The 121,896-nt window shown below is 35.6% G+C and overlaps 3 protein-coding genes across 8 annotated transcripts; all 3 read left to right on the top strand.

Moving 5' to 3' along the window:
* Nucleotides 1-2,789: 2,789 nt before the first annotated feature.
* Nucleotides 2,790-23,450, top strand: Drep4 (DNA fragmentation factor-related protein 4). Of its 2 annotated transcripts, XM_071585372.1 has the most exons (8): nt 2,790-2,884; nt 3,058-3,100; nt 3,176-3,277; nt 3,357-3,492; nt 10,844-11,038; nt 13,612-13,762; nt 13,847-14,065; nt 19,213-23,450. In XM_071585372.1, the coding sequence occupies exons 2-8, from the start codon at nt 3,083-3,085 to the stop codon at nt 19,430-19,432; spliced, it is 1,041 nt and encodes a 346-aa protein (XP_071441473.1). In that variant the 5' UTR covers nt 2,790-2,884; nt 3,058-3,082; the 3' UTR covers nt 19,433-23,450. The 2 variants fall into 2 exon arrangements, with proteins under 2 accessions (XP_071441473.1, XP_071441472.1); XM_071585371.1 differs by having other exon boundaries at nt 2,790-3,100.
* A 2,380-nt stretch (nt 23,451-25,830) lies between these two features.
* Nucleotides 25,831-53,947, top strand: LOC139687982 (solute carrier family 12 member 8). 2 transcript variants are annotated; one of them, XM_071585368.1, is made up of 13 exons: nt 25,831-25,918; nt 27,184-27,440; nt 29,170-29,350; nt 30,194-30,339; nt 34,183-34,417; nt 34,862-35,063; nt 35,184-35,284; nt 38,041-38,174; nt 40,361-40,560; nt 41,404-41,581; nt 45,773-46,048; nt 48,867-49,045; nt 52,376-53,947. In XM_071585368.1, exons 2-13 carry the CDS (start codon nt 27,225-27,227, stop codon nt 52,560-52,562), a joined length of 2,235 nt encoding a protein of 744 aa, XP_071441469.1. In that variant the 5' UTR covers nt 25,831-25,918; nt 27,184-27,224; the 3' UTR covers nt 52,563-53,947. The 2 variants fall into 2 exon arrangements, with proteins under 2 accessions (XP_071441469.1, XP_071441471.1); XM_071585370.1 differs by lacking the exon at nt 25,831-25,918 and adding an exon at nt 26,044-26,065.
* A 3,917-nt stretch (nt 53,948-57,864) lies between these two features.
* On the top strand, nt 57,865-72,999 carry IntS6 (integrator complex subunit 6). Of its 4 annotated transcripts, XM_071585364.1 has the most exons (15): nt 57,865-58,349; nt 58,451-58,528; nt 58,883-59,122; nt 60,291-60,471; nt 63,746-63,877; nt 64,003-64,334; nt 64,409-64,561; nt 64,915-65,142; nt 65,258-65,552; nt 65,761-65,970; nt 66,247-66,383; nt 67,268-67,628; nt 69,382-69,813; nt 71,048-71,295; nt 72,154-72,999. In XM_071585364.1, exons 1-15 carry the CDS (start codon nt 58,233-58,235, stop codon nt 72,253-72,255), a joined length of 3,246 nt encoding a protein of 1,081 aa, XP_071441465.1. In that variant the 5' UTR covers nt 57,865-58,232; the 3' UTR covers nt 72,256-72,999. The 4 variants fall into 4 exon arrangements, with proteins under 4 accessions (XP_071441465.1, XP_071441466.1, XP_071441467.1 ...); XM_071585365.1 differs by lacking the exons at nt 57,865-58,349; nt 58,451-58,528 and having other exon boundaries at nt 58,750-59,012; nt 72,154-72,998; XM_071585366.1 differs by lacking the exons at nt 57,865-58,349; nt 58,451-58,528; nt 58,883-59,122; nt 60,291-60,471 and adding an exon at nt 60,684-60,877 and having other exon boundaries at nt 72,154-72,997.
* The last annotated feature ends 48,897 nt before the right edge of the window (nt 73,000-121,896 follow it).

Below are 121,896 nucleotides of genomic sequence, written 5' to 3'. Positions count from 1 at the left end.
TAGTATTCAAATTTATAATCATTCACCGGCAGGCACAATGGATACCAACTGATATCAGATGATTATAAGGATATTAAAATCTTTTTTAATGAAGTTGTTTTTACTACCTAAATGAGTACTTTTCATCAAGTTATGGCAAGCTCTAACCATATTCTTTTTATTATAACCATTTCTCAAAATGTATGTATACATTTTATGTTTTTACGTGACATATATATTATATTTTACCATTTTAAAATAAGGAGATGAAATAATAATAAACAAATAAAAACTGTTGGAAAGAAGGAAAACAAATGAAAGAGAGACAACAATTACTTCCTTCCCACTTGGCAGAATGCAGCAGCTCCAATAATAACTACAATATGCATTATTTCATACAGCTGCTTTATGAATCAGACATTTTTATTGAATTGATTTCTGAAAATGGAATAATTATATACTATTTATTGTGCTATAAATTCTTTGAAAAACTTCAGTGACATAAGAAGGCAACTGTGAGCATATGATCATCCACAAATTCAGTGTACAAGACCTGGCAGTTCAAATCAGGCCGATCAGTGGTCTGCCTATTTTTTGGCCATATTCTGGGCCATCTGTGAGAGGGTTTTCCAGCTAAAGAGGCCGAATGATCTGCCCCTTCCCAAAAGAGATGGGGGTGAGGTAGCATCTTCTTGGGTAAGGATCCAATTTTGCTTCAGACTGAGTCATGCTTCAATAGAAGTTGAATTTTTGGTGATTTTTTCCTGTTGAATATTCTATGTATCAGCAATGGCTCCTTGAATAAAGATATTTCATGTTCAGCTTTGACTCAAAGGAGGAAAACAGTTCAACTTTCTAAGGGTGATTGAAAAGTAAATAAGTTGCATAATAAGATTCATATCTAACGAACACACTATGTATATAACCTGACTCAAAATAATCCTACCAAATCCAAACCAATCAATACCAAACCAATTGTTCCTACAGGTTTTTGGGCATGGATGAGCTGTCTACAGCACAATTCCTGATGTAGGAGAATTGTACTTTTGTCAGCTTAAATGGGGCAATGAATAACCAATACAAGAAACCCTTGAAGTTGGTCATCAGTTATGGGTGTCATATGGATCATTGCCAAAATCAGGTCATTGGAGTTCCTGGAATAGATAAAGGTAATCCACCCTCCTTTGTAGGATGAATTGTTAACAAAAATGAGATCAGTAACATTTGTGTGGGCTGAACTGAAAACTAAGCAGCTCTGGCTCCTCAACACAAGATACCTTAATCAAGACCCTATAGAAAATGTTTGTTTTCAATATTATTAAGCAAAACTGTGGATAATCCCAATGCACACCAGTTCTGGACGGCATTGAAAACTACATTAATTAATAATTTATTTTCTAACCAGACCCAAGGTAATACCATGGGTGATGGCTGTGATCTTGGGACTGACTAATCCTCTCTTTTTAATGGAGATGTTCGATAGAGTACAGGAGAACCAGCAGACAAAAAAAAGTTGATGTTAAGTATCAAAATAATAGGTTCAGTTGCAAATGTGGGTGTTTGTGTGGTGCAGACATTTCTCAAGGTTCATCCTTGTGGCCAATGTGGAGCAACCCTAAGAACAGAACCTAATTTATAACAGAATACCTTTTTATATTTTCTTTTGGATGATGACCAACAAAACACATTAATTTCCTTTCATTAATTTCCCTCATATTAATAACACCTTTCCATCTGAAGAAACTCTTTCTGCTATTGGCCAAGGTATTATAGCAGCTCGGCGTGATTTAACACAAATAGGTCTCCGAAAAAAAATTTGCCCAATTCATTAATCCTAATTTTGTCTAAAGCAGTTGATTTTTAATTTTTCAGGTGTCACTCAAACTTGATTTTGAGAATTTATTCCTTTCAGTTATCACTGAAGTGTCCATGAAGCAGTTATGTGTAGAAATGAATAAAATGGCCTAATTGATCATTTTTAAATTCCCTATATTCAGTAACCCTGGAAATTAATTCACTATTATCATGGGTGTTCAGCCATAATGATTGTTTTTACAACTTTTTTGTGGTGCCATCATCTTAAATTACTTTCGTGGTGAGTGCAGCAATCATGGTCATTCGTTTCATAAATTAGTGAAAAGCAATATTATCCTTCAGCTGTTAATTGAACAGATTTGATATCTTTCTCATAAATCCACATTTCTAATGTAGGTAATTCTATTTCTTTAGTGCAGGGCCAGGTAATAGAAAATAAGGAAGCATCTTTAGTAGTTTTTAATACTAAAAACAAAAAATTGTTATTAATATTGTAAGGATTTGTGGTAAAAATATGCATTAAAATTTGAGGTCCGTTTTTTATTTGATAATTTGTGGTTTTTTAATTCAACTTGCATAAGGTTCTCTGTTCCATAACTTTATAAAGGCCAATGTAGATAAATGAAAAAGGACCACTTTGTTCCAATCCACCACTTTATTACAGGTACGACTAGTTTCGACGCTACGGCGTCATCCTCAGTTACCTGAGGATGACGCCGTAGCGTCGAAACTAGTCGTACCTGTAATAAAGTGGTGGATTGGAACAAAGTGTTTCTTTTTCATTTATTAAAATGAACTTCCACAAAGTTGAGGCTGAAACTATTGAGCCAATGTAGATCTTTTTCTCCCTGCGAGCATCACCCAAATTATTTCCAAATGTCGGGGCTACGTTTTGGTAATGAAATATGATAAATAATTGGAAATATTAAAAATATATGGAAGGAGGAATAGAAAATACGTTGAATATATATGAGACGGAATATTAACGCAGCCATATGTCGGCAGCGTTATCTATCAACCAAGAATGTAATTACGTCGTAGTTTCATTGTAAAGCAACTTACTCCTCGAGCGGGGAAAGCTGAGTTAAAGGTCTTTACATGGCTCCTTTGATCAAAAGCATGAATAACGATAAACGCACATTTATATTTTGACTTGCGAGGGAACCGTTGGAAATATTATTTCGAGTTTTCAGGTAATATTTTCACTGGCGCTGTTTTAATGTGGTGATTTGTACCCCCAACTTCGGGGAACCTTCATTGTAGGTTGCTTTCGTTATGTCAATGACTAATGTCTTCAGTGAAGAAGGTAAGTGGGATGAACCTAATTTGTTTTTAGGTGCTGATTCATTGTGGAAACCTAATGGCTTTCGTAATTTTTTAGCCGAAAGGATTTAAAGTCGCTGACTCGCAGAGATCACGTATTTGTGGAGTTGCATGTACTACGTTAGCAGACCTTCGTCTCAAGGGGTGCCGTAAACTTAATGTTAGAGAAATAACTTATTTTCTGTAAATAATTTGTCTTATGCTCTCGGTGGATTTAAAAAGGAAATACTTTATTTCAGTTTGACAAGGCCGAAGCTGCAAACGTTAAAGTTTTATTACAGGATGGAACATTTGTTGAGGATGACGACTACTTCCAAACGCTTCCTCCGCAGACCATGTTTATTTTCCAAAAAGAAGGCGAGACGGCTTTAACAGGTAATTTTAATTATATACAGTAAATAAAAGATATTTTGAGCCACTGATATGTTTACCTGGTTTCTTACTTTTATCATCTCAGATTATTAAATAACCCCAGCCTGTGCAAATCACCCAATAATTTTTAAGCTGCACAGAAATGAAATTTTTTTTGGCTCCTAATGAAAAAATCCCGGAAAGCTGTCTTCGCAGCTACCTTTTCTATTCCAGTATTTTCGCTAAGGTACTATATTTCATAAATCCTTTCCGATCACGAGTGGAACAATTTTCGCATTCCGATAAAATTTATGTTTTCGTCGCCCCCATATGCCTGAAGTAGTAAAATGAAAATGTGCACACCAGCGGATGATTTTGCTGTTAATATTTTAGTTTTCCCATTGTTTGAATGTCTCAAACTGCGCAATTATATCGATTCCTTCCGTTTCTAATGCTTGTGACACAATAATAATCTTTCATCAAAGAGCAGGACATGCCACTAATAATAGTCGTCATAAAACTATAAATACATACAGTCATTACCATAGTGGAGAGATACACATGTATTGAAATTTATTTCTTGAGAAGTTCAGTTCAAAATATTCACTCAATACTAGGGGTTTGAAATAAACCAATCATCAGTTACATTTTTGAACCTATTACAGCTAGTCAGTCCTGCAGTCAGGGGAAATTTGCTATACAATTTTTAAACAAGGTTATCCTACTGGTTGAAGCTTTTGGAAAATATGCATTGGGTAATGACTAACATATTTTGACCTTGTATAATGGCTGTGTATATTGCCACTTAATACAAAGTTATTGACATCTTTTACAAAAATTAAGCTCTGGTAAATTTATACATTAAAGACCGTCATTACTCTTGGCTTGGCAAATAGTGGATGCCAGTGATCATGATGGCCAGATCTGTCACTTGCATGCCCCCGAGGCCTTAGGCTATAACTTAGGTGACTTTGGAAAAAGGCAAAATATGCAAGTCTTAAATGTTCCTCATGAGCACAGCTTTTAAGTTTCCTGATTAGGAAGAGATTCTTGGAAATTTTTTTACAGATTGCAGTTACATGACTTTTCCAGGAAAGATTAGAGTTATTAAAAAACCCTAATAGCTCGACTGAGCTTTGAGCTTTACCAGCACTTCTAAGGTCATATATATGTTATTGTGTTTTTTCACAATTTAAAAATAGTTAATTAGCTGAGAACCAGTCGCTAGCTTGTTTTCAGTTCTTCATGTGCCTCTTCAGGATTTTTACGTCTATTAATGAAGGTAGTGTCATCTGCATACAGGATATGATCAGTAGGTATGTTACTTGGCAAGTCATTTATCATCAGCAGAAATAAAAGAGGACCAAAATCGACCCCTGGAGCACACCATTTTTTATTCACAAAAATTTAGACTTGCAGCCATTTACATCTACCATTTGTTTATGGATTTTCAAATATGAGGTCATGAATTAAAATTTTCATAGTCCTGGTTGCCATAATACAGCAGTTTTGAATGCGGATTTGGTGGCCAACACAATCAAAGGCTGAGGAGAGGTCAAACAATGAGAGAGATAAGCACAGCCTATCTTCAAAAGCACACAGTATTTAAATGCAACAATATCAGAATGTAAAAATCATTTGCCTTGACCAGAGTCTTGGTGAAGGAGAATGATTTTTACACTCTGAAATTGTAGCATTAAAATGCATATTAGCTGATGACTCAGTTAAAAGTTACTGCTGCAGTATCTCCTGCAGTTTCTTGGGATATAACACAGTATTTAGTTTAACGCATTCAACAGCTTGCTCTGTAGACTTTCCAGGTCTAAAGCCAAATTGTGACGAAGAGTAAATTCCTTCTTTTTAGAAATGTAAGTATTTGGGCACTACCAATAGCCTCAATAACTTTGCTAATCACAGGAATGATGGAGACAGGGTAATTGCATCGTTTTTTTCACCCTGCTAATAAATTGGTATTACTTAGGAGTATTTTATGACATCAGGAAAGTGTCCAGACCAGAAACAGGAATTGATGACCACAGATAGCGGGATGGAAATTTGATGAACAATGGCCATAATAATATCATTAGAGAGACTATAGACATCTCTACTATTTGATCCCTTCAATTTAGCTACTAATTTCACTATTTCAGATGGAGTGACCCAGTTCCAGTGAAAAGTCTCAATAGGAGCAGGAGATCTACTGAGGCATTCTTTAATATCCTGATTGGAGTTAGATATTTTACAAAGACTATTGTCTAAGGAACTTGTGAAGAGGTTATTAATTTCAGTGGGATGTATAGAGGATGTACACACATATGTTAGATACACCGGGTGCGGCAGCCTAACTACCTTTTTTGAAAGCACTTTGCGTTTGAAAAAAGGAAGTTATGTTGCCACACCCTGTACATATACATACGCACACACACACACATATATATATTATACATACACATGTATATATCAAGAGGTTAGAGCATCAGCTCGGCAAGTCAAAAGATCCGTGGTTCCAGTCCCGGTCAAGGAAATATTTTTGCACTTGTCATCTGCTCAAGTCTGCCTTTCCACCTCTCCTGTATTTGTATTTCATATGTGTTCCTATCCCTTTCCCTTATATCTCTAGCCACATGAATGAATATTTGTTCAACATATGGTAGGTTTTCGTGTTTGAATGTGTATTTGGCCAATGTGGCTCCTCTCCTTCTTCTGTCTATGCGTGCCACAAAATGCACAGTTTCTATCCTCTATAAAATTGTATGATTGCTTTCCCTGCTAGCCCCTTTCCTCTTGTCTTCTCATCCACTTCTCCTTTGGTGGTGGAAGCAGCTCCTTAACGACATCTCCTGGCCAATGAATCAGGGCACATGGTTGCATAAACCTCCTACACAGATTTCAGTGTAATTTATATTTCCTCCATAGCTCGGAGCAGGAGATCTACTAAGGCATTTTTTAATATCCAGCTTGGAGTTAGATATTTTACAAAGAATATTATCTAAGGAACTTGTGAAGAAGATATTGAATTCAGAGAGCTGTATTGCGGTGTCTTTTGTCACATTAGTTGAGGCAACTATTTTCCTTATGATTGACCAGGCAGCTTTGCATTTATTTTGGGAGCCCTCAATAAATGCTCCATTGGTATTGACACCATAGTTATTTCCCCGCCAAAATACAATATATCTTCACCAATCAATTTAACTTTGAAACCTTGCGTAGCGAGATCAGTTAGAATGAGGATTAATAAAAAAGTATGCCCTTGCCATTGTTCTTAAAATATGCAATGCAATTTGTCATGACTGTAACAACTACATTGTCATTCCAGCTAGTAAATCTCTGTTTGTTACTTCCTTCAATAGATCCTCTAGCATTTTTCTTAAATGCCTTCTTCAATACGGTAGGCATCATACTTCACTCGATTTTTCCTTAGCGTGACTGACCCTCAATCCCTTTTTTCTTTTAGCCTATTGAGCAGCATTTTGGAAATGAACATCAAAATAAAACCTATATCCCATTTGAACCGGCATTTTTCTTCTAAGCCAACTACTTTTCACTGCCTTGCCTAAGATCTATCTTTGGAAATTTAGTATTTGAGCCTTCAGAGAGTGTTACATGAATCAAATATCCATTTGATTTGGCAAGGCTCATCAGTTTGAAACAAAACCGAATGGCCTTACCCTTTATGAATTGCTTTGATCTGTGTTGGCAGTAATATGGAATTATGGATTATATAGCACCCCAGTTTATATTGGAAGGCAAGAGTTTAAACTTCCCATTAAGCATATGAAATTCAGGGTGTATTTTGTTAAGACTAGCTGTAACATCTACCTTTGAGCTATCCACCACGTGAAAGTAACGGAGGATATCATTGAACATATTCCTCCTCATTGTATCACCAATAAAAGTGACAATGCAGTCATCATTTTTATTACTGTACAGTTGTTTTCTAGGTAAAAAATGATACTCGGAGAGTAATAGTATGCCAAGGAGAGCATATATCTTTTCAGAAACTACATAGTGTACATGATTTCCTTACTTCAGGTTTGGTTTCTTCTCCACATTAGCAGCAATACCATGAGAGAAAAAAATTCTTAATAAATCGAAGGGTGACTGTTAGTTGAGAGCTTACTTTGAAGCAATGAAGAAATAACTCAAGTCATCTTAACCTCTTATTTAGATAGTATCAGAATTTCCATCCCTTATTACACAAGGCTTTATTTTTGGACATTAGTCCTAGTCATTGTCTCTTTCCAATAAAAAATAAATTATATCATTTACTGATGATAATTTTCATGGTCAAAAAATATTTTCAAGAATGTTGCCTTTACAGCTTTATACATATAATTACTACTAAATCATTTGTGGAAAAAGACAAATATTGTATGAGAAGTGAGCCTCAAAGTAAGCTCTTACAGATTTAATTTAGTGGTCATGATTGAAACAAGGTCACGTAAGTGATATGTTGGTGTTGTCTTCATATTTACAAGTATATTAGTGTATAAGATGTTAGATTTGAATGTTTCCATGTTTACCTGCACTTAAAATTGTTGCTCTTTTGGGTGTTAATAACTTAATAGCTGTCTTCATCATTGTTCACCTAGGAGTGAGTTTAGTATATTAATTAATCAGCTACCTGTAGAAGAGGTCTTGCCTTTATTCAAAAGTATAGAGCTAATATTGTTATAAAAATCAATAAAATATTGATATGATCTGTGAATCAAAATATGGTACTCTATATTTTACTCAGGTTCTGTAATCTGTATTGTGCCAACTCATAACCAACCAGAAAATCTGTATGCTCAGATAATGTTATCACTAATTAAAATGTCCAGGAATATTCTGTGAATGTTTTTAATCCTCTGATCACAGTACTATTGCCTTTGGTATATTAAATGTTCCTCTATTTGTGAACTGTATAAAAACTGCTATTAAAATGCCAATTCCTCCAAGCTGTCCAGTGAATTTCTATCATTTCCTAGCCAAAATACATTGGATGTCCTAACTGGATTCAGATAATGGCTTACAGAACTTTGCTCTATTCTTTAAATCATTAACTTCAATATTTAATCCAGTATTGCCATTAAGATTGAAACAATTAAGGAACAAAATATCTAATTTACACCTGAACTTGTATGAGACCTGTACGAAAACAATCCAGCTATGCAATATTTTGATTAAAATAGTCTACCTAGAACAATGTGGCCTTAGTTCCCTTTGTAGTACTCCCCTTGGGACATTGCACACTTATCCCGGAGTCTCTTCCATATTTAAAAAAATTGGCAAAGTCCTTTTTCAGAATCAACTACCTTGCTGCGCTCTTCTCTATCTCATCAACCGACTCTTTGGATGATTGGGATTTTTTTCAAGGTCATATCCGTAGACCAATGACTTACCTCCAGTTATGACCATTTTTTAGAAAACACGGGTCATTGTTTGCGGCTTGGAGCAAGTCCCATGTAGCTGCAGCACAAAATTCTTGACGTGGATTAGATAAAGGAGAATGTGATGAGGCAGCTGCGGACCATTCTGAAAACGTACCTTGCCGATTGTGTTGAAAAGTGGAGAAATGCTGGGATAAGTGTGTGAGTCCCCTTTGGGGGAGTACTTCGAAAGGGACTAAGCCTCATTATTCTAAGTAGGCTATTTTTCTCAAAATATTGCATGGCTGGATCCTTTACAGACAGACCTTTACATTAACTGGAAAATCTGCTACTATTCTATCATTTTCCGAAAATAAAGTCAACTGATACTGGCCTTAAATTGTGGAATGAGCTGAAAAGGGAATATCATGAGAAGCTGCCATGGGAAAAAAGCAGTGCCAATAGAGACTGTATTGACAAATGGAGAATGCTGAATAATTTAGGTAGAGAGAAAAAAATAACTGGCATATTTAATGGAATGAAGTGAGTTAGAAAATATTTGGATTTAAAAAAGGTTTAGTGTAATGTGAATTTTTGAGGTGTTAAGGTAAATGTTAAATGGGGCTTAGGAGTGCAGGCAAAGCATGAGCACAAGGTACATTAAAAACCTAGCTTGCCTGGTAGGCTACTGTTAATAATGCTGATGTAAATAGCTTAACAACTGAATACTTATGTTAATTTTGAATAATCATTTTAAAAAGAAATTTTAATTCAGAACCACTCTGCTAGTAACCCAAAAACAAACTTGGGAAACTGACTTTTGGCCTTCAAAAATTTTGAATAACAGTAATAAATGATACAGTAATAATAAATAATACTGTAATAATAAATTTAAAAAAATAAAGCTTACATACACAATTAGTATTCTTTATTCAATGTTTACTTCTTATGATATTTGAAAAGTGTTTCTGAATTAACTGGCAAGTCCCTTCTAACTCTAGTCAGGATATTCTTTTTCATGGGACTGGATTGGAGTCGACTTATCTGATAAAAAAATAAAAAATATTATTTGGTTAGCATCCATCTTCTTTAGATTGAATTTGTCTAGATATTCTCACTGCAATTTTTGTCAGTGCAGATATTTATAAAATGGTTTTAATGTGTAGATTTTTACCATCTGTGCTAAAGCCATCATCTTTTTCTAGCTGCTATACTTAATACAAGCAAGTGTGCACAATAATGAATGCTGGGTTCAAAATTTTAATTTGTTTTAGGTATAGGACATTTTTTATTTTATGTTTTACTCTCGTGTGTCATGCTTTAAAAAATCCTAATATCACTCTCTTGAATTAGTTTTCAAAATGAGCATACGCTAGAATTTATGAATCATAAATGAGATTGGTAGTCATATCCTATCAGCATATTTTTCTGAAATTTAAAGATAATTTGAGAAATTATTTCACAGGACTAATATTAAGCTAATCTTAAACTTATACCATTGTTGTTTAAAAGCAAAATTTCATTAGTTGCTTTGAATGTTATATTCTCTAAAAACCAAAATGGCTTTTGGTCCTGTTATTTCAACCGAAATCCTATTTTTCTCATTTGTCAGTTCTGGAATATGAAAAATAGATCCTCGGCAATAATCTTTTAGTAATGATATCAGATTATGGAAAATGGTTTGTAATGATTGCTTAGGTAATTTTATCTAGATGCTGGTATGGAAATTCAATTTGATCACTCTTCTGACACTGCGAAGTCCACATTGATGAGCTACTCTATATATTAATTTACCTGCAATAAGCACTGCATCAGTGATATATTATACGCATTCTTTTTTTGGCTTAGTCAGTAATTTGCATGGCTTGTAACCTAATCTATAGGCACCAAAATGCTGAACATTTCATAAGCATGAAATAAGTAGATACATTTTTTTATGGTGGTAATGGCTACACTTAATTATGATTAAATGAATTGCTCCAAATTTATTTTGTGTGTGAATTACATCAGATTTTTTATTTCAGGATATCAGATATTGTATAATGCTCTTCAGGCTGTACACAGTGATTACTTACATTGTGGTCAAGAGGCTATGAAATTTTTCGATCACACTACAAAGGAAAAGTTATTACAACTGCTGAGAAATACACCTAAAATTGAAAAGAAAAAAAGTTTATGCAGCCTTAGTCATCGAAGTGAACATCCCGAGTGGTTTGAACGTAATTACATATTATATTCTATCATGCATTTTAATAATATCTCCAGTGGGCATTAAAAATATTGAGGGTAGGATATAAGTAATTATTACTGGTTATTTATTGCGTAAAATGTCAGTTCCAAAAAATAGGAATGATCCACCTTAAGCCAGAAGTTTTTGGAGAGATTTTTTGGAAAATGTTGAGCGAGCAATGCTGTGGCAGCATGCTGCTACACAGGTGTGTAAGGAGTGGGTAGGGAATAGAGATAAGCAAATTGTGTTTAAATCCCTGCTCCAAAGATTGTGATCAGATTCAAGATATTTGTTAGTGGAGTTTTTGAGCAATTGTGGTCAAGTGCCTCAACGTAAGCTGGGGTAGTCCACTTTGTGCCGATTGAAACCCAATTTGCTCAAGTGATGACTGTTTGATCATCTTATATTGAAAATGAGAATAAATCTGCTTTCCCAATCTTATTATCGCTACGATAAAATTTCAAGTGATAAATAAGAAGGGCAATAAAGCAAATACATTTATTTGATGGTGATGCTGAAATTTGGATACATATTTCGCTTTTAATCAATGTGCATGGTTAAAAATTAAGCAGAATATATCTGGGGGAAAATTAATTTGCAGATCAAAGTACAAATTACTAAAATTCTTCAAAATAGCACCCTTCTGCATTGACATTATGATGCCAGTGTCTCTGCCACTTGCAGTATGCTTCCTTGAAGGCATTAATGGAAGCCTTGCTCGGGCATCTATCTTATCCCGTCATGATGACATTATCTAGTTTTTCAAATGGTTACCTTTCAGTCTCCTTTTTGTTCTTGGGAACAAAAAGTAGAGGTGCCACATTGATAGGGGATATGTGGCACATTGGTAGGGTGGCTGGGTAGGCACTACCATCTTTTGCTTCTGTACCGTGGACACCTTTACCCTTAGAAGTTTTTGATTTGTAACCTTCGCAAAGTGCATGCACATGTAACCTAATCTAACCACATTGGTCACATTTAATATACTGTGGGCAATAGCCATTAAATTTTCAAATATCTATCACAAAAATATGCCTCTGCACACCAGTTCAAATTTTCAAAAGTTTATTTTTAATCTTGATTAAACTTGAAAATGAATTGTATTTATAATAAGATTGGGATAGCAAAGTTTTACTTCCTTCAGGAACCAATATGTTTCATAAGGCAGGAGTGAAGAGAAAAGACATTTTGGATGACAATTCATGGCTGACCAGCTGCATCTGTTGGATGGAAAAAGATACTTACAATTACTTTTGTTAATATAAAATACATAATTTATAAAAAGTGCTCCCATTTGAAAGAATAAACAAAAAAACATCATCAGTTTAACAGATTAATGATTAATTTGCGTTAAATAACAATTATTAAACTAGTTCAAAACTGGAGCCAATATATCAACCCCTTGAGCTTTTTAAGGCAAATATGGGAAGCCGATATATTGACACCTTGCGTGTCTAAGAGTTAACAAGACAACCTAACATCCCACATTGCAATAAACCCCTATTCAATTCAATGTACTTCATTCTGTCCAACATGTCTATCCTGTTCCTCTGCCTATCATTCTCCCCACTTTTCAACATTCCATCACCAATCAAAATGCTGTGCATCTACTTTTCTTGCTTCTCCTAGATTTCTCTCTGCAGCCATCTCTTCTTTCACCATGCTAACATTCCTTTTTTTGTTTTCCTTTCCATCCATTTTACCTTTTTCAGCTTCCACACCCACATCTTAAAAGGTTCCATCCATGCTTACCATTTTGTCTCAATGGCCAAGTTCACTGCATTTAACTGAAATCAAAATCAGAGCTTTGGCTAATATTTCCTTAATGATCTTGCTATAAGTCCCTATCATTGACACCCTTCTCCATGTAAAAACTAGTAGATTATTCAGGTATAAAAAAAATGTGAATTATGAAAAATGCCCATGCCTTTTCATGGCTACAAGGATGTTAAATTGTGGCCTAAAATACCTAAAAATGACTTGGTATATAGAACACTTTGACCTACCACTATGTACTGGTATAGGACCTAAAGCTAGCACACTATGTCTATCCAAGTCCTTGGCTTAGTCTGAGCACTCACCAATTTTGGCTTAGTTCTATAATATAATTTTATTACATATTAATCATAAAATGCCATAGAATAGCTCACATTGAAGGGAACATATCATCAGTTGTCCTGTTCTAGAGCTAAAAGATGCACTAATCAAATAGATAAAATTTTAAGATTCATGGCAACGAAAAATATTCTTAGTCATACAATGCGATGGCATATAGTCAGTTTCGGTTTTATAATCATTAATATGTTGGCTCTGTCTTGTTAATCAATTTTTAATTCATGCCCAAAACCTGAATGTGAACCCATTCATTACCACCTTTATCTCCCTTTTTGCATTCATGAATATATTTACACAGAACTCAGCATCATTGCTTGCTCTAAATAGGACCTATTAGGATTGTTCAACTCTGCTCCACAAACTTCTACTTTACTGTGTGAGATTTGTTCAGGGCCAGGAATTTGTTGAAGATTTGTATATGTTGTAATGTTTCATTTCATGGTCAAGCTCTGGAAACAAGAGTTCAGACAAAAGAAGAATATATGAGTGCAAGAGCTCGAGACAGGGTGCGTGGTTATCTTTATAAAACTCAAGATGAACTAAGGAAAAGAACCAATTGCAGGAAACATCAGAAAATAATTGAAAATGTTTTGGCTAAGTAAATAATATTACTGGTTTTAATTTGTATTTATGGTAATAGTAACTGTAGGTGTATTATATATGTTTGGCTTTTCAATTCTAGGTGGAAGAGCCAGCTAAATAAAGATGGGCACTTTGGGAGCTATTTCAATCGGAAAGCGGAGTCCATGTCAAATCGTTTCTGTGATCCTAAAGGCTATTTTCATTGTGAAGGTCGATGGGATGTGGGTAGCTGCCTTTATCGTGAAAATCTTCATGGAATAAACCCATATGAAAGCCATGAAATGATGGTGATTTTTTCAACATGGAACCTTGACCATGGGTATTAATTATATAAATAATTATAGTAATTATAACTTGTTATCGTAATAGCTGTAGTACGTAGTTAGTGTTATAATTTATTGTACTGGTGATTGCAAAATATACTAGGTACAATATTGGCCATTTGATTGATCCTGTTTAGAATCCCAGTTGTGAAAGAGTTTTGGTAACAGTCTCATCCTTCTCTGTTTGCCATATGGTTAAAAGTTTAAAGTATAGTAATCCATTTCATTGGATGGAATTTTATGTCAACTTTGGTATGACTTAAGGCCTTTTGTTGCTTGTAGGCTGAGTCCTACTCCATGCTTCGCTTCACGTAGCCTTTACTCCCTGAAATCCCACCTGTACCTAATCATCCACTTAACCTATCTAACCAGTAATTTGTTCTCACTAATGACAGTGAGGACAGATTTTCCTTACTTACCTACTTGCAGTTTTTTACCATCCTGTATAGTGTATCCATTTTGTTCTGCCTATATAAACTCTTAATGTCCATGCACTTAATAAAATTTGTTGTCTCAGGCATAACTTCATGGAATTTGCATAACATATTGAAATGTAATGAAATAATTGACTTTGTAATTCCACGCACTTAAAAGTGTGTGGAATTACAAAGTCAATTATTTCATTACATTTCAATATGTCCATGCACTGTTCTTTCTCCCAATTTGTTTGCCATCTTATTTATTATACAGCTCTTTGTAACATCTCCCTATTGAAGTGTTTATATATTTTCATTTTCTTATGTGTATCATCTTCTTTCATACCTTTAACGTCTTTTATGTAATCCTAAACTTCCTCATCTTTCTCTGTTTACCATAGCTGTTGTTTCATTAATAGCTTTTGTTGCTCCTTTGATAAGAAATTCTTATTTTATTTATGCTGCAGTCATCTCTCTATACTCCCTAAGAATTGTATCACCTGCATTCCTGTATTTTTTCCTTATCCCCTCATTAATGTTTCTGCACTTCATTTCTAGATACATACATTCTTCTTGGCTTATTTTTCTTTTTAATTATGATCTGAATTCACAATCCTGTTCTGGAAAACTTACTAATTGATGGAACTGGATTTAAAACTGTCTAAAAAAATTATAATTTCACTAATATCTCCTTGTATCCCTTGGCATTCCCCCTCGAACGCACATGTAATATAGTGCTTAATGAGGGTATTGGTTTAAGAGCATTGTACATGCAGGAATAAAACATAAGATAAATTAGTAATTTAGGAGTTCACTTCTTCTGGAGTCAATGTATTCTTGTTGACTCCTTTTAAATCATTACTAAATCTATCTTTAAGTGGAGTTATTTATAAAATTTTAATTTTTGGCTCATTAATTTATTTAGTTATAAATTTATATTGGTATGAGAAGTTTACTACAGTGATGCATGTAGACAATAAAATATTAGATGGCCATCATCCATTATGTATGTTGATTTTTGTTTAGGAAATCGTGACATTACATTTCTTATTTCAGCAATCATCTGTCACTAGTCTTGTGAATTTACACCTAAATGGATTATATACCTGTTTGCTGAAACAAAGGCGTTATAAATAAGCACCACCTAAGCATGGATTTTGTGTGAACTCTAGTAGTTTAACTATACAAGGAAATGTTTAGATGCCTAATCTATGTTCCAAGGGCAGATGAACCACCAGTAGCATCCATAAAAACCATAAATATAGTAAGCTTGTTGGTGTGTGAAATTCACACATCAGGGTAGGGAGACCAGTTCCTTTCCCTGTGCAGGCTATTGTTTCTCAGGGAGATCTAGTACCCAAAAACATCGCACAGCTTGAGTGGAGCTGAGGGTACCCCCGAATCTAACTTAGGCCCTCCAGTCAGTAGTCCTAAGCTCTACATCAAGCTGTATGTCTAGACTACTACATCTTCCAGAAGCATTCATGTGATAGTTATTCATCATTTGGCTACATTAAATAAATGATGAGAGAAGTCAAAAAATACAAGGTGTGGTCAAAAAAAGACAGGACTGATTTTATAAATTGTTTATTTCGACGGAGACAGCTAAATCAAACTTGTCGCCCTGAAAGTACATACCTTGGCTGATGATACACCTTTGCCAATGTTTCTTCGAACTCTTGAACCCCTGTCCCAGTAAGCCACCTTAGGGATCCTTTTCAGGTCCGCCGTATAATTAGTTTTAATATCTGCAATAGAGTCGAATCAGCACCCTTTCAAGGTTGATTTTAAAATTAGAAACAAAATAAGGTGTAAAGAAACTCTGGGTCGGCATTGGCTCGATTCAGGAGTTTCTGACAAATGTCCACACGTTTTTGTCTCTGTTCATCAGTCAGCACCCGTGGGAGGAATTTTGATATGACGCACGTCATGCCCAAAATATCTCTCAAAATTGTCTGACAGGGTCCAAAAATGTTCACTTCCTCGGCTTTCTCCCTAAAAGTTACACAGTGATTTGCCAGCACCAAATTGACATGGTTGGGGTCTGTTGATGTGGAAGGCTGCTCCGTTCGTGAATCTTCATCTGTCGAGGTTCTGCCCAATATAAGATGACTGTACACTCAAAAAACTGGCTTCGACTCATAGCTTCATTTACAAAGGCTTGCTGAATTATTTCAAATGTCTCCATAGCTTTTTTGCCAAGTTTGAAACAAAATTGAAAATTCAAATTCAGGGAACCTTTTTCCTCTTTTTTACATGTGAATTGTACATTAGAATTGATAGAATTTAGATGTGCTAGAAACTGATCTAGTTGCCTATCAGAACCACCTACAACTCATCTAAGTCAAAAATGTAATTCTCTTTTCTTCTTAGCTACATTGTAACCTTGTTACCCCTCCAACCTCCCTCTCTGATCAACCCCCCTCCTATGAACAGAAGGTATATATAGCCAGCGTGCTTCTATGAGGACCACCTGATGATGACGTTCAACGTCAAAACCTGGGTCGTGTTTTTAAAATAAAGTGTGTGGAATTACAAAGTCAATTATTTCATTTCAATATGTTATGCAAATTCCATAAAGTTACGCCTGAGACAGCGAATCTGTGATCAGCGGAAAGAATTGAATCTTTAAATGTGTTCAGGTCCACTTTGGCTTGGACTGATCCATTTAGCTCAATGCTCACTTTTTATTAGGTTGATAGAGTTCCAGGAGTGCTTGGTTTTGATGCCTCAGTCAGATGACTAAATGAACTGGGTGAGGAAGGGATGGGCAAGGAGTGGCACTGAGGAGTCAGCCTCATTAGCAAGGAATGGCTTGCTGCACGCATGCAGAAATGAGGCGGTTAATTCTATAAGTGGAGTCATAGAGCATGAACAGCTATTTTTAATCCAAATATAGGCAAATTTAGGAATTTCTCCATATACTGTGGTTCTTTCTAGAATTATCATGGAAAATGTGACCAACCTAGTCTGTTAAGTTGATAAATACCTACCCCAAATAAGTATATTCCTATAATATTAGTCTGTAACATGGTGGATATCTAATAATAAACATTGAAATTTGAACTTAAATGTGTATGACAATTTTTCATTTACTGTCATGAGTAATATTACTAAGCAAAAACAGTGGTTCATTAATTCTTGGCCATACCTCAAGTTAGAGGCAAGGCCCATTAGGGTCTGAAATTAACTTCAGTAAAAATAATCAAGTTCACTTATTTCAATTAAATATTTCATCAGCACTTCTTTACTGGAATGTCAGTAGTGGTCAGAACCAAGTGACTCAAATCACCAACCCCGAAACCTAGTTGTTCCTCCCAACAATGCAGTTTTTCAGTACGAGGGTTATCCCAGAAGTACCCGACCCAACAAAGAAAACCCAAAACCTTTGGGGATAAATGTATTTTTTTTTCAACATAATCTCCTTTCAGCTCTATATACTTTTCCAAACAATGTTCAATAAGTTCGATACCCTTTTTATAATAAGAACTGTCTTGCTCCTCAAAATAGCCATTAACTCCCGACATCACTGCTTCACGGGTGAAAAATCTTTGACCACCGAGCCAATTTTTCAAGTTTGCGAGCAGAAAATAATTAGAGGGGCTATATCTGGTGAATAGGTTGCATGAGGTAGCAATTCAAACAATAATTCATGAATTTTGGCTATTGCAATAACGGTTTTGTGAGCTGGTGTATTGTCTTGATGAAACAACACTTTCTTTTTAGCCAAATGCGGATGCTTTTGCTGGATTTCTTTGCTCAGACGTTGCAATAAGTTCACATAGTACTCGCCATTGATAGTTTTTCCTTTTTCAAGATAGTCAATGAAAATTATCCCACGCGCATCCCAAAAAACTGATGCCATGACCTTGCCTGCAGATGAAATGGTCTCGGGTGTGAAGTAATGGACCCATGTTTCATCCATGGTTATGAAATGGCACAAAAATTCTGCTTTGTTGCTGTGAAACTTTGGTAAACACTCAATTGCCACTGGTTTTGCTCATGTGTGAGCAAACATGGTATCCATCCACCGCACATCTTTCTCATGTCCAAATTTTCAGTAAATATGCAATGTACCACACTTTTTGAAATGCCTACTGTGTCTGCTAGCTCGCGCACTTTCAGTCAATGATCATCCTGTATCACTTTGTGGATTTTCTTCACCGTTTCTGGAGTCATTACCTCATTAGGTCGACCAATGCGATGCATGTCTTGACAGCTTGTACGGCCTCGTTTAAACTCTGCTACCCAATATTATACTGTTGTAAACAAAAGAGGCCTTTCAAATAAAAGTATTGTATCACATAACGTTGACCAATTTTCTTCATTTTCACAAATTCATTGAAAACGTTCACTATTGATGGCTGCCAAAGAAATACTGAACAATGTGGCATCTTCAAACTTGAAGCATATACTTTATAGATTGCGTAACTTCTTATGCAGTGATATTTTTCAAATGACTACCACCATCTCTAGGTCAGGCCGGGTACTTCTGGGACCACCCTAGTAGGCAGGTACCTCCAGACTAATCAGATGGATGTGCTTCCCGTGTTAAGTTTTATAGTGCTTTATGCTAAAACAAACAACATTTGGAATGGAATCAGTGGTGCATGAGATCTCACAACCAGTTTGGTTGTCTTGATCCTGTGGCACCTTACATAGAAGTTAATGATTTCAACAATTGAAGAGGAATTGATTTTCATATGGAATTTATTTTTGCATTTCAGTATCGAACGGTCACGAACCATCATACCATCCCTGTTGGAGGCCACAAAACTTGCCCTTGATAATGATTTGGAAAATGTTTTAAATTGGGCATATTTTTATTCCTTGCTGTTTACAAGATCAAATCTTCGATTAGTGCACATAGTTTGCCACGATAAGGGCTCACACGGCACCATGACCTGCAACCCTACTGATTACTTTGTGAAAAGTGACAAAAGGTGATTTCATATATTAATATTTTTGTTTGGGGTGAAACAACAAGGAAAGTGTTGGCATTCCAGTGATGAGTCTATTCTGCTGTGATTTATAGTGCTGATGTTGTACAGAATCGTTGTTATGGAGCACCCAGAATTGGAAATTACTGGGTTGATAGTTTTTGTGGACTTGAGGATTGTACATCTCAGAAGTATATGCTACCAAATTGATTGGAAAGATGATGTTGCGGTTAAGAGAAAGAGGTATGCTTGTTCCTTGATTATCTGAGGATGCTTGATGTATGGTTGCTATCCTGTGAAAATACTGTTATGTTATTTAAAGGTATATTTTTTCATGGGGTGTGTTTCCGATGTTTGATTGGCTGTTATGTTATCGTTGCCGACTTCTATTTCTCAAACTCTCGGCTCTGAACTTATTGTGTGTGATATTTTGAAATATGAAGACTGGAACTTCGTTACATATTATGAACAGAGTCCTAAAATTATGTTGGGTTGTTTTCCAAAGACCACTTGGACCCCTTTCACAAGAAATAGGTTTCATTGTAACACCGGAGGCTAGATCATTCATCAGTTTGCTTTCATTGTTAGGAGTTAAAAAGATGAAATATTTGATGAATTTGGTGTAGACATTTGATTGGAAAGAGGACGCACGAGGGCGATCTGAAATGTTCACGGCCTGATGATGGAAAAAAAATTTGCAGGCTTCAAGAAAATACCCTTGGTAAATGGGAAAATGAGAATGATCAAAAATTTGTTGTGACTATTCCATAAGTTGGACTGGGAAATATTTTGCAATTGGGCTTATGCTTCTAGGATTTCACAACATCACTCAGAAGCTAAGCTTTTCTCTTGAAAAAGGAATGTGATGTGAATGCTGGAGTAACGTGTTCTTGTGTTGTTAAGTATTTCGGAATGTGGTATGTTTTCAAGGTAATTCTCTCATCGTTCATTATTCTTAGTAGATGTACTTCTCTTCCGTGGTGATGAAAATTAGTATGGTGCGTAATCACCTCCTGCCACACACCCTAGCAGTGGCTTGCAGGGTATGGAAATACCTAAAAAAATATCCAAATATATCTATTGCTCTTCCAGAAGTGCTGCAAAGCACTCATCTACAGCCACAATTGCTATTTGATAGGACGAAAAACCATTAACCAGCAAAGAAACTTTTCAGTTTTCTGAAGAGGTGGAAGTACGAGGGAGCCAAATCCGAGGAATTGGGTGGATGTTCCAGCACTTAATAGTGCAAATGGCTGAATATTCCCATAACCAAGACATTTTTGTGGGCGGTGTATTGTGCTGATGGGAAATGGTTTTTTTCTTCTGCAAGCTGGGTCTGCTTTCATGAATTTTTGTGTCCAGTTTCGTTGGAAGTTTAAAATAGTACTCCACAGTTATTTTTTTACCTTTTTCAAGATAGTCAATCCATAGAATTCCTTCTGCATTCCAGAATACCAATACCATGACCTTTTCTGCCAATGGCACCCTCTTAGGAGCTCAAGAGCCAGCTTCTATTCATTGCATGGATTATTGTTTAGATTTGGTGTGTAATGGTGAATCCATTATTACATGTGCAGAAAATCACTCTTTATTTTTCGTAAAGCGCGTTAAATACAGTTTGGAAAGTTTCATACGAATAGCTTGAAATGCAGTCACCACATTGTAGCTTGTATACCCTGCTTTGTTTTTCTTCACTGATTTTTCCTTTAGTGTTTCCTAGTAAATCACCTGGGGTAATTTATTTATAGTTATTGTAAAAAGCTGTGTTAATTTTATCTTTCAGCCAGAGTTAGACTGTATTTGAAGATATTTGACCAAGGTATGGGATTCTGCTGATCCTAAAAAAAAAAATAGAGTTAGACTGTGATTTTGCTCTCAACAACAACCAGTCAGGTTCAACCCATTACATTTCCCTTAAACTTTGGCAGTGTTTGTGTACAATTATCCAGAATAATCCAAGTAACAATTGCATTCGTGAACAGAGGATAGTTTCAGCCAACAAGAATTCTATTTCAGCCTGCTACCTTGTTCTTATAAAAGCCAACTAGGGCACTGCTGTCGACTTGGTAAACCTAACCTCATATGTTCAAAAATGTAAGGGATTCATCAGTTCTAACAAAATAGTGAAGCTATCCAGAGACCCTACCTTGAAACATCACAGAGAATGAAAGGAAGCCACAGCAAGATGCACAACTATGCTCAACACTAGGAAAAAGCAGCACCTAGTCGAGTTGAATTCCATTGCACCCAGATACCTCGATGTTACAAAGATGTGTAAGCCTGAAATACCTGTGAGACCTATAGTTTCTAGTATGTGTAGCCCCAATCATCTGTTAGTGCGTAAATTGAACTCTCTTTTGTGAATACCCTTTAAGTTTGTCCCAAAATATGGAGTGAAATATTCATTAGAGCTCACAAGGGCTCTTTCCAGTGAAACTATACCTCAAGACTATATCTTGGTGTCCTTTGATGTAGTTACCTTATTCACTAGTCCCCGAAGCCACGACCATACTTCAAGCCAACATACCTCCCCCTGTGACCATAGAACTGTGCCCCTTTCTAAAAGTGTGGGTTAACCAAAACTATTGACCGTTAAATAATATATATTATGGACAATGTGAAGGGCTCGTCATGGGATCCCCACTGGTCCCACCTCCTTGCAGATATATGCATGGACCACTTTGAAGAATGTTTATGTTTTCTTCTAGTCCTCTAGTGAAAAAAATCTTCTGTTGGTACCAATATATTTATATAAATACATATGTGTGTGTATATATAAAACGTATATAAAATGTATGTGTGTGTATATATAAAATTTATATATGTATGTGTATATAGTATATATACGAGGTCTGTCCAAAAAGTATTGCAAATTTTGAATTTCTGTGGGTTATGTATTTTTGATTTTTTTGTGGCTTTATGTATGGTACTGATGTCTCTCCCCTATGCCGAAAAGTTTGGGCATTTTGAATGTTCCGTTAGTGTTTGACTGCTGTTTTGCTGGGAAGTGTTTTGGCTTGTCTTCGATTTTTGCCTGTTCCAAAAATGGATCAAAGAATCTGTATCAAATTTTGTGTGAAAAACAAAATTAATTGCGTGGATGCATTCCGAATGTTGATTGTGGTGTATGTAGAAGCTACCTTGAACCAAAGCAATGTTTATCGGTGGTACAAAATATTATCAGAGGGCGGAGAAGATGTGAACAATGAAGAGCGTGCCGGATGCCCGAGCAAGGCCACGACAGACGAAAACATTGATGGAGTGAAGAAAATAGTATTGGCCAATTGTCGAATCACCGTTAGAGAAGCCGCCGAGGACCTAAACATATTGATTTGCTCCAGAGGGTCATAACTGGTGACGAACCATGGGTTTATCGTTATGATGTGGAAACTAAAGCTCAATCATCCCAATGGAAGCTGCAGAACGAGCCAAGAATGAAAAAGGCACTCCAAGTTCGGTCGAATGTGGTCAAATGTTTTGCTTACAGTTTTCCTCGATTGCAGGGGTGTGGTGCATCATGCGTTCTGGCCGCAGGATAGAACGATAAATAAGGAATGTTACCTGCAAGTTCTGTGCAATTTGCGCGAAGCAATCCGCCACAAACGCCCGGATTTGTGGAAGAACAAATATTGGCTTTTGCACCATGACAACGTCCTTGCTCACACATTTTTACTTGGTACAAATTTTTGGCCAAAAATAACACTAATGATGCCGCAGCCACCCAGCCACCGTATTCCCCAGATCTGGCCCCCAGTGCCTTTTTCTTGTTCCCAAAACTGAAGAGGCCCATGAAAGGACGACTCCACGCGATGATAGACAAGATAAAAACTGCATCGAAGGAGGAGCTGAGCAAGATCACAAAACATGATTTTTTTAAAGTGCTTTGAGGATTGGAAAAAATGTTGGCACAGTTGCATAATATCTAATGGGGATTACTTTGAAGGGGCAAAATAGGTATTCATGAATTAATAAATAATTTTTGAAAAAACACTTAAAGTCATGATACTTTTTGAGCAGACTTGTATGCATATATATATATATACATATATATATATATATACTTACATATATATATACATACATATATATATATCCACGTTGGCCGATGTGTCTAAGATGAACCCCGAGGATGATGCTTGAGTCTAGCTTCGAAATGTTGGCTAACATGGAACCCCTGACCCAGTGGAAGACCCAAGAAAATTTAATTGAAATGAATAATGACTAGTAACATAGGAGGGTAGGCTGAAAAGTAATACACACATTCTTGTAGAGGTTGAACAAACACAAATAGCAAGATCAGGCAAAAAGAAAATTAAAGTACAATTCTTAAGTTTAAAAATAATATATTTGTTTTTCAACTTGGTCACCATTAAGGCTGACACATTTCTCCCAACGTGTAGCAAGTCATTTTGTCATGGAAAAACTTCCCACTTTTCTCGAATATGAAAAATGAGATGCAAATGAAACCCTTTTCAGCCCAGTTGCTATCTTGCTTGTAATCCAAATACATATTGCTTGGAATTCCTTTAGACTTAAGTGGTGAAAATACGATGGAAAAATAGATAATATTTAACTGAATATTGTTATTAAAGCGAATTGTATTGACTAGAAAGTTCCTTTAATGATTAAGAACCATTAGACCGTAACAAAATGCTCTGTCTGAATCCAAACCAAAGATCTTATATAGATGCATCAAATGAGCAGCCATACTATTTGTCACTGACACTCTTGGAAAATCAAATGGAATATTTCAATTTAAAGATGCTGACATTGGAACAAACACACTTATACCAAAACATCATAAAAATGTCAAAAATTCATCGTGGTTAACTAATGTTATTTTCCAGCCAGTCAAAATTGTCTAGCTATTTTTATGGATTGGAATCGCTGAGGAAAAGTGAATGTCTGTGATGAGTGGCAAATCTTTCTCAGTTGGAGACAGATTTTGTATGGTACATTTTTCTCCAATTAGGAAACAATATTTATTATGGAGAAATTTTGTAGTTTTTGAAACGAATAATTATATTTTTGCAAATCAGAAATTAGATAGCATTTACTTTATATCGAAAATTTTGCCAGCTCATTCCAGGATACTTAAAAGCTGTGAAGGAAATTCTCTTTCCGCCTACTAACTATATGGTAAGAAACAGTGCAAATTTATATACAAATGTGACAAATCTATGAACAAGGGAGGAAAAATGATACAAAGGAAGAGAATTATCTGCTTGAAATTGATGGAGTGTGTTAATTTGCCTTAAAGGGTTCTGGTTAATGGTATTACAGTATCGTTACAACCTGAATTTAAATTATAAAGAAGGGTCACATTTTTAAATCCGATTTTGCATAAGTTTAAGTGCATCTGCTCCCCTGACCAATAACTGTAAATTGTGGCTCCAGAATAGTAACTAATTTACTCTTTAATAAGAGGATTTTTATTTTTTCAAGACAATGAATTGATAAAATTAAGTCATTGAAGCTAACGTGTAGTCATTCGTTGGCCTTCTGGTCATTGGGATGAGACGTGATTACATGCAAATAAATGGCGGCATTATTACAGGATGCAGAATATTCCATGTGTGGATGGTGGAGGTATGAGTAGGGGCCTTGCCAAGTAGGTGGAAGAAGACCTAAGAGGAAGAATATGGGCTCTGAAAATATCTTGCATCATGAAGAGTTAATTAGGACTTCTAGCTATAAATGAAAATTGTTGGTTTGGGAAGAAGCAAAAAGTCTCGTGGAAGATAGGATGAGAAGCTAACGCCAGAATGAAGTTCCCGTTCCAAAATTCTGTTCCCCGGAAAAACCATAAAAATAAACGAGATCGCAAGAGGTTGCCCCTACAATTTGTGAGAATGGGCAAACCGCACGATTCTATCTAAACGTTTGAGAAAGACGTTTAGCGCTAAACCACTGTCATGGCACATTAAACATAAGATTCATAGAAATCTCAGGACACTTCTCATGGTAGCATTGTTGTGTTTATCTAGGAACGAGTTGTAATGATCACTACCTGTACACTGTCAGTGCATTTTTTCCTGGTCCATAATGTTGAAGCTATATTATGCAAGGCCCTGGCTCATTTGAAATTTTTCCGTTCATGATCCAGCAAAGGATTAATCAAACTCTTTATTTCAGTTGCATCTAATTCCTAATAGAAAATCTAAAGCTGTGGTACAGCTGAACCAAAATTACCTTTTCATCTACACTCCATCAGCAAATTTTAATTATTCTGAGACAATTATTGCATTGATGAGTCTCATGGTGATATTTCCAACTGCACCAGAGAGAGTTGATCATATGCTGACTATACAATTAGGCCAGATATCCTGAAGTGCTTTGCGCGCATGGGTACATAATCGATGTCCGCAGCTATCTTCACGCCGTGTAGACCAACCCAAACAAGTGTCAGAATATTCGTGACGTCGTATGCCAGCAATACGTTAAGGTGGATTATCTCATGTCGCGATTTCTCAGATTCCAATGTTTTTGATAGGTAATGTATTTTATCTTCAATCACTTGGTTATCTGTCCTGATAAGATTACTTAGGGCTATTAATTAATATTTTGTGAATTTTGATAGCTTCATTCTTGTCATTCGTGAAGCCTTATAAATAATGGAGCAGTTTGAAATGTTTTCACGGTAAACTTATAGGTTTTGCTTTGGTTTTGTGCTTATTATTTACATTGAAGTGACGGCCATATGTTGCTGACGTCCTCTGATGTTGAGGAGGCGTAACCAACATTGAAGACTAGCCTTTTAAAGATATTTTTCATGTAGGATTTTGAGTCATCCTCGCGAATATATATTAATTTTGGCCTGCAAAAATAATTAGAATTGTCAATACCGTTTATGCTGCACATCTCTAACGTGTTGTAGTGGCGAATATCCTGTTCGAAAAAATATATCTGGCAGAAGATCACAATAATTTTAGTTCAATTCAGTGTATTTCAATATATTTGCGATAAAATTTGAATAATACCGTATGAACAATCGAATTAGATTATTTGGCGTGTGGGTATTCCGTATTTTATCGATGAATGTGAAGGAACGAAATGATCTATGTGGTAATTATCTTGTGGATGTGATCACTTCGTGCTAAAACGTTTGAGTTGATGAATGAGTCACTCCGGCGTCGAAAGAAGGCATTAGCGCTCGTTTATCCTACTTAGGATACTCCTATTTTGCAGACTTCTTCGTTGACTGTGCTTTGATTCGATTTCTTTTAGCCGTGAGAAAATTTGCGTCAAACTGTCGAGGACTGTCATGGTTTCTTGATTTATAAAACTTACATTTTTATGAGGTGAATTGATACTTAATTATTAATTCATTTTTTCCGTTGTCTATCAGAGATTGGTCATGGAACTGGTAAATATTCTTCCGTTGGAATATGTAATGGAATGCAAAACATCAAGGTCTTTACTTTGAATTAAATGGCATTACAACTTAATGATCTTAGGCTAGCCGAATGAACCCTTTCTTTCATACATTGCCTTGTAAATTTTGTATGCAGTGACTGTCGAGAGGATATATTATGTGGCCTCTGCTGAGATTCTTAAAATACTTCACTTGCTGGGTTATCTCGTTCACTGCTCTGGTCTAACTAACCTTTGTGGATGAAATGCAACCAGGGGCGTCCATAGCAAAATAATAATGAAGGTTAATTGGGAAGTGGAATTGTTTTATCTCTGAATGCACCTGTTAATTTATCAAAAGTTTTTTGGCCCAAGTATAGCAAACTGTTTTACTTGACCTTTCAGGAAACTTAACACATAGTGAGTGTTGTACTCACTAACTTAAGATGCCAACAATGGAATCACCAAAGTCCCCTTCTGGTAAACCACATCAGGTCAGCCAAAGCAGAAATGGTAGTGCTGGTGGCTCAGCCGCTGTTGACTGGGGCCGTTATGGACTTGGCTCTGATGCAGGCAGACAGCGCATTAACAGTGCTGGTGGCAGTAGTGAGGGATATTCAGTGTATGCCACTGGAGACAATGAACTTTTTGCTCAGGAGAGAGTGAGTTTTCAATTTATTACTTAACTGGTACCTCATAAAGTGAAGCTTGTCTCATTTGGAACCTGAGGGGACTATGGCATTTTATGGAATAAGCCAGTTTTCTGATTAATGCATGATTGGCTATTAGTGGGAGGGGATATGAAACCATAACTATATGGTTGTATAAAATGGGTATTAAAATGGAATCTTATGAACAAAAACATTTAATGCCTACAAAATTGGATACCTTTGAATTAATATCAGTATTTGTTTAAAAATGTTGGCTTTTTTCTGCTTATCCTTTTTTTATTTAAAAAACTATCAAATTACTATATTGAAAAAGGTCAAATAACTGTGAAATACCTTGCTGCATAATAAATTTGATAAATTCATTGAATTAATTAGAATTATATCCTTCACTTTTAAATGCTAAATATACAGATATTTCATAATCGAATTCATTGTCTTGAATTTACAACCACTACAGTATTCATTGTAAACAGAAAGGTCTTTGTTGAACTTTGTGAAATGTCAAACCTGATATCACATCAGGTTCTGTAGCTTTTAAAGATTGTGTGAAAAGAGAATTGGATATTATTTAAGTATGCATTAATGAGGATGTGGTAGTCCAGTGGATAGAGTGCCGGGCTACTAACCAGAGGTTCTGGGTTCAATTTGGTTGGGCACCCTCAGGTTCACTCAACCTGTATGATTTTTTGGCTATCAGATTTTTCTGGGAAACCACAGGCAGCACAGGGAAAAGGGCTGCCCACCTCCTGATGTATGTATGTCTCAAGACATTGGGCTTAGTACTAGGTGAGCTCTACCCTCAACTTTATATCAACCTTCAGGTTGATGACAGTGGTTGGGTGCATTCATGAGGATAAACATTACAACTAGAAGGCAAATTGGCCTATGTTACTTTACCACTCTCTGACCCTACATAATCTGGCCTATGTGAGGCATGATTTTACTTCTTTTGAAGCTACATAATTCCAGTTAACAACATCTAGCTTTGATATTTTCTTAGAAATATCTTTCGAATCTGTAGAAGCCACAGCACAAAGTAAAGCTCTCATAATTCTTGCTATTTGGTGTCTTTGACAACCTAATTACTTGTTGATCAATTGACTGAGTGTAACACTTATCATGCTTGCCAGTAACTCCTTCCACATTCTCCACAAAAATTTTAGGATGGCAAGATGTGCTATTAAAATGAAAGGATAACACTTTCAATGCCTGCCCATATGGTTTTCCTCATTGGTATAAGATGTGCCCCTTTATCTTTATTCTCCAATTTTTTTGACGAGAACTCCTCAAGTACCCCCTGCAACCTCATAATACTCCGAAATTCACTGATATAAATATCTATTCTTAAAAGGAATCGAAATCCAAGCTTTCATCAAGATCACTTGCCCAAAATTTTTTATGCCAAAAGGTACAGCATAGCAGCTTCAAGAAAAAGTTAATTGATGGTGACTTTTCCATTTTACAAAATTTGGATTTGGAATTTGATTCTTTATAAGGAATTACAGAATAAATATATTAGTGTTTTGCAATTCATAAAGTACATGATGTGAAAAAGTGCAATTGTTTAATTCTTTCTGTTAATTGAACAATTAGTGAGTTGAAATTGCTCAATCTTCATTGCTTATAATTAGTATTTTGTGAGCTTTTAACTTTTTTTGGGTTTATTCGATTTGATTTCTGCATAAATTTCTTGGAATTTGAAAATATATCTATATTTCAGGGAGATAAGCCATGGTGGAAGTCCCAGTTCTTCATTTCTGAGCCAGTTCTTTTTGGCACATGGGATGGTGTGTTTACATCCTGCCTCATAAATATATTTGGAGTTATAGTATTTTTACGATCTGGGTGGATAGTGGGACAAGCAGGAGTTTTGAGTGCTATCATAATAATTTTTGCTACAGGTAATGTCCGTTCTATGTTGCTTGTTTGTTATAATTTATTCATGTGCTTCATAATGAGAATAACACCTTTTGCTCTATCTATAATAAGAAATATCTTTCCTCTGTCACTTGTGTATTTGCTACACTATTTATAATTTTCAAATTTCGAGCACAAGTAGTTACTGTTGCTGGTGCTCACTCTATGACTTATCCTCAGTCTTGCATAGTGTTGAGCCATATTATGGGTGTGTACTCTATTTTTGTCATGCCTAAGTATTATCAGTAGTTGTCAATATTATCCAGTGTAAAATTTACTGATGAATTCAAACTGATTCTGGCCCGATAATCTTCATTTTTTTAGTAGCATAGTCATTATATGTAGTCATTGTTGCTAAATGGCATTTTTTTCAGAGTTATGCAATTGAAAAATAAAACTGAAATCCTGTTATGCAATCATGTGGACTAATAAAGTATATTTATAAATGTAACAGTTTAGCCTGTTCTTGAGCAATGCTCAAAAACACTGAATGAGATTTAAGTTATTTTTTGACCCTTCTTTCATAGTCTTTCTGCTTATCATCTCTCTTAATGTCATATTTAATTAAATATGCAACAGATTGTCTCTCGCACAATTGATTCCCAGATCAACCAACATCTGGTTTTTTATTACTATTACCTTTTTAGTGATTTATAATATTTTATGCTGATGCTTCACTCTGTTACTACTGCTGCTTATGCTTGAAATGCTCAGAGAGAAAAGTTAATATTAATGAAGTTCATGTTCCCACCTGTTCCGATGCCCGTTGCATTTCATTATGCATACCTGTTGCTATAATTATTGCTATAATATTATCATTATTGCAGTTGGTGTCGTCTTGGTGTCTGTTTTGTCTGCAGTGGGGATTTGTGAGCGATGCAGAGTGGAGAGTGGAGGCGTTTATTTTCTTCTTGCTCATGTTCTTGGAGCTCGTTTTGGTGGAGCCATTGGAATCTTATATGTATTTGGGCAGGTGAGGCATCATTATTTACTGACTTGATATTAAACATAAGAAATACTAATTCATAATTGAAAAGCATGTTGAAAACAGGTCAATTAGTAAACGAGTGAATTAAGTTACTGACCTGAGGTTCAACTTTGAAATCCAGTTGATGCCTGTGACTACTTCCTTGTCAGAATGAGATACAAGGACCACTTAAGCAATGTAAGAGCTACCCTGGCACAGGTATAAATAGTGATCACAACCTGGTGGTCATGGCCAACTGTGATAAGATGATAATGGAAGTGATACAGGAACCCAATTGGAGCACAAAGATACTGGAGGAAAAGGAAGCAAGAGAAAGTTTACCACAACCATTACCAGAAAAATAGAAGTAATATATGAGACTATTGGAATGAAATTTAGAGTATTTTAACCGAAGTAGTGGATTAGGAGCTCTTAGGCAAGTGGGTGAAATTTAAGTGACCATGAATAACAGCATAAGTAGACACCTCATAGGGCAAAAAGAAAATACAAGCATCCAAAAAAGGAACTGAGGGAATCTTCAATAAATAGTTGTAGAATGAAGAGTGGATAGAAAGCTAATGCAAGGAAATCAAGGACAACATTAACGAAATAGTAAAATATGAGGCTAGGCTGGAAAGGAATTCATACATGCTTGTTGAGCGCGAACAAAAACAAATAGTAAGATTGAGCAAAAAGAACATTAAAGTGCAATTGTTAAGTTTCAAAATTATATACTGCATTTTCCCATAGATAATGCGCACCTAATGTATAAAGTGCATCTAGAACTTCGTAGTTTTCATAAATTTGTATAGATACCATGCACCCTTTTTCTCATGGATATTGAGATGAAATAACTGTAACAGTAGCAGATCTGTATAAAATAGGATGCAATTGGAAAGGCATGCTTCCAGACTAATTTATTTTTGTGAGACTTCTTTAAATCATTGTGTGCATAGGTAAGTAAATGTTTGTATTTTTTCAATTTTCATTTTACATAATGCGCATCGTCATTTTTTTTCGATCATATGAACATTTTTGTTTTGAAAATGCACGGTATCGATGGGAAAATACGGTATTTATTTTTCAACATAGTCACCATTAATTCTAACACATTTCTCCAAATGTGTAATAAGTTTTTTCATTCCATCCCTGAAAAACTCTTTCAACTTTTCTTGAATCCATGACTTGACTGCTGCCTGCACCTCATTGTCTGAGGTTTAATGATTACCCTTGAGGTGTCTCTTGAGTTGAGGAAAAAAAAATCGCAAGATTGGGAGAATGAGGGTGTGGAATCGATTCAAATTTCAGGTTTTGCAGAGCCTCTCCAGTTGCGCGCAAGGTGTGTGGATGAGTGTTGTCATGTTGCAAGATTTGGTGCCAGGCTGCCTTTAACACAACAAACTCAATGTCGGAGGTATTTTAGAGTCTGTCTATGCTGAGAGGAATTTAAATGTACATCAATACCCTGCGAGCCACCAAAAAGGTGTGTGGCAGGGGATGCAGCACCAGGAGGAAAGGGTAAGGGATGAGGGGGTTAGGATTTTTCAAATGGATGGGGAAAGGTGGGGGAACCTGCAAAAAAAATATATAAATATACTCGTATAACCATGCGTAGTCCCTACCTTGTAGATAAATACTAATTGTGTCGAGCTGACTCCTGGGGGATTTCGATTACAAGCATTCTGGTATCTTATTGTTCTTGGAAAAAATGACCATTTAAACCTGTCAGTCTTGCAGTCTATCTCTCTAATCTTATATTCATGATCCCTCTGCCCGTAATATGTTGGGGTTCGTATTATGTTCATGATGTCATTGGAAAAGGACCCATCTTTAAATGTTTTCAATAAGTTTAATCTATTTTGTAAACGCCGCTGTGTAAGGTAATCCCAACCTAAATTTTCTAGCAAAGTAGTTACGCTACTGCGTTGGTCATAACAATGTTTGACAAATCTAGCCCCCCTCTGCTGAACTCGATCTAATTCTGAAATCAAATTTATCTCTTGAGGATCCCATATACTGGCAGCATACTCTAGGTTGGGCCTGACTAGGGCAAGAAAACATCGTTCCTTCACTTTTTCGTGGCTTTTTCTTTCGATTTTACCTAGCACTCTTTTACAAATCCCAATTTTTTATTAGCATGACCGCATATTTCTCGTTTGTGCTTTCCCCAGGACAGATCGTGAGTAATTGTTGCACCCAAGTATTTAAAGGACTCTACCCTCGTGAAGATTGGAATACCCCCGTTCCAGAAAATCGGTCTCACAAACTCAGTGAGCATCCCAAAACACAGTCAAAAGAAGTTTCATCAACAAATATGGCTTTTCCAGGCTCACAACCACGAAATTTTCAACCCATCAATTTACAGGAGATCTATCAACAGCATCGTCACCATAAACAGTTTTAAACTACGATGAATCTCAATAGGAGTCACATTTTTATTAGTTAAAAATTTGATAACTGCATGCTGTTTAACTTGCGTTAACATAGCACTAAAACAGAGCTCCATACTTTGGCTTCTCGAAATGTACAGGATGAATGAAGCGACCTCAAACCTGCTCATACATGTTGAGGGGGAATGTTGCTACCATATGTCACCAGGAGTGTTGAAGGTCATTTTGTTTGTGGTCTACAAGCATGTGTGCATTACATTTCAGCGTACCCTCGTACCCTATAATATGGTGAGGAGGTAATTCAGGGGTAAATAAACGCAATTCCTAAGTATCCAAAATGCTAATGGAAAGGTACCAACAGAAGGTGGCGACATTAGGTAGCGATCAAAGTAATGGATTGAAGTACTCTACCAAGGGCCCAAGCCACTTGAAAAAGACTTCATGATTATCAAAATAATAATAAAAATAAGATATCATGATAGAAGATGAACTGGGCATTGAGATAAACCATAAACACAGTAATCAACCCAGGGGTCAGTTTTGTTGGTGATGGTAGTTCCCTCAGTATTAAACCTAAAGGCATGTGCAATTCACACATCTGGGTAGGGGGGGCAGTGCCTGTGCTGGGTATGGCTCCCCAGGAAGATCTGATACCTGAAAAAAATCACACAGCTTGGGTGGAGTTGAGGTTGCTCAGAGAGGCTTGCCTGGGAATCGAACCTGTGCCCTCTTCAGTCAGTAGTGCAACGTTCTACCCCTAGGCTACCATGACATGGGCATGGAGATACTGAGAAGTAAATTGTTCAGAGCCATGACAGACCTGAAGAACAATATGGTACCAGGAGTTAACAAAAGAAACAGAGAAATAAGACCCTGGGTCTAAGAGAAGGATGCCCTCTTTGGAATAATCAAAGATAGTTGCGACCCTGAAAAACTACCAGAGGGCTTGGAGAAGCATGCAATGATTGCAATTCCAAATGGTGAAGATTAAATGGAAAGATAAAGTTAGGAACAAGGAAATTCATAGAAGCACAGATGAGGAAAAGAGAATATGGAGAACACTATGGCAAAGAAGAATCACATGTAGATGGAGTGGACACAGCTTGAGATACAATGGATTATATACTCAACACTTTCAGGCTTCACTTTGTGGAATTATTTGATATCCATATTAAAAAAGTTAATAATTTTCCGCAGAGAATTTTCCAATTGTGGAAAATTACAAACACTTTTATATGAGTTTAGAGCATAATTGAATGGAAGATCCAACAAGCTATCAGGGGTGAGGGAATCAACAATTACTAGAGAATAGTAAAAAAAATCTGGCTAGTGAAACAATAAGTGCAGGATTATTAATTTCTGATGAATGGGTTTTTCCTGTAGCAGTAGACATGTAAAACATACATTTACTTCTTGGTGTACCTTGGATTTCCTTCAGCTGTACTGCTTTTTCTTGCAGGCTGTTGGTTGTGCCCTAAATGTTACTGGTTTTGGGGAATCTGTTGCTAAATTGGTTGGTTTGGGAGAGTGGCCCTGGGCTGAACGGGGGTTTTCTGCTGCTGCTGTTCTTCTACTTGGTGTAATCAACATTGCTGGTGTAAAGTGGGTGGTCAAGCTGCAGTTTGCCCTGTTAATCATCCTTTTGCTGGGTGCGCTAGACTTTGCTGTTGGCTCCTTTGTTCATGTTGATCCAGGTGAGTTTTAGCTTCACCTTTCCATCACTTATGATCGATATCTTTAATTTACTTATTGACCGGCTGATTTGTTGGACAACATGTGCACTTGACGATAGAACATGGTTACAATGCTAGAATGTCCATGATTATACACATATTTAATCATTTGTAATATTGAGCAACCACTGTAGGTCCATGGTAGTAACAGTTTATTTTAGTGTGAGTTTTAGGAAAATAAACTGTGCCTTGGACATAACTTGTTATACTGAGATTCTCATTATTTACCATACTTTTTATATTAGAATTCTACTGTATATCCTTTCAATCATCAAATTTTCTGTGTATTTTTTTTTGTTTATGAAGTATTGCCTTTTTAATTTCATTGAATTGTTCTGTTACTTCTGACAGTATGTTCAGTTCAAATGTTACTTTTAATCAAGTACATGACTTTTATTCTTTCAGCAAGTGGCTTTGATGGCTGGCTCACTGGCCATTTTTTGAACAATACCTTTCCTGAATATGAAAGTGGAAATAATTGGTTCACTGTGTTTGGAATCTTCTTCCCTACTGTAACTGGAGTGATGGCTGGGATCAATATGAGTGGAGATTTAAGGCATCCTTCCCGAGACATTCCAAATGGGACCTTATCAGCATTAGGAACTGGGTATGGAATTATACGTACAGACTTATTATTAGTAGAGTAATACAATTAATAGTAGATAATTATTATTAGTTTTAGCAGCTCTGAATTTACGTATACATTTTTGGTTTTAATCTATTTCAGGACATTTCTATATCTTCTTTTTGTGCTGTTTTTGGGATGTACCTGTGCACGGCATGCTCTTCTTACAGATTTCATGCTTGCATCCAAAGTGTCAGCATTGCGTAAGTTTGCACCATTAATATTTTTGGGCTCATTGCAAAAACGTATGCAAATTATCATATATGATTTTGCCTTAATTGCTATTGGTTTTCTGCTAGTGCAAGTTTCAGGTAACTCTTCCCAAACACTCTGCCCGAAATTCTCCTATTCATACTCTCGTATCTTTTATCTTCATTGAAAACATTCCTATCCTCTGTTTACACTTCAGTTATCCCTCAACCATGACCTACTGTTTATCTCTTGACGAAAATTTATTTTTTAGTGTATATACCTGACACTTTCTTTTTTGTTTTTAGAAGAAAAAAATCCAAAGCCAATATGTTGAAATTGCAGAAAGTTAACTCCAATACTCCAATAGTATGTAAAGCCTTTCCCATGTGTCTAATTTGTTGATTTCAGTGTGTTACAGTAGTGAGAGGTCTTCGGATGTGATGGGATGTCCTGTTTTCCACGATGTTTAGCAACTGCTGAATGCTCAAGTGGCTGTTTCTGAAATCTGCTTTGTCCCTCAGACTTAATGTTTACATTCTGTTTAGTTTGCCTTATATATTTACATTCTCAAGGGTCACATCTGATTTTATAGTTTCTGGATTTTTCAAGTTTAGATTTTATACCCTTAAGATAATCTCAATATGTGATTACACAAGGTTGAGATTGAAATTGCTAATCTTGTTGTGTTCCCTTAATTGATTTTACTTTAAATATTGTTTTTTACAATTAAGAAATGGTTGAATTTAAGTGGTAATATTTTAAACAGGTAGCTGGGGTTTGAGTGCACATCTTAAAAAATTATGCCTATAGACATAAACAGATAATTGAGACCCCTATGTGTCACATTATCCTGAAAGATGAGTTCTGATATTAAAATACATGGCCATGTGGTTAATGCATCTGGCCTAGTACCAGATGGTAATCAGTTCATATCTAGTTCTATCTGTTGGAACATCTCAGCTAAATCCAAGCTTTGTAGATTCTATGGGTATCAGATCTTTATGGGAACTCAATAAGCACCTCATGAATTCCCTGTTTAAAATGTGTGACTTTCACTTGCCATTGAGCTTGGAGTTAAGTGAATAATAGTGAACTTTTGGCTTGGCTATTGATGACATTGGGGGTTGAGTTAACTGATTAGGTTAGGCTTATGGTAACCACAGTAAAATACCCGTGGACTAATATGATATATAAAGTTAGAGCTTAATTCATGCTATGCCTTGTAGATTGTGAAATTCTGGTATTCAGAGTACAGGTTGAAGTTCCTTTCCCCCTTCAAGTGTGGTTTTGCAGGTAGATGTTGCTCAGGAAATCACAGGGTTTGGGTGAAGCTTTTGGAAGGTTATTCTTCTTTAACAATATAATAAATGAAGCCATTATATTACTTGAAACATAATTAAAATCATTCAAAACCTTTTTTGAAAAAACAACTTTTTTTAAATATACTTTTTTTGTTTATCATTTATATATTTTCAGAAATTAATGCCTGAGTCATAAACTTAAACATACATTACATCATAGTATAGAATTAATATTTCAGAATCCAACAGTTGTAACAAATTTAATCAATAATCAAATCTAAGGAGCAAGTAAAAATTAATTTTTCAATGCTCCCTATTTGTGCAGAATACTCCCACTTGCTGAGTCACTGGTGTATATAAAGTGAGTTGTATTTTCCTGATGTGCTGTTGCTACAAAAGTTTTATTTATTAATTATGTACTATATTTGAATGCTATTGAATGTATTTATTAATCTTATACTTGCCACGTTGGAGGTCAATGAGTGAATTACGAGGGTCATCCGGAAAGTAGTACCCGTTCGTGCCGCATGAAGTGCTGACGACGCGAGTAGCCGCTGGACGAGGTCAGATAGCTTCAGTGGCTTGTCTGCCTTCTCTGAGCCAAGTTGCGTGACGCTAGCATTGCCTGTGTTGTTTCTGTGATTGTTTACAATGTTTAAAAAAATTGAGAACGCCGCCAGTTGTGAAGTGAGGGCAGTGATTAAATTCCTCAATGCAAGAAACGTTCGCCCATGTGATATTCATCGCCAATTAAAGGAGGTGTATGGAGACAATGTAATGGACGAGTCGTCTGTTCGGCGGTGGTGTCGCAACTTCAACATGGGGAGGGGGAACACACACGACGATGAGCGTTCGGGGAGACCGTCTGTCATTACAGACCAACTGGTGAGCTCAGTTGACGAATTCGTGAGGAACGATCGGCGCGTCACAATTGATGACATCTGTGAGCATTTTCCCAATGTTTCTCGAACAATTGTTCATGAAATTGTTAAACACCATCTGCATTATGCAAAAATTTGTGCAAGATGGGTCCCTCGCGTATCTCAATGAGCTGGCGGCGAAGGACTATGCAGCAGGAATACAGAAACTTGTCACACGTTATGACAAATGCCTTAATTTGCTTGGAGATTATGTTGAGAAGTAGTTTAAAGTATCCTCTTTCAAATAAAATTTTTTATGTTTGTTAATATTTACTTTTGTGTCTTTATTTCACGAACGGGTACTACTTTCCGGATGACCCTCGTAGTTGTATATTACATGTACATATTTCTTTTGGCAACCCATCCTTTGGGATATGCCGGAAAATGAAGCCTTTGATTTGTATCATTTTTTTAATGTTTTAAAAAAGAATTTTCAAAATTTCAAGTTTTATGGCTGTCAAAGTGATTTAATTTCATGAAATGTACATCTCAATGACCCAAAATACTAAAAATGTTCATTGGATATTTCTTTATTATGTTGAATAGAATTTTTTCTACTTGCTGGGCTGTATGTGTCTTCCATGTCTAGCTGTCTAGGTGCCATGTATGGCACTCCCAGAGTCTTACAATCAATTGCTAATGAAAATGTAATTCCTGGCATTGCATTTCTTGGTAGAGGGGTAAGTTTTATTAACATTTTTCTTGTAAAATAATAAAATGTTTAATTGTAGAGCTAATTCATGCTGTATTGTTCTGTGTGTTAGATAGTTTTTTCCACCCCAAGGTTAAAAAATCAGAGTCTTTATTTTTGAGACTAAAGAAACGAGTATGGGAATCCAACCCACCCAGCATCAGCGTGCTGCATAAATACTTACTCTGCGCAATCATGCATTCATACTTACCATCATGATGATAAATGAATACTGTGAAATAATAAATGAATATTGTGATATTCACCTTACTGGTTAACTTAAGAGTTACTAGTGAAATTGTTTCAGCTATCATCACTACATTACTAAATCTCTGACCTGGAGATATAAGTTTGAGTGGTACAATTTTAAATTCCAGTCTTTACAGTTATAAATAACAATAAGTTAAACTAACAATACCATAAAAAAGTTTAGTTACATTATTTACATGTAAGTCCCTAAATGTTAATGTGAAGTTTGTGTACATGAGTAATTCACAGGGAATCTGAAACCTATGTTGATTAAGTGACAACATTCATTAGCTTTAGTTTTCAGCAAGCATCACATATCAGCTAAGAATACCCTTATCAGTATTAATCTAGCAAATGAAAATGCATACGCTGAAGTGTGATCTGGTGCTTTCCCAATATATCAGCATAATGAAGTTTTCGAAGGTCTTCCACCAGGTCGTTGGTTCCATGTTGGTTGATGTTTCGAAGCTCAACTAGAGCATCATCTTCAGGGCTGATGAGTGCCAGCTCTGCATTTTGGTCATCTTATATATATGTGACCATGGGTCAGGTTTTGTCATTGGTCTGTGGTAAAGGAAAATAAGTTGGAGCCTGCTGATTGGTCGCCATGGCACTGTATTATTTTCCTTCTTTCTTTAACCTTCCACAGTGCTGGTTTCCGCGAATTGCTAAGGGAATAGCTGGAATCTCTAGTGAAATTCATACTCTCCATCTGTATTTCAATAGCTTCTTTAATAACTTGGTCCCAGTAACTAACAGAGCGGGCCAAGGACCCAAATGGCCTAAAGACCCCAGGCATTTGCCAGGTCCTGTGTGCATGTAGAGATGCCTACTTTGGAGAGATGGGGCAAACCATAGAGACCAGAGTAAAGGAACACCAAGGACACCAACAGCTGGGGCAGATTGAGAAATCAGCCATTGCTGAACACAGAATTGGTATGGACTGCTCCATTAAATTTGATGGGACCAAGCTACTTGTCTGCTTGTTCGGTCCCAATGATTACGGAGCAGCGTCACGAGTCATCAAAAGCAATCGTGAATAACCTGACCCGTGACCAAGGAAATATATACAAGACTGCGAAAATGTTGAGCTGGCATGCACTGCCCTCAGAACAATGCTCGAGTCATGCTCCAAGACGTCAATCAACATGGAACCCCTGACCTGGTTGAAGACCTGATAAAACTTCATTAAGTTCATACCCTGACATTTTCTCCTCCTCGGAACCCAAATTTTTTCTGAGAATTTATCATTTAAACATACAGTGTTTAATGGACCAATCTAGAAGTCAAGTCTTTTGATGACTGTAATAGTAGAAATGTTTTGTGAATAAACATTAGCTTAGGCCGGTATCAATTCACAGAATATTGCCTAATATCTTTGCTATTCCATGAATCAGCCAGGAATTGTGGCATTTGTATTTATGTATTAAGACACGTAAATGCAAACCACCTTACCACTGTTGTTATTGATTTTGGTATATTATGTTTAGAATTACATTTTGAAATTGTTGCTGTAGTAGTCATAATTGCATATATATTTACCTTAAGCAGCTTGAGCAATTTCTCCACTATTTTTAAAAGGAGAGTTGTTTGTTAATATTTATTTTAATCTGAATGTTGATATCTTTCATTTAATTGGTGACTAACTATCTCTCTAGAGATTCCGTATTTCTTTTAACCTAAAATTCACTAACACTTAACCAACCGGACACAAGTCTTGTTTTGACAATGTGATTACTGTCCCCCAGATGATCTTTGCTATGTAGATATATCGTTTATATAAAATGGTAGATTTTCTTGCTGCTGTGGTTTTTTGATAGGTTTTTTGTGATATATTTGTGTTTTCACTTTCAAAAATTGTATGTTGTAATAATAATTCCAAATGAACTGTCCAACAACAAGTAATATGCTCTTCCTTATTTTCAGCGTGGACCTAACCGTGTTCCAGTTCATGCAATGGGCCTGGTAGCTGTTGTGACATTGTCATTTATTTTGGTTGGCCAAATCAACACATTGGCACCTATTGTCACAATGCCTTTTCTCTTGACATATGCAGCAATTGATTATGCCTACTTCGCTCTTGCACAAACTTTTGAAATTCAGATGCGACGTGAGGAAAGGTTTAGGTAAGTTAGTGACTAGAATCCTTATTACTGTGAGCCTGATTACTATCTCTTCAATACTCGCTTCAAAATCTAAAGGAAGGCAGTGGTAGGGAATAAATTCAAATATGTGCGTACCTTTTTCGCTCCAGGGATACCGAACCATTTGTTGATACATCCTAGCTATTCAACTGGATGAAATTTCAGTCATGATGAAATGAAGTAATATCTTCTGTGTTTTATATGAACATAGCTCCCCTACGATTGCTCTTATCCTTTTAATTTGTCTGAAAAGGTCCAAATTTGGAAAAAAAAATCTTTATCCACAATATTCTTTTTCAAGCAAATATTGCAATATGTTGATATTTTTTAAAAAGAAAACTTAGATTTACTATGTGAATGCAGGTACATCATTCCCGTAAGAAACCTCTTTTAATGGGCTCTTACTGTTAAACATGAAAAAGCTGATTTTGCCATATTAAAGTTACTAATTAATCCTTAGAGTTCAGTATGACAATATGCTGTTATGAATTAAAAATGCTTGAACACATTATATTTATTGTGCATTACTGAGGTCACTTGTGGTGTTAAACCCTCTTTTGTGGGTCAGCCATCCTTTGCCTTGTGGGTCTTGTGAGCCTTGCTTCACTCGTCTACATTTATATTGAGTAATGAAAACTAATAATGCGTGTGCAATATGGGGTACAATTAACATTATATTGCTCAATTACTGATTTAAATTAACAGGAAAAAAGCCTTTTCTACAGGCTTGATTTTTACTCTTTTTTAAATTTTGCAGTGTCTATGCTTTTACTTGTGTTTTTTTCATTGAAAAGAAGTGTAATTCTTATTTCTTTTCCTTTCAAGGAGTCATCAAACCGTAGGAAGTCCTACTTTTCAGGTAGAAGATGGTGAAGGTGGTGCCAAGGCTTCAGGATATGGTTCCACATCACTGAATTCTAATAATCCTACAGATGCTATGCATCAGTATAGTAGTGACTTAGACAAATTGTTTCCTGAAAGAGTCCAGCATCAGAAGTTGACGGTCAGTAGCAGAATACCACTGTTCCTCTTCCTTTCCACTAAGATAATTTATTTTGGGCTCCTGTAATGTAATAATTACCATATTTGCTGGCCCATAAGGTGCTTGTTTTTACTCAAAAATGTGCTCTTAAAGTCAACCTGCATCTTATGGGCCAGGGGTACATAGGTATTACTTCAACCCATAAGCACAAGATAATTCACCAGAAAAAGATCAAAAACCACAGAATCTTAAGAACAACTGCAGAGCTAGTGAAAATGAGCATGCACATAATCTATTTTGTACATTAATGAATCGCTACACCTTCATCTAAATAGGGTATATTGTGGAACCTCCGGCAATGAGCATTATGCGTTCCACAATCCTTCTCGTAATGCGGAACACTCGTTAAATGAAACAACTCTTTGCATATAAATTAATGTAAAATACAATAATGCGTTCTATGCCAAAAAAATACATTATGTACAAGGTTTTTTCAAAGAAAATTATTTATATATTGTTTAAGATTGTGTATGATGCCCACCTTTTCTTCAATCGTGGAGTGAAGTAACAGGGAATGCGAACTCCATTTGTAAAAGCAAAAATGAATTGAAATAAATAGTTAATTATTTATGATACGTACCTAATTCCTTTTTACTGGAGAGCTGTTTATAGAAATTTGTTTTTGCCAATGCTTCAAAGTTTTGTAAAAATGTAACTCAGAATTATCATTAAATAAATTTTTGGCATGCATCGCCCATTCCTAATCAGGGTGCGATGCCTCATATGCATAGTACAATGCAACAGTTTCCCATGATCTCCTCATTACATCTAGCCTGCTGTGTTGGGATTTGCAGGGGTTTCATTTCCAAGTCGCTGCTTGAATTTGCGCAAAATAGCAGCATGAGATGGCCTTTCATTGGCTTAAGGCCAGGCAATGCATTGTCTTTTACTGCTACATGTAGAAATATAGGTTTGAATTGGTAACTTCTTCCAGAAGAGAGATTTGTTGTCAAAATAAAATACCTTTTCGGGCCAGTAACCCTGTAGCTCTACAAGTTTCTTGAAGTCACCGATGAAGTTCTCTTCTGCCTCTAGCCATCGGCAAAAATCACTTCCCCCCCTCACAAATGATGTGTAGATATTCTTGTCACTATCTTTGAAGCGTCTATCTCCTTAATTTTGTCCTTGTGCTTGAAGAAAATGCAATGATGTTGACCGATATTTGATGTGCCTGCTAGATCAGCCACTCTTACACCTTGTTCCTGATTTTCAATGACTTTACTTTTAATAAATGAAAAAGAAACACTTTGTTCCAATCCACCACTTTATTACAGGTACGACTAGTTTCGACGCTATGGCGTCATCCTCAGGTACAAAGTTTAAAGTCACAATCATTGTATATATACCCTCTTCTGGAAAGGGTGGGGGAGTTGTGGGAAGAGGGGGTGGGGAGGGGAGTATGGGGGTAGGTACGAAAGAATGTGGGAGAGGGTAGGAAACACCAGGAAAAGCGTTAGTGAGTGGGGGGGATTGGAAGGTGGGTTAAGAAAGGGGAAAATTTCATTGGTCGGTATAATTTGAGTCAATGGCTAATGGGGATAAAGGTACGGGTTGGGAGTCAATGGGAGTTAGGGGGAAGGGGTTAGAGGTTCTGTTTTTCTGTTATTGCTAGGGAGGCTTCCAGGAGAGGTGATACGTTTTCAAACAGAATGTCATTGAGTAAAGGATGTTTCTTCATTGTTCTCCGGATCTCCAACTCTTCCTTCTTGTCCATCCTCCTCCCTTTTTCTTCACGATGTAGAATTTTGGGGTTGAAATCACTGGTATGATTTTCCTCCCATAGGTGTTTGGCAGAGTGGGATTGGGCTAGGTTACACTTCTTGTAGCACCTCTTGTGTTGATTGTGACTTTAAACTTTGTACCTGAGGATGACGCCGTAGCGTCGAAACTAGTCGTACCTGTAATAAAGTGGTGGATTGGAACTAAGTGTTTCTTTTTCATTTATTAAAATGAACTTCCACAAAGTTGAGGCTGAAACTATTGAACTGACTTTACTTTTCATTTCTGCTGTTATTTTTATTCTTTTGTGGCTTTCTTATGGATTTTTCTCCAGGTTCATTTTTAAACCTATGTATAAAATATTATTTAACTTTGGACTTTTAACTTTGGATAAGTATCACTGATAATAAGCCTGAACACAAGTTTGGAAAAATGTGTGATCACCAGCAATGCTAAGTCTAGTGTAACAAGTACTAAAAACAAGCTGAAGTAGTAGGCACACAATCATTCTAGGAATTCCAATCTCCCTGTCACTTGTTATGCAAAAAGTCACTCGCTAAGGGAGTCATTGAGTCCTTAAGGACTTGTGAGATTAAAATATATAATAATTATGGAAAAATGATCAGCCATCTACTGATTCCAATCAATGAATATAATTTGTATATTTGTACTTGTATAATGTTGTGCACCCTCACTGCTGTGACACAAAAATTAATAGGAGTTTTGGTAATCTCTGGAGTATTTAATTAAATATTTATTCTCTTAAGGCTTGGCCATCATTTTTTATTTCTATATTAACTTCTATCAGGTGTATGTAGATAATGTATGTTCCCTAATACTTGAGCGTACTCCCATATAAATTAAATTGTAAATGAGTTGCTCTTGAGGCATATTCAGATCTCCTGACATTGCCTGAAAGATTTTTGTACGAATTCTTGTGATATAGTACAAGATTTTATTTTATAGATAAATTGTATACTCATATCAATATTATTCTAAACAGACATCGTTTATAATGGTAATAACTCACTGGTATGTCAGAATTAAAACATGAAATTTGAAATAATGACCATTAAATATGCCTATCTTCTGCCGTTTTCAATTTATATTGAAGATTCCCTATCACTTTTTATGACAAGTTCTTCAATAGGGTGTTTGCTTTTTGGAAGATTTACAGGAAATATCCTTAATAAGTTTGTTTACTATGCATGCAAGCTTTTTTGATGACACTTAGGGTCCCATAGTGGTGTCCTTTGAGGGAGGATTTCACTTTTGGGAATAACAAACTGTCCGTTGGTATCAAGTTGGGACTGTAATGAAGTTGGGGAATTGTCATGATGTCATTGCAGGTTTTCTCAAGCAGACACTTTACTGTGCTCTTGGTTGTATGTCAAGACCTTTGGGATGATTTTAGGGCAGAGCTTTGGCATCACCAAACTTTCAATGATAATGGTTTGCACTGTCATCTTATCAATGCCAATACGAGCTGCGATCATGCGCACACTTAGCCAATGGTCTGAATTTAGCTCTTCATGAACACGTCACGGAAAAATTGCTATCGATACTTTTTATACAAACCTCGTACGTCATGACATGTGCACTTTCTTGTTCTTGTGTAATGAACAATAAGTGAATTTTTTGCTAATATTTGTTCAGTTAAATGATACCCTATCATTATTTTTTAGACCATTATGAAGTAATAATAAAAAAATTGCTCAAGCATTGGTTTTAGCAGGATATGCTCTCACTATTTTGAGCCATATTAATATGCATTTATTATTTTTAAGACTTATAATATGTAGTGTATTGTATGCTTATAAGTAGCATATGACATTATTTTAGTATAGTAAGAACAACATTTGTTGTGGATTAAATGTAATTAACCAGGAGTATTGAGGCAGGAAGGAGGGAACATGATTGGGCGGTAGACTAGGAAATGCCATTTGTTGGGACCAATGTCTAATCGTCCCATTAGGTTGGGTAATTGGGGGTGTAAAACTTGGAGGAAGGCAAAAATTTTGCTGTTTATGTGCAAAATGAAATAATTATGAAATCATGTAAAAACAATGTTTGACGTATGATAGTATAATGAAAATTGCTGCTCCTTTTTATTAACTGCTGCTTCTTTTTATACAATACTTTTCCAGTTAGTCTCCAGATTTTTAATAGTAAAAATAACCCATTGCTGGGCAAACACTAAAATTATAAAAACATGGTGTTTAGATTACATCAATAAATTATAATAGATTTATTCAAGTTTTTTATGTAGTAATTTAAATTTGATCATAATTGTTCTGGGTAGAAAATCATACACTTATTTTGTTTGATATTTGAGAAAACATTGGGTATTCAAAGTTGGTAAAAATGGGTTTCCAATCACATCTAATCAGAGAATTAATTCATCAATCTAATTATGGTTTCTTGTGATATCAGAGGCAGCAAAGCTCACCCACCTCAAGTGCAGTCTCATCACCTGAAGAGCAATCAATTATTCATAATCCACAAGGAACCAAAGGCACTGGAGGAGAAGGCTATGATGGAGTAATGGTAACAGGGCCTCCTGCCAATGGGGTAATTAGTGGCCCAGAAAATAGAACTGATGTTGCTACAGAAGATGCCACTGCCAAACAAAAGAGGGATACTCACATAAGATCGAAGTCTAATAACTGGTATTCAAGCCTATGCAATCGATGGATGTCATTGATCGGGGTATGTATGAATTTTTAAAAATATTTTAAAGAAGTTGTTCTGCAAAGCTTTGTCACTGTACATCTCATTGGTACTGGGCTAAATTGAAAGCAATTAAGGCATTTAAAATGCTTATTACTCCCATTTTTATGGACTCGTATAAAACTCAATATAGGTGTTTTTATTAGCCAAATGTAAATTCAAGTAATTTGTCATTATTGTTTTGAAGTGCACATTTTCTGGCACGTACAAGATTTACCTGAAGTTATTGAATTGTCTCGGTATTTTCATAATAGATTATTTGAGTAAGTTTTGCAAACTTTAGAATGTGCAACAGGCACTCAGTATTTTACAAAATACTGTATACATATAAAATAAATTATCCTAGCATGCTGCAGTTCTCTGCTGAATTAATGAATAATGAATGATGCCACAAATATATTGTGAAGTTTGACTTGATTAAAACCAATGTATGTACATTTGAACATTGGGCATCAATACAAAATGATTGGGGGAACATATTTTCTGCTTGATCAATTTATGTCATACAATCAATAATTTAATTGATGAAAGTAGCTACTTTCAATTCTTCCTTTGAGTATTTAGTTAAAAACAGAAAACAAAGAGCATCTCTAAGAATCCCAATCTTCCTAAATACCAGTAATGTGGTTAAATAGTCATGTAAATTATTTAATTGGTAAAAATCTTAGTTGAAAATTGCTTCTATGTGATTATGGGGAATATATTGGGATCATGTTATGATTAATTCAGCATAAAATAAATAACTCAAGGTGCAGAGTATTGTTCTATGATTTTTCAGTGAAATAAATTGGTAATAATACCAACACAAGTTACCTGCGTGGTTCACATATTGCACCTGTAATGATTGTGTGATGTTATAAGTGACGAACAAACTACATTTATTCCATCATTAAAAGTCTGCCTACTACATTCATCACCATTATAAGTCTGCCTATTTGTAATGGGCAGACTTATAATACTTATTTGTAATGTTGGCCTCCGATTTACTAATTGTTTTAATTATCCATATATTGGCTTGTTTTGACTTTTCTGACAGACTTGATTTTTTCCCTTTCCACATTTGTTTCTGTCTTTGCAGAAACGAATTAAATGATCTCGATCTCCCATCTTGTGTATTGCTTATCCTCATTTGGCTAGTTTTGTGGTGACATATGTAGAATTAGGTAGCATTTCATTGACCGCAATGTAAATTAATTTCTAAAATTTTGATTGGCTTCAAAAGGTTAGCACTAATATTCCTGTTGATTGAACCAGAAAAGGTGCAAGAGAGATGGAAAGAATACATCGAGGAACTATGTGGTAAAGGTATTAGGCCACAGGCTTAAACATAAAAAGGGAATATGACATATGTGAGGATAGCATAGGTCCATATATCCTTGGTGGAGTGAAGAAAGGGTATTAAGAGAATTGAAATGAAATAAGGCCTTGGGGATAGATAGGTATCCCCATGTAACTTCTTGAGGAGGTGCATGGGAGGAAAAGTTTTTGTGGAATAGTACATAGCATTTATGAGGAGGGAATATGGCCAGAGGATTTAATCAGATCAGTGTTAGTTCACATCCCAAAAAAGGGGAAGGAAGGTGTGAGGACTATAGAATAATAATTTTGGTTTAGCACTCAGCTTAAGTGGTACTTAGGATTATCAATTAGAAGGTTTGAGAGGAGGGCAAATGATTACTAAGGGTGGTCAATTTGGGTTCAAAAAGGGGATAGGCATGCATGATGCCATAGTAGTAATGAGATCACTAACAGAGAGTAGCACAGTGTACAGTGGAATGAGAAACAATGTAAACAAAACAAAGATTATGTGCTTTTCCAGAAAGAGGTAACCTAAGTTAAATATTAAAAGGAGGTCATAAACTAGAGTAGGTGGAACAGTTAACCTACCTCAGAAGTGCTTTGGACCAAAATCATCCTTATACTAGGGACTTAAAGAAGAATAATTGCATTAGACTTTTACAATCAGGATGGAATTGATGGTAGGGATGTTGAGTAAGGATTTTTAGAAAAGGCTCATCAAAACTTTGATGTGGAGAGTGGTTGCGTGCAGTGCTGAAACAGTTTAAAAGTAAGATGATAGGCATACAGGATTGTAGATTGAAGGCTTTCAAAATGTGGGTGTGGAGAAGGATGGGAAAGGTCAAGTGGACTGAAAAGAAAACAAACAAGGGAGTGCTTGGCATGGATGGGGGAGAAAAGTGGATTTTTGGCTGGCAAAGGGTGCAGGAAAGATGTATTTCAATTGGCAATGGGATGTTGAAGATTGATAGAAGGGAGAATGTTGGGCAAACAAGGAAAGGGTAGCAATAGGATAGACATGTTGGATAAAATAAAGGGAGGAAGAAGAATGTAGAATTGAAGAAGGCATTGTTTTAGCATCGGATGTCAGGTTGTGTTTTGTTTGGCAAGATGTAGAGATGTATCAGTGCCCTGTTGTATAGTATGTAATCATCCAAAATATGCATTGAATGGTAGAATGCCAACAATAATAATCCTTTTAATTTTTTTGCAATTATATTTTAATAGTAGTTTTATTTTAAGCAAAATTTTTATTGCAAGACTCCTAGTTGATTCTGACTTAATAGCTACCTCTAAATTCTATTTTTTTAAAGGTATTGTGTGATATTTTTTCATTTAATTAACAATTTCAAGAATGCTTTAATGCCTGTTTTTAGGCAAATTATAAGCAAGCATTTGATGAAGGTTTTATAAATATTTAGTTTTACATAAGTGTTTGGTGTATGTGTTATCTATTGTTTTATTCATATTTTTTGCTAACAATTTTGTAATATTTCAGGCACTGGTGAAGTTACTGATAATGTTTTTAGTAAATTGGGTATATGCTCTTGCAAATATCTTGGTTGTATTTCTGGTGTGGTTTTATGTTGGTCGAGCAAACCCAGCAGTTACTCCTGGCTTGGCTTCTCAATTTAGATTTCTTCGATGGCTCAAGAATTCTCTTCTACGATTAATGGGGTAAATATTTTTGTAATATTTAACTTTAAGGCAATTCATATCAACAAGTAAGTAAATGGAAACTAAAAGTCATTTATATGTGTTCATTTTCCTAGCTCTTTCATTTGGTCTTGGCCTTCTCATTCTTGTTCAGTAGACCTCAATTTCAAGGTGGCTAGAGACTGAGGTATAAGTTAAAACTTTAGCAATTAAATGAAGCTTGGAATATTTAGGAAATTTACTTCATTGTTTTGGAATTTGAAAAACTAATAAGATGATCAAAAATCATATTTTAAGACACAAGCCATTGTGTACAATGTATTATCACATTTTAAACTCTGAAGGTCTCTAAGAAAAACGTCAACTGGTTGTCTATTGGATTTTGTCAAACTAAAGCTGGTCCATTAGTATCATATTTTTAAAAATTGATTCCAAACTTAAGTTATCATTCATACTATGGTAATACTGAAAGAAAAGTCCCCTTTTTTAGAAACAGAAAAAATGTTTACTATCAATAATCGATACATCATTTTAAAGCTTAAACATCCCTCTATTTTTCTATGTTATCACTATTTTGGATGATGCATTTTTGTAAGCGCTGTGGCAGTTTTTGTATGCCAATGTCATACGGTTTGAATAGCTAAAGTTTTAACTTGAAATCAAATTAATACATATATGAGTTAACTTTTTGGATAGCCATGCATATATTTTTAACCTTTTGATGAAATTAATTTATTCCAAGCTTCTGTGTGAGATGTAAAATTATGGATGATAGAATGGCACAAGAAAATAACATGGATGCAAGTAAAATCAATGCAATAAAAATATATGATAATGGTTTGAAAAAGCAAGCCAAAATAAAATGGAAAAGTATTTTTCTGTAGCCACCCTGAATTTGAAATGAATGACTTTTTACCTATTTAATGAAATAATTGTTTAATGATGTTCATGCATGTCAGTTCCAATTAGTCTGAATTGTCTTAATTAGTGTTTTAACTTTGACATTAAGCCAAATATTAAGGTATAATGTGTATGTTTCTTGTTCCAATTGTGTATCTTGTTCTATTTTCTTTATCTTTACGACTATGTTCTATGGTTCATGCCTGACCGACAGAACAATATAATAAATAAATAAAATATTGGTGAAGGATTTCAATTTCTGATGTAAAAATTGAAAGGGATATTTTTTATAGCGTTGCTCATGATGGATGCTCAATTAGGTTTCCTTAATTTACTATCTACTTTAAAATTGAATAATATGGTTATGCCTATTTAATAAATGTAAACATTAAGTCTCCAAATTCAACCCTTTGTTGGGATGTTTGTATTTACCACCTAATTCTGTTCAGATTTTGATTCAAAGATCAGATTTGCATGATTCAGCAATAAAGGTCATGGTGAAAAGGAAGCAATTTTCTCAATGTTTAGGCAAGCCTTTAAGTATTATCAATTATTCATTATAATCTTGGCTCGGGGAAGCTTGGCTTTCACTTCATGACAGTGTGTAATGAGATGGAAAATACATTTTACTTTATATTCAGTATAGTTTAAAATGAAATAACATCATAGTTAAACAATGAAATTTTAGAATCTGTTTTGAAATATTTATCAAGATATTATTCAAGAAAAAACATTGCTTTCTGCAAAAACTTATGGAAATATCAATCTGTTGTTTTCAAATAGAGTATTTCTCTACCTAGAAATTCATCCAAAAAATTCTTTAATTTGGGTCCATTTAATGCCATTTGTTCTAACAGTATTTAAACTAAGAGATACATTTTTTCCAATAACATTTTGAAAACAATATTTACCAGAATAGGTTTAGAATGTAACATTTATTTGGGTGATTTTTTGGCCAATTATTGGGATTTGTTAACAGTTAAATAGATCATTTGGTGCCAATTTGTACGGTCAAAGACGGGAAATATTTTTCTTCTTTTAATGGGAACACACCCTATCTAGATATCAGTTCTCTATGCTTGAAGACTGAAGTTATGAAAAGAGTAAAATCAATCAAATAACAGTTATTGCTAATTAACAATTTGTAATTTGATATGTATAGCCCTAAAAATTCAAACAATGCATCTCTTCAAACATTTTCCACATCAACTCCAATTTTTCGGAGAATATCTGACAGAAATGAAATGATAAATGAATTTTAGTCTCTGTTCTGAGGTATTGTATAGGTTCAGGAAAAATTTATATTAGTGAAATTTGACATTTTTTAAAGTTATGGTAAATAATTCTCCTATTCGTTGTATTTTTGTAAATGGCTAAAGTTATGTTTACATGTTCCAAGAAACTGCGGGAGATTCCGCGACAGTAACTTTTTGATGGAGTCATTCTCTAATATGCATTACAATGCAACACTTTCAGAGTGTAAAAATCTAAAATTGTTGGATTGTAATGTTTATATTTTGTAGAGTGGCATGTGAGCTAATATGCCTCATTATCTGAGAGATCAAATGCTAATCTTGTAATGATGTAGAAATATCCTTTTATGTATGTTGGATGTTTGATTTTGTATAAGAATTTCAGCATACTACTATTTTACCCTTTATCTAGTCTCTAATATAATGATGCAGTGACACATCCATTTGTCATTGACATCAGAATACTACCTTGTAAATAAATTTCATCAAATGGGGTTTGTGGTACTCTAACCATTGACTGTTAGCTTGTTCCTTTAACTCAGAAAATTGTGGCATTTGGGCCTATTCTCTCACTATCAGCAATTCTGTACATATTACCTGTGTGTCATGCAAAACTTACAATTGAATTGGAAGAAGTAACTTTGTAATTCCTTGTGAGTTTTATTAAAACATGACCTAGGCTTTGACATTGGGCATCATCATCAGATAGTTGCCAAGGAAGGCAGCCTTGTATGTGTACCTTCAAGGCAAGGGAGGGGGTTGGGCGGAGATTTTTAAAATTTTATAAAGTGTGCATTGATGGACTTCTTGATGATAACCTGTGTCCGTCTCACTCCGTCCTGCTAGACGTACCACTCTTTCACGTCCAGTGTTCCCCTCAGGGGGTATCCTCATCCCAAACAAACCCCCATCAACAGCCAATGATTGACACCATGGGTTGCATTTCTCTTTTATTCCCCTCCCATTTACGCCCACCTCACCCTCCCTTTTCCTCTCACTCCGCCCAACCCTTCACAAGGTTGTGTTCTGGAGTACCTACCTAATGATGACATCTAATGTCGACACCTAGGTCGTGTTTTAATGAAGTTCATGTGGAATCACAAAGTTATTTCTTTAATTTCAATATGCTGCATAAATGCCACAAAGTTACGCCTGAGATAACAAATTTAAAACCATACGAATATTTCAATTATTTCAGGAAACGTGTACAGGAGTATGAACAAATTGTTGTTACCCCCCTGCAGCCAGATTGTTTGGCAACGTCCTCCCCACTGCAGCTCACTGAAGAAAATGAAGATTTTGCCTCCCGCCGACGTTATCATCAATCCTCAACAGTTCAAGGGCATTTTGTTAATCTAGGTGATGAGGATGATGATGATGACTAATTTTCTTCTGATTTGTATAACACAAGAATCCTTGTGCATGTCTAAATGCAAGATGACTTAATGGTTGTGGAGAAAAGATAAAAAGAGTTTTATAGTGGCTATAAATTTTATTGAAATGTACTTATTGATAGTAATGATGGATCAAGAGTAATATGCCTATATTTATTTCGTCAAAGTTTTCATGTTGAAATATAATGAAAGAATGACTTTTTATATTGATATTGTATTGAGTTCTGGTGCTTTAGTGGACGTGTGTGTTTGTGCTACTATGTGATGTCTGAGTGTGTTCAAATTCACCACCTAACTGTTACAAATCAGCATTTCCATCCACTTTTGTGTGAATCAAGACTACAATGTATACATTTTAATTGGTCATACGATGCCTTTGAAATGGTGGTGTGAAGCAACTAATGCTGGATGCAGCTTGGTAGTAAATAAGGTGAGAAAATATGAAACCTTTTTGTAATACAACTCAATATTTGGTGTTTTGTTAACCGTTTTTACTCCTGCTGTCAATTGTGATAACTTTTTAAAATGTTAGCAGGTGCCAATTAATTATTTCTTATATTTTATGAATTTTCTCAGTTTCATGGATGTCCATTCATGAAGATATTGATTTTAACTTTACTCACGTAATGTTCTCTGTGTATTTATACAAACATATGGAAGTGGGTGTACATATTACTTATGTGCAAGCATTTGATATTAATTCCATTGTTAGTAATTTGGAAAAAAACTTGTGAAACTTATATCAAGGATTTGTTATTACTGTTCATATCCAGTCAGTATTTAATTGCATGAACCAGAAAGCCATCCATAACCCATTAAGGTATCAAATAAATAATCGGGTAATATGTAAATTGAAACTGACTGTGCCTATTAAGTAACACTTAGATAGGGAATATGAATCAAATTCAAAACATTGTACAAAAGCCTTTGAAAAGAAATTTTTCAAATTATCGCTCGTCTCAGGTGATTAAACTTGGAAATTATACTAATGTTTTAAAGTCAGCAAAATATAAGAATCTTGGCCTTATCAGAAATAAGATGTTTAATGAGTTTTCATTCCAAAGTTATGTTGGTTAATTGTGTCCATGTTTTAAATGACTAATAGAATATTGCAGAATTGCCCATCATGACATTTAATAAGGCTTATTTTAGTAATATTTTATTATATTTATTTTTTAGTATTTGAGATAAGTTGAAATTGCATTGTTGTTGCATTATTACAAATGCCAATGACTACCTTAACCATTTTATGAATAATGCTTTAATTTATAATTTCTTTGTTGCATATGGGATGAAGGTATCATTGGTGATGTACTATTTATTTCATCTTTTATACAAGTAAAAAAAATGCTGTCAAAATTTATTGCTTCATGGTACCAAAGACTTTTGAAGTATTAAATGCTTTTTTATCAATTACTAACTCGTGCATCAGTGAATTATTTATATCCTTATCAAATTTTGTCAGATCATTCATTGTTTGGTTTCATTTTTAAATTCAGAGACAAATCTTGAGATAAATAGCCAATGCCATTTCTATTCTGAAATACTTCCTATAGAATTCATTTTACTCAGCATTAACACTCTCTTATTGCAGCCCACATTACATAAAAGATTAGATGTGGGTGTGTTGTGAGAGGTGATGTGGAATAAGGTTAAGGAGCCTAAAAAAAAGATGATGAATAAACCAAACATTGGGTGTTTTGCTTTTTGAAAGGAAGAGGAAATAATTTAATGCAGGAAAATCTCTGAACAAATTTATTACTACTGTTCATATGTTATTTACACCTGTATGCATGTGTTCATTTTTTTGCAGAAGTTGATCTCACGATTAAAAATTGTAAACCATTAAGGTGAAGGGAGCATTTGAAAACCATCCAGTAATAAATTTTGGATTAGCCTTAGTAATATTATTATCATCTTCTTGAGTGTAATTTGAAATGATTGAGTCATATTTTATATACTATTTTGGGAATCACAAAATGACCACATTCAAAGGTGAGGAAAACCTATGGCTATTGGAATAGCAGGTAAGAGTGCTGCATGTTAGCCTGACTCATATGGCAAGTGAATATAGAATATATTATCTGATTGATGAGTGTAAGGAGAAAATGAACGTGCTGATGGATTTACTTCCCATGATATGAAATGTCACTAATGAGTGAAGTATAAGAATTATTACTTTATTATTATTATTACTTTTTATTTGCCCAGAGATCACAATACAAAAATACCAGGTGGGTGGTGTATGTACATGATGGTTTGAGGCTGTGTAGCAAAGGTGTATGCTGTGCATACCTGCGCTTGATATCTGATTTTTTTCAGCCAACCATCAGGTATTTTTGTGCTCTTAAATTTTCAAATTCATTGACTTCAGCAGACAGAAAATTTAGAATTTGCAGTTATGTCTTGCAATTTTGAGTTTTATGATTGAATTGTCATATTTATAATCATGGGTGTAGTACTATCCCTTAAACTAGCTGACTTATGTTTATATTGGATTTAAAAAAAATCATGCATAATATATGTATGCTTATTGAAGTTAATTGACTAAATTTAAAATTAGGGGCATTGTTTACCTAAATTCTACCAAAGGGTTTACAGGAAAATTAGAACACAGGCTAGAAATTTTAATATGTCGCTAGTAGTGGGATAAAAAATTTCTTGCGTGGTATATTTATGGTGGAAAGGGTGTATGAAAATTGATGTGCAAAAATTTTAGTATGTATTGAAAATGTTTATGGTAATGCAGTTTATCTTTTTATGTATTTCTCAGGTGCCATAATATTCTTGGTTTTAATCTAGGTAGTACATCTAAAAATATCCACTAAAACCATGCTGTGGGATTTTCTAGTAAAGTACTGGAAAATTAACTGCTTATAGTTATGTGCATTTCACACACCAAAGGTGAGTCCTATTTTCACTGGAAAGACCGACATTTGGGTTAATGAGCATGATTGTAAAATTAATTCTTTTGAAAGTTGTGAGGGTGAAAAAATCATCATCATGACTTATCAGTCCCAAGGATTGGTGTGTAGCAAGTCTCCAAACTATCTTGTCCTCTGCCAATATCTTCATCCCCAATAGCTCCATGCACTAATATTTTCCATTACCTGCTGCTTATAGTTGTTTCTCCACCTGCCTCTGCAGTTCTTTCCCTCCATGCGTTCTTCAATTATGAGGTTCAGTGAACTATTGTATTTCAGGATATATCCAATTGGTTTTTCTATTTGTGTCCTCCAATTTTCTCTATTCACCCACTCTTCAAAGAACTCCATTGATTATTCTATCCATTTCTCTTCAATCATTATTTGGTAGCACCCATATCAATCTTCTCTCTGCTGCTCCAGCCGACCAAGTCTTGTATCTGTAGAAAAGTAGGCTGCATGTATATGTTCAAATGAATTACTTTCTCTTGTCTGTGCTATAAGATATATCAGTTGGTATTTAATTCTATTATATGAAAGCGATATTCTCATGTCATGTTCAGGTGGTATTTCAGCCAATAAACGGCAGTGTTTTATTAATTTCATTGCTCCCTATTATAGATATTTTGGCTTTGACCATCCATCAGCTGCTATGTTTTCAGGTACTGTTCTTCAGTTTCAACTTAGTTACTAAACTCCATACGTCTGACATTTTTGAAAAAGAATGAAGAAAGAGAAATTGTTCCTCCGTAAAGTTACAGTATGTGAAATAATGTCACGGAACATGTACATTGCAGTTCATATTGTTGAAGCAGGTACCTTCATATGCATAGCATGAATATGGTGGTGGTGGCTTGTATTAATTTTATTCACTTGTATTCGTTTTTGGATTAGCTTTCCTATCCACAGAATTAGTAATAACCAGTAGCCGAACATTTTAAACAATGTGGCTGGCTAATGCTATGTAGGGTATAGAGCCTACATTTCTAAGGTGTTATTGTAATTATGCAGTTGATCTCGGCCATGAAATTTCTAAACTTTCATGTTGAAGTGAATTAACAATTTATTTTTGTTAATGGAAGATTCCTTCAGGTTTATTGCAGTGTCTTTTTAATGAAAATTATTAATTTTTACAGGTTTTAACAAAAAGACGAGTAAAGAAATCAGACGAAATTGAAAAATTTATCAATTCAAAATTTTTGTTACTTAGGCTAATACAATCAATTGGCTACCATGTACAAAGATATATCCAGGAATGTATACGAGAGCCAATTGATTGCATGGGATTTATACCTGTCACGTTAACTTAGAGGTACCTTACTATTTAGTCAATTGCCTGCCACTTTGAAATTAAGGTGTTTTCATTATTTTCACACAAGCTTTTAACTATTTTTCGTCTGATTACTCGCAGATCCTTAAGGTTCTGTGTATTTAAGTTCCGAGAATTCGATAACATTGACTCCTGTAGATCTCCAAATTGTAGAAGAGAATGTGTAAAAAGTATCCCTTGCTTGCTCAATTAGTTAATATTTCTTAATATAATGCATTTCAACATCGAACTGACAAAATCAAGGGGGTTTGACTCTTCGCCAAATGACGGAAAAGTGAAGAAATAAAGAGCTAATGGAACTTTTACATTGAAAAGAAATGCCCAGATTTTGGCTTAATAAAATATTTACTTACACTTTTCAAGCACCCGAATTGACTTTCCAGTTGTGTTTGATATTAAAAAAATGTTGATATTTTAAATTATGCTATGCAATTAACCTGGAAAGTATTCCGATTTTTTAATGCTCACAATTAGAGTAGAATACTGCATTAAGAATGCGTTAAAATAATGGACGCAAGGATATTAAGCAGGTTCTCCTCGTTAACGTTCCCTTCCTCGGGTTAACATTTCATAATTGTTTAAAAATTCAAACAAATATTCTAACATTTATTGAACTCTGTGCAGTGGCAAACACTCTATTGCAAATTTGAGGTATTCTCTTTCGAAATGTAACTTCATGATTGCCGCTAAGGTGACGTCAGGAAATCGGTGGTGTAATGGGATATTTTGTCATTGTTTAGTGGGAATCGGGTGTTTATTTGGAGACTTAAGACGATTTAGCATAATTTATTGTCACTCAGGTTGAGCGTGTTATGATAAGCAGAAGTGGCAATTTGAAATTACTTGCATATGACTTTTTTGTATTATTCACGGTAACAGGACCCATGCGGTTAAGAGAGAATTGAGGCATTTAGTTCTGGGTAACGCCGGCTTCGGGCACTAGCCATGGTGGCGCATTGTCGCCAGTAGAAACAGGAACGCTATCTGGACGGGATAACTCCCTTGGCTCGTAGTCTTTGGTTCGATGTAGTAAGGTCAATGAAACTGCATCCTGAATGACCAAGTATCAAACGGTTACGTATGATAGGCCTCTTACCGTGATGGATTATCGAAAAAATATGTTTCTATTTTAATCAGAAAGATTGCATGTGACTACGTGGGTGATTTTTATATCTGTGAATTGTGTATTCCTCGTTAATCTGTTGACAGTTCTTAAGACTATAACCAATCATGGCGAAGTGGGTCACGTGGTTCAGACGTCGTGGCGTTTCAGCTGCCGTTCGAGGCAGCTTAGCGTAGGGTGTCCCTGGAGTGTGGGATTATGATATCGTGTTATTTTGCGTAGTTTTAGCTCTTCGGAGGTTGATATTTGATTGTAAATCTGGGGCTAAAATATTGGGGTTCATAATGACCATAATAGTTTTCCTCATAGACACTTCCGCGTCTATGAATCAAAGAGCTTATTTGGGTGGACGCCCAACGCTGCTGGATGTTGCGAAGGGCGCTGTTGAGACGTTCGTAAAGGTAGGCATACATTCGCCGGAGTAGGTGCTGTTGGTGGAATCTTTTGTCCCTATTGTAATTGTTTTAATTTTTTGGACATTGACGGAATTTGTACATTGTAGGTACGGCAGAGGTCGCTGGAAAGCCGTGGAGATAGGTATATGTTGTTGACTTTTGAAGAGCCTCCCGCTAATATTAAGGTACATTCTGTTATGGCCCGGGAAGAATTAAGTTTTATTTCTTTACCGATTAATTTGATATTGCGTTTTTTTCTTGCACTCTAAAATATTTAGCAGAATTGTTTCTATTATTTGTTTGGGTTGTGTAAATGATACCGCAATGACAGTTGGCTCTTGTCATGCGCATTTATTGTCATGTCGTCTGCTCATTTGTGTTATTGAAAAATTGTTGTATTTGTCATGTTTAATCCCTTCTTCAAAGACCCTGCGAAAACTATATTTTGTTATCTGCTGTCTCTAGTTATTATCAGTGATATTATTTGTACCCTTATAATGATAACTTAGTTTATATTGGGAATTCGTCTCTTTTGACAGGCTGGCTGGAAGGAAAACTTAGCGACATTTATGAATGAGCTGAAAAACCTCCAGTCTACTGGCATGACCATGATGGGGGCTGCATTGAAACACACTTTTGATGTTCTTAATATCAATCGAATGCAAACTGGTATAGATACATATGGCCAAGGTCGATGCCCCTTTTACCTTGAACCTTCTGTCATTGTTGTTATAACAGATGGGGGTAAACTCTCCAACAGTGTCGGGGTTCAGGAAGATGTAAGATCAAGATAGCTTATTTTGATGTATTTTCACTCTTGAAATATTTTAGAAGTTGTTTGCATGAGTGCTGTTTTCTACCTAACTAAATGCCCACTAAATTTTGTAAATAATCCAAATATATTAACATTTTACGGATACAATGTTTTGTTGAGGATTTATTAAATTTGTATTTATATTCTTGATCCTTGCTAAAGACTCATTGAAACCATTTGCTATTACTTATTTGCATAAATTTACACAGATCTGAGAGAATGTTTACTATTTCTTTTTCGTGTTTTTGTCAAGTTAACTTTGGTTTTCATAAATTTTTTATTGAGTGCCTTTTTAAGTTTATGTGCATGGTAGTGATATAATTTTGTATAAATGAACAGCCTTCCTATGATCTAAGTCGTTTCATATTTAGTTTATGTATTCTGCTAAGAAAGATGATCCTTTAATATTGGAGATGAGGAAGGAAAGAAGTAGCCGTTGGAAGCAATTATAAATGGTTAACCACAGCTATTGTACCCTTTGCATTTGGTGGCTTGATAAAAGGATTGTGGTATTGCTTGATTATTAATACAGCCTTGAGGAGTGATGTTTAATCTCATGGAGATTTAATATTCAAATTAAAAGAATAAAGTGGTGTAGGCAAGGAAATGTGCCTACATGTAAAAATTCATGCCTATCTCAAATAATCTTAAATTCAATTGGGAAATAAGCATTGGTTTTCTATTTCAATGGATTACTTGTTTTGAGATTCTTTCTTCTCCATTTTCACTCCTAAGTTACTCAGTTAAGGGTCATTGTTCTTATTTACTCCTTGTTATGTGCTATATTGTTTAGTTTACTGAATTGAAGATATTTTAGGGGATGGTTTTTCCAAAACATAACATTGATGATAAATAGGTAAATTGTTTCAAGGAGGGTGCAAAAAAATTATAACAATCACTTTATATTTATGTAATTCTGGCTCACCAGTCTCTTGAATTTGACCATTTTAGCTTCTCAAAACATCCAAATGCTAAGCTAGTCTTTGTAAACATTGATTTGGAAGGCTAGTCTTTTTTTCTGTCTTGGTTAATGGCTAAATGAAGTCAGTCTTATACATTTTAACACAAAAGACAAAAATTGTCCATTTTTAGAAATTCCTAATAGTGAGTGCTTCGTTTTATGCAATTCACAGTTCAACTTGCCAATGCATTCACCCATACCTGGATCAGAGTTGACACGTGAACCATTTCGATGGGACCAACGCCTTTTTTCATTGGTGCTTCGACTTTCTGGAACGCCTGCAGTTGAACGTGATACTGGGCTGGTCCCAAGTGATAATTCTCCAATTGATGCCATGTGCGAGGTTACTGGTGGTATGATTCCCTTTTTATCTCAATATGGTGCATTTGACATGTCATATCTCAGAATTTATCTTATTGCTATAAATAGTTGTAATATTATTATTGAAAATTTTCATATTGATGTAATTTTTGGATGATTATTTAAATCGATTACAAGCCACCTTCGATATCTTAATGTTCTTGCCTAATATAAACACGTTTTACTTGAGTGATTTCTAATAAAGTTATTAGGGGAGGTGATCAACAGCAGTGGTCATTTGCACCAGGGATAATTGGACAATTTGTAGGGTGTTCAGGGAATGGAGGAATGGTGTTGAGAAGCTAGGTATTGGCATGCTCTAAACCATTGGATGCCAAGGGGTCCACTGTTAAATGTCCCATTTGGCTGATGTGAAGTGCCTTTCACCTAGCACCCCAAGTAAGGGTTAGGACCTGCCATTGCCATAAATTGAGCCCTGGCCCTTTGGATGGGAAATCTGTATGTTCGCCCCTGCACCATCACAATCCCCCCGAGTACTTTATCCAGCTAATTGTAGTGAGCTCCCTGTCTCATAATCTTAAGTACCTACTTTTCTTCTCTTCCACCCTTATTGGCCTAATATTCTTTATTCTGTAACAGTGTCAACATGCCACTACTTTCTATCAGCTGAATTCACTTTCCCTTCTGAAGCTATGATTCTGAACCATTTAATGCAAATTATGTCATATTTTACTGTTGCTCATTTTTTGAATTACCTGTCCTATATATTGATATACCTCTTTGCCAAGTAAAAATATGTGACAATAATGAATAATAATAAAAGGCAAAAGCAAACACATTGGAAACTAACAAGGGAAGAATGTTCTCCCTATTTTGGAGGTGATTTTAAATTTTGTTCACCCGAACTGCTTTTTGCTCTTCAGGTAAGCCTACTGAATGAAGCTTGACAGTTGTAATATGGAAGTGTAATACACTTAATCATTTTAGTCTCCCATTGTTATTAGTGACTTTTATTCCTGTAATTGTGATTGTGTGGGTCCTCAATGTGTAATTTTGAAACATATGGTTGCTGCAGTATAATTTTAATGGTGTTTAAAGGTTGCTATAATGCTTTGACATCACTGTCTCAGATGATTTGAACTGCTTGAATGAAGAAAGGTCAGCTTTTTGGTGGTTTTGAAGGAATTTCGAAATGTTTGTCATTTGGTATTTTACAAAGTGACATCCTTTAATGTAGATGCAAGATTGCAGACTATCCCCATCTTTCATGTGCATTGACTAAAATAATAATCGCTCGTTAAAAATTGGTAGTAATATGATAGAATCTGTGGAAATGTTGTTTTCAGGGTCATGCCTGTATTATGTGAACTAATCCCTGAAATCACATTGCTGTCAAGTCTTCATCGGCTTACCATGGATCAGGGTTTCAGCTGACTATGTTTTGATGGATGACTCTGTCATTGTCCTCGGGATGTTGATGCCCTGAGGATGTTTGTTGACAGAGAAAAACTTGAGTATTTGAAATGAGTGTAAATACCTATGAAAAGATGGTGAGGATGTGTTGATTGTAAGGTACAGGTGTGCCTCCACAACTCTCCACTTGTCGCCAATCTGCAAATCATAGTAAAAGAGAGAGAGAGGCGGTGGTGATGTACTTTTTCACAGAATATTTTGCCCACATACTTTTGGTGTCGTGTGCTTCCCTTCCTTCCTCTACTCAGCTGAGGGCCTCCCCTAAACTTCAACCCTTTTAGTATGTGTTGTGTGTGCTTCTTGCTAAGTATCACTACCTTCTCTACACTCTTCATTTCATTCATTTTACCTCTTTACGTCCTTTTAATTGATTAACATTACAGTTTCAGGTTTAACTTTGCGGAATTACTTCATGATGAGGGTAAAAGAAATCTTTGCCCTTCCACAAAGAGATTTTAATATTTCACCATGGTTTCAATGCTGCGCATCATCATCAGGTGATGATGATGTGCAGCATCAAAACCACGGTCGTGATATATTATATTTTGGGAAGTGCAAAGGGAAATGTGGAAGTGCAAAGTTGCTTTTCTACCCTCATCATTTTAATTGAATCATATTTGTGATGTCTGTATGCATCATCAATAAAACATCATGCCAATGTAAAAAAACTATTCACAGCAGACATTTGGCTTTCATGCAGGAATCTTTATATTATTTGGTAAATATGGTGATGGAATCCAAGCATAATTGTGTGAAGGGTTGACATTAAATGACCTTGTGTAAAATCTGAGCAACCTGTTTTCGGGTGAAAAACAGTGCATCATCAGTAAAATTTATGATAGTAGAAAATAGTTAATAGTATTATATAATACTTCAAAGCATCAAAAAATGTGAAACCTCTATATACATTAGGTTCATATTAACCCATCTAAAATGAATGGGAAAATACTAAACTCAGTGTAGGGGAATATTGGTCAAGCATTATAAATGAGTGAACTACAGTTTTATAAAATTTTTACTTAAAATGAAATTTTTTGTGGACCGAATTCTTGAAATATCTGTAAATAATTTTTCATTACAAAAAATATAGCATGGGTGGCCAGCATTTCTTTGTTAAAAGAGACTATAACTTGACTTTTTACTTAATTAGAAATGGTGTATGCTGTAAGAAATTTCATTATTCAGTTTCTTTATGGAGCCAGCTCATCTTTCTCAGTTCATTGGAAACCCTTATTGTTCTCAGTAAATGTGGCTGTGTTGCTCAGTGACCTGTCTGGCAGTATAGGTGGGCAAACTGTTGGTAAAAAATTAATGTAATGTCTTCATAAGTACCTATATGGTGGAATACAGCATATTTCATGGATGAAGTTCATACAATATGCAGATGACTGATAGGTGAAGTAATATCATGGAATGATAAAATGCTTGTGGGAATTTATTATTCCTGTTCCTTGTTGTTATTGTACCCTTGGATCCAAACATCTCTTGCTGTTAAAAATTCACAAATCCCACAGTGTAAAAATCATTCCCTGTGATTTAGACTCCATCCTCATATTTCTGGTTGATAGCTTAAAAGCTACAGAGACATTTTATGACACAGTGAAATTTTGTGTATACTTACCTTCTCAAATATTGCCAGATTAATTTTGAAATTGAGAGTAATGAACATGGCAGAAATCATGGCTCACTGTTGCCATGAAGGAGCATTTAACTTGCATATCAGGGAATCTTAGATTTTTTGGAAGAATTTGATTCAGATCTTAAATCCACACATGTAATATGATTTTGCTTAAGCCTGATCCCATCCTTCATTAATGATTTGTTTTTCTGCAGGAAGATCCTATTGCATTACTTCCCATCGAATGATGATGCAATGTATCGACAGTCTAGTACAAAAAGTTCAGAGTGGTGTTGTGATCAACTTTGAAAAAATTGGACCTGACCCTCCACCAATTGGAAGTGAAGGTAAAATTGAAATGTGACTTTTGAGTCTTAATTGATATAAAATGCATATTCTCCGTCTGGGATATTGATGAGCTGTTTATGTTGCTACACATATCATTATCTGCCATTTATGTTCTTGATTCCAGGAACCAAAGATTTCTTTGATGATGGTGAGGGCGAGCATATTAGTGACCGAGAATGGGATGCAATTCCGGTGTCAGATAATATTGACAGTGGGAAAATGAGCTGTAATTCTGCTCTGAATTCTGCATTATCTGCTTCTGTGAATGCCAATGGGAATGGGAATAACTCCAAGGGAGTAATTAACCCTCAACTTCCAGTCACATCTTCATTGGGAAACTCTTGGCATTCTTGTCGGAAATTGATCTATGTTCAACGCTCAGCACAGAAGGGTTTTGCTGTTGGATTTTGGCCAATACCAGAGTCATTTTGGCCAGAGATCAGTGCTTCATCCTTGGTAAGCTGTTGTGTTGTAATGGTGGTTTGATGATGATCCCTTCCTGTATCTAATTTTCACCTCTTTTCTTACAGCCTCCACGTTCAGCTCACCCAAATGTCAAGTTTACTTGCACAAGCCAAGAACCAATGGTGATAGAGACGTTACCATTTGACAAGTATGAGCTGGAGCCTAGTCCTCTTACTCAGTACATTCTTTTACGAAAACAGCCTACTGTTTGCTGGCAGGTAGGAATCTACTGTTGTGCTTGCAGTGATTTTATTCACATTATAAATTTTTAATGCCCATTCCTTTTTATATTTTTTGACCACGTTTATTTTATTGATTACAATTAGTGGTTTTACTTTTTTAGAGATGGTTAAGTTAAACTATATATTTGTAAAACCATTGAAATTATAATTTTTGTAGTAAAATTGGCTTGGGTATTAGAAAGCCATGGCAGGTACGTTTTATTAAAAGTTAGTCTGCCAAGTAAGTTTCATTGATGAGTAGCTGTGCCCGGAAATTTAATGCAATTGATTTACTCGAAATGTAATCAATGTATTTATGTAATTAACTTTCTTTAATTCTCTATTAACAGGTCTTTGTGGCAAACAGTGCAAAAAACTCAGAAGTTGGTCACCCATTTGGGTATCTCAAAGCAAGCACCAATCTCACGTGTGTAAATCTCTTTGTAATGCCATATAATTACCCAGTATTGCTTCCACTTTTGGATGAGCTATTCAAAGTGCATCGTTCAAAGCCAACAAATGAGTGGCGTACTCAGTTCAACAATTATCTGAAGACAATGCCAACCTACTATGCTGGGGTATGCAATGGAGTTCTTATTTTTAGATTTGTATTATTTTGAATCATTTTATTATGAGTAGTAGTTTTTACTCTGATGTAATGTTTGATCAATAAAAAATGTATCAACTTTTCAGCCTTTGCGCCGTGCTCTAGTTCGAATGGGTTCACAAGCACTAGCATCTAATCTTGTGCCTGATGGCACTGATAACAGCCTTAGTTACAGTGTTTTGAACTATCTGAAACGGTTGAAAAACCAGGCAAGGCTTGAATTCGACAAGCTTTGTAGTGAAGTGGCTAAAAACAGGGGTGCATTTGCTGGCAATGGAGGATCTAGTACAGCAGCAGGAATTCCTGGGGGACCAGAAGGAATAAGGCTTGTTTCACGTTCACCATTGAAGAAGGAGTTGATATCACATCCACTTCTTTTAGGTAAGTGCATTCCTCCGTGAAATCCCCTCCCTTGATTTTTGTGAACAGTATTATACTTAGTATTCTCCATTCAGTAATTGCATATAGTTATAGACTATGTATTTACTTTTTGTAATTCACAAGTAATGTCATTGTAGATTAATTAAAATGTAAAATTAACATTGTTTTTTAATGAATTCCATGCTTTATTTTTCCATTTGTTTTCCAGATAAATTTGCAAATCTCAGGGATCAGCTGAATGATTTTAATGGTTTTGTTATTGGCATTCGAGGGGGTATTGGGAGCTCTGGGTTGAGGCGAGGTCAGAGTTTCCGTAATCCCTTTGACATTCCACGCCAATTGCTGTTGGATCAGGTTGCCCGTATGCGTTCCAATTTCCTTCAGACATCCCTCTTGCACACTCGCTTGTTGGATGAAGGTAGGTGTAGTTCTTTGTCTGGGACAAAGATATAGAAAAGCATATTGTGGCAATAATATCTGCCGAATTCACCTAAAGATATGTATTTTTCTTCATTGCCTGGATTCTTAGTGCCATCTAATTAAATTTTTCAGTGTAAAGTACTTATTTGGAATGTCTAAAACTGATTAACTGAGTCAAAATTTCACTCATTTTCAGGATTTATTTTATTTTGTAATAGTATTAGAACTTGTTATGAAGGAAGCTTTTTTATTAATTATATTTCCTTTTTACCAGATCAAATGCACAGTATGCCTGTGGGTCAAATGGGTAATTATCAGGAGTACCTGAAGAGGATGCCAGCGCAGCTTCGTGAAATTGAGTCAACTCCTGTGAGACAGCACATGTTTGGCAATCCATTCAAAATAGATAAGGTAAATTCCTGTTTTCCATTGAGGTATTATTTACTGAGCAATACTAAAGGGGGTTAAATATTTTCACACAAAATGGAAATATATTCAATTTAATATTTATGAGCATAAATGACTTGATCAGTTTTGACGGCCTATGGCTCCAGGGAAAGCTAAATTACATATAACGTGCTAACTAAGGTTTAATGCCATAAAAATGTTTCCAAGTTACTTAAAATTATCTACAAGGGTTAAAGTAAAAATTCTTAAGTAGTATGATACTGTTGGACCTAATTTTGAAATACTATTTTAATGGATGCAATTCATCTTAAATCATTTCTGGAATCGCTTACTATTAGTCAGAATAATTGGTAAGTTTTCATAGTGTCTTCAAAGTTAAACCCCCACAGTGAAAAACCATTGGCCATGCCATTGAAGTTAAGACGTCTTACACTTGATACAGATTAGAAATCATGTCATAAACACTTATTTAGAAGCAGTTGGAAACTTGGAAAATTGACATTTGGATCACAGAAAGTAGTGAGGAATTGTCAAATCTAAAATGAAATTCTGAAGAAAATTTTGGTATCAGGGGTTGATTAAATGGTAATGGTGTTTTCAGAGTGACAAAGCCTCTGAAAATCTCCAAAACCTCCCAAGTGCATAAAGGTAATATTAAATGTTCTTCGTACCTACTGCTTTTGTTATTTGAGTTGAGGTGCACTGAAATGGAGGAAATGTATAGCAAATCAAGCAAATGGAATCTGAGGAGTGGTGTTTTAAGTTTTTGGTTATCAGTGTTCTACTTAACAGATGTTGGTGTATGGCATTGGTTGGCAGTCTATGTGTAGAGGCATCTATAGTGTAGGAGTTGTGGTTTAATGCCCTGCTTGCTCACTTTTTTGCAGAGAATGATGGTAGATGAGGCTGATATTGACCTTGTGGGTGGTGGCAGTGGTGTTGGGGGAGGCCGTGGCGTGAAACGTTCTGCTGATTCTCCAGCTGGTTCTCCTCGCCCCAACAAACGGAAACCAGGCCCAATTCCTAAACACATTGTGGTGCGTAGGCCTCGACTACGGCCAGTTAGTGCACCACCTATATTGCCAACCTTGCCTGTTCAACCACTGCCACCTTCTACCGTGGAAAATCGGCCAGAATCGATAGCACCAATGCCTGGTGCAGCTGCACCATTTTGTCCCATGGAAGGCTTATATCCACCTCCAGCGCCCGACCCTATGAGTAGAATTGGGCTCGTTAATGGTAGTATTGGTAAGTGTGGTAGTATATATTACACTGTGTAATATTTGCACATAGTTTTGATGTCGCTGATATTTTTCCCCGCCTAAGTTAGAAAATTTTTGGTCAATTTACTTCAAAATTGAAAAGTGAAGTTCATTCATTATTGCAGTGCTTTTTCAGTTTTCTAGTATTGGTTAAATCTGACATCGAGTATATCCCATAAAATTGGTATATTTCATGATGCATTGCCTATTTGTTTGATAAGGTGCAAAGTGTGTTAACCAGGAAAAATATTGATAGTGGATGTATGAAACTCTGCGAAACACATGGAAAAATGGATGTGTAGCAAGAGGCTTTGATGTGCCATCCTACAGTAAAACCTATCAAAAGCCTGGGTCAAGGCCACAAACCACATGTAGGAATCCAAAGAAAACAAAAGCCAAAATTTTATGTATAAATTGTGAATATTTTCTTGTGTTGAATGTAATACCCATCTTGTTTTCAAACTTCCCACTAAATTGCCTGATCTATCCCTTAATACTTAATTTATGCAATGCTCATAGTGGAGTTAAGATTATATTACTGCAGTTATTTGGTTTGAGGGCAGAACCATCTCCATTAAGATAGCCAATTCCAGTGCAGTGTTAGGGCTTAGAAATGGACCTGGGAATATGACATTGTCAATACCATTAATTGTATTTGCCATACAAATGCCTCTATAACTCTCAACTTCTTTCTATGCCTCTGCAGGCCACTCATGTTTGCCTAGGCATAATTTCAACATCCAGTAATTTTCATTGGTCTCTTATGACTATTAAATCCGCTAACATGATAATTTTCATTCATAAATTAGCCCAGCCATCGTAAGGTTATGTTCAAGTAGTTATTATCTAGAACTCACTAGTTGGAGGCTTATAAAAATAGCTACAGAAACTGCCTGTGATTCTGCTGAAGTGCAGCAGTTTGAGAGTTTTCTAATTCTACTTCCTCAGCTGATTCACACCATGGCTGCTGTGAATATACTCCTATCACTAGAAATGTTCAGGGAGTTTGTTAGTGTACAGAAATATCCCAGTAATCAATTTCGTGCATTATTCCAAAGTTAACTATGTATGCGTGTTTTTGGGCCACAGGGCCATGCAATGGCTGAGGATTGCATTGTGGATATGATTTGACTTATCAGTGTTTAAAATATTTAACATTCTGTGACTCTGCTGATAAGCTAGAAGGATGTAATAGGCATACAGTCTAATGAAGCAGGATTGTAATAACTAGATAAAAAAAATAAGGTACAAGATTTTTTATCATATTCTTAAACTACTCCCTAGCTTAGTGTATTTAAATTTAAGGCATTAATTGAATAAAAATGTGTATAAAATATCACATTGTGACTAATAAACGTAACACATTTTCTTAAAAGGACCCTACTTGAAACAAAAAAAATTTTGCAGAAAATTTTCTATGTTAATGCTGAAAATTTGGGTGCTACAAAAGTAATAATTATTCACAGTAGTCTACTGGGCAGGACAGGTTTTGATAGGCATGACTTCAACCACTGCTGCTCTTTAAAAATCCAGTCTGACTGAGCTAATCACTGTAACTCGCTGCACTACGATGAATCAATCTTCAACTCTGCATACTTTCTACTTCCCTTCATTTTGTCTAATATGCCTAATCTTTTCTTCCCTCTGCATTGCTTACTTAGCATCATGTAGTAAAAAGTGACTTGGTGAAGGTTTTTGTTGTTCAATTAACATATTTTTTTACTTGGAATGTTTCTCAGATGATCAGTTTCAAAGTGGACCCCGTTCTCCGTCTCCGCCTGAGATCCTTAATCACTCAGACTCCATGACGAGCCACCATCACCATCCCCAGGCAAATGCCCCCATTCCACCTCCTTCTGGACTCATGTTTCTTGCGGCGGCTGCATCGGAGCAAGAGGCCGCAGCGGAGGATATAAATAAACTTAACTCTCGTGCCCTGTCATCCAACCATGTGACTCGTTGTCTCTCCCCCCCACCAGTGCTTCAGTTGTGTCCAGATGCACAGATCTCTGACCCCACAGTGAATTCAAGACTAAATCCATTGCCATCAGTGTTGAACCATATGAATGAGGGTGAGGGTGAACAATGCGCTTTGGATCCAGCTGAAGTTCGTCGTCACAACTTGCAGTTAAGGATACAAGTCTACAAGGCAATTCGAAGACCGGGTAAAAGTAAGTATGTGAAACGCACAGTATCATGCATGGAATGTTTGGTGTTAATTTTGCATTCTGAGGAGGAATGGAACTAGGCCAGTATGTTGCGGGAAAATGTTGGTTATTGCTTATTTTGATCAATTAGGGGAATGTTTGGAAAAGCTTGCAAATGCAGTAAGCCAGAGGAAGCAGAAATATGGCCCATCAATTAATCCAGAGGCCATCCCTAATTTACTCGAGAGCGAATTTGGCTTCAAACAATTTAGCCCCTCTCTTCCTTCGTAAGGATCTGTATGATATGCACCCCCTGATGCTATCATTGCTATCATCTGCATCAAAATTTTAACTTTATTTCTAAATAAAGAAAAACAGCATCTAGGCTTAACAAAGACATATTTCACTGTGAATACTAATGTTTATTAGGGTTTTGTACTAAGAAAAGAACATAAACTCAAATTACTTATTTTTTAGTCTATTAAATTAAATGCTTATGTAAAACAAACCTGTCTAAAGGTTTCCCCAGCTTTCAACAGATTAATGCTTACTCTGGATGTTTGGTGTTAATATCTTTTGGATATGATTTTGTTTCTTATGATGCATGATATATATGCGATAACTGAAGTCTCATCTATGTCAAAATCATGCAAAAAGTTGATGTAAGGGAGCGCTTGGGTGTCCTCAGCTGGAAGTTTACTATAAATACAGGCCCTAGTGTTGCCGAATAATATTGGAGATGAACCCAGTATAATATTTACTTACTGACTATCATGAATAAAAAAGGGTTCACATCGAAAACAGAGATACATGTATGACATTTCATTACGGTATAAAGTGATAGCTTGTAAATTTCGAGCTTTTATCTCTAAATGCTTTTCATGACGGTTCTGATCCTCCTATTTTTGTTCTATTCTCTACTATTTGTGTCTTAATATAAAAATTAAGGTACTAAGAGGTGTGTGTGGCAAGTGTTGTAACACAATTTTTTATGGCTCTCTCAAAATCTTGAATATGTTTTCCATTCTGAATTTACTTTCATAGCTCACCGTGTTGCCAATTTTGATTGCACATAGTTATTTTATGTAATTTTCTTTTTGCAACTACATAATGTAATGCTATTCATAGATTCAAAATGTTTTTTAGCTTTTTGTCTTATTAGTTCATGACAATTTTTTGAAATCTATTATCTTCCTCCTGCACTATGGAAAGTGCAAGAGCTTGCAAATCTTTAAAATAAATTTATCTCCGTGTTAAGATTTCACGTTGCTGTTTGGGCATCTAAAGACCATTCAGGGAGCTCTGGAAGTGAGAGTGTCATTTCTCCGGGAAGTTATACAGGAGTCATTACGGTTTAAAAGACATAATCTTGCTGCCTTATTGGAAGAATTTCTGCAAGGAATGGTTGCAGCCTCTACCGCACCTGAAAATATAAGTTCAAGTAACTCTTTTGGGTACACCGGAATGCACTCTTCACCACAAAAAAACCACACTCATCCCTATCAGGTGAGTTTAGGTGTATGGGAATGTTTTAAATTCAGTATCAATTTTTATGCCACAGTTTTGGTGGGATTTTTAAGTAACTTGGTGAAAATTAATGAATTTTCATCCTATAAATTATGAGAGATACAGTTGCAATGAAACTTGATGGAATTAAAAGAATGTTCTTTGGTTTCCTTTTGATTTTACTGCTGTTATTTTGAGAATATCTCTTTATCTCATCATAGAAATTCCATTATTATGTTTTCATTTTATTAAAGCATGGTTTCAACTAAAATTTATTCATTGTTATTATCCATGTAGCCAATATGAATGCCAAACATACATATCTTGGCAGCAAAGAATCTTGTGTTAAGTGAATCATAGAGACTAGAATCATTGAGACTGTTAAGATAAGGGATGGGCTGTTGAATCAATTTTACCAAGATATAATGTAATTATGTATGCGTTAGGTATCTATAAAGCTTTCTTCTAGGTTCAGTTGTGGACACAAGACATTTTTTCATCTTGGCATGTGTTAAATAATTGCATGTACATTCATTTTGGCCTTAAGAAGATAATGAGAAACACTTGTTGCAGATAATCTAATATTGTATTGATATTTTTTTGTGGTAAACAGAAATAAGTAATTTTGAAACATTTTCAAGCACATTTTGCATAAACATATTTGTACTTCAGAAGCTTGTGATATATTTTTTTATCAGGGTCTAAATTAGAACACACAAGATCTTGATAATGTGGTGAGTTTTAGATTAATTAATGAAATGTCAGCTGAAAATGATTTTACTTAGTTTGAGATGCAAAATTCTATTCCTTATGCCATGTTTACTTATTTATGTGCCCTTTACTGAATCTTTCTCACAGGGTAGAGCATTGCCTATGCCGACCTATGGGGCAAGTGGTGTCAATGCGTTGGGACCTGATGGTAAAACCCCCTTGCCTATTGTTCCACGGACAGAACGATAGCAGCCCAAAGCTATCATTAAAATTGTGGCACATGTTGGCTGAAAGCTGTTTTGTTGAATCAATGAATCACGTGTGATAAAAATGACCTCAATCAGAATTTGACAAAACTAAACTTAACTGTTTTCAAGAAAGTGATGATACAAATTTTCATAACATATTGATATTAATATGTTATTACCCCATGTATTTTATATGTAAAGTAGGACAATGTCTTAGGATTTTTCATTACATTGCTGTTATATCTTAATTCATCTGCGGACAGTTTTGTTTTCACGTCATCACTTCTAAAATGTTTCTTTTAATTATGATCCTGTGTCTGAATAAGTGAAGATGACTCCAGTGAGGGGTTTGGTACCGGCTGCTGCTGTTAATTTTTGTTTCTTGCTGGTGCAAGCCCTGTGAAATTTGATAATGGCTCCAATTTAAATTGTGATTTGTGTTGTCGTGGTTTGTTGACTTTTTGAAAATTTGTTGCATTTTAATTGCACAGTGAATGGCATACCGGCATGGTGGCCACCCTGATTGTCTTTCCGTCATTTGATGCAGCCAAAAACTTTTTAATTACCAAAGCTTTTGTTTCTCTATGTATGTTTCATGTATATTTTAATGTCATATGGTGGCATGGAATTGATGACTTGTTGAAATTTGCTTTGTCGCTAAACAAAGAATTTGAAAAAAATACATTTTGTATTGTGTTGACTACAGTTTTATTTTGGACCTCTGGACACTGATATCAGTGATCCTGTGTTATTTAGGGTAGTTATCTTTTCTTCTGTCCATAATCTTTCCAGTCTTACACTGCAAAGAGAACTAAAGGGGGGGTGGGTAGTCTTCGTCGAGAAATTTGATTTCCAGTCAAGGAGTCAAAATAATATTTATTCTGAGTTATGTTACAAATAATTTGCCTAGACAAAAATACATCAGTATCTTGGCATTCCTTTGTGGTTAATATGAAGGAAAGTTTCTTTGTGACATCACATTCTGGAACATTTTATCCTTTGCATTGACTAGTAGAATTTTGCGACAATAATGATGAACGATTCAGTAGTTGGTGCCTTCCTGATCTGTAAGCTGTATCTGCATTTCAATTCATGAACAGTGTTCTACTTTCACACAGATGATTCTTCCTGTAGGTTTTTCTGTAGATTGTGATCTATGACGTGATACTCTTTGAATAAAACCCTACATGCAAACTCTGCTATGGAATACACTCTGTTGATTTTTTAAGTTCAAAATTTCATATATTTGTCACAAATGTATAATTTTGTTGTTAGTAAGCTGTGCTTTTGTTAGTCATCACTGCATTATTCTCTCTGTTGAGATGTTTGTTGAAAGAAACTCTTTTAATTTTTTGAACCTTCTGGACAGCCTTCATTGTTATCTAACATTCCTTTGGTGTTCTGAGCATAGCATCTGCATGGTTTCCTTGATAGTCAGTACACTACACAAGTCAGATCATTGCAAAACATTGGGAAACAATTTTGTATTTTCGCAATGTGAAATTTTTTCGTAGTTTCAGCATCACAGCTGGAAACATACATTGGATATGATAAATAATTCAAGTTTGAACTTTGCCATATTTATTGTTAAACCTTATTTTTTCCCTGAAATGAATATTTCAGGAAAAAACCCTCCCGGCAAACATATAAATCTTTGTGAAAATAATATAGTGTTTCGTCAATTGTGAAATGAACAGATTGCACCAAGAAATTAAAAAAACTACAGGATATTGACTTAGAAAAAATTTCTGTTTTCCTATCCAGTTAAGATTAAAATGATACTCGAGGAAAGATAATAAATAAAACATTTTAAATTCAAATTAGTGATATTATTTGACTATGGTAAGGTTTGTATGAAAATTTTTTTAATATTAATTAAAGTTTTCTTTCAGAGATGTCTTGGGCATGGTAGTCTTAGTGGGTAGAGCACTGGACTACTGACCGGAGGGCCCAGGTTCGATTCCGGGTGACGCCTCTCGGCACACCCAGCTTCACCCATGCTGTGATTTTTCGGGTACCAGATCTTCCTGGGAAACCTCAGGCGGCACAGGGAAAGGAACTGGCCCCCCTACCCTGATGTGTGAATTGCACACGCCGTTGGGCTTAGTAATAGGTGAGCTCTATCCTCACCTATCAAACCAACCTTTGGGTTTACTTTTTTAGTTCTCAGATGGGGTGATTCCTCAGGTGTGGTGGTTTCTTAGTCTTGATAAGCACTAATGACTATACACCAATGTGATCTATTGATCAAATTGGAGCTGAAATACATTTCAAAATTTACATCATTTTGTTAATCTTGTGATTTCAAGGATCGAGTCTTTCATGTCAAATAAGCTTACCATGGAAAAAAATAATTTGTCATTAAAATGTGCTGGAATCTCATAATGCCAAATATTGCATTTTATGCCAGATGCCAGGAAACCTGTTGAGTGGCTTTTGATATGTATTTCAGTTCAGTCACCGTTTCTTGCTATTATAATAACAATTGAATTTTTAAAAGTGAAATCTTCTGTTCATCTTGCCAGGTTGGGAATTATTTTTTTTTCAAAGATATAAGAAGGTATGACTAAAGTTGCATAGACTCGGGGTGTGCCAGGGATGCTATTGAGAAACACCCTTGTCTTGGTGCTTTCTTGCTTTAGCATGTTGCATAAGTAATTTTTTAACCACCCCTTTCTAACGTGAAAACTTCATGAACTTAAATCTCTATTGCAAAAATATCTGTCATATTTTATGGAAATTATTTCAGTTCATTTGATTTTCTAGACTTAGTAGGTATTTGATTACCAACTTCTTCATCTTTAATATGGATCAATAAAGGGTGTCCAATTACTCAGTAGACAAATTGGGATAATTACTGCTATCATAACCTATATTTCCTGGCGAACTTTCCACATCCTCCAGTCATTGTGTGGTCATTAGCAGACAAGCTAGCACAGCTATAATTCTAAGAATTTATTTCTTTTAAATTAGATGTGTCAACTTTCCCTGAACTATTTTGTGATTTGATGGAAATGTGCATCAATAAAACAAATTTTATTTTGTATGACTTAGTTACATGGAACCACTGATAGATTATAACTTTTTGTAAATTAATAGTAGAAATGACAGTACTTTTATTACTTGTGGTACATGTTTGTCAATCTTTATATCAGCCATTTGGAATTGGACTGTTGCTTTTCATTTATGGACAGGTCCATTGAGTATTTTATCCGCATTATGTGCATTTTTGATTTCTTTTAATGAGAATAATTTAAAGAATTGTAAAATTGTGTGCATACATCAATAGCATCTTGCAGTCCTCGTTATGTACCAAGGTGAAATGACTGAACCAAGAGATCCAATTGAAAGGGTGTTTTCATCAAATTACAGTGTGGAATGATTTAAGTCTTTTAATTCCTATTGAATGAGTGGATTTCTCATGTAATGTTTATGTTCTGCTACAGTTGCAAGAATACATTAATCTTTATTTATTTAGAATGGCATACCTACTGTAATTAGTAGTTTTCCTTAATTAAATTTCTGGAAACCAATCGATCATCAAGTGAAATCGGACATACATAGTTGATAAAGCTTATATAGCAGTTTGTGAGGCTTCATAAAATAATTATTATGTAATTATTCAAATACAGGTGTCGTACCCAAGGAATTCTCTCATAAATTATACTTCTGTGTGACTTAATATTGATTTGGACTCTAAAATTATGGCATCTCCTGATAGGATTTGTAGTAATTCAGTGTTTATTTAACAAAGAACTTTTTTCAAGTTGAATTGGCCACCTTATAAATCATATTTACACTGGCCATCCCCCTGTGAAAATAAATAACGAAACAATTTAAAAAAGGCATATGCTTTTTCTTGTGGAATATTCTCTTCAATTGAGATGCCATTATTTTTTAATTCGTACCAGACTCCAGCCTTCCCAATTAAAGCATTGGGGCTCTTATTTCGGAATATAATACATTTTCTTGGAATACTTGAAGTGGGTGTAATTTCACAGTAGCCATATCCAACTGATCTTGTTGCATAAGTTTAAAATTTTCCATGGTTTATCTGTGAATATAATTTTGTCCACATCTTCTCTTTTTTTTGGAGATCGAACTGTTGAAGTGGCTAGTCCTTGGACCTCCCATGTCAAGAATCGAGGTGATTCCCATGGGGTTCAGTCTTTTACGAGTTAAGTGGATCTCTATATGGTTGTTGATTGGGCGAAAAACTTGAAGGTGCATTGTGCTGAATGATCTATATTCAAATCTCTCTATTTGATAATTTTGCTCATGAGATTACTCATTCCAATGTCAGGTTTATGTCAACTTATTTTCCCCAGTTTCTACTTCATCTGAGTACATTGTATAAATTATCTCTGCATGTGAATCTTCTTTCATGGTATTCTCCTTAGCATTTTCCTGTGAACAGGAAGTATTCGGCATAGACTTGTTTGCTCATTTAACCCATTCTATTTTGTCTTTTATTAATAAGATTCACTTCACTGAAACTTGCCTGAAAGTTTTGCATTGGAAATATTTCAACTTCCTTGTTTGCTTAGTATATTTTAGATTTTGTTGCTCTTTGTGAATTTTGTATCCATGCTCTTTCAGGTTGCTAAATAGTCCACAAATTTACCTTTTTCAGTAAATAATGATAGAATAGATTTGTATGTATCTATGATGACAATTTTAAGTAATTTATGTTTAATACATTTTAGTAGAATCAAATTTAATTTTAATTTGTTTTTGATGAGTCAATGGTTTCACATTGAGTTTGAAGTTTGATGCGTATGCTGAGGAAAAATAGCAACTATTTACCTGCCTTAAATGTTTTTAGTATCCTGCGGTTTACAATGATTATGTGGTTAAGTTCACTTTTCTCCATACCAATAACTTAGTGCAGACATCTAGTCAGCAGGGATGTGCATGTAGGGATGTATTCCCCTGCATCTAGATGCAGGGGAATACATCATGTGCAATTGAAAAGGACTAGATACTATGAAAATGATTGCCTTTTATTTAAATTCAAAAACTTTGTGATTTGTTAAAATGAAATGTAGTTATGCAGAGGATAGCCAGTAGATGAAATGCTGCTTCATCTAACTAGTCCTAAGATTTATTATAATATTGAATGATTTGATTGTATGCATAAAAAATATAGCAATTTGTGTTTTAGGAAATATTTGAAATGTTGAGCTATATCATCATAAAATCACTGTATTGATTATTGTATGCTGTGATATTTGCTCTTAGGATTCTCCATGTTCAAGGGAACTGCAGTTCTCACCCCTTTGTGTTAGTTTGTGATGAAGGTGCATTCCTACCTAGTGTTTCCATGTGTTAAAGTGGTTAAGAACATTAGAATTATATTTGGATTTAAATAACATTTTTTCAAATGAATTAATTTTGAATTATTAAAAAAAATTAAGGAATTTGACTCCATCAAACATGATCTTGGATATTACAATTACCACCAGAATTCTTCACTGGAAAGTAAGGTTAATTCGGAGAAAGGTGTTGGTATTTCTTTGCTCTGTTGAGCTGCAGTTTAAAAATGTTTCAAAGTATAGTAGGTAAGCATTATAATGAGTGCAAATTGATGACTAGACACAAGAGGCCTTTTAATGGATATAACTGAAATAAAATAAAATACTTACTCAAGATAAAATTTATTTTCCTTTTATCCATGATTTTACAGGAATACAGCATCTTCATTAAAGAAGTTTGGTGATCAGAACTACATCAAGGCAAAGTTGTGTTCATCATATCAAATCTAATGCAGATGGATGATGGGGGACTACATTTCATAGTTGAGGGTAAATGGCCCGAGGTAGATTTAACAAATATGGTGATGGGAAGTATTTAAGATATTGCATAGCTGCAGTAGGGTGGTTATTTTGTACTTATCTAATTTGTTTCATTTTTATTGAGGAGCAAGATGAAATTTCTGGAGGAACATTAAATGTAATAAATGTCAATGAGTTACATCCATGTTAATGTAAATTGCAATAACATTTTCAGGAGAAATTCGTGTAGCTGTACAGAAGAGAATTTTTTTGGTTATTATACTCTAATATAGTGAACGAGGGATTTAGTTTAACCCTCCTCTTCAATCTGAAATTCTCTTTTCTTGAAAGTCAAACCAATATTTGGTTGCAGTGTGGTATGAAAAGTGGCTTAATATTGAAGCCTCTGGGTGAATATCCGAGTTGCCTTGTAAGTACTTACACAAAGAGTCATCCTCTTCCTATGGTATATAATACTAGCTTATTCATTTATTAGCGTGGATTTTAAGGTGAGAAGGTTGTATCGTCTTGAGAAATCATTATTAATTCAAATGGTGTATTATGTGACTTGTAATAGGTTTGATATTTGCATAATATTTATTACATAAAGAATCTAGGGACAGATAAGGTTAGAGCATTACTTGTATTTTTTAAACCCGGAAATACTTCAAAGAATTTCATAAATCAATGATAACACATTTATGTAGAGATATTGAAAATATTGTGCAGTTTATTATGCCTTGCTTATTTCTGTAACAATGTATTATTAAGGAAGAGAAAATGGATATTACTCACATTTTTACCTTAGCTAAAACTATTTTAGAAAATTATATCTATACCTTTGATTGTATCTCTCTATTTAATTATGATATTAGTTGACATTCCATGAATGTATTAAGTTAAAGTATCTTCTCATATAATGTCTTAAGTTGAGTTTGACTTAAAATTTTTAAGGCTGTGATGGACATTGTAATATGTTGAACTTTTTATCCATTTCAGAAATAAAAGTTAGTCTGCTATGGGGTGGGCGTAAAGTTATGTCCAATAAATAAATTAGTTTAATCTAAAGACCTCTCTAGTGGTAATTTTTTGAGCTACTCCTGGTATGAATATACTTCTAGTTATCACATAATTGGAAGTACAGATCAATGAATGTGCAAGTTACTCACCCCACTTGTTCTGTATCATTGCAAATATTGAACATATGGCCACACATAACTAATTTTGGCTGTGTCCCCAGAGCAGGTGGATGGGCAACATTTTCAGAAAAAAAAATTGATTCAGCAATGTTGAGAATTGTTACTCCGAAGTATTATATTGTGTAATGACTGTATGAATTAGAGTATCACATGAAGTAGAGTTGCTTAAAATTTGCAGTTCTCATGATTTTCTGTGTGAACAAAATCTTAGAGTCTGGAGGCACTGCATACTGCTTTATTTATTAGGTGTAATTAATCATTCAATATAATGGTTCAAATGGAAACTTTAAGCAAAAGTGTCGTGATAATAGAGTTAAATGACAGACGTGTTAATTTTTATCATTGGTATTACAGCTAGAATTGAGGAAAAGCTGGAAGGAGGAAATGAGGAAACTGAAGCCTAATTGTTTGCGTTGTTGCCATGTTTCTTTGCATTGCTGGTTTAAAATGCCAATGTATATTTTGTGTTTTCATGGCAATGTCAGTTGCAATAATGCTGTGATAACATTACCAGATATTACTTAGCCTCTTCTATTATATAACCAATAAAATATTCGGTGTTTACCAATATTTAATCTCCATTGGACCTGAAGATCTAGTCTGTGAAGGAACATGGATGTTAATGTTTTAGGCAGTAGTTAACATGGGAATATTCTGTAATCAAAATGAGGCTTCCTGGTCTTTTCTATTTTATACAAATAATGATACACGCATGGCATTTGATTTGGTGACCATATTTGGGACTGCAAGGCATTGGTTTATTTGACAGTATCATGAATCTTCTATTTGACTGATATTAAATACCTATGTATATAGAATTGGTTTGATTGTTCTTCAGGTCTTGTTTTTTGAAATTGGTAGAGGTTATTGTGGATCAATGGTCCAAATTTCGTGTGCACATTTTCTTATACTATCAATATAAATAATATACTATCAATATATTTCCAAAATATTTGTGATTGGTCAGGAGTGACTCGTAATTTAGGTTTTTAGAAATTATACTAATGTTACATAAAAACCGAAAGTATTTAAATCAGTAACAATTTCAAGAATTTAATCAAATTCTTTGTTACTTATAATTTCACTAAAAGAAAAGGTTGACTTAACTTCCCCAAAATTCTTCTTGAGAGAAAAGAAGGGTGAGAAACCAATCTCCTATATGGTAGAAAAAAATGAAATTTTCCATGTATGTACTTCCACCTATGTAATTCCATCTACGCTTCTAACTCCCTTCACAGTCATGGAATGAGTGCACTACAGCTTGACCTACTGCTAAATTAAAATATTGAACGTGAAATGATGTGATTGTACTTACAACATCTGTTATTCAGATTCCAGTCTATGAATTCTGAAAGCATTGGAAAGTAATAAATTTTGAATGCTTATCCTTCTATGTCCTGGTTACAGTAAATGGTTTTATTCTTCTTGAATTTCTTAATCTATGTATATCTCATTGTGCATTAAGTTAGCCGCAATGGATTTTATTTATTGGTGCATTAATCTTTGTTGAAATGTCCTCAAGGCCAGAATTTAATTTAGGTCATAATGAGAAATTTTTATTATTAGAAGTTAATTTCAGCTTGCATCAAAATAAGTTTTAAAAATTATTCTTTTTTTCATAGTAAAGGTGTAATGTATTTCCTTGGATTTTCTTTATTAGTATCATTTACAGGGAGTTGAATCATTGGAATCCTATCCAGTTCAACAAGTAGAGATGGAGAAAGATGTTGAACTGAAAATATCTGGCAATTCTGACATCTATATTTCAGCCAACCAAAATATCCTGTGGTATTCATTGTTTATGACAAGGACATTTTAGTATTATCAGTTCTTGAATTCCAATGGAAAAAAATTGGGATAATTTGCAATAAGATGAGCACAGTGAGTACACATGTTATTTTTTTATATGCCATCATATCCATGATATTTTGATTATGGTGTCTGTTTATAATATATAACCTCAATAAAATCTATTATGCTTTCATTTTTTTAGGCTCATTTGCACATGATGTGGCTTCCAGTTCTTTGTGATCACTGCCTTTTGTTATATGCATGCACCTCTGATACCAACATGGTATTTTTAGCTATGGAAAATTGCTAAAATTGAAGTCAATCCTAAATGAAGTCTCTCCACATTCTTGTAGTGATGAGGATTGGCTTCATCCTTCAAGGGGATGGGCTACTTATGTATGGGCACTGTGGATCACCTCTTTCCATAACACACATTCTGAGTGCCATGAATATATGGTCTGTGGAGCACTTTAAAAAATTCTCAAGGAATGGAAATCTAGCCTTTGGATGTGGATCATCTGCAATTAATGAAATTTTCTGAACTATATGGACTTCTCAATAAATTATGACCGCCATCATTAATTATTTAAGTAAATGGGAGAAAATTAATTTTAGATAAGTGTGGTTAGACAATACATCTGGTGGGCTTTGTCCATAAATTTTTGAGATATATAATGAGACAGTAACAGGTACTAATGGCTAAATGTTGGAATTCCTATAAGCTCACAGTCATCGTCATTAGCTTCATTAAGCTATTGTTACTGATTTCCTTTTTGGTTATAGAATGGCAGCTGAACTAAGGATTAAGTTAAATATTGTGTTACAAATGAATATAAATTAGCTTAATTTTAATTCGATTGCAAATTTTCTCATAAATGGTAACATTGAAAACAGTTCAGCTAACAATGCACCAAAATTGTGGCTACCTCAGCATTTTCTTCTCTGATGTTTTCAAGTCAAATTCTTGGCTCTTTATTTTCACCCCTCTTTCCTACATCCATGGATATGATAAAAGGACAAAACTTTAGTTTTCGGTTTAACACTATTGTAGATGTGAGATAGGTGCATTCAGTAATCTCCTCTTCTTCAATCGCTTGCCGCATTAGGGAAATTTTAATTTATTACATGAGAAATTTACACAGGAAAGATTGCCAGTAGACATATTAGAGACTCTAACCTCATCGGGTGATGAGTCCTGCCGCAAGAGCTTAATTCGTTCACTACAATGACAAATGAAAATGGCCTTGAGTCATTTCACTGGGGATAAGCCGTACATGTTGCCCTCATTGTTCTACTGGAAAGCAAGAAACCAATTCATAACCTCGGGGGTATACCCCTTCCAGTACCAATTGCTTACGTGCATTGGTAAACTTAGTGTGGTTATTTGTTAGGAACCTATTCATGAAGTTCTAGTTTCACAACCACTACTTGTTTTACAAGGTTTGTTCATCATCATCTCACAGATATTTTGCATGTTGATATTGATTTCACATATTTGAGTGGAATATGAAATCTCAAACTTCAGAGAGATCTCAGGCCATTTATATACTATTGGTTAAGTTATTATGCCATTGTTTCGACCAATAAGATGGTGGTTTGATTTTTACTTAAGTATGCTATATGTCTAGAATTATCTAGAAAGCAATATGTAATTGTCATACTATTTATGAAGGAACTGCCTCATTTTCCCATAACTATACCCCTGACAACAATGTCCTTGAATTATAAAATTGCAACAAAGCTATGAATTACATTAAACTAATGACAGTCGGGAATATAAACTGATGAATTATAATATTACTACCAGGACCACATGTGATCTGTAAAAGTTGGAGACACCTGTGGGCATATAAAGCCTGATTTTAAATTTACATAGGGACTGATTAGGCAGTTGGAATTTATTTAGTGCACATGAGTTTAAGAATGAGTGTAAGGACTGAAATACAAATGATGTCTTAGCAAAAATAGCCCAGGAAGAATATATTTCTTAGGGTAAAAAAGAAACTACACTTCCACAATAAAGGCTTTAATATTTTATGGCCATGGTTTCGGTACTGCAGTTATGGAATATTAAATTTTTATTGTGGGAGTGTGAAGTTCCTTTTTTACCCTCATAATGAAGGAATTCCACATTGTTAAACCTGTAACTTTTTCGAAAATATTTGTTTGGGATTTCATACATTCATATTGTTTTTAACACAATGGCTATGCTTGCATTCAATTAGGCTTTTTCAGCACTCATTCTTTTATGTTGGTTTGTACATGAAGGTTTGGGTCCAGCATAACCTTCATATTCTCTCTTCCCTCCTCCCCCTAACCCAATTGCCCAGCCCCCTCTAACATGATTAACTCTTTTTTGTTTCTCTTTGAATTCTAATGATGTTGCCAATTGCAAAAAGTAGTAATTAGGAGGTTTCTAAATTATTTCAATAGCTCCCATATCAGCCAAGGGAAATACTGGCCATCTTGTGTGCGACTCATGTTCAATATCATTGATGCGGGTCAGTCCCAAGTGTGCTCTGCAATCACTGTCTTATGGATTTGTTTATTGGGCCCCTCTGATATTGTTACCAGCATCATTTTAAGACATAATTTCAATAGAGAGGATAGTTGTGTCCAGCAATTGGAAATGTATCTTGAACCATAAAAAAAGCATTAATCATTGTCAACAATTGGGGGGAGGGATAATGAATGGACCAATTAGTGCACACTGGATTTTGAGCTTGTAAGGCGAGGAATAGAATAATTACTCTTCACTTGAAGAAGCCACCTTGAGTATTAGTGAAATTGTTTTGTTAAATATATTCTGCATAGATTTGTGTGGATGTTTAACTAAAAATGGAATATTTTTTATTTCTATATTAAGGAAAAGAAATGGTCCAGGAGCAGTGTAGGCCAATCACTGTACACGACTGTTTTTATTCACTCAAGGAAAAATTTACACCTCCACTTTACGGAAGTTATTTGTCAATTTTTAAAATATGATGAAAGAATTTGAGAATCACTGCAATTGTTAAATGGTGAAAAATGTGCATTATAACTTCGTTCTAATGTTTATCAGTTTTAATAATTTAATATGGCCTAAATTTAATATGTTAATAACATTAAAATTAATCGCAACCAAAGAATAACCCTACATAGTCTGGGTTCTTGCAGTGATGATAATGCTGATAGATTAGTGGGCCTTAGCCATTGGTAATACTTATTTATATGCATTAGTCACAGAACTCTGGGTTAAATGGTGAATAGGGCTATGAAGGTTTTCTAAAATTCTCCATAAGAATGTGAAATTCTCTTCCACAAATATTGTCTTTAGTGGTATTCACATTTTATTTCTCTTTCATTATGTTTTGATCCATCCTCTAAAATGGTTGAAGTTGAAAAAATATTTTTCATTGGGAGTAGTTATAGAAGAGGCAAATTTCTAATGCCAATCTCACAAGACTCAATGAATTTATTTTTACCTTTTATAATATTTTGACCCTTTATCAATGTAGAACTACCTTAATTATAAAAGATATAGTGCCATTTGAATGTAATAATTTTACAATTAATTAATTTAACATAGCTAACATTCTCATTGGTTCCTTGTCAGGGTGTAGCCACTCAACGAGGAAAAATTTTGGAACTACTCAATTTTTCCAAAAATTGAGGAAATGTGATTAAGGGTTGAAGTATGTAAAAGAGTTCTGTGTGAATCAAGAATTAGGAATTCCTGATCAGGATAATGTTTCTTTAGTTGAGAGACTAATTTGTGTTGAAGTGCAGGCTATCTATTGATATTCATGCTTAATAAACATGCCGCACATGTGATTCTGGAGCAGCCTTGATAGGAACAATTCTATACTATCCAAACCATGCAAAATATATATATTAGCAAAACAAAATGATGGCAAATGTGAAATAAAATTAAGAAAAATGGAAATAAATTGGAAAATGATATGAATGGATAGAATTAATCTAAAACTAATTTATGTCAAACAGGAAAGCATTTTGGGAAATTTGGCTTTTTTATCGTGAGATGCATTAAAACGAATGAAAAACAAGAAATTGATTGGCCACAAGAATTTGTAGAACTAATGTGTGCACTGACCAGAAATTGTTAGATATTACAAGCTATTTATATAAAAGAAAAATCACTTGCTTCTTCCCTATGATTGCTGGGATTGATAACATTTTAATTAAACTTAGATTGCATTGGAGATATTTTTAAGAGTATTAATTAGCACATTATTACATTTCAGAGCAATAAAATATATTACGTTAGACAAAACTTTAATCACACTTCTAATGTAAAAACCATTATTTGGTACAGAGCTAGTTTGTTGAATTTTAGGTATGAATCACTAAAGTTGATAACACATGCATGGGACAATGTTATGTCACAAAATTATTTATCCCCTAAGACACATTTTGTTTGTTTACACTGTTAAGATATTTCACAACAAATAAATTTGAATATGGCCATAAGTCATAAATCTTGTACGAATTTGTTGTTACACCATTCATATGTTCCTCTGTGGTGGTATCCATATGAGCGCTAATTGGAAATTGCTAATTTTTGTATACATATGAAGACTTTTTGTTGGAATATCTTCTAGTTGATCACTTGCAATACTGCTGGTAGCATTTAGCCATTTACAGATATTATCCTTTCTGCTCCTCAGTTCTTCAAATATTCTTTTTGATTCTGTTACCAGAGTAATGTTCAGTCTAATCATACCTACAGGTATGAAAAACAGGTTATTAGTTGTTTGGACTATATTATTTTCCAGTTAAAATATTATTCAACTGAAGGATATTTCTATGCTGACATCTAGCTGTGGTTCACTTTTATGTACTTGGTACTTCTTTTTTTGAGAATTTCATGTGTAAGTGCCCTACTCAGCCTTATCATGCAGTGATAGAACTGGGTGTTGCATTTATTGCCAGTCTGTTGCATATCATTGAATTTCAAGCATCTAGCCTTGATAGACTCCCTCGAAACTGGCTTTATCTGGGAAACCATAGGTTACACAGTGAAAGCCAGTGCCCTAGCTTCTCGTGCATATATAATGTTGAATTGGTCTAGCAAAATTTGATATCTATTCTAATGTGACCAAACTTCTCATTGACCAATGTGGTGGTGCTGGAGGTTTTTTGAAAAATGTAACTTTTTAATCAATGTATAAATCAGATTCCACTTCCCTTTTTTAGTATGGTGACTTTTTACAGTTACAGTTGAGTGTTCATGTGCATCTTAGAATAGGGTTGACAGCCTTTAAAGAATGCTTAAATTGCATGATTTGTTTTGGATGAATTTCCATCAGTATCTGATGGAACAAACATTTAATCAAATGGTATATAATTTATTATATTGAATTTGATCAATGATACTCAGTGGTGTGTAAAAGGCGATAGGAATAAAATAACTGAATAGACAAAGGGGAAGTCCCACATTTATTTATATTGACCAAAACCTTTTTCAAGTTTAGTTTATCCATTAAAAAGAAATTACTTTTCAATGATTTCGGAAGCATTAATATTATAAAAACAACTTCACACAAGCTGTATAGTTTTTTTTGGTTCCTTAACTTTCTGGGAAACAGAGGTGGCACAAGGAAAGGAACTCTGATGTGTACATTTTTCAAACGTTAGGGTTTCATATTAGGAGCGTTCTAATATTAAAAGTCAAACCAGGCATGTAGTTAAATATTGAAGTTTACAGAATATATGAATTCATTAATAAAATGCCAAGGTATTTTTTCCTTTACGAAACTTTTGAATTATTTTTTCTGGATGAAATGGGATATGGGTAATCAAATTTTCCCTGTTAGTTGGCATAATATATTTATAGAATTATGATTACTTGTGTTAACTTAAAAAATATTCATATCTTTGTTATTTCTGGCTCATGAATGAAGGTTAATGACGAGATGACCACCAATTTCTAATTCAAGAAATTATTTTGTGCTTCCTCATGGTTGAGCATTCAACGCTAAGTGGCAGTACCTCCTCGACCCAATGATTTATAGTTCGACTATAGTAATTTCCATGAACCGATTATTTACATAACGACTTTAGTAATTTCCTTGCTCTAATTATTTATAGTGTGCCACTGAAAGCATACTGTTGAAGAAATGCTTTTCTCTATTGTGCAGAATGTTAAAATGAAAGTTACCCAAAATGGTATCTCTTAAAATTTACAGAAAATGCCAAACGTTGCAGGCTTCAAGCCCTTTTGATGCAGCTCACTATCTAGAAACTTAAGGCAAAAAGGGAGGGTTTTGTAGCTCCATAAATTTTATTTTGGAAATAATTTAAGTAATAAAAATATGAATATAATGATCTAGGTCCATGTATTTTTAAATGAACATTTTTTTTAATGAATATAATTTTAATAAAATTTCAAAGTATTATAGCACAACACAGAGAGGGTGAAAGAATGAGCAGCCTGCTGTGGGAACGTACTAGGCACTTTCACAGCAGCAAAAGGGTTAAGCAATTAGGAAGATGTTTTAAATAGTCAATAATAGTGATTTAGCCTGTTAGTTGAGCCAGGTAATTCAATGTTAATACCTCTGTGGAAAATTTGAGGGTCAAATCTATAATGATCATTTCCTGTATGGCTTTTGATTTGTGGAATGCCATTTTTACCGTCAATTATGGATTACCCAGCGCATGAATAGAGCTGGTTAATTTTTAAAGTATAAAATAGTAATCAAAAGGTAAAAAAATAACAGTATGCCAGTTACTTGTGGAGCTACATACCTTTACAATAGTATTTGACTTTTTCATGTTACAGTGGCTGTCTGTGCTTTAGTTTTTATTTCAATTGATGATACTAATTTCTACTATTTTCATTGTAAATTGAAGGCAATCGAGTGTCTGATTCATTATTAATGAACTTCAGTAAATATATGCCCATGTGCATATTTTAGATATGTACTGTGTTTTAATTTAATTTTTTTGTGTGATAATAAATTATTTTGTCTATCACAGGTCATGAAATGTACATTTTGCAAATTACAAACTTGTAGTTGGCAATATGTGGAGTTCATAAAATAAGACATAAATATACCATATTAAGCGTGCTTTCGAAAACTATGGAATTAACCATTGCAATTGTCTTCCATAATGATTTGAAGACTGTCTTGCTGGAGAAAAAAGAAACTTCATCTCATATGTTCTATTTTATTGCATATGCTGTGTGCACCTTTCGCTTGTAATGGTTTATTTTTATCTCCTAGAGATCTCTCATTTGTTTTTTAAATGGAAATTTGACTATTTTGATGTACAGAAAAAATAGAATGAAAAATATCCACCCTTCACTGTTGATATTTTTTCATTTTGTTTTTATTCTTGAATTTGCTGTACATGGTGAGGTAATAAGAACGGTAGTGTCTATTTCCAAATGAGAGGTTAAATATAAAACGTTTTGTGTCTGTAATATGGTCTATCTTTTGATATTTTGAACAGTAAAAGTATGAATTATCAATGATGGCATATCATTCACATTGGTCAGTTTACAGATGGGAAGGGGTTGAACACATCTTCCCACTTGAATTCTCTTATGTAAAAGCTAAGAGGGCTCCTGTTGAAGGGCTAACATTGTACAGTTTCTCGGGGTAAACCATAATGGGCACAGGAAAAGGAACTACCACTACCTTTGTGTGAATTTCACATGCCATTGGGCTTATTACTGGCTGAACTTTAACATCACCTACCAAACCAACCTTCCGGTTTATGTTTTTTTTAATCTTAAGAATTTATTTTTAGTGCTGCTTTTGCATAATTTTATGATAAATTTGTTTCTCATAATGGAGTTCGAATAGTACTCTTAAAGATAGAAATAATCATTGAAATTCTATATGTACATTATTAATCAATCATTACCCCCTCTAAGTAGCATTTCCATAGTCATTACAGATGGCCAGAAGTATTGATATAAAGTGGCATCTATGGTAGGAAACTATTCATCCAGATTCAATGGAGCCAAACCAGGTATAGATTTTTGTAAATCTGGATTTAAATATATTTGTATACAATAAAAATGTTCTCTTTTCCTATTGTGCAGAATGTTAAAATGCAAATTACCCTAATTGATATTTATTACTTTTGATTTTACAGACAATACAAATCATTGAAAGTTTTTAAACATTCAAGAAAATGATCTCTAAAATAGTCCATAAAAATGATATCAGCTGTTAGTTGGGCCAGAGAGTGATATAATTTTATCGATTTTTGAAAATGTAGTAAACTTTTTTCTCCTGTTAATTTTTCTTGATCAGATTTGATAAATTAGGTTAGTACTTGCATTTTAGGAGTGGGTAGTAAAGCATAAGAATTGATCGATTGATGCTAACAGTGATAGCAAGGTAGATAAATGTAACAGTAAGGACTTGTGATATGAGATTACGCTAGCTCACTTGATGACGGGGATTTAGCCAGGCATTCTCTTGATTTTGAAAATTTTTCCCACACAGTTTATCCAAATGCTTATTTGTCCTTAAATTCCTTTAAATATCATCTTAATTTTCCTTTATACCAAATTACCATGGCTAATATTACCTCTGGGATACCTGGAGATTACAATAACACAATTTAAATTCATATAATTTTAAACATTGTCAAAAGTACATAAGGCAATGTAGTTTCCTCTGCACAAATGCTGTACCAGTAAAATAGTGAATCTCTCAACCAGGAGACCTTAACATGAAAAGTTTTTTGACCTGCCATAAGGCACATATTTACTGGCTGCAATCAGTTACGATGAATAATAGTAAATTACACTTTCATTTTTTGAAATTGTGGTTCTTCATTGTAAAGTTACAATTAATCGAACGGTCCGTAACGAGTTTCTTGTGTTGATGGCCCATGGGCTATGAATGTAGCACATCCCACAGTCGGAATAGATCGAATTCTTCCAAATAAACTAAAGGTAGATATGTAGCAGTTCATAACACGATATTTGCGTCCTGGTACATATTGACCAGGATTGTCACGTCTGATGTACAGTATGGTATTACATGGGTTGAGACCGCATAGGTACTCTCCTTAAATCTAAGAGGTCCGGTTGCAAACGTTGAGACCAGTTTGCAGTCTTTCACTGAATTGCTCCCCCTTTATCCTACCTACTAAATGCCTCGTCAGGCTCCAAATGAGGTCTTTAAAAGATAAGGGAAGGAATTACGGAGAATTTTGTATTGTGCATCATTTTACACCGAATTAGGTTTCGGTACTCCTAAAAGAGGACCTTTGTATCACTAAACCTGCTCTTTAATTGTAAAACGATGCTCGTCTTTGACGGAATTTCGCCTGTTTGTTCCACAAAATAATTTGTTTGCGTTATACTCTTTCACTGGTTAAGCTTCCTTTGCTTGGAGTATACGCGTGCGTGGTAGTTATCATGTCAGTGTTTGATTATTTCAAGTCGGGATTTTTTCTCAACGTACTGGAGTGACTCTTGTTCCACTGGTTTGAGGTTACAAAAATTATTTTATCGAATATTTATTTCGTCCGGCTGACGTGCTGCCATCAGTATTCATCACAATGTTTTGAGAAATGGGAATCGTAATAACTATTTATGAAACCTTGCGCCATCACTTTGGCGTCGTAGGCGTGTGTTTTCACTCATTCAAACCACCACACTGAGGTGAAGATGGGGTTTCATTCTATTTAATTACTAAAAATAATGAAGAGTGAACTTTGTGAGGGGAATTTTTTTGAGTCTCAATATAAATTTGGTGTCGATTTCTCGAAACTTACCTTTTTCCAATAAAAATATAATTTAAATAAAAATCCTTTAGACGACGAAGAGTGGCTGGCACACCGAAGTGTGGCGATTTACCCGAATTTTCAATAAATTTTCCTTTGGATTAGCGGCGTTAGATGACCCGCTTCGAAGTTTCTATTACTTTGCAAACTAATCATCTTGATAGTTTCAAGTAAATTATCGCTCCGAATTCCGTAATCTTGGTTGTCAGACGGTAATCCTCTAATTTGACCTTGGCTGAAGTTCAACTTAAGGTAGACACTCGGAGACAGTCTTCCGGTGTATGCCAACCAAGCAAACCATTGTATCGATGCATTCGCTCTGAATTTATTTTCGTAGTTGGGCATTTATTTTGTTTTAACAAAGGTATCGGCTGAACGCGAAATATGAAATTTGTAATACGCGGTACGGTTTAACTTGCACTGCACCTCCGCATTTAATCGACTTGGTAGACTAATTTGTGAGGGATTTCTCTGAAAGGAATTTTCCATATCACAGATATTGATTTAATAGATGGTAATTATTTTATATAAGCGTTTCCATATTTAATGTGATGATTAATTATGATGGAATCACATAAGCTGAGGCAAATTGGATATTTAATACTTATATGCTACCACGAGCATCCAAACTCAGGTTACCAATTTTTTTGAAACTTACCGTTCTTCAATCTCTCTAGATGTGGAAAAAGTATTGCCGCGATGATACGGACATAATTCGATCGGTGAATTGTGTTGATATTTACTGCCATGGTAGCTTAGCGTCCGAACTTGGTACCTTTGGGCATGATCGCAGTGACTTTTTTTGTGTAGCATAATGGAGAGTAAGGGCATTTGGGTATTCGCCTTTTGGGTTCTTAAATCCAAACGATCAAGCAAAAAATGTTGGTATTTTACAGTTACATTATAACTCTGACTACGGAGGTAGATCGGTAAAATTTTTAAGTGCTCGAATGAATCGTAACCGTGCCCACAACCAAATAGGTTGCTAGACTGGCTTACTCACTATTTTTCTCACTCTTTGAATTTAACATACGTTTTTACTTACTCATGTCCCGTTGGAAGAGGGTCCAACATAGAGCTGTCACGATTTCCGGCTTTATTACGCTTCCACGAAATCTGAATGATTTTAAGTTTCTGCAGTTGTTGTAAAGCTTGAAGAGAAAGTTATCCAGTGGAGCGTATCGTTGTAGCATGTACACATCCAAGTCCTCTGAAATAAAACTTAAGGAAATTAATATTACCGTGGAGAACTAAAAAAATGATCTGTTGCCCCTACGAGCATGTTTGGTATGTAACTTTTAAATTGACGAACAATTTGACTTTCGATCTCGAAATATTTCATTGACGAAATGTGTCAAATATTCCAAACTCCGTGGGAAAAAATATTACGCGTTAATAATACATAATGCAAAAATTCAATTTATATATGGAGTAAAGATAAAATGGCATCGTAAGAACTGGAGATTGGTATGAAAGTCCGTGGGGAATTTATAAAACCAGTGAGGTTTGCGGATGAAAAAGCCAGTCAGCCAAGGGGTTGCAATCATTGCTGTGCGCTTTATAAAATCTATTTTATAGGCGTGGGATTAGAAAAGAAGGTTATGCGGTTTCCCAGAAAGAGGAAAGCCATGTTAAAAAAGGAGGGTAAAACCTAGGGCATTTAAAGCAGGTCACCTATCGAGGAAGTTTTTTGGACCGTGATAGTCAAAGTGCTGATGACATGACAAGAATAGCGTCTGACTATGAAGCTTTCACAAGGAGGAAGTTACGTGGAGATTAAGGGAATATGTCATGAAAAGACTCGTTCAAACTTTGGATGGATTGTGGTTTTGTGTGGCTCAGAATCTTGGTTATTGAATCAAGATGATAGGCGTCATTTGGAGGTTTTTGAGATGAGGGCGTGGAGAAGGACATAAAAGGTAAAATGGACAGAAAGGAAAACAGAACGATGTACTGGTCCGCGTTGAGATAGAGGGTTGGGAGAAAAAGTAAAGGTGAATGCAGAGCATTTTGAATGGGGATGAATTATTGAAGATGCCAAGAGGGGAACACGCCGGGTAGGTTTTGTCTTCCCCCTGTCCACCATCAGGCAGTATTCCACATTCATGTCATTCAGATGCTGTGACATCCCATTTAACTGTTGTTCTTCCTCGGCAGCGCCCATACTTCACTCTCCACCCTTTTTCAAACCAACCCGTCCTCTTTTCACCAATTGTAATAGACTCCTGATTTAAGTAAATAATACGAGTATTACAGCTATGTACATATTTCCAAACTTCTGCCTATCGTTGGTGACAGTGCATGCTTGACGTTGAAAGTTGACGCTTTTTTGTTCGGAGTTCAGGATGGCGTGGTGGCTAATGTACTGGCTTCTTACCCCAAGGGCTCAGGTTTGAATCCCGGAGGGGCAGGAAATTTTGGTGGTATCCTGATATACTTAGGGTGTTATGTGAACTCCACTTCAAGTGGAGTGTGTCATCCGTCGGATGGGAAGTTAAAACCATGGACCCCTCTGCGTCCCTCGTTAGGATAATGCCGACACCGGGTTTCTCTCCATTCTTCCCCCATTCCCTGAACACCTTACCCCTACCAAATTACCCACCTATCCATAATAGCGCCAATGGCCTCAGCTGTAGATCAGCTCACCTAATAACTACTGGAGAAAGAATGGACTCCCTTTGTAAGATTCGCCGTGCGAAATCACTGTATCTCATCGGAGATCGTTCATATCACCACCCTCTCCCGCTAGGTCCTCCAGCATAAACTGGCAACTGCGAGAGACATGTCCCAAGGCAGTTTACGAGCTCTCACTGCCCACCAATACTCAGTGCAGCATACGGCTTTAAGTGGAAGTCAGCTCGTTAAGAGCTCTTCGCTTGTGCAGAGTCCTTATTCAAGTGTTATCATGTAAATACAATCTTGTACCTGAATACACGGGGTTATGAATTTTGGAAGTAATCCCTTTTTTGGCTGAATTTTGGTATTGTTGTGGGAAGCTTGAGCCTTACAGGCTCCATGGAAACTTCACTTCTGTTAGTAAGTGATAAAAGTTTCTTGATGGATTAATTCTGGAGCTCACATCTCAAAGATACCCCATAGTTTACAATTTCTTTTAATCGGCACATTCGAATTCTTCTGATGGTAACAACTTTTGAAGAATTTGTTGCCAAGTATGCGTCTTTGGAAATTTTATATTACATTTAAAACTGTTTTTAGAAGACTGATAAATCGATTCGACTGAGAAACGGTCCCAGTTAAACACCATTTTTGCCAAGATTTGAAACCTGCATCTCTCATTTTCCGAGCGAGCTCTGTTAAGCAGTGAGCTATCAGGCTTTTTTACTTCCTAGGCCACGGGTGGGAAACCGACCGCAGTAAAGCCTCCTGCAGCCTTTTGCATGAATCCAAATTTTCTTAAGTTACTTTTTCTCTCTTAATGTTTTTATTTTAATCTCAAATATTAACATTTTTGTGAGGTATATCCATCTGAAGTTCCTCGAATGTACACTTGGCAACTTTTTTGCGGCCTTCCAGTGAGAAAAGTTTTCCGAACCATGTCCTAAATGATATGGAAGGAACTACTCACTTCCTAGGTTTGACCTAGGCACGATAGATTTTGACAATGTGCTTAACCCATCCATATTGGCATTCGAACAGTGGCAGCCATTTAGGCCAACCCAGCAGGTACGAGCATCTTAAAAACCGTTCACAAAACAAAATTCTTAACTTTGTGGGTCATGACTGCTTCAAATAATTGCCTTAATGTTAGTTCGAATTCCATCTGGGTTAGATCGCTCGCAATGGCGAAAAATGTTGTTCCTTCCTCGGTAAATGCCCAGGATCGGTCGAATATACAGTTTATTTCAGATTGCCTCATAATTACGATTCTAGGATAGATCCGTAGTTCGGAGAAGTCCACTGGGTAGAAACGTTTGTGGGGGCATGTTCGTGGAATATCCTCTTTTAAGTCTGCTCTTGTTCGGTAATGAATTTCCAGCAGATAAGATTTTATCAAGCTGTGAGGGATAAGAGGGCCCTTTATTGCGACCCGATTACCGGTCGGTGGGCCCATCTTGTTTTTACGGTGGAGTGTAACGTGGTTAATTCCACGTATTTGTAACATTTGGAGAATATCGGAAATAGTATTAGCGATATCCGAATTTGCTATTTTATATGGCTTTTAAAATAAGAATTCTCTACCACGACACCAATGGATTTAACAGAAATGGAATGCCAATTTATTCGTGATGAATATTATTTAAGGTTACTTGGCCAAGCGATCATACATGGTCCATAGAATTCAATATTCGTGTAGCAGTTATGATTTTCAGTGAATAAAATAAAGAATAACTTTATTAATGATATGAATTCCTCTGCACCTAATGGAAAACCATGATAAATGTTAAACAAATGGCAGAGATCTCGGAAGTGATGTCGTCGAAATAAGGATTCCTCGTAAATGGTTTTCATTTCATGGAGAGCAAATGTGAATCTGTGTCATCCCTGAAAGTTTCAGGTCGTTATCTTCGTTATTTTGTTCGAAGTTTATTTTTAAACTGGCCTTTTACTTGAATTAAATGCAAATTGGATGACCCGATAGCCATCAAACCATCTTCCAATCATCGCGGAAGTTTTCACAGTTACTAAAGTCGGATTGTTGGGAATGATTATAAACGAACTCTGGACGCTGAAGAATTTTCTGGGGCGTCCATAAGCGGAGAAGGTATGGGTGCCCGTTCTAAGCGCTGAGGAAGGGACAGGAGAATACAGAGGGATTTAAGAGAGGAAAAGAGTTGAAAATTGAGGGATAGGGTAAAGGGAAGGGAGATCCTACATTACCACGTGGGATAAAGGACTACATATGAAAATATGTAGTCCTTTATTAAACCTCGGGTTAGCGGAACGTCTTGTGTCATTGTCTTTCATTACTTTTTGGAATATACCACTCGTTTTTTGGAGTAATGAATATCCTTTATTTTCATGCAGTCACGCCTGACTTAATGTTTTTTTTACCTACCAATGAACGCCGTATAAGGACACGATTATGGTTTACACAGGCGCCATTAGGTTAATACAGGGTTCGTCCGGAAAATAAGTGTACTGAGTTCAGGAAAAAAAATTTATTACACTTTTACATATCTTAAGCTAATATTCCTCAAAATAGGACCCTTGTGAGTCGATACACTTGTTCCAGCGGCGCTCCCATTCCTGGAACGCTCCCGCGAAGGCATCATCGGGAACCTCTCGAAGACACGTCGTCACGGCCTCTTTGATGGCGTCCAAAGTCCCGTATCGGGTTCCTTTCAAACTCCTCTTTATCTTCGGGAACAGAAAGAATTTCAACAACGTTCTCTAAAAAATGTGGATCATTTTTGCAGTGATCCGCAAGTTGTGTCGCGATTTCCAAACGATTGAGTCTTTGATCATCACTGAGCACTTTCGGCACCAACTTTGCACACATTTTTAGCATTTGTAATTGGTGCCTAATAATCTCGTGCACTATTGTTTTTGGCACATTACACTGCTCTGCTATCATCCGAACACTAAGACGACGATCAGAGTTCAGTACATCGCGAACTTTTCGCACATTTTCGTCGGTGAGTGTCGTTGATGGGCGTCCAGGCCGTGGTTCGTCGTCGACCTCTTCTCTGCCCTCCACGAACATCTTGTGCCACCGAAAGATCATGTTTCTGGGCATGGCTGACTCCCCGTAAGCCTGGTTAATCATACCGACAGTTTCGGTAGACGATTTCCCAAGCTTTACCGCAAATTTGATGGAATAACGCTGCTCCAAAAACTTCGGCATCGCGTTCCGTGACGTGGGTCGAGCGTGGAGGTTCGCGTTAGCAGAGCTCCTCACTACACCACAGCTCAGAGCCGACTGCCTTTTTCAGCGTCGCTTGCCAACATACCCCCCTCCAATCGCAGCCCGTCAGAGCGGTGCTGGGCGCGCCTGGAGCGGCGGGAAAAAATCAGTACACTTATTTTCCGGACGAACCCTGTATGTGAAGCCAAAAAAGAATTTTGAGAATCCTAATAAATGAAAATAAAGTTTTTTACGGATGCTGGACTTAATGAATATTTGGGAGTGATTAGTAAATTCGTGGGTAAAATTTAAGTGCAATTTCATTTCGAGCCTCGAAAGCTCGAAAAATTAACATCGCTATAGACATCGAGACACTTCCCTTCGGATTTATTGCTCTTTGCCTCACATTATTTTCTTCTTCAATGTTCATGCATTGAAACTCATTCACCAAAATGTCTACTCTTTTCTTCTTCCCCACTTACCCATCATGCCATCCATCACAGCCTTCAACATCCCGCTATCTCTGTGTGTCCTCCCTCTATCCACTTTATATACCTTATCGATTTTTACCTCACAGCTTTTTCCTTCCTTCAACAATTTCCGAATCTTCTTCGTTTGTTTCCCCTCCTCTCTACTTAAAAAAATTACTATCCACATTTCACATTTCGAAAGACTCAAATCTAGGCTTATCCTCTTTCCTCGATGTTTAAATTTTTGAACCTTAATGACGCTCCGCTCTATATCTAAGTAGTATCTTTTCCTCCTCACACACTCCTCGTCATCAATTCCCTAGTCCTTATTTTGCTAATGTACTCATAGTTCTGCTATATCACCCTCGCTAATGCGCCAATTTTCTTCCCAAAAAATTCCCAAATACTTGAATTCTACCATCTATGTGCTTAAATTCACACCGTCCTCTACTTCGATATGAGTCTTATGCCTCTTACTTCTTGAGAACTAGGATACATTTCTTAATTATTTGCCTACTCCCTTTGTCGCTCGCAATGATCCTGTTATGAACATTTCGATGAATGAAATCCCTTTGATGATTGGATAATTAAGTTCGCTCATCTGATTATGTGAACGATCTAATGGCGTACCTGCCTTCTCTTATCCCTATCTCAGCCCTTCCCTCCTCTCATGCCTCTAATGCCATTTTCATGTATTCTCGTGTTAGTCAATAAGTGTTAGTGGTAACGGACTCCAAATACAATGACTCTGCAAGCCTATCCTTCTGTTTGCATTTTCTATCTTTCCTTGAGTAGTTTTTTCAACGAGTTTAGAATTAGATAGCTGTCTATCCTTCAATTCTATGTTGTTTACGTCAGGTGACCATGCTTTTCATTAGCTGGAACTCCTTTGTCCTCTGACAACCTCCAACATCGACAAGCAAAAATAACACTAAGGATATAAAGATGCCAAAATAAATGTAATTTGCTTAATTTTATGTCAATTTTTATGACACTATTAATTTAATTGCCAATATATCTAAATAAAGAGTTTCAGACATTTTGTAACGAACAAGATTATGACTTCAATTGACGTGAATTATCAATTGATTCCCGTTAATTTTTTTGTTCAAATAAGTGAATAATTTAAAAAGGAACTAGTTATCTCATAATTCATTTACAAGTGTCATCAAAATATAGGATGCCCCAAAAACTACAATTTTTTAAACAGTTAACGATACTTTGTACAGGTAAGCCCCTCATATGATAAGTTCTACAAATCTAGTCTAATCTGTAATTTTTCTATCGAGAACCGGGAAAACAGGTTTCTAAACTAATGGTCATCCTTAATAAGTGATTGAAGAAATATGGTTGACTTCCTCTGGGTGATAGGAGAACGTGATATGAAAAACATACTCGTATCTTGCACTTCATTTCAAGTTCCATACCGGTGTTTATCGGCTCGGTGTCTGTCCGTTTGCTTGCTTGTGCGCGCGAAATTTTTTGCCAAAATATATGTAAAAGATTCAAAAGCATGACGTGACACAGGCTGAAAACATTTTAACATGAAATGAAAAATTCTCTTTTTTATATTCGGTGGTCTCAACCATTATCTGTGCGCGAATGCACCAATCCGCCCCTCAAGATTCACTAAAATGGGTGTCTCGGGGTGAAGCTAACTCCTAATATTACCAGAAACCCCTTTTCCCGTGAAAAGGTGTGTCAAATTTAACTTCGTACTTGGTGCTCACATGAGATCAAGATAGAATAACCACAGAGAATATGTAATGTTTAACGCACGAAGGACCTATTTGCCGTCATTTGATCTTACCACTGCATATTGGATATTCCATTTACAGTAGATGTAAACAATTTAAATCTCTATCAACCAGGTTAATGGTTACATGAATTACGTCTGCCGGTCATGCAAACATCGCTGGCGCTAGTTTTAGACTTTGTGGTAAAGAAAATATGGTACTTGCCTATGGTATCAGAAAAAAGTTCCACAATTTTCAATAAGAATGGCATAAGATCAGGTGAGCGATATCCTTTGAATGGAGAAAAGAGTCGAACCCTTTTCAATGGAGCCATTGGTTGTAAAATACAGCTTATTGGGTAATACCAGAGAATTCCTCCTGAAAAACATCAAATGGCTTCATCACTTCACAACGAGTATGATATACTTATGCGTAATAATCAAATGAATAAGCCAATAATGCGGATACATTATTAAGTAGTGCCTTTTATTTTTAAGGAACATTTTGACATTTATCTCAAAATACAGCACAATATGTAAAAGTTTCATGATTATATAAAGTTCAGAAATATATATAAGGCATATAGGGCAGAATTTACATTTTTATTAAGAACTCGCCTAATTACAAAACTAAAATTGGTTTTAAAAATCAGTGAAATTGTAATGTATGGTTAATATCGAGCAGAAAATGGAATTGCGTGAACGGAGCCGTCACTCGGGAAATCCCCTAACTGTAGAAAAGTCAGTGAGTCGTGAATAAATATCGTAACATGTCGTTTATTAAGCTAACCCCCTCTATTTAAGTTATGAAATTATTTACAGGTATGTATTACTGTTCTGTAAACGTTAAAGCTACACTATCCGCTATCAAAATAAATAGCTACAAGTGACACGCTACAAGTAGCGGTGCTGTTCGCCTCCGTGGATTTAACATGTAGCTTAACCATCACACCGTGGTATAATGCATGTTTTTGCGAAGCAATTTAAATCAATAAGCAAATGCCTTGCTTGTGAAAACAGTGGTTGCTTCAGGAATATAGTTTACTTATTCTCAGCAAGGAGCATGCTCTGCGACTCTCATTTCTGCACCTGCGATTTGTTTAAGAGTAGATCTAATGCATAATGTACACATTATCAGTGGCATTGTCATGGCGATAGGGTAGGGAGGGGAAATCAAGCTGAGATCCCTCGAAACCTGACTCTTGTCAACTACAAGCTGTAACTCTACCCCGCAAAACAATTCTTTGCTAACCCTGTAGGTTATTCATTGAACTGATATAACTTTTTAAAATAAATTGTTCCATAAAATTTCAATGGCTTAAGAAAGGTAACTGCAGAAAAATGTAAAGCAACAGTCAACTGTTTAGTTAGTTAATCAGCAGTCTCACTTAGTCAAGAAATCTAACCCTTCCCCAAATTAAGGTAAACATTTCGCGGTTGTCGGCGATGTACATGGGGGCGGACGTTGGGGGACAATGGGCCCCCTCCCCTCATATCCCTTGTCTACGTCATTGCGTATGATAAATGATTATCAGACACTTCTAGTCAAAATATGGCAACTAAAGAATTTAAGGATAATAATAAAAATGAAACTTTATTCATTTTGATAAATGGTACAACCATATTTAATGCTGTAAATATAAATATTACTTAATATATAAACATAAGTTCTAAAATGTTATGGAGGTTAGTTAGTTATTTTAGTACCCTGAGAGCCACCAATCGGGTATGTGGCAGGGGGTGAAGACACACCAGACTAACCTTGATCCGAATATAACCTTACCGCGGTAGGACAATGCTATTCTGATCCCTTATCGTTTGTGGAAAAAGTGACATCTTAACTCTATCTGTTCTACACTTAATCTCATTTCATTGACAGGATCTCTCCTACCGTAGTACGATGGGGATAATGATACATTTTCACAACCACTGCTAAAGAGACGTCCTTCCAATTTATGCAAGAGATTTAATCTGTAATTTAACCTTCGCTTCGAGAGTGATTCCCAGCATAGCTGCTCCAATTTTATTTTGGATACCCTACTAAGTTTATCATAACAGCGTTTTACAAATTTAGCTCCTCTTCGCTGCACGCGATCCAATTCTGCATTCAATGCAACTTCATAAGGATCCCATACGTGTATACTAGTAGCGTATTCTAAATGAGGCCTAACCAGCTAAAGATAATATTTCTCTTTGACCTTTTCGTCACATTTACCTAGTACTCTTCCAATAAATCCTAATTTTTGTAAGCTTGTCCACAGATTTCTCGTATGTGTTTCACCCAGGAGAGGTCGTGAGTGAGGGTAACGCCTGGGTATTTAATTGAGCCTACACGTACACATTCCATTACGGTGTTCCCAATGTAGTAGGCATTCTGAAGGGAATTGGCCTGTTTCCAAAAAATTATCACTGCGCAATTTTTTAAGTTTCAATACTAATTTCCAAGTGTCGCACCAACGTTGTATAGCATTTAGGTCATATGATAAAGCTACTATGTCCTCAGGATCACGGATATCACGGTAAACAACTGCATCATCGGTAAATAAACGTATCTTACGAGTGACTACGGCGTAAATGTCGTTAACGTAAAGCAGGAATAAAAGAGGTCCGATAACTCTTCCTTGGGGAACACCTATATAAACTTCTACTGCCATTGAGCTAACTCCATCTATCACTACTCTTCGTACCAGACCATTCAAAAAGTCTTTAATCCAACTCCGGATGTTTTTATCTACGCTATATGCTTCTAACTTTGCGAGTAGTTACTACGCATGAGGTATTTTGTCGAAGGGTTTCTTGCTCGTAAAATTTAGAAAAATCGCGTCCACTGGAGCATTGCTCTCTCCTGAAGTATGAATATCATGAACAAAAAGAACAAGTAGTGTCTTGCAGGATCTACCCTTTCGGAAAATGTGCTGATTTCTCATTAATAACGCTGTGCTGATTTCTCATTTATAACGGCTGACCTTCGAGGTGTCTCACCATCGAACTAGCAACTATATGTTCCATAACCTTACACGAAATGAACGTGAGGGTTAAAGGTCTCTAATTGATCGGCTCATCCTTTTCTTCGTTTTTAAGTATTGGCAATACGTTAGCCGTTTTCCAATCTCTGGGAATCTTGAGATCTACTAGTGACTTCTTAAATATGATTTCAAGATTCGGTGAAAATTTCGATGCTACGAGTAGATCCTTAAATATACGAGCGGGTATTTGATCGGGCCCGGGGGATTCATTAGGCTTAATATTTTTCAGCAAACGTTCTAATCAATTATATGAGATTTCTATTTTGGGCATCAGTTGGCCCGCGCGATTTGGATTTGATGAGCTATCAGGGACATTCCGTGAGACATTGGTGAAGACGACGCCATGGAAGAAGGAATTTAGTTAGTTAGCCTTTTCCAAGCTGCTGGTTACTCTTTCGCCTTTCTCATTTTTGAGTAAATTAACAGTTGACTTATTCCTGGACCTCTCTGACGTAAGGCCAAAATTCTTTTGGATTCTCTTTCAAAGATTCCGCTAATCTTTTCCTTTTCAATTGGCTTGGCGCTTTCCGAAATTCCTTCTAGGCATTCGCCCTAGATATCTTGTAATCTTATCTTGATCTCAATTCTTTTGTCGCTTGAGATATCATCTCTAATATTTTTCATCTTGGAGTGGCATAGCCTTTGATATCGTAATGCTTTTCTAACGCGTCTTTTCTAACGCTCTTTGTCCGCGTTGTACCATTTAGGTTCCATGTTATCGTTTGTAAATTTACTGGGAATGAACTTGTTGACTACTGATCGTGTGGCTGTAACAAAAGAATTCATCAATTGAGAAAAGTGGGTTAGTATGTAACCAGGTATATGCCATATTCTTGAAATTCGGGATACAGTCTGCTTTCTGACGTGAACATTCGACTGGATACAGTCGAATGTTCACGTTATGAAATGAGTTGTAAGTTGAGAACAGTCTACAATATGTAGTATTTAGATTCGCTTGAACCCTTATGGCGTAGTTATTGATGTGAGGCATTAATTGGTAAGTTCCTAGATTAACTTCCACATGAATTAGTGCCTTAGAGCTATAAAAACTAAATACGGCAATGATTCCATACCTAATAAAAATGGCTTGCAGGAATCGCGTGGTGGTATATTTGCAAGTGAGCGAATAGCTCTCTTTTGTAGTCGCAAGATCTGTTGAACATGTGGGGAATGACCCCATTACTCAACACCATAATTCAAATGACATTGAAAGATGACATGGTAAAGTGTTGAACGATACTCATTTGAAATGAGAACATTGAGCTTTATTAACATACTATATAAACAGCTCTACAGTTTATTACAGGCCTGACTGATGTGGGACTCCTAGTAGTGCATCAATATAAATTCCTAATAATTTAGCTGCTTCAATTTCAGTTATTTTTTATTTAACTTCATTCAGTATGCTGAGTTTTTTTAGCAAGTAAATGTATATGATTAATATCAAACCATTCCTTAGCCTGTCTTTGGGCAGCGCTAGATTGTACCTTTGCATCTTCTAGATGTTGACATTTTCGGACAAAAGTGGTGTCATCGGCATATAAAACAAACTTAGATTTCATATTAAAGGGCAAATTATTAATCATGATGATGAAAAGTACAGGGCTAAGCACTGAGCCTTGTGGGAAACCACTGTTTATATTAAAAGCTGCAGATCGATAGCCATCAACTTCAACAAATTGGTGGCAATCATCCAAATGACTTCAATAGTTTCAGGGCAACTCCATGTACAATATAATATTCTAGCTTCGATAGTGATATCAGATGATTAACATAGTCGAAAGCATTACTAAGATCATATAGTGCCACAGAGACTGATTTCCTCTCTTCAAAAGGCATAATTAACCGTGGGCTCTACAGCCATAATTGTAGATTTCCCAGATCGAAAGCCATACTATGATTTGGAAAACAAATTATTAGACTCAACAAAATCAAATATTTGATCTTTCATTATAACTTTAAAAAATTACCAAAAACCAGCAGTCCGACAAAGCAGTTATAACTAAGTAAATCATTCACACAGGTATTATAGTCTTTGACATTCATCACGGTTCCTAGCTCGCAAAATTTATTAATGAAATTTGATTTCTTAAGAGATATTAATATACCTCTTTTAAGTTTTCTCTTGCTATTTATCCTAGAATAAAAAGCACTGTGTTAGGATGTATGTGAAATTTATTTTAATATCAGTTTCCCCGGCTGATATGGATTTTATCGTAAAAGTCCTATGCCAAATCACCACCATTCTGTTATCAAAATGAAAAATATAACTTTTTGTTCTAAACAAATAGTTAATACAAGTAACTGAAAACAGATGGATTGGTGCTATTACGTTTGATAATAACAAAGTACTTACTCGATTCACCCTTTTTTATTGGTACTTCTTACACTGTTTCCGTAGCAAAATAACGAAACATTTAATTATGCATGGTGTACCAAATAGAGATTTTAGCGTTCATTCCATAGTAATCAAACCGAAGTTTAGTTGCTTAGTCGTACATTTACTCTGCGAAATTCTTGAATAGTTTGCTCCGACCTCGGTAGAGCACTCTATTCCCAAAGTAATGAACTCCAAACTTTCCCGGTATTCACCTCTGACACCGTTGTATATGCAATAAGATTTGTTATTGTCTGACTTTGACTACCATCCAGCGCGCATCGTGGTTTACAGGGAAAATAAAAGTGTAGAAAAAACTGGTAGGTCAGAATTAACACTTGAAAACAGAGAGAGCTTTGGTAGGAGGAAGGCAGAACTCTGGCTTTCTGGGTAAATTTCTTGGAACCTAAAACATGCGCCCAAATTTGAAGACAAAAGAGCACCGATAAAGTTAAAATCATTTGGCGGCGCTTGAAAATGGCGGTGTAAGTTATTTTGTCGTAGTTTATCGGATTGTTCCGCAAGCAAACTCATTTATATCCTTCAGGAGCCAACATAATTCAAGACAAACGAATAGTGAAGTGGCATTCATTTGAATTTTTGAACTTCTGCAGTGATTAATTTATTCGGAATTTCAAATTGGAAACCTCCACGAGCCCAGCTAGCGAAAGTATAGAAAGGTAATGTAACTATCGTGAAAATCTTAATTCAACAACTTTTGTCTCAGCGGCCACGAATTTCATGTAATCGTTCAAAGCTTTTGATCGGTGAATCAAATTAACTCTAAGTAGTTTGTCGGAGTTATATTTATGGGGAAAACTTGAGGAAGGCAATAAATAATTGCGATCGATGGCTTTTAGTTTAACTATCATTATGCAAACCTTTAATGGCCTAAAATATGAATTTATACAGAGCAGTAATGGGTTTTAGCCAATTAAAATTTTCTTTTAATATCGTATACGAACTCCGAGTGCTCAAATTTGTTTTGAGAAAAAAGTAAATTTTAATTACCTTCGTATTTTTTAATTTAATCAATCCAAGTATTCGATACGTTGTTTTAGGCAAGAAATGGAGGGGTCGAGGTGAATGAGGTGTGTCAATAGCTGAGGCGTGTTTGTCCGGAAACTTCAGTCGACTAATTCGTATGAGTGAGTGCATCGTTATTGGAAGTACTAAATGGAATTTTTTTTTAAATTCAGAAATAAACAGTTTTGAAATTATCCTCTTTCAGATATTATCTGGAAACTGCGCTGACAATTAACGATATGAAATTTCTCCGATCCTGCTACTTTCGTCTTCATATTGATTTCCTTTTCTTTCTCGTGACTCTTAACATATTATTGGCTTAGGGGATCTAATAGTTCTAATGCTATTGGCATGTTTGAGGTATAAGTCCACAGTAATAAACCCGATGGTGACATTCCCACGTACGGGGAAAGAGGCAGAAGGCCAGTTGATTTGCCTAGCCATTCGGTGTTACTGGGATCAGAAAATGACTCCACTTTGGTCTTTCTCATGTTGATGTCTAACCCGAGGATTGAACCGGGACCCGTGTACGAGGCATAACATTAAAAAGGAACTCTTTTCGCTGTAGTAATTTTTGGTACTATCAAACTCCGTCAGTAATCAACTCTAAGGTAGCTTTGATAGGTGAGGGTAGAACTCACCTCATGCTTGGGGCTCAAAAATAGGGAGGAGTAGAGTGAGTGTCGAAATGCCAACTTGCATCTCTGAGATTACCAATAGAACTAAATTTTTACATTTACTCTAAGAAAACAATCGGTGGCCTCGTAAGAGTCTTTAATTCCTATATGTAGTTCATCCTTGGTATTGCTACCCAACAACTTTCCTTTCTATGGAAAGCCGTGCAGGCCAACGTAGCGCTTAGTATCATAAAATGTATAGGAAATATCGATGGTACTACTATATACTAAAACGAATGAAATGCCTTATAATAAAAGCTTTATCGATGCATCTGAATTCATTATGCAGTAGTTCAGAACCTTCCAGATTAATACGAAAGTAATTGCATAAAATATTCGACGTTGGAGTTTGAAATTGTGCAGAAATGATGTAAGTTGTATATTTTCGGGCATCTTTCGATTAAAGAAGCCCAATGGCACGACTTTCGATACACGCAATGGAAGGCAGGTATGTAAGGGAAAAGAAGGTGCAGTTGTTTATTCTAGTTACAATTTACATAAAACTTTGCCAGTTCGACCATACTTGATTTTTGGTCAATTTTACTCAGGTGTAGTTGGTTTTTAAAACATTTAATTACATATTATAGTGTATTCTTGAAAGAAGACGATTCAGGAGTTTTTTAAAGGCTCCACCGCTCACTTTAATATCGCGGTGTCAGAGTCACATGGCAAATTCTAATCCATCGTCCAATAACGTGATATAGGTAGTGCGTAAATCAGTTGAAGGTCGAAGTTCGAGAATTGCTCCCGCATTACGATTTTGGATGAAAAACCTTTTTAAATGTTTTCACACCCGAGTGGTGGGAGCCTATGAATAGTGTTACGGGATGTGTACGGTTACATCTTACCCCGAAAGCTGCTACGAGGGTGTGTGGTTGGGGGTGTCAAGTCAGCTATTGTTATTTTTGTCATCGGCTATTTTTAGAATTCCACGGTATTTTATTTTCGGGGAGTCCAAATACCCACGTGATGACCTGTAATGTTTTATTCACGAATCGTGTGGGGATTCCTGACATCATTCATATAGGCTTATCATTCATCATACAGGATTATCATTCATATGGGATTCCTGACATCATTTTCCTGGACTGCCAATTTCCCATAACTTTTCGTTTTGATGTCTCCTGTATAATGCATTGCTCAAATTATTACTAATGGGCTGAGAGATGGGCTGCTTTTCTCTGAATCTTGGTCAATTCAGAAATTGGGGCCATCTGCGCATGGTCCCAATTACTCGACTTGTATTCAAGATAAAGTCTGACCACGGCAAAATAACACCTCACTATCTCAGAAAATTTAAATTTTGAATTTGATTATTTTCTACTATCCTTTCGATGAAGCCGGGTTTAATTGAACTCTATAGTTGTCCCAAACTCATTTTCCCCATGTTAAGCTCGGTGTTGTGCATCCCATTCTTTTCTTCGTCATTATTCATTGATCCGTGTTCCTTTCTTTTTCATTTCTCTTCTTTATCATATTTTCCTCCCCAGTCCTTACAATTCATGACAGCTGCGTTGGCCAACGCACTCGCTCTCGTCTACTAATCGGAATTAACGAGTTTGATTCCTACGCCGGGCATGGCTGTTGTGCTGATGGATATTCTCACATGAAGTTGACGGTGCGATCAGGGTTTGGAAGTAGTTTGTTACTGAATGTGAAGAGCTAAATTGGTACCATTGCCTGCAACGCATAGCATGATGCAGCTGCAGTAAAATCACGGATGTCATTTCCCCTCGGAGAGATAGTATAAAATTATCAATTATGGAACTGCTACTTGTACAGCGATTATTTTCATAACTTTACGGAATCCCCTCCCTTGATAGCACCTCTAATTTTACCAGGTGTTAAAATTAAATAGTCAATTAATTGGATGAAGAGTACTCCGTAACATTCTTGAATAGTTTATTCACTGCTTCTAGTAAATACGAATGGCTAATTGATTCAAATGATGAAATTCATGAGTGATATTGTCAAGATTTTCCCACTTACTATGAATTACTGTCTCCAAATGAACGCAATGTGCATTCTATTCTTGTGTTTACATGCTTAATACAAACTCTGGACATTTAAATTCAGTTTTCACCTTAATCGGGGGGGATAATGAAGACACTTCCGGCGCATACATGTATTCATCTAGTTGAAATATAAATTGTCTATACCAAAATATTCCCATATAGCATGCGGTGCAGCTTTTGTTGCTAGACTCATAATTCCTGAAAATATCTTCTTGTTTAACCGTGTAAGAAATGAGTAATGATGGTGTAGTGCGCCACTTTTAACCAGTGGGGCAACCAAACCGTTTGGGTTGGTGATGCTTTCACTAATATTTAGTTCAGTTTAAGTATCTCTGGTGAAGTTACTAAAACAATTAGTGTTCCCAACACCGTCGAAAATCCAAGTACTCAATTGTCATCCCTCAGCTGTTGAACTCAAATTCTCTTCCTGGTGGCTGTCGCACCTCTGAACCAAAATTAGTGGACTCTACAATGAACTCCTCTAAATTCATTCGTGACGATCACTAAACACACGCATGTGAAGGGTCCTTTCCCTGCGAATAACGTGAGTTAAGTCTTATCGGGAGTTCCCTTGGGAAGCTGCCAACGTTGCAATGACTGACTCTGCCATCGAAACGTCGGCAACTTAAATCCCGCGCCTGGTGGAACGCCCCTTCAGAAATTCAGTCAAACGAGACTGCACGGATTAAGAATGGCGAGCCTGCTAAGAAAAAGTTACTTCTTACTCATGTCAAATTCCAAGGCGATCTGGGGGCAGCGCTCTGTTAGTCTTTTCCACTCGACGTTGTCGCACAGGGAGTTTCCCGTGAGCAATGCAGAGACGAATTCTTCTTGATCCATATCCTCACGGCGGGTGATGAAGCTAAGCAGCCTCAACGACCGTGGGAGGTTGCGGAGAAGGTCCATTCTTAAAACGGTCGTGTCGAGCCTCAAGTAGAGATTTCTCAAGGAAGAGAACCTGAAACATGCCGTGCCCTCATGAAAGGGTCATAATGCACGAGCGATTTTAGAGGCCGTGCCGCTTAAAACCGCTTGCATTCGCACGGATAAAAGGGGATAGACTCAGTGAAAATTTTTCTTGTTTTCGGTTGACGGTCGTCAATAAATGTAACGCGCCCCATGGTTTATCGTTTTCATTCCTCACCAAGAGGGCGCTTTTGGTCACCCCGCCCTGAACTGGATTTCTTGCAAACGGTGTTGGGTGGCTCGACCTCAACATTAAAATTGCTCGTGTGGCGTGGGTCATGAGAAAGAGGGAATTGAGATGATAATTCGACATATTATATATTAAGGTACTAGACTCATGTTTACCTCAGATCCTACGGATTGGAGCTATGATAAATACCTTGATAAAATAACTCCAAGGCTTGGGGGCCGCTTATTTCGGTTGATATCATGGTCCAGCCGGCGTTGGTCACGAGGAATTTGGTTTGGAATGCGCCACTCGTTATGGTGCATTCTAGAGTTGAATATCACATCATTGTAGTTGGGATGACGATGACCCAGCAGGAACACGCTAGAGAGTCTTTTGGACCAAAATGCGCCTTGTAAATTGATCGTTGTAATTGATTCAGCACTCTGTATAGATGCCGCACTTAACAGCATTCCCACTTCCGACTGTTTAAGAAGGGCGTACTTGAGGTCCAGCGTTGTCAAATGTCGTTGACTGCTTTGAATGGAAGGGATTGTTTTAAATCAGACTTGTGTGAAAAGAAAGAAATTCACGTAGAGCGATGCAGTCCATAGCTACAAATGCGTTGAAGTTTGCAATGCGAACCCCGTGTCAGAATTGAAACACAAGAGTAGTATAACCCTGACCCACTTTTTTTATTCCACTTTTACATAAGTAGGCCCGAAAAGAGAACGTTCTCTAACTTTAAATCACTTATACAAATAATAGGTTTAACAAAAACGACATGTTATTGGCATCTTAGAAAGATTAACTTGTACAAGACCCTACAAGTCATTTAGAAGTTAACTCCACTTAAGAATTAAACCAAAATTCTTCTAATTACTCTCTTTTTTAAACAAATTATCAGAAAACATTTATTGCCATCCATATATTTCATAAATTTCCAATTAACTGTCGAAATGAGAATAAATAATCACAGATATTGTTGATGGGAAATTTCCTTGCACAAATTTAATTATGACATTATTTATTTATTTATTATTGTATTAGAGGGATTTTGATCAATGAAAAACTATGGGATTCAGCGACTTCGACTGTCGATATTATACATATCTCAGCTGTCACATATTTTGGCATAGATAATCATCTCCAAACAATCCTGATAGCGGGGCAAATTACCTAAAGATCAATCAATGAGCGCACCTCCTCAAAGGCTAACGCGACAAGTGAATCTATTTGCCTTAAATCGGGGCTACGGACAGGCGGGGCTGTAAAAATTACTTTAAAAATGTAGTTGATTACAGATTTATTTTGGAATAAAACAATCGTAATTAATGATTTAAACATTTTTCTACTGCGGTAAGCAATGAAAGAATATTTTAAATGTAATATCATACAATAAATATGTCATCTGATTGTTTTTAACCTGGATATTTTACAACTCTGGAAAACAAACATTGGAGCAATTAGATTAATTAACAGATACTCCACTCTTCAATTTTTGGTCACCGTAGTCTGACAAAAGCAACCCTGTTCGTACTTTGAAAATTATAAGTGCAATTGTTATATGTAGATAAATTTCACGCTTCACTCTGATGCAAATTGACCTCTCCCGCTTGTGCAGAAATTTAGGAACGAGAGCCATGGTACGAGGGATTTTCGGAATGTAAAGTCCGATTTGTTTTAAAAAATTAACCGCAACAGATCTTTTCAAAAGGTTTTAATTTAATTCCTTACATCTTTCTCTATTTGTCCACATAGTTTCCATTTTTGCTTAAACATTTGTCATATCGTTCCACAAGCTTTTGCACGCCGAAGTCATGGAAGTCTCCCGCCCGTTAGGATAAGCAATCTTCAACTGCTTCTTTCACCTCGTCATCTATGGCGAAGCTCTTGCCGCCGAGAAACTCCTTTAGGTAGCGGAAAATGTGAAAATCGGTCGGTGCCAAGTCTGGTCTTCGCGAATCTTTCCGTCCAAAGCATTGACCAAATATTCCGTGATCACTGATATTCGGCCTGATCGCGGTTCATCATGGTCATTCTCCCGTCCGTCCTTGAAAGCTCTCGCCCACTTACGCACTTTACTGTCACTCATCGCATTGTGGCCATATACACTTCACTTGTCTATCGCTGAATTTCCGCTACTGAAACGTTCCTTGCGGTCAACAAACGAATCACTGCACATATTTCACAGTCGGCGGGCTGATCAATTGTTTTAAACATTTTGAAGTGACACTTAAAACAGCACACAGCAACAAAACCAATGCAAATGGCGTCATTTAACGCGCAAGGCATGCTAAGGTGCGCATGCGAGTTTCAATGTTCGCTCGACATTCGATTAGCTACGACGATTCGGACCTTACTTTTCGCATAGCCCTCGTAATATACAGACCTTTTTTGGTGCAGGTAATAGTATTAACGATACTTAGTTTTTTTGATTGTTTCACTTTATTACTCGAATAAGTCAAGCCGATAAAAGTGTAGGCTAAGGTCTACTTACTTGATAAATGCCTCCAGTGCTTTCATCATGCAAATGCGGGCATTATAATCGTACCACGTCCGGGAAATCCGATCAAAGTTCCTCAGAACTAACGTTCGAACTTGGCATCCTCTGCTCTTCAAGTCCCTGATGGCTTTAGACAGCCGCTGTGCGACCCACAGACTTCGATTTCTGTCTTCGTTTGGCCACGGGCACCCGATTGTTAGATGGCGCACGTATTTTGCTAACACTGCTAAAAGGTTTATGGGCGACCCATTGACACCGTAAGGGTGAATTTTCCGGGCCCTTTTGTGGTTCATAGCTATGGTCCAAATATTTAAGTTGAATGCGCGCCAGGCCACCGGAGATAAGAAGGCAACGCTCCAACTACGGCAAACGAACGACGGGTTGTGTCGGCTGTATTCTGGGAGGAAACTGAATATATTTCCCAGAACATGATCGGGGAGTGACGACCAGTCAGCATGCGATTTATTCTCAGCATCCATTGGTTTCCGCTCTAAAGTTCGCGATAGAGATGATTTCCTGAGGCAACGAAGTATTAATCACAATTTTGTTAACGAAAAGAATTTTGAGTCACAAATGTTTTCTGCTAAATTTGCCTTCTAATAATTCTATTTGGAAAAACATACGAATGATGAGCGCAATAATTACTTTTTTTTACCTCAAAATTGACTAAAACATTAAAACGATATTAATTTCACTTTGAATTAGATTTTGCGTGGATTAATTTTATCGTAATCCATGATAATATATAGTATTTGACTTCAGAAGAACGCAATTGAGTTCTTCCTTCCCCAGTGAGGAATTTGAATAACACGGCGAGAAAGATAAGGTTGATTAAACAGGCAAAGACAATCTAAATCTTGTTGTGCATGTAAATATTTATATTTACTATGAAAACAAGCATTGTTGCTGTTTCCTAGTGATAAAGATGTTACACTAATTAAGGGCTACTGAATCTGTGGTTATTGATGAAATTAAAATTTTTCTCAAGGTTATAAGTAAAAAAAGTGTAACAAGCTTATACAGAAAATGTAAGAAAAGTAAAGGAAAAAAGGTATAAAAAGAAATAAATAGAAATGATAACGACATAAAAAATATCTGATAAAAATTTTTCAAATGGAAAGTTCCAACTCACTATAATATTGTATGAATAGGCGTCATCGAAACTTTGGGAAATGAAATACCTGAGAAAAGTCCAGAGGAAGAATGGAAAGACCTCACTAAGAAAAGCGTTTAGGTAAAGTTCATCATAATAATGTGAGTTACAGGTCTACGTCCAGATTATTAAAGACTAGAGAATGAGAAAGGTAATGATGGCATCCTTTAAATACTTGTATACATTCGAAAGTAAGAGCATTTTAACAAAACTTTATATTCGATGGAAGCTGCTATCTCTAAATGCTCACTGAAAACTCAGAAGAACATTTTGTCTAGGAATAAGGGGTAACAAGACTTGTAAGTAACTAAATAGAAAATGGAAGAGAGTGATAAATTGCATTCAAGGTTGCCTAAAAAATGGAAACGATAATAACGGCAACTGAAATGATGCATTCAGTTACAGTGGAGTTTGTAAAAAGTACGAGCATACGGAGCTTGACTTCAAAAAATCAGTGGAAGGATACGGAAAAAAAACACAGCAACCTGCCATGCGAATATTGATTTACATTCAAATTTCACGGGTGTGGAACAATTTTTCATGATGACCTCTTAGTAAAACTGTCATAAAAATGAAAGAAAACATAAAACTCGTTTGGCAGACGGCTGATCAATTTCTTCACAAAAAAGGGAACAAATTAAATCACAATAAAGTATTAAAAATTTCGTCCAGGATTTAGATATTGCCAAAATCATCCCATAACCTATTATCAGTTGAATGAATAGTCGGCTTAGTATTTGCAAATAATACCAAAGGGTTAAGAAATAGTAAATATTCACCACGAATGGCAAGAGGCAATTAACGAGGTATTAGATACTCATCAAAAAATAGGAGCGGGGTTTGTGAAAAATCTACTTAGGGGAAAATTCTAAGATTTGGTCGCCATATAAGCGACACTTCAGAAACGGCCAACATCGACCGACGCTTGATACTCTAAGATTGAACGTCGACAAATTTGTCGACAATTTTCAGAGTCGCTTGAACTATCTATGAAAAATTAAGACAACAGTTACTGTAAATTGATCAGCCAATACAGAAAATGTAAGAAAAGTAAAGGAAAAAAGGTATAAAAAGAAATAAATAGAAATGATAACGACATAAAAAATATCTGATAAAAATTTTTCAAATGGAAAGTTCCAATCTGGGGTTTAGTGTTTCAAAATATTTACATAGCGACTATAGTGATTGAAGAAGCGAAAGGCACGTAAGTGTTTATCGTGTTTATTTACATTAGTTACGTCCGTGATCATAAAGACACGCATACCAACTTAAAAAGTTAGTTTGAGTGGTAAATTAATGTTTGGAAAAGTAAACAAAAGCTTAGGGTGAGCCACAGCAAATACGAGTATGGAGCAAAATGCTTTTTATGTGATGAAAAATTGGTGACTATTTGTAGTTAAGTTAATTTTATCATATGGTATCAGTTAAAAGAGGCTTCTAATATGGATAAATCATTTTAATGCATATGAAGTTTATCATCAGTGGCAGTTATCAAGTGTGACGATGTCTATTAATATTTATTAAAAGTATGACCACATGGGTAGTGGGAGCTCATCTCTGAATGCTTAGGTTTTATCATTCACAATCGTATACTTATAATAGATCATTTCCAAAAAAATATGTGATGCAATTACCGTTAAAATTTGGCATATTTAGATGTTATCCCCAGCCTAATAATAACATGGCCATGCATTGATGGGCGTGGTGCTAGAGTTTTGAGTAACGAAGATATTTATCAGTTATTTTTTATGGTAATACAATGGTTTACTGCTCATGGAAGTGATTTTTCTTACTTCCCTCTTCACGAGTATCCTTAATCCAAGTACACATATTGTAATAATACAATTTTGTTCCAATGCGGAAGGGTAATTAGAATTACAGCTTTGGAAAGAAAGTTTTTCAATGATTAATGAAAACTAATCCACGATACCTATTAAAATAATCTCCAAGATTGTGTATGCACAAGTATATGTAAAGAGCATTGTCGTAGGTATTCCAAGACGAATATATTACAGAAAATTTAAAAGCAATTTGTAAGAATGAAAAACATAATGTTATTTAGTTGCATATATATGTAGGGGTAGAGCATTGGACTGCTGACTGGAAGGACAGGAAAAGGAACTGCCCCCCCTACCCTGATGAGTGAATTTTACACGCCGTCGAGCTAAGAACTGGGTGAGCTATGCCATCACCTACCAAACCAACCTTCGGGTTGATTACTAGGTTTATGGTTTTTTTATGCATGTACGATTTATATTATATATATATATATAATATAAATCGTAATATATATATATATATATATATATATATATACATATACACTCATATGTTTCCGCACCGTACAAACTACACTCTATGTGAAGGTTTTGACAAGCCTTTTCTTAACATCCTCACTCAAAGTCCCTGTAATCAATTCCCTCCTCATGAGAGCATCATTTGCGGCCCTCGATATCCCTTCTTTTATATGTGCCCACTTTTCCTCTTCAGTATTCAGCTCTATTTCCTCATTCATGATTTTCTCTGCCGCATACTGATACTCCTTCCTTTTTGATGCGATTAGTGCCATTTCCTAAACCATCTTCCTTGTATTACTTTCTAATATTTTTTTTATTATATCATATTTTTATTATCTGTCTATTATCCTTTTGAATCGGATGCTACACTTCACAATTACGAAATTGTGATCCTAGTCCGCATCAGCATCCAGGTCCGCATCCATGGGTACATAGGTCTTTTTCGGTGTCTAAAGTAAGTGCTGGCGATGAACCCCTGTCTCCTGCAGAACTCTATTGCTTTCTTCCCGCTGCTATTCCATGTTCCTATATCTTAGCCCTCTATACGGATTGTAGGAGGGAAGGAAGTATACGGTGATGAAGAAGGGCGTGTTGTAGAGTAGGATGTTGGGTTATGTTTTGTTAGGAGAGAATAATTTGATAGCTTGTATATATATATAAATATATATATATATATATATATATATATATATATATATATATATATATATATATCATGGGACGGCACAATAACACACAAATAGAATAGCAACATTTAAAAGGACACTCACAAGGTAAATTGTTCGAGCTTTCGGACCTCTCAGAGGCCTTCTTCAAGTTTCATACTTACCTTCTTTAGTTTCATACCTTCATACTTGAAGGAGGCCTCTGAGAGGGCCGAAAGCTCGAACAATTTACCGTGTGAGTGTCCTTTTAAATGTTGCTATTCTTTTTGTGTGCTATTGTGCTATCCCATTATTGTGCCGCTCGTGTGAGTTTTCCGTATAATCGTTATATATATATATATATATATATATATATATATATATATATATATATATATATATATATATTTGGACGGTACAATAGAACACAAAAATAAAATAGCATGTTAAAGGACACTCACATTCTCACATGTCAGATGGTTTAAGTTTCGGCCTTCTCTGAGGCCTTCTTCAGGTCAGACTCTATATGTGTGTGTGTGTATATATATATATATATGTGTGTGTGTGTGTGTATACACACACACACACATATAGAGTCTGACCTGAATATATATATATATATATATATATATATATATATATATATATATATATATATATAGAAATTAACTTGTTAATTAACTTTATATTTCGAGCGGGTTTAAATAACTCAAGCTTGTGCCCTAAAAAGTCAAATATTTGCTCAGATCTGTTGGAAATGAATGTCAGGGAAATGATTTAGTTGAACTTATTTTCAAACTAACTTCCTCATGCATGTCTTTAAGCTAATTTCATTTGAATGATTCCTTTGTTGATGGTTAAGTTGCCGGGGGAAAATTTCTCTCATTGATTCTTTTCGCAAATATTTTATCATCTTTATTGCATAACTTATTAACCTACTTAGATATCTCACTCTCTTCGTGTCATCTCAAGACAATTTGAATAAAGTAGCAGTGAACACTATAGTAAAAAAATGCGAGGCCAAAGTGACATCGTCAAAGTTTTCATGGCTACGTCGCAAGTTTGAAAATATTTTTTGCCTCTTTGTCAATTTAAAGTCCAGTTTGTGCGAGTCATTATTTCGCAATAATGATTTAAAAGGCGTGCGTTCAATCAAACGTTTTTGTCAATTGCGAAAAACGGGTAGCTTATTTATGAGGCATTAAACTGCCTAGTTAATGCCCGGAGCAGTGTAGAATATCAGTTCAATGTGATATTTATGCAATGTAAAAAATTTCAATAAATTTTCGCGTAATATTTCTCTATATGAGTTTGGCCGCATGAAACATTAAAGTATATGGTTTCCAAATCCCTTTCTCTTCCTCTGAGCGTAAGTTACTCTTTTATAGTTCTTTAATTAAAAATATCTCTAAAATATTTTATTAAGTGACCGTAAAATGAACTCATGGGATACGGTTGTGAATCAGGTTAAATCGGAAATCATATTCTTCGGGAATTCTTTTTGGGTTAATTATTCTCAGTGACTTCTGCCATTTTGCGTTGTTTTTTGCCAACGATTCATAGTCTGACATGTTGATTGTCTTCGGGCCATCTTGTGTCACGTCCCCATTTAAAAAGTTTTTTTCTCTTAGGCGCGGTGGTAGTGTGATCATTGTGAGGTATAGCAAATTTACTAAATTAATGTTTTCCAAATACCCGTTATATTTATGTGCATTTGGGAACTTTTAGCAATTTCAAAACTCGCTGGTAAAAATTCACAATACTATTTTCTCGAGCTATAATTTTGAGCAACACCGTGACTTTGACCATCAACGCCAATCCGCGGAAGTCTTCACAATAATTTGTTTACATATACTTTATTTCAATGCCTGTTTATATATATCATTTTATTATTAGTTTTTAATACATTGTACCTCTCTTCACGCAGTTCAAGAAGATAATTCTTTCTTCTTCTTTCCCTTTTACTAAAATTTTAACTTCTGCCAAGGCTTTCAACATAATACTAACGAATTCTCGCCCACCCACTTTTTCTGCCTTCACCGAAGTTCAACTATCAACTTAATTTCTTCTCCCACCACGTATGAAATTCATTCGTCCTTCTCTCTATTTAAATTATTTTATTCATTCATCCCCGTACCAATATCTAAAAACCTTACGGTACCATACTGTACTATACGGTACTATAAGGACCAAGCTCTCGAACCATACGTGTTCCCCACTCTGAGGTCATTACTAATCCTGCCTTTATGTATGTTTTTGCCAAACGTAATACATCATACTCTGGCCCTCGAAGAGGAATTGTCGTCTGCGACTATAGTCACGGGATTGGTGACTAGATGGCTCTGACCTGTTTGCCTAACTTTTCGTACACCGTTTAAAAAACAAATTGGCCTTTATAGCCCGATCGCCTATTTGGGGACATCGGTAATAAACAATGCATTCCAGCAAGATTTCTGGGTAGCATTATTTTTTCTTTTTTGATTTATTTTAAAATTAAAATTTATCCTTACTGATTTCACTATCACAATTCTGACGATATAAAAGATTTTTACTGCGAAAATTATTAATTTATTGGAAAAATTCCAGGATATCATAAACGAACATTCAAGCCTAACGTCAGCTTAGGTGATTGCGTGAAATATTGAGTTTTATTTAACAACATACATCAAGAAATTAAATTCCAGAAATATTGATCACTCAAATTAATTAACCAACTTTTACAGTATTAATTAATGAAATATTTAAAAATTAAATATTATACTAGCACAATTAATAATCGCGAATGGGAAAATTATGTGGCCACAAATGGTGCACTTAATTAGGCACAAGAAATTACTATAACAAGATTTTTCTTTATTTACGGTCGAGTAAGAAATATTTAAGTATATTTCCGGTATTGAAAGAATTTATGCTTAAAATGTTCTGCCCTCAGAGGATTTACAGATAAAGTTTTATCCCAGATGCTGATGGTAAAAGAATTTAGAAAGAGTTTGATTATTATCCTTGATATGAATTATATATTTTTAGTGGGCCTTTTATTTATGTACACTGTAAGCTATCGTATTTGCTCTCAGTTGGGGACGCAGTTGCTTATATAATTTTCAGTGACAATTCCAGTCCCAATTTTTGCCAGACAGTTGCTCTCCTTCTTCTCTATTGTATCTAGCTTGTGAATGGGAATTCGCAATTATGGAACCAAGTATAAATCTTTTGTGAGAGAGAGAGAACTTAGATTATCGTCAAATTTTATATTTATACAATGAGTTCAATTCTGAACACAGGAAAAGAGACACAGCCATGTGACTGACATCAGAATCTGGTTAGAATTTATATTCACAATCAGAAGATTGTAAATACAGAACAGTTTTTCAATTGTAATGAAAATCACGCGGGAACACAAATATAATAACTCTGATCAGGTAGTTCAAAATTCGCTGGCGAAGATTATGCAGACAAGCCTTATATTGTGTTACCTGTCTTTCATATAGCAGTCAGGAAAACGAATATTGCGAGTGATTGAAGATAGTAAGTAAATCAGAAGGGTGCTGATCATTAAAAAAAGGGGAGATTTAATGTGCATCTTTGACTGATCATGAAAAATCTCAGCCATATACCTATAGTACACCTGTATCAAGAAGGAAATAAGAACGATTAGCTGCTGGTAATTGAATAAACACCAAAATTGCAATTTAATTATTAATGGCACAAAAAAATCGAATTTATTTGAAGAATGATCAATGATTTCATTATTAGCGTCTAAATATTTGTTATCTCGGGGGGACAAAAACTTTGTGCCCACGTACATATGGGAGAACTTTATGGGAAGATTGTCATTGATAATTGCGAATCTGGTTACTGCAGTCAAGGAACATTAAGAAAGCGTCAAAGATTCTCTAAACACCGAATAACGAATTTGAGTCTAATTGTGGAAAAATCAAAATGACTTCGTTAATCATTGGAGTAATTTTGTTTCAAACAAAATTTTAAGCTAAAGAAAGAAATGCATTTAGTATTCAACGGAATAAAAAACTATAACTTTTTGATTCCCCGGAATTTTATCTCCGGTTAAACCCAGTTTATCCAAATAAAATGGAATGGAACAAAATTATAGTTTTTAATTCTTACATTAAACGGCGCCTGAAAACCTGTTGAGTAAAGCTTGAAAACACCGATGATATTATTATTCAATGATTTGTGATAAAATTTCGTGCGTGCGTCCTATATCGAACAAATTGTTTTAGTACTGGGATAAGTTTTCTTTACTCATAATTCGTCAACTATATAACTTTCTCCGATGTTTTCTTTCTTCAACCTTTGACTCAATTCTTTAAATCAGAATTGAAGATAAAAAAAAATTACAGCAGTTCCTTTGTCTAAAATCCTGGGTCACAGGAAAATCTCCAGATTTTACGCGATTTTTTTCCCGGGGATTCAATCCAAATCCCGGAAGTGATCTCGGTAATTCCAGGATCCAAAGTACGGCCCTCCAGACACAGCATTCATTTTCAAGCTAAGAACATTTTTGCTGATTGAGAAATTTCTCTGATGATTTCCTCGAAATTTCGTTTTCTTGGTTGACGCATGGTGACTGCTTAAACCAAATACTTCTTTATCAAAATTAATTATAATATTACTGAGAAAGCACTAGGCAAAATGAAGATTGTCTCTGTTAGTTTATCATAAGTTCAAGATCTCCCTACCTGCCCTGCAACGTAAGCGGTATGCGGATGATAACAAAACTAAATCACGTAATTGCTGCCCTCATTGAAACATGGTAGGCTAAATAAAGGAGAGGATTGGCATCAAGGGCCAGTTTCTCTCGAAGCTACAAGCTCAATAAGTCAATTATGAGTATTTGTGATTTGGCTGTACAAAGTCTGCTGGTGGTAGGAAAAATGATATCGAAAACACTTGCTACATTTGTGCTTTCCACAGCACTCGAGCGTGTGTGAAATTTTGATATTCCATTTAGAGGTTGATATCGGACGACTTTCAGATTTTAGTAACTAGCGCCAGGGGCTTGTTTCTTAATGCTTTAAATCAGTTTGTGAGTCCTTGTAATTTGCAGATACGGGAGTCGGCTTGTGGTGATCAATATTGCAACACTTATTCACTTGCCTACATTGCATATAATGCGAATTTAAATGATCTAAATTGAATTTTAACACATTCCCCGAGACTTGTAAATACATTAGAAAAATCAGAAAGAGCTACTTAAGGGTGCATTATAAATGTTTATGAATAGTTTTAGAATATTTAACCCTATTGGTTTTGGATGGATACAGGTTAAAACGGGATAATACGATTCCTCGCCTTTGCTAACAAAACACAACCTGACATCGCCCACTACAGTAAGTCCCGCTTCAATTCCGCGTACTTCCTTCCTCCTTTCATTCTGTCCAACATAACTATCCTATTTCTGCCCCTATCTCGTTTGCTTATCTAAGGCTTTGCACAGCCTTCAACATCCGGCTGCCAAGAAAATTGCTCTGGATCCATCTTTTCTGCCGCTTTTGAATTACTCCCAACAATCTTCTCTCTTCCCCCAAATGCCTTGTACTTACGCGTTAGTTTTTTTTTCTTCCCATTTCACCTTTTCCATCCTTCCAAACCCACATTTCAAAAACCCTCAATCTACGGCGATCTCATTGCTTTAAATACCTTGTTTTCGCGCCTTACAAAACGACGCTACCTATCAAAGGTTTAACTAGCATTTTCTTGACATCTTTACTCATATTATCTTCCTACTACTTTGACCATTTTTGTCCAAAATACTGCCAAGATAGCTAAACTGTTTCATCTGCTCTAATTTATGAGCTCCTGTTTTAATATTTTCATCAGCTTTCCTCTTTCTCTTAACCACATAACAGTTGTTTTGTTTATAGTTTTTCTAACCCCATGTATTTACGACTTTCCAAAGCGCTTAGGAATATGTGCAATTCCTTGGTTAATTTTAAAGCTACAGTTTGGTCATCCGCTATCCAACTATTTTGCAGAATTTCCACAGGTTTTCATTCCTATCTCCATGCCATCATTCTTCCCATACCTTTATAACTCCTTCTTCCACACACACATATGAAAAGCACGAGAGCTAATGGACACCTCTGCCTCACCCCTCTTCCTAACACTGCTAATTCCGACTCTCCATCCACTAAATAATCGTGCTTGCATTCTATGTTCCACTCTATTTGTAATAATAATACTGCTACGGCATCACGGTTACCTCTCCCTTTCCTGAGACCAAAATGATCACTCCTC

This window comes from Hetaerina americana, unplaced genomic scaffold (genome assembly GCF_022747635.1).
Source record: "Hetaerina americana unplaced genomic scaffold, ioHetAmer1.1.p SCAF_2, whole genome shotgun sequence".
Lineage (NCBI taxonomy): Eukaryota > Metazoa > Arthropoda > Insecta > Odonata > Calopterygidae > Hetaerina > Hetaerina americana.
Note: the sequence above shows the minus strand (reverse complement) of the source record. Positions and strands in the feature narration are given on the sequence as shown.

Bases quoted from the DNA above. Each gene is read 5' to 3' on its own strand.
- IntS6 (XM_071585364.1), top strand. From the start codon at position 58,233: ATGACCATAATAGTTTTCCTCATAGACACTTCCGCGTCTATGAATCAA. The intron at 58,350-58,450 runs GTAGGCATACAT...TGTACATTGTAG, and splicing joins CTGTTGAGACGTTCGTAAAG to GTACGGCAGAGGTCGCTGGA. The intron at 58,529-58,882 runs GTACATTCTGTT...CTCTTTTGACAG, and splicing joins AGCCTCCCGCTAATATTAAG to GCTGGCTGGAAGGAAAACTT.
- LOC139687982 (XM_071585368.1), top strand. From the start codon at position 27,225: ATGCCAACAATGGAATCACCAAAGTCCCCTTCTGGTAAACCACATCAG. The intron at 38,175-40,360 runs GTAAGTTTTATT...CCTTATTTTCAG, and splicing joins TTGCATTTCTTGGTAGAGGG to CGTGGACCTAACCGTGTTCC. The intron at 46,049-48,866 runs GTATGTATGAAT...GTAATATTTCAG, and splicing joins GATGGATGTCATTGATCGGG to GCACTGGTGAAGTTACTGAT.
- Drep4 (XM_071585372.1), top strand. The intron at 3,493-10,843 runs GTAATTTTAATT...TTTTTATTTCAG, and splicing joins AGGCGAGACGGCTTTAACAG to GATATCAGATATTGTATAAT. The intron at 14,066-19,212 runs GTATTAATTATA...TTTGCATTTCAG, and splicing joins ACATGGAACCTTGACCATGG to TATCGAACGGTCACGAACCA.